The sequence below is a fragment of the Ixodes scapularis genome, unplaced genomic scaffold, assembly GCF_016920785.2.
Source record: "Ixodes scapularis isolate PalLabHiFi unplaced genomic scaffold, ASM1692078v2 PGA_scaffold0__279_contigs__length_252992795, whole genome shotgun sequence".
Taxonomy (NCBI): Eukaryota; Metazoa; Arthropoda; class Arachnida; order Ixodida; family Ixodidae; genus Ixodes; species Ixodes scapularis.
The window spans coordinates 232,668,821-232,812,999 of NW_024609835.1; the positions used below are offsets into that span (position 1 = coordinate 232,668,821).

The window sequence follows — 144,179 nt, forward strand, 5'->3', positions numbered from 1 at the left end:
CCTGGTGCTTCACGAGTCCGCCAACTCCGTCACATGCATTTTTCCCATGTCCAGATGCAGAAAATAACCACTGGGCTTGTAGGCAATCGTCCTTTGCAAATTGGTGAAGCTGGTAGCGATTCTTGAAATGACTGGCGGCGCCGTCACTTACGTACGTCACGTACGAGTATACCGCAACGTTGTCTTCAACCCACTCCTTCACTTTTTCTAAAGCCAAGCAAGCGTGAGCGGCGTCGTGACACAGGTCCTCACTGATCATGGCAGAGCTGTTTGTAGATTTTCTTGTCGTCACTACACATGTAAATATCGAAACTTGTTTGTTTTTTTTTTCCAGTGATATGCTTCCACTTCGTCAGGAAGCACGATGGTCCAGTTTTGAGCAAAGTCAAAATGAAAGACAATGCTCCCGCGTTGCATGCACTGTTTTTCATTGTAGATCGCTTTACCTTGCGTTTGCCGGATATGGTTGTGAAGTACCCAACTTCCAACCGTCACTTGGATGACTTTTAGGAAAGTCTCAGGTTCCAAAGTTTTTTTCACAAGGTCGCCGGACTCCCATGTTGCAAGCACAATCTCTTCATCCTCCGGGATATCAAGTTCCTGGAGTGTAAAAAACTGGCCTTTTGGGCAGTGATCACAGTCTCCTTGAAGGCACAGTTTTGTTGCTGGGTCGCACAGAAATGCCGAGTTCATTTCACCAGTGTTGAACGTTGAGCCTGTAACGTTCTCTAGAGCGGCAATACAAAGATAACAATTGGCGCAGCGCACACAAACGCACACTTCCTGGTGTGGAATACATTGGACCCATCTAGGGCGCAACGAATAAAATTTCGTTAGCCCAACGCCGGAATCGGGATGCTTGTCTTTGTATATACGGCAGGCCTCTCGTATTGAGCGTGTCATGAAGCGCTTTGGCACGAACGTTTTCTCTCCGTTGAGCATGCCAGAGATGACGTCCTTCTGGTTGGGTCTTTGGCGCGAACATTCTAGCTCGTCTTTCGTGAAGTACTCTAGGGCAGCAGACAGGTTCTCAGGGCTCACCTTGCACCTCGTGTAAGGATCCGGCTCATACCACACGCCATGCTTTTCCTTGAGTTTTCGGGATTTACTGATGAGGTACATTGAGGCCTGTGGAATCATCTTTTGAACCTCATTCTTCGTCAGTGTTGACGGCAGGAGTGTAAGCAGTTGAAAACGTTCCCGGAGAGAGGTGGGGGTTTCAAAGGCCTGCCGAAAGTTGTCCACCCACTCAGTGCATGTGGAGCATGTTGGTTCGGACGACCCCGATGGTGCGTCCCTGTCGTACGCAAGACGTAGCCTTGAGCGTATATTCTTGACAGCAACCTGCTCCAGTTCTGTCTGCTTTCTCTTGACATAGGCAGGCCTGTCCCGACTTCTTACGCCGCTTGGTTGTCTCAGCGGCGACACATCTGTAGGTAGTATGCAGCGATTTAGATCTTCAATTGCTTCTTCAGCTGGCACAAATATGTCAGGGCACTGCTCTGAGCTTCGCATCGAGATATCCTTAGTGATGTGCATGAAGCAATGGTAGGACAGGTAGTCCGTCGCACTCACTTTGGTGGAACAGTCAGGCGGAAGAATTTGCTTCAACGAGTTTAGGTCCAACTCGCCAACACTTCGAAAATTCCGCTGCTTTGGTATTGTCTTTTTGTGTTTGCAAAAGTAATCTGCACAAAACACTCGTTCGGAGCTCCAGGACGTCTTCATAATGTATACATAAATAATAGAAATTAAACCCCAACTGATGGCATATAATTGCCAAGTGAAAGAACTACTGGGTGCACAAGTGACAAGTCCGAGGCTGAGGAGCTCACTCACTGCAAACGTACATTTGAAAAGAGAGGACACAACTGAGGCTGTCGGCACAGCTTGATCCACGTCAAAGGAAGAAAGAGGGAAAGTCCCCAGACAAAAAATTGTGGTCAGCGGCCTTCGAAAAAGACTTTCCGGAATCGCACTGTCGTCCCTCCACGCGCTGATATGAAAGCACCCGAGCTTCTACCACGTGGTTCATGACACAGCCTGAGCCATGTCGGCGACCGGTTCGAAGGGGTTGGCGGTGGGGTTACGTTGATGGTCACTCGGATTAGCCCTTGCTGTACTGAGCTACCGCCTGCAGTGCCTTATCGCCGGCTGGTGTCAACAACGAGAACACACACACCCTGTCTACACCAAAACTACAAGCGTTCACCGCACACTCGTCGCCGCCGCTTTTAAGCTTTTGTGAAATTGCTTTCTTTTGCCGCGGAGAACCGCCTTATCTTAACTACGCGCCTGAAATCCTTCCAGGCGGGCGTACACAATATCAAACGTTTTGAGAAATGCCCGTGGAGTAGAACTATGGGAAAATTCGGAGCCCGCGATGTCGATATCGTCGCCGTTGTGTTAGTACGCCGTCGCGTACTGCAGTCCCCCGTTGGGGGAGGGGGGGGGCGGTCTTACTACGATAACATGGCGACAGCGTTTACACTCTATGTATTTACGCGAGGCTCGAGTATTTGGGGATAATGCTGCCGGTGGGTGTGCCCCTTTGTGCCTGATATTATCGCCCGTGACGCCAGCGAGTGAGATGGCGACAGGCATGACTGCTCAGTAAACAGGCGTCGGCGGCCATGTTTTGCTGGTTGAAGCGAACCCCCTTGTCCTTGACAGCGAGCGGGGAAATGCGAAAAAAAGATTGTATTGGTCGTTTTGCCAGAACTAGTGACGGGTGTCGTCTGCGGTTTCCGGCAACTATTTTGCCATAATCGTGAGCTTAGCGAGGAAATGATTTTTGCTTGCCACAGAACACTACCACGCAGAAAGGGAATGCTTGAACATGTTTTTGTTCTGGATATATATCACGGATATAAATGAAAGAGAGAGGGAGAGAGATGAAGGTAGAGCGGAAGAGGGAATAGCATATAGTGTCGCAGGAGAATAAAGTAAACAAAGCTCCTAGTGGCCGATGGCTGCATGATCTTTTCTCGGATCACTAGTCCGTAGTATGATACCTCTTTGTACAGAGTAGTTTCTCCTTAATTTAAGTGTGTGAACGATTTCTTTAGTTATCATTGGCCTCAATTGAATAAAAATATATAAAAGATGTGTGTTGGTTTCATGAAACTGGAACTCAGAGTCAGTTCTTGTATAAAACACTGCTAAGTGCAGGCTTTGAAAAAGGACCCTACTTTGGGGAGTTGTACCTACTTTCTCAATAAAATGATGCAACATGTTTTTAATGGAAATGAATGCCGAAACAGAGTATAACAGGTTACCTAAATTTAAAAAAAAATCGAGGGTGGTGTTTTTTTCTTATTCGCATCGGAATTTTTCCTTCTTTGATTTTTTTCCATCTTTGACTAAATATATCCTAACTATTGTATCACACAGATACCTTAGTTATTTCTTAAATATTAGGTATATATTAGTAGAATAATATCTGCAAATTTTATCATAATTATTAAATTATTTCATGAGATACAGACCTCCAAAGTTTGCCATTTGTCGTTCGAGCAGGCATGTTTGTCAATTTTTAGAAAAATAAATAAATTTTAAATTAATATGATTACTTTCTATTACAAGCAAGCTATACCCATAGTTTGCGCCTAAAACGTATTAGAGTTCTCCTAATGTTATCGCTTTAGTTATTCACTCTCAAACGGGCCCCCTCCATCAGTGCGCGTTAATGCAACTGTCCACCACCTCATGCCTTACGATTTTTCCTGTCCCCAAGTATATTTTCTAGTCAAAACTAAGTTTGAATTCGTTCATACCAGACACTAGACAATAACATATAAAAACATCAGTTGATTTGAACATGTCGACAAGCCATCCTTTGGTCGATCTTACCTGAAATCACCCCTATATAACGAAGTGAAAAACTCACTGTGAGAATAAAAAAAACAGCGGAAGTTTAATGAACAGTTTCGCCGAGCAACTGGGCTTCGGCAACCGTTCACGGCTATTGTAGCCACTGTTGTAAGCGTTCGAGCGCACTTTGTATTTCGCCAATCCGCAGGAGGACTCGGCTTCCTCGCCCGTTCACGGCCTATTGCAGCTACTGTTGTAAGCGTTCGAGCGCATTTGTGTTTCGCCACCCCGCAGGAGGACTCGGCTTCCTCGCCCATTCACGGCCTATTGTAGCCACTGTTCTAAGCGTTCGAGCGCACTTTGTGTTTCGCCACCCCGCGGGAGGGCTCGGCTTCCTCGCCCGTTCACGGCCTATTGTAGCCACTGTTGTAAGCGTTCGAGCGCACTTTGTATTTTGCCGCCCCGCAGGACGAATCGGCTTCCTCGCCCGTTCACGGCCTATTGTAGCCACTGTTGTAAGCGTTCGAACGCATTTTGTATTTCGCCGCCCCACAGGAGGACTAGGATTCCTCGCGCGTTCAGGGCCTATTGTTGTCACTGTTGTAAGCGTTCGAGTGCACTTTGTGTTTCGCAGCCGTACAGGAGGACTAGGCTTCCTCGCCCGTTCAGGGCCTATTGTTGTCACTGTTGTAAGCGTTCGAGCGCACTTTGTGTTTCGCAGCCGTGCAGGAGGACTAAGCTTCCTCGCCCGTTCAGAGCCTATTGTTGTCACTGTTGTAAGCGTTCGACCGCACTTTGTGTTTCGCAGCCGTGCAGGAGGACTAGGCCTCCTCGCCCGTTCAGGGCCTATTGTTGTCACTGTTGTGAGCGTTCGAGCGCACTTTGTATTTCGCAACCGTGCAGGAGGACTCAACTTCCTCACCCGTTTACGGCCTGTTGTAGCCACTGTTGTAAGCGCTCGAACGCACTTTGTATTTCGCCGCCCCGCAGGAGGACTAGGCTTCCTCGCCCGTTCAGGGCCTATTGTTGTCACTGTTGTAAGCATTCGAGCGCACTTTGTATTTCGCAGCCGTGCAGGAGGACTCAACTTCCTCGCCTGTTCACGGCCTATTGTAGCCACTGTTGTAAGCGTTCGAGCGCACTTTGTGTTTCGCAGCCGTGCAGGAGGACTAGGCTTCCTCGCCCGTTCAGGGCCTATTGTAGCCACTGTTGTAAGCGCTCGAGCGCACTTTGTATTTCGTCGCCCCGCAGGAGGACTAGGCTTCCTCGCCCGTTCAGGGCCTATTGTTGTCACTGTTTTAAGCGTTCGAGCGCACTTTGTGTTTCGCAGCCGTGCAGGAGGACTAGGCTTCCTCGCCCGTTCAGGGCCTATTGTAGCCACTGTTGTAAGCGTTCGAGCGCACTTTGTGTTTCGCAGCCGTGCAGGAGGACTAGGCTTCCTCGCCCGTTCAGGGCCTATTGTTGTCACTGTTGTAAGCGTTCGAGCGCACTTTGTATTTCGTCGCCCCGCAGGAGGACTAGGCTTCCTCGCCCGTTCAGGGCCTACTGTAGCAACTGTTGTAAGCGTTCGAGCGCACTTTGTGTTTCGCAGCCGTGCAGGAGGACTAGGCTTCCTCGCCCGTTCAGGGCCTATTGTAGCCACTGTTGTAAGCGCTCGAGCGCACTTTGTATTTCGTCGCCCCGCAGGAGGACTAGGCTTCCTCGCCCGTTCAGGGCCTATTGTTGTCACTGTTTTAAGCGTTCGAGCGCACTTTGTGTTTCGCAGCCGTGCAGGAGGACTCAACTTCCTCGCCTGTTCACGGCCTATTGTAGCCACTGTTGTAAGCGTTCGAGCGCACTTTGTGTTTCGCAGCCGTGCAGGAGGACTAGGCTTCCTCGCCCGTTCAGGGCCTATTGTAGCCACTGTTGTAAGCGTTCGAGCGCACTTTGTGTTTCGCAGCCGTGCAGGAGGACTAGGCTTCCTCGCCCGTTCAGGGCCTATTGTTGTCACTGTTGTAAGCGTTCGAGCGCACTTTGTGTTTCGCAGCCGTGCAGGAGGACTAGGCTTCCTCGCCCGTTCAGGGCCTATTGTAGCCACGGTTGTAAGCGTTCGAGCGCACTTTGTGTTTCGCAGCCGTGCAGGAGGACTAGGCTTCCTCGCCCGTTCAGGGCCTATTGTAGCCACTGTTGTAAGTGTTCGAGCGCACTTTGTGTTTCGCAGCCGTGCAGGAGGACTAGGCTTCCTCGCCCGTTCAGGGCCTTTTGTAGCCACTGTTGTAAGCGTTCGAGCGCACTTTGTATTTCGCCGCCCCGCAGGAGGACTAGGCTTCCTCGCCCGTTCAGGGCCTATTACAGCCACTGTTGTAAGCGTTCGAGCGCACTTTGTGTTTCGCAGCCGTGCAGGAGGACTAGGCTTCCTCACCCGTTCAGGGCCTATTGTTGTCACTGTTGTAAGCGTTCGAGCGCACTTTTTATTTCGCAGCTGTGCAGGAGGACTCAACTTCCTCGCCCGTTCACGGCCTATTGTAGCCACTGTTGTAAGCGCTCGAGCGCACTTTGTATTTCGTCGCCCCGCAGGAGGACTAGGCTTCCTCGCCCGTTCAGGGCCTATTGTTGTCACTGTTTTAAGCGTTCGAGCGCACTTTGTGTTTCGCAGCCGTGCAGGAGGACTTAACTTCCTCGCCTGTTCACGGCCTATTGTAGCAACTGTTGTAAGCGTTCGAGCGCACTTTGTGTTTCGCAGCCGTGCAGGAGGACTAGGCTTCCTCACCCGTTCAGGGCCTATTGTTGTCACTGTTGTAAGCGTTCGAGCGCACTTTTTATTTCGCAGCTGTGCAGGAGGACTCAACTTCCTCGCCCGTTCACGGCCTATTGTAGCCACTGTTGTAAGCGCTCGAGCGCACTTTGTATTTCGTCGCCCCGCAGGAGGACTAGGCTTCCTCGCCCGTTCAGGGCCTATTGTTGTCACTGTTTTAAGCGTTCGAGCGCACTTTGTGTTTCGCAGCCGTGCAGGAGGACTCAACTTCCTCGCCCGTTCACGGCCTATTGTAGCCACTGTTGTAAGCGCTCGAGCGCACTTTGTATTTCGTCGCCCCGCAGGAGGACTAGGCTTCCTCGCCCGTTCAGGGCCTATTGTTGTCACTGTTTTAAGCGTTCGAGCGCACTTTGTGTTTCGCAGCCGTGCAGGAGGACTAGGCTTCCTCGCCCGTTCAGGGCCTATTGTAGCCACTGTTGTAAGCGTTCGAGCGCACTTTGTGTTTCGCAGCCGTGCAGGAGGACTAGGCTTCCTCGCCCGTTCAGGGCCTATTGTTGTCACTGTTGTAAGCGTTCGAGCGCACTTTGTGTTTCGCAGCCGTGCAGGAGGACTAGGCTTCCTCGCCTGTTCAGGGCCTATTGTAGCCACGGTTGTAAGCGTTCGAGCGCACTTTGTGTTTCGCAGCCGTGCAGGAGGACTAGGCTTCCTCGCCCGTTCAGGGCCTATTGTAGCCACTGTTGTAAGCGCTCAAGCGCACTGTATTTCGTCGCCCCGCAGGAGGACTAGGCTTCCTCGCCCGTTCAGGGCCTATTGTTATCACTGTTTTAAGCGTTCGAGCGCACTTTGTATTTCGCCGCCCCGCAGGAGGACTAGGCTTCCTCGCCCGTTCAGGGCCTATTGTAGCCACTGTTGTAAGCGTTCGAGCGCACTTTGTGTTTCGCAGCCGTGCAGGAGGACTAGGCTTCCTCGCCCGTTCAGGGCCTATTGTAGCCACTGTTGTAAGCGTTCGAGCGCACTTTGTGTTTCGCAGCCGTGGAGGAGGACTAGGCTTCCTCGCCCGTTCAGGGCCTATTGTTGTCACTGTTGTAAGCGTTCGAGCGCACTTTGTGTTTCGCAGCCGTGCAGGAGGACTAGGCTTCCTCGCCCGTTCAGGGCCGATTGTAGCCACTGTTGTAAGCGTTCGAGCGCACTTTGTGTTTCGCAGCCGTGCAGGAGGACTAGGCTTCCTCGCCCGTTCAGGGCCTATTGTAGCCACTGTTGTAAGTGTTCGAGCGCACTTTGTGTTTCGCAGCCGTGCAGGAGGACTAGGCTTCCTCGCCCGTTCAGGGCCTATTGTAGCCAATGTTGTAAGCGTTCGAGCGCACTTTGTATTTCGCCGCCCCGCAGGAGGACTAGGCTTCCTCGCCCGTTCAGGGCCTATTACAGCCACTGTTGTAAGCGTTCGAGCGCACTTTGTGTTTCGCAGCCGTGCAGGAGGACTAGGCTTCCTCGCCCGTTCAGGGCCTATTGTAGCCACTGTTGTAAGCGTTCGAACGCATTTTGTACTTCGCCGCCCCGCAGGAGGACTAGGCTTCCTCGCCCGTTCAGGGCCTATTGTAGCCACTGTTGTAAGCGTTCGAGCGCACTTTGTATTTCGCAGCTGTGCAGGAGGACTCAACTTCCTCGCCCGTTCACGGCCTATTGTAGCCACTGTTGTAAGCGTTCGAGCGCACTTTGTATTTTGCCGCCCCGCAGGAGAACTCGGCTTCCTCACCCGTTCAGGGCCTATTGTAGCCACTGTTGTAAGCGTTCGAACGCATTTTGTACTTCGCCGCCCCGCAGGAGGACTAGGCTTCCTCGCCCGTTCAGGGCCTATTGTAGCCACTGTTGTAAGCGCTCTAGCGCACTTTGTGTTTTGCAGCCGTGCAGGAGGACTATGCTTCCTCGCCCGTTCAGGGCCTATTGTTGTAACTGTTGTAAGCGTTCGAGCGCACTTTGTATTTTGCCGCCCCGCAGGAGAACTCGGCTTCCTCACCCGTTTACGGCCTGTAGTAGCCACTGTTGTAAGCGTTCGAACGCATTTTGTACTTCGCCGCCCCGCAGGAGGACTAGGCTTCCTCGCCCGTTCAGGGCCTATTGTTGTCACTGTTGTAAGCGTTCGAGCGCACTTTGTGTTTCGCAGCCGTGCAGGAGGACTAGGCTTCCTCGCCCGTTCACGGCCTATTGTAGCCACTGTTGTAAGCGTTCGAGCGCACTTTGTATTTTGCCGCCCCGCAGGAGAACTCGGCTTCCTCACCCGTTTACGGCCTGTAGTAGCCACTGTTGTAAGCGTTCGAACGCATTTTGTACTTCGCCGCCCCGCAGGAGGACTAGGCTTCCTCGCCCGTTCAGGGCCTATTGTAGCCACTGTTGTAAGCGTTCGAGCGCACTTTGTGTTTCGCAGCCGTGCAGGAGGACTAGGCTTCCATGCCGTTCAGGGCCTATTGTTGTCACTGTTGTAAGCGTTCGAGCGCACTTTGTGTTTCGCAGCCGTGCAGGAGGACTATGCTTCCTCGCCCGTTCACGGCCTATTGTAGCCACTGTTGTAAGCGTTCGAGCGCACTTTGTATTTTGCCGCCCCGCAGGAGAACTCGGCTTCCTCACCCGTTTACGGCCTGTAGTAGCCACTGTTGTAAGCGTTCGAACGCATTTTGTACTTCGCCGCCCCGCAGGAGGACTAGGCTTCCTCGCCCGTTCAGGGCCTATTGTTGTCACTGTTGTAAGCGTTCGAGCGCACTTTGTGTTTCGCAGCCGTGCAGGAGGACTAGGCTTCCTCGCCCGTTCACGGCCTATTGTAGCCACTGTTGTAAGCGTTCGAGCGCACTTTGTATTTTGCCGCCCCGCAGGAGAACTCGGCTTCCTCACCCGTTTACGGCCTGTAGTAGCCACTGTTGTAAGCGTTCGAGCGCACTTTGTGTTTCGCAGCCGTGCAGGAGGACTAGGCGTCCTCGCCCGTTCAGGGCTTATTGTTGTCACTGTTGTAAGCGTTCGAGCGCACTTTGTGTTTCGCAGCCGTGCAGAAGGACTAGGCTTCCTCGCCCGTTCAGGGCCTATTGTTGTCACTGTTGTAAGCGTTCAAGCGCACTTTGTGTTTCGCAGCCGTGCAGGAGGACTAGGCTTCCTCGCCCGTTCAGGGCCTATTGTTGTCACTGTTGTGAGCGTTCGAGCGCACTTTGTGTTTCGCACCCGTGCAGGAGGACTAGGCTTCCTCGCCCGTTCAGAGCCTATTGTTGTCACTGTTGTAAGCGAGCGAGCGCACCTTGTGTTTCGCAGCCGTGCAGGAGGACTCGGCTTCCTCGCCCGTTCAGGGCAAATTGTAGCCACTGTTGTAAGCGTTCGAGCGCACTTTGTATTTCGCCGCCCCGCAGGACGACTCGGCTTCCTCACCCGTTTACGGCCTGTTGTAGCCACTGTTGTAAGCGCTCGAGCGCACTTTGTATTTCGCCGCCCCGCAGGAGGACTAGGCTTCCTCGCCCGTTCAGGGCCTATTGTTGTCACTGTTGTAAGCGTTCGAGCGCACTTTGTATTTCGCCGCCCCGCAGGAGGACTAGGCTTCCTCGCCCGTTCAGGGCCTATTGTTGTCACTGTTGTAAGCGTTCGAGCGCACTTTGTATTTCGCCGCCCCGCAGGAGGACTAGGCTTCCTCGCCCGTTCAGGGCTTATTGTTGTCACTGTTGTAAGCGTTCGAGCGCACTTTGTATTTCGCCGCCCCGCAGGAGGACTAGGCTTCCTCGCCCGTTCAGGGCCTATTGTTGTCACTGTTGTAAGCGTTCGAGCGCACTTTGTATTTCGCAGCCGTGCAGGAGGACTCAACTTCCTCGCCCGTTCACGGCCTATTGTAGCCACTGTTGTGAGCGTTCGAGCGCACTTTGTATTTTGCCGCCCCGCAGGAGAACTCGGCTTCCTCACCCGTTTACGGCCTGTTGTAGCCACTGTTGTAAGCGCTCGAGCGCACTTTGTATTTCGCCGCCCCGCAGGAGGACTAGGCTTCCTCGCCCGTTTAGGGCCTATTGTTGTCACTGTTGTAAGCGTTCGAGCGCACTTTGTATTTCGCAGCCGTGCAGGAGGACCCAACTTCCTCGCCCGTTCAGGGCCTATTGTAGCCACTGTTGTAAGCGCTCGAGCGCACTTTGTATTTCGCCGCCCCGCAGGAGGACTAGGCTTCCTCGCCCGTTCAGGGCCTATTGTTGTCACTGTTGTAAGCGCTCGAGCGCACTTTGTATTTCGCCGCCCCGCAGGAGGACTAGGCTTCCTCGCCCGTTCAGGGCCTATTGTTGTCACTGTTGTAAGCGTTCGAGCGCACTTTGTATTTCGCAGCCGTGCAGGAGGACCCAACTTCCTCGCCCGTTCAGGGCCTATTGTAGCCACTGTTGTAAGCGCTCGAGCGCACTTTGTATTTCGCCGCCCCGCAGGAGGACTAGGCTTCCTCGCCCGTTCAGGGCCTATTGTTGTCACTGTTGTAAGCGTTCGAGCGCACTTTGTATTTCGCAGCCGTGCAGGAGGACTCAACTTCCTCGCCCGTTCACGGCCTATTGTAGCCACTGTTGTGAGCGTTCGAGCGCACTTTGTATTTTGCCGCCCCGCAGGAGAACTCGGCTTCCTCACCCGTTTACGGCCTGTTGTAGCCACTGTTGTAAGCGCTCGAGCGCACTTTGTATTTCGCCGCCCCGCAGGAGGACTAGGCTTCCTCGCCCGTTTAGGGCCTATTGTTGTCACTGTTGTAAGCGTTCGAGCGCACTTTGTATTTCGCAGCCGTGCAGGAGGACCCAACTTCCTCGCCCGTTCAGGGCCTATTGTAGCCACTGTTGTAAGCGCTCGAGCGCACTTTGTATTTCGCCGCCCCGCAGGAGGACTAGGCTTCCTCGCCCGTTCAGGGCCTATTGTTGTCACTGTTGTAAGCGTTCGAGCGCACTTTGTATTTCGCAGCCGTGCAGGAGGACCCAACTTCCTCACCCGTTTACGGCCTGTTGTAGCCACTGTTGTAAGCGCTCGAGCGCACTTTGTATTTCGCCGCCCCGCAGGACGACTAGGCTTCCTCGCCCGTTCACGGCCTATTGTAGCCTCTGTTGTGAGCGTTCGAGCGCACTTTGTATTTAGCCGCCCCGCAGGAGCACTCGGCTTCCTTGCCCGTCCACCGCCTATAGTAGCCACTGTTGTAAGCGTTCGAGCGCACTTTGTATTTCGCCGCCCCGCAGGAGGAATCGGCTTCCTCGCTCCTTCACGGCCTATTGTAGCCACTGTTGTAAGGGTTCGACCTCACCTTGTATATTGTCGCCCCGCAGAAGGACTCGGCTTCCTCGCCCGTTCATGGCCTATTGTAGCCACTGCTGTAAGCGTTCGACCTCACCTTGTATTTTGTCGCCCCGCAGGAGGACTCGGCTTCCTCGCCCGTTCATGGCCTATTGTAGCCACTGCTGTAAGCGTTCGAGCGCACTTTGTATTTCGCCGCCCCGTAGGAGGACTCGGCTCCCTCGCCCGTTCACGACCTATTGTAGCCACTGTTGTAAGCGTTCGAGCGTACATTGTATTTTGCCGCCCCGTAGTAGGACTCGGCTTCCTCGCCCGTTCACGGCTTTTTGTAGCCACTGTTGTAAGCGTTCGAGCGCACTCTGTATTTCGCCGCCCCGCATTACAACTCGGCTTCCTCGCCCGATCACGGCCTAATGTAGCCACTGTTGTAGCGTTCGAGCGCACTTTGTATTTTGCCGCCCCGCAGTAGGCCTCGGTTTCCTCGCCCGTTCACGGCCTATTGTAGCCACTGTTGTAAGCGTTCGAGCGCACTTTGTATTTTGCCGCTCCGCAGTAGGACTCGGCTTCCTCGCCCGTTCACGGCCTATTGTAGCCTCTGTTGTGAGCGTTCGAGGGCACTTTGTATTTAGCCGCCCCGCAGGAGGACTCGGCTTCTTGCCCGTCCACCACCTATAGTAGCCACTGTTGTAAGGGTTCGACCTCACCTTGTATATTGTCGCCCCGCAGAAGGACTCGGCTTCCTCGCCCGTTCATGGCCTATTGTAGCCAGTGCTGTAAGCGTTCGAGCGCACTTTGTATTTTACCGCCCCGCAGGAGGACTCGGCTTCATCGCCCGTTCACGGCCTATTGTAGCCACTGTTGTAAGGGTTCGACCTCACCTTTTATTTTGTCGCCCCGCAGGAGGACTCGGCTTCCTCGCCCGTTCATGGCCTATTGTAGCCACTGCTGTAAGCGTTCGAGCGCACTTTGTATTTCGCCGCCCCGTAGGAGGACTCGGCTTCCTCGCCCGTTCACGACCTATTGTAGCCACTGCTGTAAGCGTTCGAGCGCACTTTGTATTTTGCCGCCCCACAGGAGGACTCGGCTTCCTCGTCCGTTCACGGCCTTTTGTAGCCACTGTTGTAAGCGTTCGAGCGCACTCTGTATTTCGCCGCCCCGCATTACAACTCGGCTTCCTCGCCCGTTCACGACCTATTGTAGCCACTGTTGTAAGCGTTCGAGCGCACTTTGTATTTTGCCGCCCCACAGGAGGACTCGGCTTCCTCGCCCGTTCAGGGCCTATTGTTGTCACTGTTGTAAGCGTTCGAGCGCACTTTGTATTTCGCAGCCGTGCAGGAGGACCCAACTTCCTCGCCCGTTCACGGCCTATTGTAGCCACTGTTGTAAGCGTTCGAGCGCACTTTGTATTTCGCCGCCCCGCAGGAGGACTAGGCTTCCTCGCCCGTTCAGGGCCTATTGTTGTCACTGTTGTAAGCGTTCGAGCGCACTTTGTATTTCGCAGCCGTGCAGGAGGACCCAACTTCCTCACCCGTTTACGGCCTGTTGTAGCCACTGTTGTAAGCGCTCGAGCGCACTTTGTATTTCGCCGCCCCGCAGGACGACTAGGCTTCCTCGCCCGTTCACGGCCTATTGTAGCCTCTGTTTTGAGCGTTCGAGCGCACTTTGTATTTCGCCGCCCCGCAGGAGGACTCGGCTTCCTCGCCCGTTCACGGCCTTTTGTAGCCACTGTTGTAAGGGTTCGACCTCACCTTGTATATTGTCGCCCCGCAGAAGGACTCGGCTTCCTCGCCCGTTCATGGCCTATTGTAGCCAGTGCTGTAAGCGTTCGAGCGCACTTTGTATTTTACCGCCCCGCAGGAGGACTCGGCTTCATCGCCCGTTCACGGCCTATTGTAGCCACTGTTGTAAGGGTTCGACCTCACCTTGTATATTGTCGCCCCGCAGAAGGACTCGGCTTCCTCGCCCGTTCATGGCCTATTGTAGCCAGTGCTGTAAGCGTTCGAGCGCACTTTGTATTTTACCGCCCCGCAGGAGGACTCGGCTTCATCGCCCGTTCACGGCCTATTGTAGCCACTGTTGTAAGGGTTCGACCTCACCTTGTATATTGTCGCCCCGCAGAAGGACTCGGCTTCCTCGCCCGTTCATGGCCTATTGTAGCCAGTGCTGTAAGCGTTCGAGCGCACTTTGTATTTTACCGCCCCGCAGGAGGACTCGGCTTCATCGCCCGTTCACGGCCTATTGTAGCCACTGTTGTAAGGGTTCGACCTCACCTTGTATATTGTCGCCCCGCAGAAGGACTCGGCTTCCTCGCCCGTTCATGGCCTATTGTAGCCAGTGCTGTAAGCGTTCGAGCGCACTTTGTATTTTACCGCCCCGCAGGAGGACTCGGCTTCCTCGCCCGTTCACGGCCTATTGTAGCCACTGTTGTAAGGGTTCGACCTCACCTTGTATATTGTCGCCCCGCAGAAGGACTCGGCTTCCTCGCCCGTTCATGGCCTATTGTAGCCAGTGCTGTAAGCGTTCGAGCGCACTTTGTATTTCGCCGCCCCGCAGGAGGACTCGGCTTCATCGCCCGTTCACGGCCTATTGTAGCCACTGTTGTAAGCGTTCGACCTCACCTTTTATTTTGTCGCCCCGCAGGAGGACTCGGCTTCCTCGCCCGTTCATGGCCTATTGTAGCCACTGCTGTAAGCGTTCGAGCGCACTTTGTATTTCGCCACCCCGTAGGAGGACTCGGCTTCCTCGCCCGTTCACGACCTATTGTAGCCACTGCTGTAAGCGTTCGAGCGCACTTTGTATTTTGCCGCCCCACAGGGGGACTCGGCTTCCTCGTCCGTTCACGGCCTTTTGTAGCCACTGTTGTAAGCGTTCGAGCGCACTCTGTATTTCGCCGCCCCGCATTACAACTCGGCTTCCTCGCCCGTTCACGACCTATTGTAGCCACTGTTGTAAGCGTTCGAGCGCACTTTGTATTTTGCCGCCCCACAGGAGGACTCGGCTTCCTCGCCCGTTCACGGCCTTTTGTAGCCACTGTTGTAAGCGTTCGAGCGCACTCTGTATTTCGCCGCCCCGCATTACAACTCGGCTTCCTCGCCCGTTCACGACCTATTGTAGCCACTGTTGTAAGCGTTCGAGCGCACTTTGTATTTTGCCGCCCCACAGGAGGACTCGGCTTCCTCGTCCGTTCACGGCCTTTTGTAGCCACTGTTGTAAGCGTTCGAGCGCACTCTGTATTTCGCCGCCCCGCATTACAACTCGGCTTCCTCGCCCGTTCACGACCTATTGTAGCCACGGTTGTAAGCGTTCGAGCGCACTTTGTATTTTGCCGCCCCACAGGAGGACTCGGCTTCCTCGTCCGTTCACGGCCTATTGTAGCCACTGTTGTAGCGTTCGAGCGCACATTGTATTTTGCCGCCCCGCAGTAGGACTCGGTTTCCTCGCCCGTTCACGGCCTATTGTAGCCACGGTTGTAAGTGTTCGAGCGCACTATGTATTTTGCCGCTCCGCAGTAGGACTCAGCTTCCTCGCCCGTTCACGGCCTATTGTAGCCACTGTTGTAAGCGTTCGAGCGCACTTTGTATTTTGCCGCCCCGCAGTAGGACTCGGCTTCCTCGCCTGTTCACGCCCTATTGTAGCCACTGTTGTAAGCGTTCGAGCGCACTTTGTATTTCGCCGCCCCGCAGCAGGACTCGGCTTCCTCGCCCGTTCACGGCCTTTTGTAGCCACTGTTGTAAGCATTCGAGCGGACTCTGTATTTCGCCGCCCCGCAGGACAACTCGGCTTCCTCGCCCGTTCACAGCCTATTGTAGCCACTGTTGTAAGCGTTCGAGCGCACTTGGTATTTCGCCGCCCCGCAGCAGGACTCGGCTTCCTCGCCCGTTCACGGCCTATTGTAGCCACTGTTGTAAGCGTTCGAACGCACTTTGTATTTGGCCGCCCCGTAGGAGGACTCGGCTTCCTCGCCCGTTCACGACCTATTGTAGCCACTGTTGTAAGCGTTCGAGCGCACTTTGTGTTTCGCCGCCCCGCAGGAGGACTGGGCTTCCTCTCCCGTTCACGACCTATTGTATCCACTGTTGTAAGCGTTCGAGAGCACTTTGTGTTTCGCCGCCCCGCAGGAGGACTCGGCTTCCTCTCCCGTTCACGACCTATTGTAGCCACTGTTGTAAGCGTTCGAGCGCACTTTGTGTTTCGCCGCCCGCGGGAGGACTCGGCTTCCTCGCCCGTTCACGACCTATTGTAGCCACTGTTGTAAGCGTTCGAGCGCAGTTTGTGTTTCGCCGCCCCGTAGGAGGACTCGACTTCCTCTCCCGTTCACGACCTATTGTAGCCACTGTTGTAAGCGTTCGAGCGCACTTTATATTTTGCCGCCCCGCAGTAGGACTCGGCTTCCTCGCCGTTCACGGCCTTTTGTAGCCACTGTTGTAAGCGTTCGAGCGCACTTTGTGTTTCGCCGCCCCGCAGGAGGACTCGGCTTCCTCGCCCGTTCACGACCTATTCTATCCACTGTTGTAAGCGTTCGAGAGCACTTTGTGTTTCGCCGCCCCGCAGGAGGACTCGGCTTCCTCTCCCGTTCACGACCTATTGTAGCCACTGTTGTAAGCGTTCGAGCGCACTTTGTGTTTCGCCGCCCCGCGGGAGGACTCGGCTTCCTCGCCCGTTCACGACCTATTGTAGCCACTGTTGTAAGCGTTCGAGCGCACTTTATATTTTGCCGCCCCGCAGTAGGACTCGGCTTTCTCGCCGTTCACGGCCTTTTGTAGCCACTGTTGTAAGCGTTCGAGCGCACTTTGTGTTTCGCCGCCCCGCGGGAGGACTCGGCTTCCTCTCCCGTTCACGACCTATTGTAGCCACTGTTGTAAGCGTTCGAGCGCACTTTATATTTTGCCGCCCCGCAGTAGGACTCGGCTTCCTCGCCGTTCACGGCCTTTTGTAGCCACTGTTGTAAGCGTTCGAGCGCACTTTGTGTTTCGCCGCCCCGCAGGAGGACTCGGCTTCCTCGCCCGTTCACGACCTATTCTATCCACTGTTGTAAGCGTTCGAGAGCACTTTGTGTTTCGCCGCCCCGCAGGAGGACTCGGCTTCCTCTCCCGTTCACGACCTATTGTAGCCACTGTTGTAAGCGTTCGAGCGCACTTTGTGTTTCGCCGCCCCGCGGGAGGACTCGGCTTCCTCTCCCGTTCACGACCTATTGTAGCCACTGTTGTAAGCGTTCGAGCGCACTTTATATTTTGCCGCCCCGCAGTAGGACTCGGCTTCCTCGCCGTTCACGGCCTTTTGTAGCCACTGTTGTAAGCGTTCGAGCGCACTTTGTGTTTCGCCGCCCCGCAGGAGGACTCGGCTTCCTCTCCCGTTCACGACCTATTCTATCCACTGTTGTAAGCGTTCGAGAGCACTTTGTGTTTCGCCGCCCCGCAGGAGGACTCGGCTTCCTCTCCCGTTCACGACCTATTGTAGCCACTGTTGTAAGCGTTCGAGCGCACTTTGTGTTTCGCCGCCCCGCGGGAGGACTCGGCTTCCTCGCCCGTTCACGACCTATTGTAGCCACTGTTGTAAGCGTTCGAGCGCACTTTGTGTTTCGCCGCCCCGTAGGAGGACTCGGCTTCCTCTCCCGTTCACGACCTATTGTAGCCACTGTTGTAAGCGTTCGACCGCACTTTATATTTTGCCGCCCCGTGGTAGGACTCGGCTTTCTCGCCCGTTCACGGCCATTTGTAGCGACTGTTGTAAGCGTTCGAGCGCACTTTGTGTTTCGCCGCCCCGCGGGAGGACTCGGCTTCCTCGCCCGTTCACGACCTATCGTAGCCACTGTTGTAAGCGTTCGAGCGCACTTTGTGTTTCGCCGCCCCGCAGGAGGACTCGGCTTCCTCTCCCGTTCACGAACTATTGTAGCCACTGTTGTAAGCGTTCGAGCGCACTTTGTATTTTGCCGCCCCGCAGTAGGACTCGGCTTCCTCGCCGTTCACGGCCTTTTGTAGCCACTGTTGTAAGCGTTCGAGAGCACTTTGTGTTTCGCCGCCCCGCAGGATGACTCGGCTTCCTCTCCCGTTCACGACCTATTGTAGCCACTGTTGTAAGCGTTCGAGCGCACTTTGTGTTTCGCCGCCCCGCGGGAGGACTCGGCTTCCTCGCCCGTTCACGACCTATTGTAGCCACTGTTGTAAGCGTTCGAGCGCACTTTGTGTTTCGCCGCCCCGCGGGAGGACTCGGCTTCCTCGCCCGTTCACGACCTATTGTAGCCACTGTTGTAAGCGTTCGAGCGCACTTTGTGTTTCGCCGCCTCGTAGGAGTACTCGGCTTCCTCTCCCGTTCACGACCTATTGTAGCCACTGTTGTAAGCGTTCGAGCGCACTTTATATTTTGCCGCCCCGCAGTAGGACTCGGCTTCCTCGCCCGTTCACGGCCTTTTGTAGTCACTGCTGTAAGCGTTCGAGCGCACTTTGTGTTTCGCCGCCCCGCGGGAGGACTCGGCTTCCTCGCCCCTTCACGGCCTATTGTAGCCACTGTTGTAAGCGTTCGAGCGCACTTTGTGTTTCGCCGCCCCGTAGGAGGACTCGGCTTCCTCTCCCGTTCACGACCTATTGTAGCGACTGTTTTAAGCGTTCGAGCGCACTTTGTATTTTGCCGCCCCGCGGGAGGACTCGGCTTCCTCGCCCGTTCACGGCGTATTGTAGCCACTGTTGTAAGCGTTCGAGCGCACTTTGTATTTTGCCGCCCCGCAGGAGGACTCGGCTTCCTCGCCCGTTCACGGCCTATTGTAGCCACTGTTGTAAGCGTTCGAGCGCACTTTGTATTTCGCCGCCCCGCAGGAGGGCTCGACTTCCTCGCCCGTTCAGGGCCTATTGTAGCCACTGTTGTAACCGTTCGAGCGCACTGTGTATTTCGCCGCACCGCAGGAGGACTCGGCTTCCTCGCCCGTTCACGACCTAATTATTGTAGCCACTGTTGTAAGCGTTCGAGCGCACTTTGTATTTCGCCGTCCCGCAGGAGGACTCGGCTTTCTCGCCCGTTCAGGGCCTATAGACCTTTTCGTTAGGGTCATGGCAGAGAGGGTAAAAAGAGAAAAACAAGCCCTCCCCCTCTCGCCCGGATGTCGTCTGCTCCGCCGAGTGGGCAGTACCTAGCATCCGGCTGGCGTAAAAACTCCGTTTAAGATCGCGCCATTTTGGTAATTTCAAGCGCAGATGCGCAGATTTTAGTATGCGAGTTATAGTGTATTAGTATGCTAGATAAAAAAGACTAACAGAGGCGAATTGCGATGTTATCTGCGTGCAAATAAAAAAAAAATAGGGAAAACTGTGTCAGACTGGCCGGTCTCTCCGGCGAAAAGTGAATTTGGTGGCTGTACCTTTTTTACTATACAAAGTTCGTACAGGTGTAGGCCTTTAGCGACCATGAGTGGGTGTCTGAAGTAATAAACAAAAACGTGCTTTCCTGCCGCAATAAACGCAGTAGTTGAGGGTAGTACTGCCGGCTGACTCAGCTGCAATTTAAGTAACTGAAAAAAAGACATGTCAGTTGATCATTTACGGAAGTAGAACAACAGAGAGCTCTACGCTTAGAATAACTATTCTAAGAACGCGAACCACTTCACAACGGCAGCCACGAGCGAGAGTTCGACGTTCCGAACAGCCCGCCGATACTGCCCAAATATGGAGAATGGCAACCTCCCGTTTAGTCGTCTGCTATCGGAGTCGGGCGCGTGCTCTCTCTCTCGTTTTACCCCGCCGAACCCGCTGAATATCCCGGATGTATGGAGAGGGCGCTGCTGTCGAACAAAATGGTGCCGCAAAGAAAGCGCTAAATGGACTGGTCTATTGTAGCCACTGTTGTAAGCGTTCGAGCGCACTTTGTATTTCGCTGCCACGCAGCAGGACTCGCCTTCCTCACCCGTTCAGGGCCTATTGTTGTCACTGTTGTAAGCGTTCGAGCGCACTTTGTATTTCGCCACCCCGCAGGAGGACTCGGCTTCCTCGCCCGTTCACGGCCTACAGTAGCCACTGTTGTAAGCGTCCGAGCACAGTTTGTATTTCGCCACCCCGCAGGAGGACTGGGCTTCCTCACCGTTCACGGCCTATTTATTTTTTTTTTAAATACCCTCTGGGCCATAAGGCGTTAGGGAGGGGAGTGGGTGTTTAGTACAATGGTTGATGGTGCTGCTCAGAATCTGATGGGATCCTGAATGGTGACGATGTCTTCGGGAAGGTCATTCCAGTCCACAATTGCATCAGGAAAAGGGTCGTGCTGATGTGCTGTGGAAAAACACTTTGGCCGGGCTATTTTATTGCAATGATCGAGTCTGGAGGAAAGATAAGCCGGTGGGGAAAGAAGAGACTGATTTAAAAGTGGCGAATAAAAAACTTTATGCAGAAGACAGAGACGGGATATTTTTCGATGGGTGAAAATCAATGGGAGAGAGAGATTTGATTTAATGAGGGAAACACTAGAAAAACTGGAGTAATCAGACTGAATAAAACGCGCAGCATAGTTTCGAACAGAGTTAGTGTAGGCTGTTAATGTAGCTTGATGAGGGTGCCAGATTGAAGATGCGTATTCTAATTTAGACCGGACTAGGGCAAGATATAGGAGCCGTTTTAGTATTGAAGCGGGTGATCTGGAAATGCGACGAAGGAAACCCAAGCTTTTGTTAGCGGAACTCACAACTGAATTAATATGGTTTTCCCAGAAGAGGTTTGGAGTTAGAAAAACGCCGAGGTATTTATACATATCCGTGGGTTGAAGAGGGATGCCATTGAGAAAATGAACAAAAGAGGTTTGAAAAGAGGAAGGAGAGAAGCGCGTGCATTCACATTTGCTGACGTTAAGCGTCATCTGCCAGTTCGTACACCAGCTCTGAACTGGGTCGAGGTCATTTTGTAGGGTTAAAGAGTTATGAGGGGACGTTATTTTTCCGCAAAGGACAGTCGCCGGCAAATAGGCACATGGGTCAAGATACCTGAAGAGGAAGATCGTTGATGTAGATGAGGGAAAGTAACGGACTAAGCACCGTTCCCTGAGGTACGCCTGAGGTTACGGGGGCTAAACTAGATGAACAATCATTGACATGAACACACTGATGACGCTGAGAGAGAAAAGATTCGATTCAGGAGAGAACATTATTTTCAAGGTTTAACGACGATAGTTTTAGAAGCAGTCTATTATGCGGAACTTTTTAAAAAGCTTTAGCGAAGTCGAGAAATACAGCGTCAGCGGGGTAGCCAGAATCAAGGTTTGCAAACAGGTCGTTTGTTAAGCAGAGAAGTTGGGTTTCGCAGAAGTAGTTCCGACGAAAGCCGTGCTGCGCTTTGTTAAAGAAGGATATAGAATCAATGTGAATAGATAGTAGCTTTGGATTACGTGCTCCAGTATTTTAGAAGGTACAGAAGTTAGGGATATTGGCCTATAATTTAAAAGAGAAGATTTATCACCGCTTTTGTGGACTGGTACGACCTTGCCGATTCTCCAATCCTCAGAAACCGCCGCCGTATCTAATGATTGTTGAACAATGTTTGTTAGAAACAGGCTTGAGGAATGTTTTGTGCTTTGTAAGCCTTAGAATTTATGCCGTCGACATCACAGGAAGAGGACATTTTCAGTGACATAATAATATTAACAATCCCATTGTAATCAATAAAAATTGGATCCATAGGTAAAACATTGCTAGTAATAGGTAAGGACAGTGTTAGAGGACAGTGGGCGGTGAAATTGGAAGAAAATATATGATTAAGAACTCTGGCACACTGATTAATCTCGATAATGTTCTCTGAATCATTAATAAGCGCTAGTGGGGAGTATGGTGCATGATTTACAACATTCCGAAATTGGCGCGGGTTGTTTAGTAGATTAGATGGAAGGGTCTCCTGGTAGAATATGCGCTTATGCTGCTCCAACATAATTTTATATTCAGTGGCGCATTCATGGTATTTAGACCAGGATAATGCAAGCAGTGTCTTGTTTTTTGGCTACTCGAAAACGTCGTTTTCTCTTATTGTTAAGGGTTTTCAGTGAGCGCGAATGCCAAGGATTAGAAGAGCGTGAACTGATCTTAATAGTTGGAACATGAGCTTCAATGAGTTGCAGTAATTTGTTTTTAAAAAGGCACCGATTTTCATTTATATTCCTTTCGTCCAAACCCTCCAGGAAGACTGAGAAATAGCTTCAGAGGTCCTGGTTAAGCTGCTCATAGTTCCCCTTATTATATAGCCTTATTTGCTTGGTCAACCTGACTGGTTCTGGTGCTTAAAATCTCAGGTTAAAGAACACTGCTTTGTGGTCACTGATATTTTCAAAACCGGTGAGAGAGGTAATAGATTTCTGATAGTGAGTCAAAAGCAAGTCTAATATATTTGAACATTTGGTGGTTACACGGGTAGGGAAAGAAATCACCTTTGAAAGGTTAAAATCCAGCCAGAGACTAATAAAATCGCGACACTCACCAGAACTTCCACTACTAACAAGATCTGGTGAATTCGAGTTTATCTCATGGAAGTTCAAATCGCCTACTAAGAAAACAGAATGACCAGTATATTATGAGAACAAAATTGACAAGTCATCACGCAAAGCAGGTAAAAAACTAGGTGACGCATCTGATGGTCCTTAACACACGCAAACGAGGATTTACTTAAAACAACATTTCACTGAGATCCAGATTGCCTCAATTGACATGGAAACGAAAAGAAGTGTGCTTATGATACTCTTATCAATGCATATAAAAACACCACAACCACGACCATCCATTCCGATCGCGTCGATAAAATGTAAAGTTTCAATGATCTGACAGTATTTCATTGTCGTTTATATCAGGATGAAGCCAGGTCTCAGTGATCAGTACTATCTTAGCATCACATGTTGCAATATGAGAACACAATTCGTCACACTTTGGTAATAAACTGCGCGAATTTAAGTATAAAACACCGATAAGTGAGTTAGAGTTGGAGGAAGTAACGCGTTAGTTCCCACTCCCTGCGTGTGCCTATGTAAAAGCACTGACCATTGAATCAAAAACGGAGTCGTAAAGGAAGACATTTGAACCCATATATAGTTTATGAAAACGCAGCTTATACGGACGTCCCTGTGACTTGGCAAATGCAAGAAGTCTCTGACGCGCAGCGTGAAGTTTCTTCGAGAAATCTTCAGACAGAAAAAAGGATTGTAGCCACTATTGGTGGGGGGAGGGGGGCGGGGGTAAGCGTTCGAGCGCACTTTGTATTTCGCCACCCCACAGGAGGATTCGGCTTCCTCGCCCGTTCGCGGCCTATTGTAGTTACTGTTTAAGCGTTCGAGCGCACTTTGTATTTCGCCACCGTGCAGGAGGACTCAGCTTCCTCGCCCGTTCTCGGCCTATTGTAGCCAATGTTGTAAACGTTCGAGCGAACTTTGTATTTCGCCAACCCGCAGGAGGACTCGGCTTCCTCGCCCGTTCACGGCCTATTGTAACCACTGTTGTGAGCGTTCGAGCGCACTTTATATTTCGCCGCCCCGCAGGAGGACTCGGCTTCCTCGCCCGTTCACGGCCTAATTTAGCCACTCTTGTAAGCGTTCGAGCGCACCTTGTATTTCGCCGTCCCGCAGGAGGAGCGGGCTCAGATCAAGGTGTTTGCTATGTAGAAACGCGTACGCTGGCTACACTTTTTTTCTTTACTTTTTTGTGTCGTCACGTTTTCCTTTTCTTCCCACTTTTCTATTTCTCTGTTGCAGCGATATGCATCCACTCACTTGTACAGTGCTAATTCCACTTGTCTATAACGCGCGAGCGTGCGGATTTCTCCGGGGAGCGCTAGAATGGTGGCATTCGTGGAAACTAAGCTAGTCAATGGCGCAACATGGAACGGCCCGCTCGAGGGGTATCCTGCCCACTCTATCAGCTGGCGCCGAACGCGGAAGGCTGCTCGCACGCTTTTTACAAACATCATTGCTCGTAGAATAAAAAACTAAAGCATGAAGGCGTATCAACAATGTCGTCATCAAAAAACAGAAATATATCATAAAGCACTTCACTTTTATAGCTTATCAAGCTGATAGAGAGGGCAGGACACCCCTTGAGTGAGCCGTTCCATGTTGCGCCACGTGACTAGCTTAGTTTCCGCGGATGCCACCAGTCTAGCGCTCGCCGGAGAAATCCGCACGCTCGTGCGTTATTGACAAGTGTGATTAGCAATATACGTCATCTCCTGACGAAGCCGAGTCTCTCGGCGAAACTGTTGATTAAACTTCCGCGGCTTGTTTTTTCTCACCGCGAGTTATTCACTTCGTTAAATATACGCCGTCGTCCCCTTGGCTTCTAATACACTATGAACACTGTTCCAAGACCGGACCCCGGCGCACCCACGGTGGAGCAACTCTCACGGAAGTACATCAAGCACCTTCCAACCTCCGCAGTAATCGGAAACTCCCAAACGAGGTTCCTGTTTCACTACTTCGACCCATATGACAAGGCGACCCCTGCTTTTATCACCATGCGCGAGGCCTCAACCTACAATATCGAGAGGGAGCTGGCCAATATTCCACGATCCGTAACGACCCTCATATTCCACGTCGGGACGATCGAGTTGAAGAAGTTCGGCTCCGAGGAGACGCTTCGACGTTGTCGCCGTCAATCCAACAACACCTTGCAAACTCGTCCGGTGCTTCACAGCGTTGTGCTATCCCTCGTGCTGCCGCGGAACACGAACCGCATTTTGGAACACACCAATGACCACTCCGTCCGTACACTAGTTTAATATTGAGACCGGCTAATTAACGGCACGGTCAATGGCTACTGCGAGAAAATGGGCAAGGTGACCTTCCTCGACCACGGGTTTACGACGCTCCCGCCTTGTCGATTTCTGGCCGCGGTCGGACTTCATTCAAGTTTTTCCAGAGCAGCGCTGATCACACAAACTTTGAAAGGCCTGCTCCTACAATATAAACCCTTCACGCCAACTGGATGGTCATCTGAGGTCCTTGTCGTCGTCTCCCTACCCAAGAAAGCCCCGGTGGTGACCTCTCCATTCCCATCGAGTGGTAGCGCCCACAGAGACGCCCTTCCAAGAAGAAGACTCTCTCTCCCAGGAAGTTTCTGCGATACGGTTCAGAGCTAAGGAGCACCACACTCCACAACCGGTGCAGAGTCTTCGACCTCGACTGCAATGACTTCCCAGCACTCGCTGACAGTACGACGCCAGTAGCCGGCGTCACGACCCCTCAGGGCTCAAGACAACACAACGCGACAACCTTCGGAGGACGGTCTCGCAAAGCCCTCACCCAAACGAAGACTGATTTGTTCCCGGTGAGTCCATTTCCTCTCCACCAAACTACAGTACCACCTTCCTTAAAGTAGGAAAATTAACAGACAAGCAAATTAGACATCAACTCGACAAATCAACTTTGCAAGTGTACCTGAACGGGGGGGTCCCCCCGAAATGCATGACACTGTCTCTCCCTCCGGCTATCACAAACCTCTATGGATGCGACCAATCTGAATGGGATTCCGTTTTTTTTAGACGCATCACTTAAACTGGTAAAAAATTGCAATCTGTCATGGTGAGAAAGAAGTAAAATAATGTAACACCTCAATAACCACTATTATCCGATCAAACAACCACTTTCGACGCATGAAACAACCTCCTTACACGAATTCAAAAGAAAGAAACGCCCCGAGCTTGACACAATCAAGTCACACAAACTCGAACGAGACAAAGTACCACACACCTTACAACCTCCATCCGCACCAAACCAAAATGATACCTGTATTCAGCCAGACACTAGAATTACGGATTGCACACGCCGAGATGAAGATAACCCTTGAAATAATAACGAGGCGAGTGGTACACGCACTAGCGTTGATTTGTCTGGAATTACTCTATCAGCCGAAAAAGAAAAAGTTATCTCTAAAAGTCTAAACTCTTGCCCTGCCACTGGTTACATTGATGAGTTCCAAGTCCTCCGAGACCTGGATAACTTTGCCCGAAATTTAAAGTTGAGGGAATACTTTGTAGATAAACCGCCCAACTCCACAAACACACAGGCACGTCCAACTATCGATTAGACTCCAAAGACCCATCGCCATAACGCCCTGAACTTTTACATATCCAAAGTATAAAAGGATATCACGCGAGAGTACCAAAAATACAAAGGAAGACGGGAGAACCAAACTAAATATGAGAGAACTTCTTTGAAGTCACTAAGCGCTAGAAAAGACATCACAATAAAACCGGCAGACAAGGGATAGCGATTGTGATTCTCAGTACTGACGATTATGATTATCAGTACTGTCGATTTTGTTCAGGAGGGGTACCGCCAACTAAACGATCCAAAATTTTATGAGCGTCTTCAGGCAACCATACGGAACCCCACACTCAGATCGCAACTTCGGATCTCATACAACTTGTACACAGAGGCAACATAACCGTTAATAATAGAATATAATGAAACCAAAACAGCTATCCCCCGGTCGCTTTTACATGTTTCCGAAAATTCACAAGTGTGGTAATCCAGGCCGCCCAATCATATCCGGGATAGGAACAATAACGGAACTTCTATCGGGCTATGTAGACGCCTTATTCGACACATATCTACCACTCTCGATTCGCATGTCAACGAAACAACCCACTTCTTCAGGGATATATTAAATTTACATATACCGAAAGGATCATATCTCGTAACCTTGGGCGTGTCTTCATTGTACACGAACATTCCACACGACGACGGAATAGCTTCGTTGATAGACATGTACGAGTCCCAAAGAAAACCAGAGAACCCAGATTGTAACGGCATTGCGACCCTAACAAGGCTTGTTTTAGGTTTATCTGTATTTGAATTTAATAAAGAATATTTTAAACAGGTTAGTGGTACTGCAATGGGCACCAAGATGGCACCCAGTTATGCTTGTGTCTCCCAATGACTCGCGTAGCTTGAATGTCCGGCTCACAATTCGAACAATTGCGGTCGTGCTTCAGAATGGGATGAAGGCACTCACTCGACGCTCAGGTTATTTCGAGGAAGTGCTCCCGGAGGCGAGTGTTGAAGCCACTTACCGGTCTGTTCATTTCACCTATCTTTGCAGGTAGAAGAAATACGGCACACAACCTTCTCGTTGCAGGGGACAAATGAGTTGGCATGCTGGATGGAGCAGACTTTGAGGCATTATTTCCATTCACCTTTTCGCATAATTGCTTCAGGCGTGTCTTGCACGAGAACAAAATTGAAGTACCATATGGGCGCGGCGATGGTCTTCAGGTGGTGAGAAGTTTTATGGACGTAAGGTATGGTGACTATCTGAGAATTCCTCCTGGGAGACCGAGAGATCCCAGAACTTAAAGTTAGACGAATGAGGGTGGTCGAAAGAAGATATTTCGGGTACCCAGCCTTGAGGAGGTGTTCTTGCTGTGTTTGTAAGCTTAACTCAACAAGGTGGACACAGGACTTAGCACGGGAGGAGCGAAAGAGGGACCGGACAATTTCCTGTTGGACCATTTTAGAGGGCGAATTTTAGACAGGGAGTACTGGTTTTTTTAGAACGTTGTTGAAAAGCACAGAAAAAAACCGGAAGGTAGAAGAAGTTGACAAAGATTTAGATACTGCAGGCCTTCGGGCGTGGAATCTTTTCTTCTTAAATTTGAGACCTGACGAAGAGGAAATGAAGGCGTTGACAATACAACTAGAAGAAATCAAATTTGGCCGTTTAATCAGCCAATCATCCACAAACCGAAAGGCATGGCAATCCAGGGTAAAATCCTCAAGGCGGGCTTTGATCTGACGATCAACGTTAAAGAGAAAAAATCTCGTCCAGGATATGTGTGAAACAGGAACCAACACGAACGCCTTTCTTTTGCCTGAAAACATTCCCCCCGTGCTCGACAAGTGTTGATTGGAAGTAAAGGGCTGATAGATCTAAAAACCTCTTCCCAAAGATGTAGGAGGAGTTTTTAAAGTGGCAGTTGCCATTCTTATCAGTGGCATTTGAGACTGATTCCATAAGGAAGGAAGAATCGAAACGTTAATATAGCTCCTCAGTGTCTAGCGAAAACATAGAGTGCGACTCGGGAGTTGAATGGAGGAGACGGAGATCACAAATTCATTGTAAAGAATTGGCAACCCGGAAGGGCATGAAAAGGCTAAGACGCGATATATGCTTTTGCAGATAGTTAGTCAGTGGTTTCTGCCAGCAACCCTTTTCCAAGATAATATTCCTTAGAGGGACGCTCTTTGTGAGCGTCTTCGCCGTAAAACATTCCTTGAGGTACAGATTGACTGGAGACCCAGTCGCCTTTTTTTCAATTTGTTCAAGGCAAGAAGATTTAGGGACTGGGACAGGTTTTTGCACTTGTGAGCGGAGGGAAATTAAAGGCGTTGTTTCGAGTGAATCAAAATTCTTCTCTAAGGCCTTCCAAACTTTTTATGCATAGTAACCCTCTACCAAGACGACCCCCGCAGGGGCACCTGTGAAAGCAGGTGTTTAGAGAGTGGCGTCTCCACGGACTCCAAGCCATGCGGGTTCGCCCCCCACGTCTGGCTGTGCGTGGCTTTCCCGTGTCCGGGGAAAAGGGCATCCTGGTGGTTGAGCCGAGCCCGGGGTAGGTTTGGACCCTTCGGGGTCCCCCGGGCAAGGCAATACACCACTTCGGCCCCCGCTTACCGTAGACGGGTGTCCTGGCTTGGCCCGATCAGGATGATTCAGTCAGTCGCCACTTCTACTATCCCCTCCCTTCTCTCACCCTCGTTTTCTCCTTCTTTTCACTCTTCTCATTTCTCTTCTTTCCTTTTTTGAACTCCTTTGGCGGCAAGGGCGAACCTATGGTGGCGACAGAACTCTCTCTTTACCCACACTTGGTTATAGCATCCTAGTAGCACTGGTAGAGTAACACACTCAGACAGGCCAGACCTGTTATGAGATGTTACCTATCCGCTCGTCGGACTCCGTGGAGGGTGGTGCGCTACACATGCCGAAGTTTTTTTACCTTCATATGGCGCCCCTCCTCTCTAAACCCGGTTCAACGCAGGCTTTCAAGAGGCCTCGCCCTGAGCCCCAAGTCATTGGAAAAGCCCCTGAAATGGGAACATTTACAAAGATTTTTTTTGTGATTCACTCGAAACTTGAAGAGAAACCAGTGTCCAAATTGTCTCCCTTTGTGGTAGCCAAGGTGTGGAAAACTTTATCGGGTTCTCATACAAAGCAAAAAAACTCCACTCCGGTGACCTCCTCCTTGAAGTAAACACTAAAGCCCAAAGTGAGGCACTCTCGAAGACGACCAGCATAGTCGACGTCGAAGTGTCCGCGAGTCCTCACCGGACGCTCAACACGATTCGTGGAGTCCTTTCTGAAGACGGCTTCCTCGACGCTAGAGAGGAAGAAATCCTGGAAAGACTGAAAGATGCCGGTGTTGTCGCCGTTAAACGTATTATGTTCCGGAAGGATGGCAAGAAAACCCCGTCAAAGCACGTGATCTTGACCTTTGAGAGACTCACCCTCCCTGAAACTGTGAAGGCAGGCTATCTCCAGTGTCGCATCCGTCCCTATGTCCCCAACCCGCAATGGTGCTTCCGCTGCTAACGCTTTGGGCATGGGTCACGCAGTTGCCGATGCGAAGAAACTTGTGCGAAATGTGGAAGCCATGAACATGTTGCTTAGATCTGCGAGGCAGCGGCCCGCTGTAGTAACTGCAGTGGGCCCCACCCAGCTTACTCCCGCTACTGTCCCCTTTGGCGTCAAGAAAAAGAAATTCTTTCCCTAAAGGCAAAGGAGAACATCACCTACTTGGAGGCTAAGAAGAAGCTGTCCTTCCTCTCAAAGGGAGGTTACGCCGAGGTGTTCCGAAGGAGCCATGCACCACACTTGGAGACTAGGGCCACCCAGGTCTCTCCCGAGATCTTGGCGGCTAACCTGAAGGCCCCATCCCTTCGACAGGAGCAGCATGCTGCTCCCCTGGGCAAGGGTTGGCCGGCGATAGCTGTGCCCGCCCTACCTTTCAAGACTGTGGCGCAGGGTCAGCGGACTTCCTGTTCTCGCGGAGGGGGCGCTTTGGCTGCTTCCTCTGCTCAGGACAGGCCAGCACCGTCTGCACCTGTCGACAGTGGCCGCTCTCCTAAGGAGGAGAAGAAGCGAGGCCCTGGGCCTCAGTCCCTAGAGAGACAGCCAGCAACCAAGGAGCTGCGTGGCTCGCACGCAAGTTCCTTGTCGGGAAAAGAGGTGGAAGAGCTGGATAGGGTAAAACCCCTCCCCAGTACATCGACCACCTTTCCACCTAGTTATGGTCGTGGCCGCGGATTGGGGCCCCGTGCCACAGACCCTCCCGGGCTAGCGGGCAAGTCTGCCTGCGGGGTTCAGGAGAACACTGGCGCTGCCTTATCTGCCCCCTCATCGACTCCGGCTTCTCACCAGGAGGAGATGGAGTGGCAGACTACTAAGAAACAAAAATCGAAGAAACTCGTAACTCCTCCGAAGTGAGGCAACTGACTCACTTTTCTATGTGCTCCGGTTTTTGTGCCTAAAATGGCTTCAGTACTAATACACTGGAACTGTCGTGGCCTTCTAAGAAACCTGGATGATGTAGAGCATCTTCTGGAGTACAAGCCACGAGCGCTGTGCTTGCAACAGACTCACTTAAGTCCCAGCCATACCCATTTCCTCAGACGTTACCAGATTTTCCGGAGGGATCGTCTGAGCTTGGTCAGTTCCTTTGGGGGAGTTGCGGTGGTTCTCCCGAGAGAAGTTCCCTGCACAGAGGTTCCACTGTCCACACCTCTTGAAGCAGTGGCTGTTCGGTTCTTGCACGATAAGGCTCTTACAATATGCTCTTTATATCTGCCACCTTCCTTTACTTTGAAATGTTCAGATTTTAACTCGCTGTTAGACCAGCTCCCTGAGCCTTTCCTTTTGATGGGCGATTTTAATTGTCACAACCTTTTGTGGAGGAGCACACGTCAGAATGTCAGAGGAAAAATTGTTGAGTCAGATTTGACCACACGAAGTCTTTTTCTTTTACATACAGGCCAGCCAACCTATGTTAGTCCATCATCTTTGTCATCAAATTCCATCGACCTCTCAATCGGTTCTGTTAGTTTACTTCCAGATTTTTCCTGGAGTGTGGATTCCAATCCAAGTGGGAGCGATCATTTTCCTACTCTTTTAACCTGTAGCGTACCCCCTCTTTTAATTCATACACGCCCGCCTCGTTGGAAGCTTGGCAAGGCTGATTGGGGCCTTTTCAAGCAGGCATTGCTTTTAGCGTATTCTCGTCTCAAAAGTCTTACAATTGACGAATTCAATCATCTTTTAACCAAGCGCATTATCACAGCAGCCAAGCTGTCCATCCCGCAGACATCTCAATTTCTTCCTAGGAGGCCAAAGCCCTGGTGGAATTCGGAATGTGAAGAGACACGCAAGAAACAAAATCGGGCTTGGGGTATTCTGAGACGATACCCTACTAGAGATAACCTCATATCCTTTCGGTAAATGAAGGCCCGTGCACGCTGCGTCCGAAGAAAAGCTAGAAGGGAAAGTTGGCAAGGCTATGCTTCCACTATAAATAGCAGAACCTCACCTAAGGAGGTCTGGGATCGAATACACAAGATCAATGGTTCCTATAAGGGTACTCACACAAGGGAGAAATACCGGGGATTCCTTCCCGGCACTCGCATTCCGCGACGAAAACGTCAGGCTTTCCGATGTGCAAAAGTCTCGCGTTTTCGTCTCGTGATGCGCGCGTGCCGGGGAGAAATCCCCGGGATTTCTCCCTCGTGTGAATACCCAGTATCATGCATTTAAAATCCCCCTGCGTTTTAGGAATGGCACATGCCCAGACACACTCGAGAAACAAGCTGATATTTTTGGAGAACATCTTGAATAAATATCCAGTTCACATCATTATTCATCTACTTTCCTTCGACACAAGCTCAAGGCTGAGAGCAATCCTTTGAAAACCTCGGGAGGTGAACAGGAGGAATATAAAGCTACATTTAGCTTGCACGAGCTCCTCGCAGTTCTTCATAACACAAAGCCCTCAGCTCATGGACCAGATGGTTTACATTATTCAATGCTACAGCATCTTCATCCTTCTACACTCGATGTCATTTTATATCTTTATAACCGCTGATGGCAGGAGGGCTGTTTCCCTTCATCTTGGAAGGTAGCACATGTCCTTCCACTTTTGAAGGCTGGTAAGGATGCTTCCTGTGTTTGCAGTTATAGGCCCATTGCTCTTACCAGCTGTCTCTGTAAGAAACTGGAGCGATTGATTAATCGTAGACTAATGTACTATCTCGAATATGGTAAGGTGCTCGACAAATTTCAGTGCGGCTATCGTTCATCAAGGCCCACAGTCAACCACTTGGTTTGTCTCGAAACTGTTGTGCGTGAGGCCTTTGCACACGGACAGCACTGCCTCTCCGTGTTCTTTGATCTCGAGAAAGCGTATGACACGGCTTGGCGCTTTGGCATTTTGAGGGAGCTGTTGGACCTCGGACTACGTGGTCGCATGCTTCGTGCAATTCAGAGCTATTTAGACAGGCGCACTTTTCGAGTCAAGCTGGGAAACACACTTTCCCGTGAATTTCTGCAGGAAAATGGTGTGCGGCAGGGGGAAGTACAAAGTGTCACCTTGTTTATAGTTAAAATGAACTCCATTGCTTCTGTAAACCCTCCGTCGGTTCAGTAATCACTTTACGTCGATGATTTACAAATTTCAGTTTCCTCCTGTAACCTCTCAGTCTGTGAACGCAGGGTCCAGCTAGGCATCAACAAGCTTACTGAGTGTGCTGACAGTAATGGGTTTAAGGTCCCTCCTGAAAAGACTCTATGCGTTTGCTTCATCCGCAGACGTGGAATCCTTCTTTAACCATCCCTAACAATCTACAATAGTAATGTTAGTGTCCAACCTCAGCACAAATTTTTGGGACTTACGTTTGATAGTAAACTGAGTTTTAATTCTCATGTAAAAAGCCTGAAACTGAAAGCTCACAAGTCTCTCAATATCCTTAAAGTTCTCTCTCACCGGTCTTGGGGCACGGATCGATTGTGCCTCCTACAGATCTATCGCTCTTTGATGCGCTCCCGATTGGACTATGGCAGCTTTTTTTATGGGTCTGCCAGGCAATCTGTGCTCAAGATGTTGGATCCCATTCATCACCTTCGGCTTTGTTTCGCTACGGGTGCGTTTCGTACGTCCCCTGTGCCCAGTTTGTATGCAGAGGCTAGTGAGTGTTGCCTCGAAAGACGTAGATTCACATTGGGCATGATGTACTCTCTTCGCATGCGATCTGTCCTCGAGCACCCCACTCGAGCAGTTGTTCAAGAAACACGCTCGGAACGACTCTTTCTCGCAAAACCTTGCGTGCTCCCTCCATTCAGAATGCGATTCACGACCTTGGCCGAGTCTGTCTGATTAGATGTGACATCCCAGGTAGTCGAATTCCCTGGCACCATAGCACCTTGGGAGCACACTGACATACACTGCAACCTGCCTCTTGCACAGTATAACAAGGGAAGCACTCCAAGTTCTGGGCTCCCGCAAGACTTTCATAAACTTGCGCAATTGTATGACGATTATACAAAGTTCTATACAGATGGAACAAAATCCGAGACCTTTGACCTGGGATAAATACTGCTGCTACCAATCTCACAGCGGAGCTGTATGGCCTCCTGTTGGCTACGGAACAAATAGCCCGTCACAGGATACCCCTGGCAGTGGTTTTCACTGACTCTCTTAGTGCCTTGCGAGCCATCCCTTCACTGCTGCCTACAAGGAACGCCCTTGTTGTTGAAGTTCAGAAGAAAATTATTGTGGCAGCCAGAAAGCATTGCACCATTGTCTTTTGCTGGATTCCCAGCCATGTTGGTATCCCAGGCATTGAGGAAGCCGACCGTGCTGCCCGCACATGCGTCAGCAGAGAGGTAGATATTAAAAGGATCCCCTACATGGACTATTGCACTTTCGTAACGTCCCGCATACGAGCACAATGGCAAGCCGAGTGTAATGAGATCTACAAGCTGCATCTGGTTAAGCCAGACCTGGGTGAATGGGCGAGCGCCCGGCACCGGGAACGCTTTTATAAAGTAGTACTGTGTCGCTTGCGCATTGGCCACACTAATCTGACTCATGGCTACCTGCTCCATGGGGAGGATGCCCCTTTGTGTGAATAGTGTGACAAACCTCTAAGTGTTCTTCATTTTCTAATTGAGTGCCCTTTTTATGAACGGGAACGCCGATCTCACTTCGCACTGTTATACAGAAAGCACATTCCCTTACACCCAATGCTGTTATTGGGTGATTAACCATTCGTAACTTACAGGCAGGTTTTTAAGTTTTTAGAAGCTATTGGTCTTCTACATCGACTGTGAACTTCAAAGCTTTTCACTCATGTCCATTTTTGTTTGTGACATTATCCGATTCATGTCTCAATCCTTTATTTTCAACCCTGACCACAAGAGTCATTTCTTCTGGCTTACCCTCAATGCAATAGTTTCCTTCTTTGGCGCTCTTTGGCCTTAGCAGCCCTTGCGCCATAAAAACCCAATCCGAAAAACCAAATACCAAGACGACAAAAGCGCCAGTTTCATCAGACTCGAGGTGTTTGAACCAACCTCGACGCGACTTCGCAATCTTGCCGGCGATTGGATTGTCGCGTACTTCTGGAGGAGGATGGAAGTGGACGGAACGAACCCCCGCATCTCTGAACGCTTGTCGGTCTTCTTCAGGAATTTGAGTGACAATATGATGAAATGAAACCTGCTAATCAACCGTCGTAGTTGGGAGATCAGAAGAGAACTTAGGCCCCTTGGAAAGCAAATACATGATCCCGGAGATGAGTTGAGAGTCGCAAAGAATGATAGGGGCATCAAACTTTCTTCGGACGTTCCTTATGTAGAAGACGTTCATCCCTGTCACATTGACCCTCCACGAGGACTCAAGGAGCTTGGAAGAAGCTTTGCTGAGAAATCGGAAAGATGTGGACGAGCCGTAACTTGTTCCAAAGGAGATGGTTTATTTCCTCTTTTTTTGAGGATTGGGTTAGAACAGCGCTGACCCATTGAGGAGGCTTCGTGGACGTCGGTTGCTAACTGAAAGAGCTCTCCTGTCTGTGTGTGTCCGTCGTTATGTGTTTTATTATTTCTTGTTTCAAGCGATAATTGGTCAGTGTCATGGTTCTGTGGAAGGAAGAACGGGAAGGACGAAGTGACGGGTGCGAGAAAGGTGCGTGAAGAGCGCGAGCCGCGACGTTCGGCAGCTGCTTGAAGGATCTGGCCGGCAGTGCCCCGGTATCGACGACCTGAACCAGAACGCGCCGCTACGCACGCTGTGAAGGGAACAGCGGAGGCATGAGCATCTACGCCATCCCCAACACCGCCCCTGGACTAAGCATCTACAGAAGCCAGGAACCGAGCCTCGTCACGGCATAGGCCGGTGAACCTCTAGGACGATAGCCCCGTAGTTTGAACTGCGTATTTTTTTCTTGTGACTTTACTTTTAGTCTTATTGAATTTTTTTTCTTCCATACTGATATTTCTTCTGTGTGTGTAACTATATGCCCTGCTTCTTTTTCTAACTCTCTGTTTCCCTACCCTTGTTTTACCAAGCGCGGACGAGCCTGTGACAATTTGGCGAGCCTGCCAGGATGGCGCGGCCCGTTACATCGTAGTTAGTTTTCTGGGAGGTGAGAGAGGAGACGGAGATTTGAGACTGGTGCATTACTATGGAGCTCGATAGAATAATCACGGCAGCTAAGAAATTGGGGCATACTGGGGGCGAGTTAAAAAAATAGGTTGATAAGGAGAGAGCGCGTGGGAGAGCTGAGAGAGCTCAAAAGCGTTATAACGCTAGGGAGGACCGTGAGGCGGCTCAAAGATTGTTAGCGGCCGAAAGCGCTAAGTTGGATAAGGAACGAGTGGTTCTGCAGTTGAGGATTGCGGCTCGTGAAGGGGAGGTGAAGGGGCCGTCAAATTTGGAAACCGGCCGCGGGGAAGAGTCAGGCCGAGGGAGTCACGGAAGTCCCCACAAACTGATTCCACAGTTCAATGAAGGAAGGGACGATCTATATGCCATCTGCAGCGCTTTGAGCTTACTGCAACAGGGTTGGGTTGGCCAGTGGAGAGGTGGGCCACGACTTTAGGCTTATGTTTGACCGGAGACGCGCTCACGGTGGTCGGCTGACTGACACCTGAAGATGCCCTAGACTATGCCAAGGTCAAGCTGGCGCTGCTCCAGCGATTTCGTTACACTAAAGGATGCCGGGAGAGGTTTCGCGACGCCAAACCCGAGGAGGGCGAAACGATAAGACGATTTGCTGCTTGACTGGCAGGGTACTTTGATAGATGTCTCGAGATAGTGGGAGTTGAGGAAACGTTCGAATCACTGCGAGGCAATATCTTAGTGGAACAATTTCTGTTGACATGCTCGAGCAAGCTGACGGTCTTCCTGAGAGAGCGCGACCATCAGAGGTTGGATGACGTAGCAGCTAAAGCTGACCTCTTCTTGGAGGCTTAGGTGCAGCATAGCACGGGTAAGCAAAAGCGAGACGAGGCGACAAATAGGCAAGACGCTGGAAATGAAGATAAACACGCAAGGGGTGGTCTCCGAAAGAGTATCCGCTGCTTCCTTTGTGGGAAGATTGGGCACAAGGCAGGAAACTGCAGAAGTAACGGCCAAGCTATGAGCTCACTGGCATGTTGGAATTACGGCCGTAGTGGTCACAAGGCAGAGAACTGCAAGGGAATGCAGAGCGAGAAACATCAGGTGTAGTGCTTGTACACGGTGTCAACAGATAATTGCAACGACGCGGACGACTCCTACGTCACTCTGGATAATGGGGACAAGATCCCGGTAGTGAATGCGGTCATAGGAAGAGCCCCGAAATTTCTGTCGGAGCACATGCCGGTAGTGGAAGGACGACTGGGAGAACACAAGATAACAGTGTTAAGGGACACCGGCTGCAACACCGTTGTTGTTCGCAAAGAACTAGTCCCTCAAGAGAACCTAACTGGAAAGTTGAGTCCTGTGTTTTTATGAGATCGAAGAGTTCGGTACCTGCCGGAGGCAGTTATTGTGATACAAATGCCCTACTACAGGGGAAAAGTAACGGCGAAGTGCGTCAGTAACTTCCTATACGACTTGATACTGGGAAACATACCGTAAATGCTTGAGGCTAATGACCCTGACCCAGAATGGTAACATAACAATGAAGACAATCTTGGCGACTGCCTAGACAAGCCGAAGGAGAGATGCGAAACGTGTTCGAACGCCATCGGAGTCAACGTGGGCTGTCGCAGGGCAATGGAATCAATCGAGAGCATCGACGAGCTGCCGGATGAGAAACCAGCCATAGCTGCGTCCGCGAGTGAGGGGAGAGAAGCTGGAAGAACAATAGGAAAACTAGAACGCCCTCTGAAAGTCGCGCAGGTGTCAGTAACCGACACGACAGCCAAGGAACTCGGAAAGCAGCAGAAAGGGGACGCTACTCTTACGAAGTGTTTGAACGATGTGGGGAAACCAACAAAAAACACAATTCCAGGACAAGGATTCAGTTATAGTTGAAGAAAGATCTTTTATACAGGAGTGTCGTATACTCATCCGACAGAAGATCAGAACAACTGGTTCTTCCAAAAAGCTTCCGGGCCGCTGCTGTAACTATGGCACATGACAACGTTATGTCTGGGCTCCAGGGGGCGAAAAATACCCTCAATCTGGTGGCGGAAGAGCTATTTTGGCCATGTATGCAAAGCAAAATCAAAAGATATGTTCGTTCGTGTGACGTGTGCCAACGCACCGTACCCAAAGGCACGGTGGGCAAGGCCCCCTTAGGAAGCATGCCAATCATCGAGACACCTTTTCAAAGAGTTGCGATAGATATAGTGCCTATCGCAAGCTCGGGGAACAGGTATATTGTTACAATGGTTGACATGGCCACAAGGTATCATGACGCTGTAGCGTTGAAAAGCATTGGATCCCAGCGGGTGGCCGAGGCGTTGGTTCAGATGTTCACGCGGCATGGAGTACCGGCAGAGATCCTTAGCGATCGCGGCACCAACTTTACCTCTGAGCTAATGAGAGAGGTGAGCCGGCTTCCGTCGATGAAGCAACTCTTAACCACTCCCTAGCATCCCATCATCAATGGCCTGGTCGAGAGGTTTAACGGCACCATTAAGCAGATGCTAAGGAGGATGTGCAAAGAAAGACAAAAGGATTGAGATAGATATCTCCCAGCTTTGCTTTTCGCCTACCGAGAGGTGCCCCAGGCAAGCCTCAGGTTCTCGCCATTTGAACTGCTGTACGGGAGAAGAGAACGAGGACCGCTGGTCCTCCTCAAAGAGGTGTCGTCGAACGAAGCCCTGAAGGAAGACATGAAGACGGCATATGGATACATCTTGGAGCTAAGGGAAAAACTAGAGGAAACATGCAAGCTGGCGCACGTATGCCTGCATGGAGCAAGGGAGAAGTATAAGAGATACTATGACAGGAAGAGCTGCAACCGAAATAAGAAGCAAAGAGACCTGGCGCTCATTCTGCTCCCCACCGATCTAAACAAGATGATCATGCAATGGAAAGGTCCCTTTCCCGTAGTCGCAAGAAAGAATGAGGTGGATTACGAGCTAGACGTAGGAGGCAAAAAGAAGGTGTTTTACATCAATGTGCTGAAAAGATAAGAAGAAAGAGAAGGAAGTCAACAAGGTAGACAACATTGCGGTATGGCAATGAATTCTCAAGAGAAAGATGAAGTCGCAAGCGAGCTAAGTTTTGAAGATACAGAGGGAATTCCTACGCCAAGCTGGACGAGGCAGCAAGGATGGGAAGACGTCAACATAAACGAACACTTGGAGTTCCAAAAGCGTGATGAGGTAAGAGAGCTGATTTAGGACTTTAAAGATATATTTTCGAACCTTCCAGGCAGGACGAGTCTGCTGACCTGGGACCTTCAACTGACCACGTCCCGACCAATACATGTGAAGCAGTACAAACTGCCGCTGTCGGTTCAGGAAACAGTCGAGCAAGAAATCTACGATATGTTGGAGCTGTACGTGATTGAGAGTTGTACCTCGTCATACAACGCGTCAGTGGTAATGGTAAAGACAAAAGACGGGTCAAACAGGTTTTGCATTGACTATACGAGGCTCAATGACATGACCAAGCCCGACGCAGTACCAATACCACGGATCGACGTCACGTTTGCTAAGGCGGGACAGAAGCGCGTCTTCTCGAAGCTCGATGTAGCAAAAGGGTATTGGCAGATATCTATGAAAGAAGAGGCCAAGGAAAAGACTGCCTTCTCTTCGACGAGTGGGCTTTACCAATTCAAGGTCACGCCCTTTGGTTTAAGAACGGCTTCTGCGACATTCAGGAAAATGATGCGAAAATTGTTAGATGGCATCCCAGATGCACACCACTACATCGACGACATCCTGATCGCCACAAGCTCATGGAGAGAGAGCGTTGACACGCTTCGCTGTATTTGTAGGCGCCTGCGCGAGGCTAATATTACCGTAAAGCTAAAGAAATGTAAAGTGGGCTTTAAGGAGATCAGCTTTCTGGGGCACGAGATCGGAAAGGGAAAGATATCAAGGGACCATTGAACGGATTCAAGACGTACCAAGACCGCGAACGAAGCGACAAGTGAGATCGTTCCTTGGACTCATGGGGTTCTACCGCGAGTTCTTAGAGGACCATGCTTGTCTTGCCGCGCCCTTAGTAGACCTCACCAAAAAAGGAGCCTGCAATGAGGTTGATTGGGGGCCGCAGCAAAAGGAGGCCTTATAAGAACTAAAGACCAAGCTGGGACATCCTCCCATCTTGTTGGCGCCCGACCCCGAGAAGGAGTTCGTACTAAGGACAGACGAGTCTGGCGCGAGTCTGGGTGCAGTGATGCTTCAAGAAAAGGATGGAATGCTACATCCCGTGGCGAACGCCCGTAGAAAGCTCAACACCGCAGAAACGAACTACGCAACGATAGAAAAGGAATGTCTGGCATTGGTATGGGCCGTTGCCAGATTTACGTTGCCAGTGTACGGCAGAACATTTCGGGTTCAGACCGACCACCAACCACTTGAATTCCTAAACAAAGCTAAGCATACAAATAGGCGAGTGTAGGGTGCCTCAATGTCCTTCTGTTTAGGGTGATGCCACACTTTGTAGTACCAGATGCCGACAGCACGCGCTCACGGGCGAAATACAAAGAAATCGACGAAAACAAAATGTCGCCATAGCACAGTCAGCGCCACAAGCGCGTGCAGGGACACGCTATTTCACGCGCTTCTCAACAAAAAATAAAAATAAAGCTGTGTGACAAAATGGCGAGATGCCACCACCCTAGGCAAAGCGCGCATGAAGGCACCCTAGGCGAGTGATGATCGAGGTGGAGTATGGCTTTGCAGGATCATAGCGTTCACGTGGAATACATAAAGGGCAGGGATAACGTGGGAGCAGACTTTCTAAGCCGCCTTTAGTAGTTTATTTTTCTTTTAAACTAAGTTTTTTGTTAGGGATAACTAGTCGAGACCCGGAAGAGGATGGGTTCCCTCAATGTATATTTCTTTTTGTGTTATATGTGTACCAATGTCTTTTGTCAGACTTAAGACGGGGCTTTTGCGTACGTGTGTGACTACAGTGAGTTCTCTCAAAAGAAATGGCCCTCCGGCCAAGTGTGTTGCCGTGTAACCGGACGTCGTGGTAAGGTCATTGAGAAGGTCGTGTTGTGAAAGTGTCGTGTAGGAGGATTGTGGGGGTGGCTTGTGCTCGGTGACGTCAGGATGGAGTTCTCGGAAGTACCAGGCATCAAGAAAGAAAAGCTTATGTTTTAAACTTTTTAAAGTTGGGGGGTGTCATAGTTCTGTGGAAGGAAGAACGTGTAGGACGAAGTGACGGGTGCGAGAAAGGTGCGTGAAGAGCACGAGCCACGACGTTCGGCAGCGCTTTGAAGGATCTAGCCGGCAGTGTCCCGGTATCGACGCCATGAACCAGAACCCGCCGCTACGCACGGTGTGAAGCGAACAGCGGAGGTATGAGTATCTACGCCACCTTAACACCGTCCCTGGACTGAGCGTCTACAGAAGCCAGGAACCGAGCCTCGTCACGACATATGCCGGTGAATCTCTAGGATGATAGCCCCGTAGTTTGAACTGCGTATTTCTTTCTTGGGACTTTACTTGTGGTCTTGTTGCATTTTTTTTCCTTCCATACTGATATTCTTTTGTGTGTGCAAATATATGCCCGGCTTTTTTTTTCTAATTCTCTGTCTCCCGACCTTTTTCTTACCAACCCCGGACGAACGTGTGACAGTCAGACATCGCGTTCACCCGTCAAGGCTATACCTGCGATACCCAATATTGGCCACAGTTGGCCCTTGGCCCATGATGGTGTGCGTCCTGGGATTGTCTTTACAAGCTTGAAAGATTTAGATTTCTGAGAGTCTTTCGCTCTAATTTAACCTTGAACTAGTGAAAAATTTATTTGACTTCAAAGCGCTTCACAGTGGAAAATGCAAATCTCAAAGCTTTATTTCCGCAGGTACGAATATTAAGTGTAAGAAAGCAGAAAAGGGTCAAAATAATGTACGTTGCACGAAATAAAGTGCAGATTTGTTTAATCATGCCTTGCGGGCCACTAGGTAAAACGTGAATACGTCTGAACTTCCCGAGAAACGCCCAATTTTTCGGGGTCGGTATAGATCTATCTGGAGGCCAGCATCTGTCACGGCTTCGTTCACTACATTTCCTGTGATGTTCGCGAGAGTAAAATCAGCGGTTCCCACGGAATACTGTTTTAAACCACCCACACCCAAAATAACAAGCAGACCGCCAGGTTTCACGACTGTTGCCACGTTGCAAACCACCCTTCGATATGATTCGTGCTCGGCTGCTGCCGATTCCAGGCATCCGCAGGAAAGAACGACGTCGAAGGTTTCCTTATGTTCCACCGGGAGCACTGCAGGCTCCACCACATCGCAGGATACCACCTTGCGTATGGCCGCGCGTGTGCGCTCCAATATTTCCATCGCCCCCTTCTTGATGTCGCTGAAAACGAGAAGGAAGGGTTTTTGTCAGGTTTCAGGCTGTTACACACTATGGCACTGTGTTGAGATATGCGCATAAAAATAATAAAAAGAAAACATCCGGGCTTTGTAGTTCTTCCTTTAAACGCTTCGGGTCAATAGATCAGGCTCACATGACATTTGTATTAAGAGATTATTCGAGTCAATACATTGAACGAATCTAGATCTTCAATATGAGTCATAAGGTGAAAAAAGGTAAAGATATCCAATGTGTGTCAAGAGGTCAAACGCTTCAAGAGATGCAGGGAGTCAAAAGAGCTATGACTTGTTAAAGGTTCAACCCCCAGCGGATTATGTTTATCTTATGTAATGTTCACCATGAGGCAAAAGGCGATGAGAAAACAATGGTTGGATGTGAGACTGTGTTTCGGGCTCTATATCGCGATTTTTGCATTAAACATAGGTAACAGTAAATTTGAATTAAAGGTTTTATATTTATTTTTTACACTGCAGTATGTCATCCGCTGGGCACGTTTTAAGATGCATCCAAGGTTTACGTATTTAGTTAGCACAAAATAGAGGTTCTTGTTGATGCCTCTCGACTAAAAACAGGGAGAAAAATAAAAACAAAACGGAGGAGTCAAAGAATTGGACAAACCAAGCGCTTACTCACAACTGGTTTTCCTTAGAATAAATATAGACCCGTGTAATCTTAGACATGCCAATACATTGCTGCTTCAGCCCGTACAAGATATGCGACCACTTTTTTATATAACGCCATCGACGGTGCACTGACAGCCATGCCTTGCTCGTGATGTGTCATAATAAAGGCTTCCGTTATCTCACGAGTTCTTTGATTGCCGTGTCCCGTCATAACCTCTCTTTCAGCAAATTTCGGTACACACCCTCATTCAGTGAAATGCATCACGAAATGTCCACTGAGCGATAAATTAACTGACAACGCGTGCTCCCAATATCGTTCGTTCACAGATCTGTCCGATTGACCAATACATATGTCTCTGCACGAATACGGGATTTTGTATACAATTCCTACTTCGCATTCTACAAACTTGTATTTGTGTGTTTTTTTTCGCAACGTACCTTAGGTCTTCTCTCCGGTTATGTTTGCACAATGCTTTCACTTCTTTAGGCGAAAAGAACACGACTGGCGCACACTTTTCTTGCAACCTTATTTATCTGGTGGCTGATTTTGTGTAAGTATGGTACTACCAAAATGTATGATTCTCGTCCTGTGCCTCTGAAGTGTTCTTCCGCCACCCCAGAGTCTTTTCAGAGCTGTGTTAGTTCTATACTTACATAATGTCAGACACCGCATGAAAAAGGAGGTTGAGAGACACAGTGAACCAGTGGTGTTTTCTGCACCTAAAAACTGTAAAAGTAGTGTGGAAATATTGCGCAGGTTGGAAGGCCTGTGGTACATTGGAAAACGAAACACAGGAACAGGTTGGTAGATTTCAAAATGGGAATTGTATTACAGTTGAAACCGAGCGTGTTGGTTAATAGATACAAAACTTGAAAGTATAAAACAGAGAGGGCGAGGACGGGAACAGGACATCTTTCAAGAAAATGTCCTGTTCCCGTCCTCGTCCTCTTCGTTTTATACTTTCAAGTTTTGTAGAATTGTATTCGAAATCTTTTTGTCATGAAGCAAAGTACAAATCAATCAGTCGGTCAGATGCATTAACAATATATTCCGGGTGCACAGGTTGGCAATTAAGTCATCGCCACGTGGACATATAGTGCCTCATTTCAATGCATCTGGGTGTGCCACAAATAACGCTGCAGAACTAGTTACGACGCTGCCTTTATCTCAGGAGTCCTTCGGTTGGCGTGTCACCAACCGAACGACTCGTGGGATAACGGAAGAATTCATTATCGCACAGTACGTGGGCAGGAGGTGTGTCAGTGCGTCGTCCTTTGCGTTATATGTATGAGAGATCGCATGCAATGTAAAAGCAGTCGTATCCCAAGCAGCACCAGAAAGTGAATTTCCATCGGCCGACGGTTGGCCAGTGTCTGGACAGCTTGGACACTTTAAGTGCTTGGCCACCGGAGACATAAACAAGGCCGGCAAGGGTCCGGCCACAAACTAGCTGTTTTTAGCTTGTCCGCCGGAGACATAAACACTGCCGGCAAGCGCCTGGCCCGAAGTGCTCATTTTCAGCTTGGACGCCGGAGACATAAACACGGCCGGCAAGTGTTCGGCCAGCAATGGTGATTTTCAGCTTGGCCGCCGGGGACATAAACACGGTCGGCAAGTGTTTGGCCAGCAGTGGCGATTTTGAGCTTGGCCGCCGGGGACATAAACACGCCCGGCAAGTGTTTGGCCACAAGTGCTGATTTTCAGCTTGGCCGCCGGAGACATAAACACGGCCGGCAAGTGTTTGGCCAGTAGTGCTGATTTTCAGCTTGGCCGCCGGAAACATAAACACGGCCGGCGAGTGTTTGGCCAGCAGTGCTGATTTTCAGCTTGGCCGCCGGAGACATAAACACGGCCGGCAAGTGTTTGGCCAGCAGTGCTGATTTCCACCTTGGCCGCCGGAAACATAAACACGGCCGGCGAGTGTTTGGCCAGAAGTGCTGATTCTCAGCTTGGCCGCCGTGGACATAAACATGGCCGACAAGTGTTCTGCCAAAAGTGCTGATTTTCAGTTTCGCCGCAGGGACACCCATAATCTAAACTTTCATCGCGTTGACGAAACTTTGGCACAACGACGGGCAGCGAAAGAAGCATCGCGAGCGAGTGGTTTGCTGAATATTAGTGCGTGCATCGCGCGAACACTGTTAGCGCAAGCAAACGATCACCGTTTTATTTAGTTTTTTTTTTTCGTTAAACTTCAAAGGCACTGTCGTGTGATATGTTCATTTGGAACATTATACTAGAAGTGGGAAAATATTGTGCCCGTCGTTGTTCTATGAAAATAAAATACGAAAGCAGCGCCGACGTCATCTTCGCGTTAACTATACCGCTCTGTCGCCGCGCGGCACTCTTAGCGTGAATGCCATATCCGCGATTTTTCGGTTACTGCTTCACATATTTACTTCCCAACTGCACTCGAAGAAAAAAAAGTTGTAGTCGGGTGCATCGGGCGCAGATGCTCCCCTTTCCTGGAAGACGCACCCACCGTTACCCAGCCAGTGTACCTGTATACCGACCATAAGCCCCCTTCTCTACCTTAAAAACCTATAGCTGTATCAATGCACTCAGCTTAGTAAACCGCCACGCTAGCCATGCACCCCGATCAGCTTGTGCTTGAATCGGATAAGATTGGATATTTCAGACTTTGTGTTTTGGAAGAGCCTAAACAAAACCTCTCTTATATTTTGATTAAACTTAAGCTAGTCTCAGTAATGTTTTAATTAGGTGCTAGGATACTGATTTCCTGAGCCAAGGAAAGCTAACAGCTTCGGTTAAAACCGCAACGGAAACGTTCAAAATCGAGCCACACGTAAAAGAAAAAGAAAATGAACATCTCGACCTAGATGTGCAGAACGCTGGCTTTGTTGTTAACAACGTGATTGTTGGCGGGTGGTGGGCAACGCCGCGACGCTATTGACGCTATCGCGGTGATTGACGCCAGCGATGCTCGGCCGTACTACACAGTAAAAGTATTTACCTCTTTAAGGGTGTAAAAGGGTGTTGTAGCAACTTACACCCTCGGCTACACCTTTTTAACACCCTAAAACTAGGAATACAACCTCATAATTTTACCGAAAAAGGTGCTGTTTCGTGTTACACCCTAAATTTAGTGAAGAATGTGAGAAGGGTGTAGAAGAGGGTGCTAAATAAATAATGTGAAATGGTTTTGGAAAGCTTATATATGGCTCTGTACATAATGTACAGGTAAGATTTCTGCGTGAAAGCAACAGTTGTTAGCAGTCTAGTTTCTTATAATGTCAGTTGTAATTCATGCAAATAGCTGATAATTAAGTGCCTCTTTTGCATACAATTTTTATGTTTGAAAACAAAATTTTATATATGAGTTCCTATTTAATTTTCTTACAAATCACTCCATGCTCAGAATCGGAAAGCAGGGTGAAATGCTCTATACTAGCATTTTTTACAAATATTGATTGATGGAAGTGTACAGTAAGAAAACCAGTTAGTCTCGAGTTTATATCTGGCAACATGAAATCAAAATATTGTGAAAATGTTTGACAAATATCCATGACATGCTCCTAGAACCTGTCTCCTGACCATGTCAACCGGAGTAAAATATTCATTTGAGAATATGGTGACATGCACAAAAACTCACACACATAAAGAGGCAAATCCCATAATAAACCAGTCCGACACATCCCATAAAAAATGGCCTATGGTCGTCTATGGGAAATTCAATGGGAGGCTATCACTCCCTGTAGCTTTGCATGGTCGGCCTTAAAAACTTATAGATACAGCTACAGCCAGCTATAGAAAAGTTTATGGCCCTGTGTCTCAGGGCTATGTTTCAATAACAACACCATTAATAATAATAATAATAATAATAATCAATAAGTTAGTGTTTTAGCAGTGTCCAGGGACATCCAATTGTCCTTCTTGCGGGCGTAGTGCAATAGAACGAACAAACAGACGGTTGCGCGCTCGCAGTCGCACACATACACGCGCGCACGCACGTACACACGCATGCACACGCGCAAACCCACGCCCGCGTGCAGAGGCACACGCACGCACAACCAGAAACGCACACGCGCATGCACGCGGACGCATCCACACGCGTGCGCACAAACACACACACTCACACGCAAACAATTACGACGAAGGAAACGTTGCTTGAGTTAGTTTCGGTTTCGGTTTACACAAAAAAAGAAACAACCTAAAGTTTAAATAAAATCTAAGATTTACTCACTTTTTGTAATGTTTTACATTATTATTTTCGTGAAATTCTTATTTTTACTAATATAATTTATTTTGCTTAGTATAGTTCTAAAAAAAATAACAATAAATAAAAAGGAAAAGAGACTCTTGAAGACTGCGCAAGACCATCGCTATCGCAATCGGCTTCCGTTGGGCTCGTTTGAAAGGTCGTTGAAGTTTCAGAAGCTTCGGAAATCTCCTTTTTTTTACGTTTTAGCCGTTTTAGTGGATATTTTAAATATCTTCCTTACGAATACCGTGTTCAAGAATAACGATCGATGACTGAGAGCTGGGAGACGCTGCGTCTTGGCAACGCCCGTAAGTTCAGAACCGCCCATGCACGACTCGTGCAAACGCCGGTTTGCAACTTTCTTTTGTTTCTGCGAAGTGGGCTGCTGTTTCAAACTTTGTCGTGTACCGTGTGCTTGCTAAGCTATGCTTGAGTCTAACTATGCTTTTGCCCTGTGTTATTTCGTTATTTGAAAAGAGCGTATCTTCTTCAAAACCTGTGGCTCGCTCCGCAGTGTGAGAAAGATTCCCGCGCGGCGGAACCTGGGGCATGTTCTTTGCGCCGTTGTGCGGCGCTCGTCCGACGACGCTTGTGCGGAGCGTTCAAGTGCCGTCTGACAGCAGTTCAAGCATTCAGTCGCCGTCCCAAAGTGTTAATCACAGGTCATGCTAGTTCTGACATCTTGTCCTAACAGCCGCTCGCCACCGATTTGTTTCATAAAGCGGGAGCGAGAAAAACGTTAGAAGAGCGAGCATGCAGCATGATTTTTTGCATAAGCTAATGCCTGTGCGTAGAGACGCGCGGTCTCTTCGTCATATTTCCGAGGGTAAAAGCGCTAAAAACAACGGACAAACAACGCCCTGTGTTTGTTTCTTTTACTTGTCCGTTGTTTTTAGAGGTTTCACCCTCGGAAATTAGGTCTCTTCGCGTTTACCGAACCGGCACACTTTTTAAGTTTACGATTGTGTGATGCAAAAAATAAAAGGAGTTTAGATGTCACGTTTTTTTAGTAGTGGCGAAAGCCCTTACAAAAATCAGAGCAGCTAGAAAAAACAGAAACATGAAAAAAGGCAGAAAAAATTAAAGGGGCCCTCCGGAGCTTTCTGCGATCGTCTGTTTATGTTGTTATATTGCATAGTAGGTGCACGTTAATATGTATACAAAGTTTTAGATTACAAAACCGTTTATTAAGCACATGGCAGAAGAAATATATTTTCTCTTGGAAGACGGTCCCCCATTCCCTGCGCATCGCTAAAACTTGACCAATGGAAAGGCTGCATCTCGCGGTGAATGCGAACGTTATTATTGCAACACTTTTTAAGCTTGTTGTAAATTAGAGTTTGAGAAAAACGTAAACTGATTGTGGTGCGGGAAACATAGTCCGCAATTATTGCTCCAATACCAGCGAACTATGTTTTCTCCCCTCAAGCTTGTTGCTAGTGGGCGATTCGTCGGCGCGTCGGCTCGTCTGCTTCCCGGGGCGTCTGCAGGCGTGCGTTTGCGGGACACATGTTCCTCCTTCCCGTGGATCCCGACTCCGAAGCCAGCTTTGCGATCCTTCCACGTCAACGAGTCAAACGGTTCCTTGTCATCTGTGGAATGCGACTGCGTATTGCAGTAGCAGCGCGACGGTGCGGTGCGACGAACGACGACTGCCGAGCACAAAGTCCGGGTTCCTTGACGACGGTCCGCGCGTGTTCAAGAGATTCCTCCGCGGGTCGGCGGTCGGCCGCGTTGGTGACGCGCAGTGACGCCGGAATCCTTCGCTTGCTATTGGCTGACCCGTAAAGAGATGCCCTCCCGTTTTCCGGGGTCACCTCAGAAAGGGAGGCGTGCCGGGGACTTTGATAGCAATTTTAATAGGGAAATCCGCCGCGCATGACCGTAATTTTATGATTTTTAGGATCCTTAGGGCCTGTAGATCGAGTTACCGCCATAAATAGATCATCGCAGAACGATCCGGAGGGCCCCTTTAACTAATGTCAAACCTGAATATTTGATGGAGTTCAAAGACTACCACCGTACCAACTCGCCCGGTTATTCTTTCTGTCAAAGAATAATAGCCAATAGTAATAAACAAATAAATGCCAACTATTAATTGGTTACAAAGACGTAATTGGTACAGTGCAGCGCTACTCTACTCTTTTAATGATATCAGGTAATGTGTGAATGTATAGGGCAGTTCATAGCAACCATTTATGCCCGACCCATTATATTGAGTTTTTTCTTTATATGAAAGTTATATGAAAAAAAGTGCTCTTCCTAAATTAAGCCGCACCACTGAATGTACAATAGCGTGTAACGTTTATGTGCGTTCTCAGCAAAAGAAAAGGATGCATTAAAAAAAGGTCAATCATTTTGTTTCCTCTCTCTGTTAGAGCTTCTTTCACGTACACGCAAAATGTGGGTGTCTACGTCTAAAAGAGTGGAATTGACATTTCCTGCAGGGCTGGAAGGCCTGACTCAGTTTGGCTAGCAGCTTGAAACCTATGGGAACCTGGGGAACTGAACCACAAAAGTGAGAGTGACACCCGCCTTGCACTTCCTGAACAATGGCACTATAAGGAAGGGGGAGCTGCCCTAAAGTGAATGCAATAGCAGATGGGTCGTTCCAGTGAACCCCTATACAGATGATACCAAGCAGAAAATTATTAATAAATGTGTTATTAAAAACATGGAATGTGAATGGCACGGACAAGAAGGAAGAGATCAACACAGCGCTGTGTTGTGTTCATATCCTCTGTTCCCATATTCTTCATGATTTCTTTTCAGTAATTGGCTACTAACTAGTCCAATCATCACCACTAGTCAATAAAAGTATGCTGCTATTTATTAGTATGCATTAACACCGTGCTTCCAGTTGAATCCTACAGTCATTTATTAATGGTCAAAAACAAAAAGGAGGGTGCAAGCTAGCTAAACAGGCTAAACACATAATTTATTAAAGACGGGTTCTCTGAAGGATGACACAAACGCAGAGAAGTATCAAACACCGCTGAGTATTAATGGGCAAAAAATGAATAGGCGACCCAGAAAAGAAAACACAGGAGAAGACATGAAGTCAGTCTTTACAATTCCTCTTCTGCTTGCCACCACTTTACAAAGGGAATTCCTTCCTGGGCCTTACAGCGTTTTACTGTTCACAACCCCTGACATACCCAAGGACAGTAAACATAAAAAAGCAACCTACTAACATTTGGGTAAATGTGGTTGAACAAACAACAGGGAATGCCTTGAGCTTTCAACCTAGGAAATACAAAATATGCACAACATCAAGATTAAAAACAAAAACAGACGGACGCATCACACCTGTTTCTAACAAAAATATAGGCCAAGAAACTTCTTCCACTCAATGGAAAAACACAGGGAAGGCACTAATAGATTTCTAGGTTTCATCATTGTTAGTGATTCTTCAAGTATACCTTTGTGGTCACTCTCTTTAGTCAACATTGTTTCATCATCATCATTCATTAAATCTTCATCCCAGTTGTGTTCTTTAAAGGGGTACGGAAACAAAAATTGAAATATTCAAGTTTCGTTCGGGAGTGAACCAAGTATGAGGGATAATAACCGTAAATGATAATCGCACGTTTGTATTTTGAACGACTGGCTATATTTTGCGTTCCACACGGTGCACTCGAGCAAGCACTCGAAGAGAAGTGAACGGAGAGCGCGATGCGTCAGGGGATATCCGGCGCAAACAAAAACAGAAAGAAAAGATTCCCCGCGTTCGTGGAGTAGCAAGGCAGGCGTGGTTATCAGCTTTGCCCTTGGTGGCGCTGGCAGCGTTGTGGTGGTGTCAATAGCGTCAGCGCGTTACAACCGAGCCGTTCGAAGTACCCCTGGCGTGACGAGCGTGTGGCTGGCCCACGTGGGCTGGCCCAAGGAGCACGTAGCTTCCACAACACTGTCAGCTTAGGGCTGAACGGGGTGGGGAAAGCAACTTTTCTTCCAGTTTTAAGCGACGGGCTAATCTTCTAGGGGGAGAATGGCCGTTTCCGGTTGCACGAACGAGGGTCCGAGAATGAGGGGAGTTCTTCCTTTCCGTCTTCTTGGACCGTTTGGTACAATGCGCGATTTGTGAGTTGAGCCAGATGCGCGTAGGAGACAAGGGGTAAGCGAAGCGTGGGTTGCCTGCAATCCCCTGAGACAAACATGTCACTTGATCTCCAAACAGGAAAGCTTTACATGCTTCGTTTGTGGCAGACCATGATGTTCACAATGGTTCAGCCGTGCAGTGCGATGCTTGGGGCCACTGCTTGCTCACTTAGAGTTCGAGAAAGGGGGGTGCCGTAGCACTTCCCAATTGCCCACGGGGTTATGATGTGGCTTGCAAGGAGCTCTTTTGTATTATTTTATAAAGTGAGTTGTGTTTAGTGTGACTCGTTATTTCTTTATCACATGCCTCGTATGTGGTGATGTGGCAATCCCTCTAAGTGAAAAAAGTGTAAATGTGTTCAGTAAACATGATAAGCTGTAAATCGTGTAATAATAATACAAGAATATGCAATACCATATATGATTTTTGTACATTTTACAAGTTCTGATATGTGTATTGGACACATTCCAATGAAATGTTCAGTGGGGTCTATACTTCATTTCACCCTTCGTCCGAGCGCGGCGGACGCTACCAGCCAATCCAGCGTCCAGAGAGCGTCATGTGACCTTGTACTCCACATAACCAAAACGTCGCATGATACTCTCCCGGCGCCAGATTCGCTGGGGTGGCCCAGCATCCACTGGGCCACCCCAGCAGGTGCCCATTTCATGCCAAGCACCCTTTACCAAGGGTGTTAGCAAGCACCCTTTATGAAGGGTGCTTGCCTGGACGCCATAAGGGTGTTAGCCCAGGGACAAACTGATTTACACCGTTAAGTGTGTAAAAACTTTTACTGTGTGCTCAAGGCTTCTCTTTCCCATTAGTGCCAGTAAGCTTGTGTAAACTGAAAAATATTGTAACTGAAGAGTAGAGAGTTTTAGTAGATCGCTCCCATGACTCCGATAACGATACCCGATACTCCGCCACCGCCTCCCTTGCGCATGCATAGTATCGTTATCGGGGCTATCGGAGGTATCGGAACGATCTACTAAAACTCTCTATGGTTGCACTGTCCCTTCACCTAAAGTTACTTCTTCTTGTTTTTTTTTTTTTTACTGCTACACTACCGAGGGATCTTAATGGTGGGACAACATACCATCCCTGAACCCACGACGACTGGAATGGTGGTCGCAACCAGCGTCGTAAGACTTAGTACTCAAAAAGGTCCAATAAATATTGAGCAGACTTGCAGCAGCTTCGTGTGTCATTACTATGTAAAAGTTTCTGGGGTTGAATTCTCAAACTTGACCTCCCAAAACTCTTGACAGTCTCCTGAGGAACACCCAGATTTTCTGGCAGTCTGTGATAAATTATGTATTAAGTGTATAACTACAGCCACTTTCGGCCAGTGACTGGCCGGAAGTCAATGGCTAGTGGCTGGCCAAGCGTGAATGGCCAGTGACTGGCCGAAAGTGACTGGCCAAAGCTGAATGGCCATTCTCTGGCCTAAAGTGAATGGCCAGCCACTGGACAAAGGTGAATGGCCAGTCACTGGCCTAAAGTGAATGGCCAGTCACTGGCCTAAAGTGAATGGCCAGCGACTGGCATAAAGTGAATGGCAAGTCACCAGACGAGGACGAAAACACTTCTATTGCCGAGCACTTTGGCCAAGCTTGGGCCATCGAAAATCTGGTTGGCCATAGTACACTTGCCAGCGATGGCCCATTCACAACGTGCTGCTTGGGATGTCAGCGCTTGGTCCAACCGGTTTCTTTGACTCGTAATTTGTACTGTTCGCGCTGTTTCTATTTGAGTCTTACGTATTACATACAACACGGTGATTCTTTTTTTTTGTTTTGTTTTGTTTTTGCAAAGAGCGAAAGTATACAGGCGTTGTGGTTAAAAAACATAATGATATCTTATACAAAGAGATATATAATAACGAACAAGGTGACAAAATATCTTGTCCGTCAGGTTATACATTCTTGTCTAAGCAATTAGGCTATGTCGTTTGGTTTCGAGAATTTTTTCGATGCCTCTGGGAATATATGTGGAAATCTAAGTCCTCATCCAGTTTCTTGTGATTTGAACTGTTCGGGTTTTTCTTGCATGCCAAGCCATTCTGACATATGCATTATCTCTCCCATATGGACCACATTAACCACTTTTCACCGGTAAAAAAATACATTGATCATTACGCGGGTTGTTGATTTCTAGAATCCTAGCGGCATTAGTGTTTAAGGTTTATAAGATCAACTGACGTTTTATATGAACCACTCGTTTGCGGTTTTTGAGGGATACGTATATAGGTATGTTGGAAGGAATGGCGTTGGGCATAGGGTCCAGTGGTATCCCTGTTGTTCTGCGAAGTGGCAATTTGCTCTGGACACAATTCTTAGTTCCCGATCTTTCTCAGCATGACCAAGTTAATATATTTTTTTCAGATCACAAAAGGAAAACGTCTGAGATCCAGGTGTTAAAAGTGGGTTTAGCAATAATAACCCAAATTGCACCAAGTTCTGGGCCAAAGCTTGGCTTTTGTCTGGGAGTTTATTGAAATGCCCGAAGAAGCCAAAGCAGAGCCGAACCTGACCTTCCTTGGCAACAGTCTGGGTATTTTGGCCCTAATTCGCCAAACAAGTGCCAAACTTAACTTTTTGATAGTTCGGCTGTCATTCGGCACCTTCAGGCCAAAATCGCCACAGATGTGCCAGAGTTAGGCTCACTACCTTGTAGTTCGCTTGACATCTGGCATCTTTGGGCCCAAGTCGCCAAACGAGTGCCAAAGTTAGGCTAAGCTTCCCGATATTTCGGCTGTTATCTGGCAGCTACGGGCCAAAGTTGCCAAACAAGTGCCAGAACTAGGCTTACTGCCTTGAAGTTCGGCTGATGAGGTATTTGATTTACGCGGGGGGTCTTCATCTTAACTAAATAGAAATCAAGTTTTATTCGGCTGGCCAGTTTATCTTATTTTGGGTGTCTCTTGATTTCTCCAGTACAAAGGTTGGCTGAATGTTTGGACGCGGCTGGACCAGGTTTTGCAAACGCATATTTTGCCGGATGTTGTACTCGCGCGTAGGTACACACGTCAATATCGGGAATCGGGAAGCGCCGTGAGACTAGTTCTACATTAAGGCGCGTTTACACCGCCGATGCGATCTAGTCGCGTGATAACTTTCATCGCAACAGCGACCATCGCGGGCAAAGAGCGACGCGATTTGAGCAGTCGCTTGCTGAGCCGACGTTTTGCGATGCAATCTAGTTGCGGAAAGGCTGAGCTAATCAATGGCGTTCGGAGCAAGAGTTTTTAAGAAGCGACTCGCCAACGAAGGCGTTGGACTCGCTCATCGCGCACGCCAGAGTGACCATCTAATTACTTTTTTTTTCGATGCGATTTAGTCGCATCACGCGACTGCAAACAGCCCCGGTGTGACTGCGCCTTTACAGAAAGTGCTGCCATCGTGCTAGCGGCGCATTGCAAAAGCGAGCGTTGCTCTGTGTGTGTCTTGCATTGTGATTGAGCACTGTCAAATCCTAGCGATAACAAAGAGAGGAAACGACCTGGGCTCCGTGTCGCGGCGTCCGCATTACACTTGAGGAATAAAAATGAAATCCCAGAACTTGTACTATTTTAGCGTGTTGGTACTTTTTAGACATTTAGAAAGTGGAGACACAAAAGGGACGATACAGGCAGGACAATCTTTCGACTTCAACAACATTTATTTTCGGCTTCAAGCTCAAAGCCCGCCCGCTCCGTGGGGGTACCGGAAAGGGAAATCTTTGGGGAAGGAGAGGAAGCGGAGGAAGTGTACGCGATCCCCCTGTCTTGCGGGGCCAGGTACATCGGGCAAGCGGGGCGATGCCTCAACGACCGACTCCAAAAACATCAAATGCACGCCGAAAGACCTGCTTCGGATTTTCAGCACCCGATCGTCATTCACGGGAGAAAATGTCCCGGCTGCGCTCCTAATTTTGCCGGCACGACAGCCATGGCAGGCCACTGCGAGCGCGTCGGGAGCGGGTGGCGACAAGCCCGCAAGACATAAGCACCCCTTCCATTTCGTTCTCAAGAAAGGAGATTATCTTTCTGAGGCTCACAATGCAAGCCAAACGCTGACAGACTAGGAAAGGCGACAAGGTGACCGGCAGAAGCGGCCTTTCCTCTCATGCCTTGTTGATGCCCCTTCGACCTCGCCTTTTGCAAATCCTCCCCACCTGCCTTTGTGTCTTCGTGTGGCTGTCAGCGAGCGCGACAGCCGCTTTAAGCAAATCAAAAGGGTGGAGCGAAACGCGTGACCCGGCGTGACCTCTCTACGTAGAGCGCGTAGGACAAAAACGTTTGACGAAAAATTGTCACGTGACTCTCCCTGTCACGTTGATCGGATCTCTGGGGCTGCCGTTTTCGCCGTTTGCCTAGTTATAGAAATAGGCGGGCCACGTAGGTCCGGTTTTCGAAATGCGCTCTTCAGTATTATGTTGCTTTCGTGCGTAGCAGACGCGGCCGTGTTTTTTTTTTGTCGTAAACGGCCGGAATACGACAATGCCAATTTTTCGGTAACAGCCATTTTTTTCACCGGAGTTCGTGGAATTCTTGTGATGTGTTTGTTGGACACGCTTCGGCAGAAACTGCTCTTCGCCGACGACGAGACGTCAGTTGAATGTGCGCAAGCTTCTTTCTCGAGTGTGTTTGTGGGGTGCCCTGAGTTGGATTATACATCTATTAAGGATAACATGACATCGCTCTTTTATTAGTAAGTACACTGCAAGCATGCTTCTGGTAGTAGTCCTGCTTTCCTCTCAATCTCCGCGGTTTTTGTGTGATGAGTTTTGCTTGGCATGAGGACAGTGTTGATTCTATTTTATAATTTGCTTTTCGTTTTACAGAGAAGTGTGACCATTGTAAATATGTCGAGAATACACTGTGTGTAATGATAATGGTTTAATAAACACCTGGGAGCGATCGAAAACATTTTATTTGTCCATATATGTGATTGGATATGCAACGTACACATACTTGCACGATATTCTACCAATACGGAGCAGACGCGTCGTAGAGTATTCGGACAATATTGCGCGAACGGAAGGCCGGGGCGAAACAGCTGTACGCCAATACCTGCCGGATATCAAACGGTGGTGCAAAACTGGACATTTGAGCGATATTGGAACCGACTTTCGGCCAGTACTGGCACGATACCGCAAAGTATGGCCGTGCTGCTTGGGAACGAAGTCATGACATCTGACCGTCGTGTTCTCAGCGCTTATTTAGTTTAATTCTCTTCTGGGGCGCGTGAAAGAGCACTTCTGTGACACACCAGAGATATTCCAAACTTGGGCAGGCCTCTCGGCTTTCTTTGCCACTTTGGCACTTATTTTGCACTTCAGTGGGTAGCCAGAGAAGAGTCAAACTTCGGCATGGCCCGAATCGCCACATTAAGATTTATTGTGGCAGTTATGGCTCAAGTCTGGCACTTACTTTGGCAGAACTGTGGCGCACCAGAGAAAGGCCAAACTTGGTGTGGCCGAAATACATAAATTAGGCGTTGCTGTGGCAGTTAGGGTTCAAGTCTGGCACGCACTTTGGCAGAACTCTGGCGGACCAGAGAAAGGCCAAAATTGGCATGTCCGAAATACCCAAATTAGGCGTTGCTTCGGCAGTTATGGCTCAAGTCTGGCACTTACTTTGGCACAGCTGTGGCTGGCCAGAGAAAAGCCAAACTTGGTGTGACCGAAATACCCAAATTAGGCGTTTCTCCGGCAGTTATGGTTCAAGTCTGGCAATTCCTTTGTCAGAACTGTGGCGGACCAGAGAAAGGCCAAACTTGGCATGCCCGAAATACCCAAATTTGGCGTTGTTTTTACAGTTATGGCCTAGGTACCCTACCGAAAAATCCGGTATAACTTTTCGCTATCCGGATTATGGAACCGGAAATCTATCTGGATTCTATCTGGACTCTATCTGGAATTTAGGTTTTCAGAAATTTTTCCTTTGTCTGCAATCTGGATTTCGTGTTTCCAGTAACAAATTTCCGGTTCCATAATCCGGATAGTGAAAAGTTATACCGGATTTTTCGGTAGGGTATGGCACCAATTTTGGCGCTCCTCTGGCGTTTTAAAGAAGAGCCAAGCTTTGGCATGCCCTAGGATCGCCCAACTACGGCTATAGTTAGGCACCGTACTTTGGCACTGATGATTGGCATGGTGCAAAATCCTAACTGCGCAAAAGTTGGGCCCTTATGTTTGCCATACCTTTGCCCAAGTTGGGCATTCCTCTGGCGTGCTACCTGGGAAAAGTGGACGACGAGGGCGAAAGGGACAAAGGAACAAAGAGAACCGCAAGAAAGGTGCTATCAAATACGCACGCGACCGATAGACTACTACGGCAATGATTTGTCGAACCCCACATACCCATAGCCTTCAATGGCAGCAATCTGCCCTGCAGAGAGGCTCCAGTCAATGGCATCTACATCCCTGTTGATCCACTTGTTTAGTTCCAGCTTGTTCTCTTCGACCAAGTCACTCAGCACGATGTGCTTGAACCGACTGGAGATCATGAGCGAGTTCACTATCATCGGGCCGCTGCCCACTTCCAAGATAGTCTCGCCCTGAATCAGATCTATGGAAAGCAGACCAGAGTTTTATACTGACCAAGCTGAACTGCCAACAAATGCAAAAACAAAATCATGCTGCTTTTATCTTAAAAACTATCCTAGTTCACAAAACATTGCCTATTTTGTGTTCACAACTTATGTGTCCAACTGTGCTCGGGTTAGACACCGAACACCTCGCCCAATAGAAACGCGAGGTAGGGAAGTGACTTCGCTTCACAGCCATACTTTTGGGGGTTCTCTCAATGTTCCCGCGTTTTGCCGTCGTGACGTCACCGTGCTACGTGTGTGTGCGAGTGCGCACCCTATGTTGGGCTTTAAACGCGACTTTAATCGTAACCACAACTACAATAACTAAGATGGTGGGAAGCACAAAAAGGACTTTCAGTTGGCAAGTCAGTTGGCGGGTCAGGCCTCGACCTGACCGCCAAGCTTTTTCGGAAGACCTCACCCTCTCGTAACTACTGCCCAGACATCGGCGGCTTCAATGATGGTTTTCTCTTTCTCTTGAGAACGCAAGTGCAGTCAAAGCACGGGGAAGGGCGTGGAGCGAGTGATAGTAACCGGGCGTTTAAAACCACAGCTTTCGCTTTTCTCACTTTCTAATTTCCACTAAAAAATGCACATTAAATGTACATGTTCATCTATCGCTAATCTGGGGAGCTGCAACCCTGAAACTTCAATAAATTAACAATTCGAATTCGATATTTACCCGATTGAAAAAGACGATGCGTTTCTTCCAGTTGGAAAAAAGAAATTTCCCCAGTAAAATATGAATCCACATATGTCCGTGCACGAAACTGTTCTTTGTAAGCATCCCTCAGTGCTTGGGATGACATGCTTTCCACACTGTGCGGAGTGGAACTCCTGCATGGAAATATAAAAAAATATTAAAAGAACACATTGTTATTGGCTTAATACAGGCATTGGAAAGTTCATAAATTAACATTTTCCTTGTAGTACTATGCAGTTCACGCTCAGAAGCATGTTTGGTTTCATTTGCATCCTCCCCTATAGTTTTCCTTTTTATGTAACTTTTTAGACGAAAATACAGAAGAAACGGGTGAAGGTCAGCAAGAAAATTTAAGTCCGGCATAAAACAAGCAGTATGAAAATCACATACGCTTTTTTCAATCTGTACACCTAGATATATTCTATATTTCGGTTACCTTTTCTTTGCTAAACTGCTGCATAGTTAGTTTACTAGAAGTGGTGTTCGACGTCTTAGATTTGTAGTGGCACTTATTTTCCTTAAACTTTAACTTCCGCCCTCGACAACTTCCATTCCATTATTCTATACGATCGAGGCCCAAATTCACACCTCACTAATTTGTACTAGGAAACTTTCATATGTTGTTGGTAACGTAAACGTTAGTTTCCCAATATACTCTCGCTCCAACTTTTTTGTTAATATCATTTTTTGAGTACGCCTTCAATTTTTGCAGAATACTGTCCCAAGAGGTAAAACACACCCAACTAGTTTAAGCGGTGCAGAGGAGTTAAAAATATTGTCGTGAATGGTGAGTTGACGAAGCAAGAAGCACTGAGAAAACTAGCACTTTTAATGGGGCTAACTTGCCGACAAAACAAAAAAGGGTACAGACGATAACAACAGAGCATCCCAAGCGTCAAATTCAACGTAACAGCATGATGGAATGCTGGGGTGAAACTGACTCCGGCTGTCCACGTGGGGCACCTTTTGTGTCCGCGTGTCTCTCTGGCCTAGAACGTTCGGCGCCTAGAACATTTGTAACTCGATCAGACGAAAGTGTCCTCCCTACTAAAAAAAAGAAAAAAACATTTGAAATTTACGCGGGTGGCAAACTTGTCAATTTGTTTGGATCAAACGAGATTATGGGATACGGGTACAGGTTTGAAAGGGTACCCGTTTAGAATGGGTGCCCGTTTGAAACGAGTGCCCGTTTGATACGGTACCCGTTTGATTTGGGTGCCCGTTTGATACGGGTGCCCGATCGATACGGGTGCCGTTTGATACGGGCGCCCGTTTGACCTGGCACGTGACCACATATTTGAACGCGCCATTCGGATAGGCAAATTAGTTAGACAAGACCTTAATAGGTCTTGTTCAGAAGGTTGGTTATCTTAAAAAAATACTTAGGACGTCCCTAAACTCATAGGCCTATTTATAACAGGGAGGAAACACGTAAAAATGTTATTGCGCAGTTGCTTGTAAATGGGCAGGAAAACAGACACAAAAGATTGTCTTCAATTCTCCTAGAAGTTTATTACAACTTATTCCGTAGACAAGTACAAACGTGCAAGCAATCTGTGAAATGTGAAGAGGGATTTATACAACTGAAAAGCTTTTATACAACTGAAAATATTGCAAAGCACACAAGAACAAAGGTAATTCTAGACAGTAATGGCAGATTTTCGGGGAATTATTCTCCGGCTGCCGCGAGAATTGGCTCTACATAATTCTATATATTGCCGCGCGCCAAGTAGGCAGCACGGCCGTAGCCTAATGATTCCACTTCCGGACGCGATAGCGAACGGACGTGTCATGCATCGCTCCTCGCCAGCGGCGGCGGCCGTTATCGGCCGCGGTGATAACGTTGCCCCCGTTTTGAAGGAGCATCGTCTGCAGCTGCCGACATTGCCCACCGGTGAAGCGGCAAAACTCAGCGTGGTCCTTCACGCTGACCTCGATGGGAGACCGTACCGCCTCGAAGACTTCCGGGACCCGTTGAAACAGGTACGCGTTTTGTCAGACGTGGCGGGTCTGGGAGCCTACCAGATGAGCCACGTCTGGCAGCTCAAGTTGCGGACGCCGGAGGCCAAGGCGAAGCTGCTGCAAGCCGGGAGTCTTCAGGTGAAGGGGAAGACGTGTCAGCCGGTCGACCCCAACCGGAGGGAGCTTCGCGTCAAGCTCCACTGGGTTTCCTTTGACGCGCCTGTGGACTCGATACGGCGAGCTTTCGAACCTTTCGGGGAGGTGAAGGAGGTTTCCCGAGAGAAGTGGAAGGTCGACGGCTTCGTTGACGTCGACTCCACTACCGTCGTTATGCGCCTGGCCCTCAAGGGGGACGTTGCCCTCGAGAGCCTCCCGCACCAGCTCCGTGTCAGCGGAGGCAACGTTTTGGTCGTAGTTCCCGGGCGGGCGCCAATATGTCTCCGTTGCCGTCGCATGGGGCATATTCGCCGCGACTGCCGGGCTCCCCGGTGCACGGAGTGTCGCGTTTGGACACGAGGCTCGGGACTGCGTCAAGACGTACGCCCGTGCGGCCTCCAGCAAGGTCACTGAGGAGTCCACGGAGCTGCTGATGGATGAGGATGAGGCTGAGCAGGCTGCGACCCCGGCTAGGTCAACGGCGAGCGTAGCGGCCGCTCCCGAGGGTGTCGCGGAGCCGTCCACAGTCGATGCCGCGCCGGTTGCTGGAACGGCTGGCCGGGCCGAGTGTCCGGGCGTTCCGTCCGTCGAGGCGTCGAGACCTGGGAACACGGCAGCCGGCACGAGCGACGTCACCGCCCCTGACTTGTCAGGGGAATCGCCCATGGAAGACCAGGAATCTTCGGCAAGCGGTGCAGCCTCGAAGCGGACGCGGGACGACGGAAGCGGGGACCCTAACGTGACGAGCCGGGAAGAGCCACCCTCCAAGGCAGCGCCCCTCTGGAGAAGACGGCTCCAAGTCAAACAGAACATTCCTGTGAAGGACCAGAAAGGGGCGCAACCATCCCCCTAACCTGGCGTGGCCGGTGGCTTTCGGACGTCGAAGTCCGCTCGTCGGACGGCCAACTTCTCAGAACTTAAGGTAGGCACCATACGGTCTCCCTTTCCCTGAATGGCAATACGTCTCGAGGCAGCCTTACGCGTGGCCATGATTAATGTTCGTGGCCTGTCAGCCAGGCGTAGGCAGTGCCAGTTGAGCCGTTTATTTTCTGATAACGAGCTTGATATTATTGCCGTTCAAGAAACCAAAATTGAAAGCCAGGAACAGACTGACCGTATGGTGCGACTTTTTCAGTGTTTTTTTAACGTTTGCGTGTCGCATGCTGTTGGGTTTTCCGCCGGCTGTTGTTTGTTTATTCGGCGGTCAATTGGAGTGGTAGAAACAGCCGTGCATTCTTGTGGTTCCGGGTGATTTGTTTACTGTGATTTTTCTTTTTCTAACGCTGATTGGCGCGTTTTCTGTGTCTACGCGCCGAACCGCGAATGTGAACGCAAAGTTTTTTTTTGAAAGCCTGAGCACGTATCTCGATTGCGAGCGGGTAATTATTTTTCTTGGTGATTTTAACTGCGTTTGTAGGCCACAAGATCGAGCGAGTCATGCTCCTGTTCTAGACGCGAGTTCCTTTTCTTTGAATGACCTTGTTTCGGGGCATTGCTTAGAGGACGTGGCGGCCTGTATGAATCAGGGAAATGTACAGTTCACGCATTTTCAAGGCCAGAGTCATGCGAGACTGGATTGGGTCTGTGTTTCTCTTAATCTTTTACCTCTTTGTAGCGATTACTTTGTTAAGCACATGTCTTTCAGTGATCATGCGTTAGTCATGTTTACTCTTGGCAATAAGACAAAATCACCTAAATGGGACTCGGCACTATGGAAGGTCAACAGTAGTATTCTTACGGATGAACCTTTTAGAGGAAGTGTGAGTAAACTTTTTGAAAATTTATATGGTAACGATAATGCACTGTGAACTGTTCGTTGCGATCTTTTTAAAGAAGAAGAAAAGATGGCTGCAATCGAGAGAAGCAGCACCCTTAACTATCAGAAAAAGAAAGAAGAGGATGTTTTACGGCGTCAGTTAAACGGTTTTGTAACACTAGAGAGCGCAAATCCCGGTGAATTTATGCGCGAAATAAAAGAATGTAAAAGTAAATTGGAACTGATCGATGTCGAGAAATACAGAGGAGCGATAGTAAGGGCTCGAAGCGACAAGCTGTGGATGGGTGAAGCTCCGACGAAGCGCGCACTATGCGACGAAAAAAGTTACGCGCAACGTAACGATATCAGGGAAATCTGTTACGGAACCACGGTGACGCGTGACAGGGCGGTGATTGAAAGGGCTTTTGTGGAGCATTATCGAAATCTGTTTGGGCGCATCGCGTCAGTAGACGACGGGTTCGATGCGATTTTTTGCTTTTGATGCCCCAGCTAGAACAGCACGTGTGCGACAGCCTAGAGGTGCCTATCACCGTGCCGGAAATCGAAGCGGCCATCGATGAGCTGACTAGTGGAAAGACCCCAGGGCCGGATGGCCTTGGTGTCGATTTTTATAAGTCTTTTAAGTATGCGGTGGCGCCTGCGCTGTATGAGGTAGTGACCGAAGCCTATGAGAAGCAGATGTTACCCCTATCTTTTCTTAGGACGCACACTGTGCTTATCCCTAAGTACAATGATTCGGTGAAACTCTTTTCAGTGGGATCTTACAGGCCGATTACTTTAACAAACGTTGATTATAAAATTTACATGAAGATTTTAGCTAAAAGATTACAAAGGGTTATTAAAGTACTCGTAGGGCCGCATCAGACGTGCGGCATAAAAGGCCGTACGATTTGCACGAATATACATGTAGCTAGAAGCGCTTTAGAATGCTGCGACGCCTTTCAAGGCCGAGTAGCAATGTTGCAACTCGACTTTGAGAAAGCGTTCCATCGTGTTTCGCACCGAATACTTTTTCGTATTTTGGAACACGCCAATGTAGGGTACATTCTGTTAGAAGGTTTGAAGATGGCTTATAAAAATTGCATTACAAGTTTAGTTGTAAATAAGAGAGTTACAGAAAGCATTGAGATACGTTGTTCACTTAGGCATGGTTGCCCACTTTCGCCCTTGCTTTTTGCTATATTTTTAGAACCGTTTTGTTTGAGACTTCTTCGGAACGATAACGTACGTGGTTTTAAGCTAAACACGAATGAAGTAAAAGTCCTGTCGTATGCGGATGATCTTGCGGTTCTTTGCGTGGATCAAGAAAGTATTCGCGAAATTGTCAAAGTTGCCTCTTCTTTTTGTGCGAAAACCGGGAGTGTCATTAATTGGGACAAAACGGTAGGGTTTTGGCACGGTGATTGGGATAGAAAACCAAATGTTTTTATGAATGTTAGGTGGGAGAGTTTACCCACCAAGTATCTAGGTGTGCCGTTAGTGCATTATCGTGACAGTACTTCATACTGGAATGAAGAGACTCAGAACGTTAGAACAAAGGCGGAAGGGTGGAGGGGGAAGGATTTGTCTATTTTCGCGCGTTCCACTGTATGCAATGTTTTTTTGATTGCGAAGATTTGGTATGTCTTAGAGGCACTCTATATGTCTCGGGGCAAGGTGCAGAAGTTCCACAGAGTTCTTGCTGTGTTCATATGGAACTCAAACTGGGAGCGCTGTGCCCGCACAAATCTTTTTCGTTCAGTGCGAAGTGGCGGACTAGGGCTTGCACATTTATTTATAAGGCAAATTGTTTCGAGATTTATGTTTCTTAGGGATCAAAACGACCCCTTCTTACGTACTGTAATTCAAGTTCGCCTGCAAAGTTTTCTGCCTGAATTTGTTGTGTCATCCGGTGTTGTAATAGGCGCAGGTGTTCATGGGTACCGCATGTTGAAAGTCCGTTTTTCTATGGAATATTTGGCTACAGTTTCAAGAAAAAAATTGTATAAAGATTTAGTCGATTTTTTTTTTCTATACCATTGTATAGATAATTATAGTGTGTCGGCAGTGGTTTAGACGTACTAAAAAGAGTGAAAAGAATGCCGGTCAGGCCATGTGTTAAAACCTTTTTCTTTAAATTACATTGTGGCGTTCTTCCGGTGAAAACTTGGCTGGAGGAAAAAAGTTTATTTGTCCCCTGGTCCACCAATTGTTCATTGTGTAAAAAAGCCGAAACCGTAGAACACGTGTTTATCGAATGTTGGGACGCTGTGTTCCACTGGGACATCCTCCAGCGCACCCTAAAAAAAGATTTACCTGTCAACCCACGCGGTATTCGTTATCTGGCTGTGAAAAATGAAGATGAAATTCCGTATGATATGATTATGTTATTGAGTCTCCACAGTATGTGGAAGACGAGAATGAGTTTACGACACGCAGACGTGAATGTTCGCACTGTGCGTGAAAACTTTATTGAAAACATTGTCTATGTAAGAGAAAATTATCGCGCCCTCGCCGAGCCTCCAGACTGGTTACCAATGCTGGATCAGTTGGCCAGTTTTAAACGCTTTTAACCACCACGGCTTTCGTACGGCTGAAGTGTTTTAGCCTTTCCCTATTGTGTGTATTGTAAAAAAAATCTGTCGAAGCAGGCAATAAAAAAAAAAGCGGCCGTAGCCTAACGGTTATTGGGCTTGCCTCCCAGGCGAAGGGCCAGGGTTCGATTCCTGGCCGCGGCTATGCATTTTTCTTGACACTGTAATGTGATGTTCTGGTGAAATCGAGAACCGTCTAGCTGATTCGAGGTCAGAATGTTCTACGCGTCGAACCTTCTACGTCGAATGTTCCAGAAGCCAACGTGTGTACAAAAGCGGCTCCGCGGGCAAGCCGGAGTCAGTTTTCGCCCCAGCGTTTGACTCTGCTGCTACACCGACTTCGACGCCCGCGACGCTCTGTTATTATCTTTTGTACCCTTTTATTTTTGGCACAAGTTCGCCACATTAAACGTTAATTTCTTCCTGTTTGTTTATTGTTTTTCTTAGTCACCACCTGTGACATTTTATTGGAGGTGCGGGGTACCGCATATCCGTGCAGCGCAGCCCTCCGAGTTCCCGCAGTACAAGTCCGAACCCAAGCTCCCGAGGACCCAACGAAGACCAGATCGAGACTCGATCAAGTCGCCGCACCCAAGGGCTACACCCGGAATACGGACTTTTACCACCCAGGACCAGGCAGCCGACGATGGCCAACCAGTCACAGAACCCCGCCGCTCCTAGCGTCGTCTACCTACCCGTCGCTCCTCGCACACCGGCTCCATTCCACGGCGACCAGTACGAAGACGTCGAAGACTGGATTGACCAGTACGAACGCGTCGCCCGCCACAATTGCTGGACCGACGAGCAGCGCCTGCAGAATGTCTATTTTTCGCTCGATTGGACCGCGAAGCACTGGTGCGAGAATCATGAGTCCTCCCTGACGACGTGGGACATTTTCAAGACCGATCTCAAGGCTACCTTCATCAACCACCACCGCCGGGAGAGAGCCGAGGACCTACTGCGAACCAGAACCCAGGGCCCCAACGAGAGTGTCACCGGCTTCGTAGAGGACGTACTGCGCCTGAGCGCCCGCGCCGACCCTCGGGCTACAGAAGAGAAGAAGCTACGAATCCTCATGCGGGGCGTGAGAGAAAACACCTTTGGTGGCCTTGTCCGCAGCCCTCCGACAACTGTCGAAGATTTTGTCGCCGAGGCAACGAACATCGAGCGTGCCCTGCAAGCCCGAGCCAGCCACTACAACCGACTCCTCGACACGCCTGTTGCTTCGACGCTGGCATCTTTCCGAATCGACGAGGGTCACATCCGCGCTGACAACCTTCGTGAAATTGTCCGGGAAATCGTCCGGGAAGAGCTCCGGAACATTCTACCCGACACTGATCGCCCCGCCTCGATCTCCATCGCCGAGGTCGTGCGGGAGGAAGTGCAGAGAGCCATCCAACCAGAGGCTCCCATCAGTGGGCAGTCCCCGAAGAACCCACGCTATCTTACACCGCAGTGGCCCGACGGCCACCGCCTCCTACTCGCGCCTATGTCGCGCCGCCCCGACGTCACTCTCGTGCACCGCAGCACAACCGACGCCACGACGACCAAGTCCAGTACGCCTGCACGGAGCCCCGCGTACCCCGAAAGACCGACGTGTGGCGCACGGATGACGGACGCCCGGTGTGCTTCCACTGCGGGGAGGTTGACCACGTTTACCGGAGATGCCCCTACCGCCAGCTCGGCCCGCAAGGATTCGCTCCAAACGACCGTCGACCTCGTTTTGGAGAACGACCAAGGGACATCGAGGAATACCTCCGTCGCCCTCCGTCACCAGCGCCCACTGCACCACGAGGTTCCCGTTCTCCATCCCCCCGACGTTCCTCGTCGCCTTTCCGTCGGTCGCGCCGTGACAGCCTGTCCCCCCTATCTCGTCGGGAAAACTAAGTGCGGCAACGCCAGGAGGTGCCGTTGCCGAAGACGACCCAAGTAAAGAGCCTCCAAGAACGCCGGAGCGCTCCCACTCTCCCGACGCCACGCATTGCTACGACGCCCCTGGAACGGTGTCCAACAACCTAAACGTCGTTATCGACGGCCACGACGCATCGGCACTCGTGGACACCGGAGCAGACTACTCAGTCTTGAGTGGGAGGCTCTGCCGCCGGATTCGAAAAGTCATGACGCCGTGGGATGGACCCCAAATACGAACCGCCGGAGGACATTTCCTCACACCAGTCGGGAGATGCACTGCTCGCGTCACGATCCACGGTGAAACGTGCCCTGTCAAGTTTGTCGTTCTGCAAGACTGTTCGAGGGACGTTATCTTTGGAATGGACTCTCCCTGCGAGTATGCCGCCGTCATCGACCTCGGAACAAACCGGCTGACGCTACGAAAACCTGCTCCACCAGCGGACGAACCCCAAGCGACGTCACCCGCGGTCCGAGTCCTCCCAAACCACGTAAACCTACCACCGCGGTCGAGTGTTTTCGTACTTGTCGGGATGGATGAAGCTTCCTGTGGCGAAGTTCTTCTCGAAAGAAGCCTCCAATTGCTACTGGGAAGAGGCATAGGCGTCGAAAGGGGAGTAGCTGAACTTCACGATGGGCGGACTGTGGCCCTCGTGACGATCTTCCGAAACGAAACGCAACACCTCACGAAAGGTGCAGCTGTGGGCCACGTCGAGAAACTCCGAAACCCCGCCGAAATCACCGCGATTATTGACGAATCCTCGCCGCCCCAGCAAGACAGAACGTCGCCAGCGCAGCTTGACATTGACCCTAAGCTTCCGGACCCTAAACGGCGTCAGCTGGTTAACCTCCTCGCCGAATACCGCGACTGCTTTGCGACGTCGTCGAAGGTGCGCCAGACCGCGGTTGCCAAGCACGGCATTGTTACCGAGGACGACGTGCGCCCTGTGCATCGATCGCCGTACAGGGTCTCCGCTAAGGAAAGGGAGGTGATCCATCAGCAAGTTCAAGAGATGCTGAATTACGACATAATCCAACCTTCAAGCAGTCCATGGGCCTCTCCAGTCGTGCCGGTTAAGAAGAAGGACGGAACTCTTCGGTTCTGCGTGGACTACCGGCAGCTCAACACGGTTACGAAGAAAGACGTCTACCCACTCCCCCGCATCGACAACACTCTAGACCGGCTGCGCCACTCTCGATACTTTTCATCGATGGACCTGAAGAGCGGCTACTGGCAAATCGAGGACGAGGAACGGGACCGAGAGAAGACAGCCTTCGTCACGCCGGATGGGCTGTACGAGTTCAAGGTGATGCCCTTCGGACTATGCACGGCGCCAGCAACTTTCCAGCGTGTCACGGACACCGTACTGGCAGGGCTGAAGTGGCAGAGTTGTCTCGTCTACCTTGACGACGTCGTAGTATTTTCAGCTGACTTCGACGAGCACTTGAGACGACTCTGAGCTGTTCTTCAAGCCTTTCAGACCGCCGGACTCACACTCAAGCCGTCAAAGTGCCGGTTCGCCTATGACGAACTGAAGTTCCTTGTCCACGTGGTTAGTAACGAAGGCGTCCGCCCAGACCCCGAGAAGACTCGCGCCGTCGCGGCATTTCCAGTGCCAACAGATAAGAAGGCCGTGTGAAGATTCCTTGGACTTTGTGCCTATTATCGACGCTTCGTTCGGGATTTCGCAAGGATTTCTGCACCACTTACGAATCTCACGAAGGACGCCGAGAAGTTAGAATGGGCCGAGGAGCAACAGCAGGCATTCGACGAACTGAAACGACGACTCCAGACTCTTCCTGTGCTTGGACATTTCGACCAGGATGCGGAAACAGAAATTCACACGGACGCAAGTAACGCGGGACTGGGCGCAGTACTAGTCCAAGCGCAAGAAGGCATCGAGCGAGTCATCGCCTACGCAAACCGGACATTGTCCAAGGCGGAGAAAAATTACTCCACGACTGAGAAAGAATGCCTTGCGGTCGTCTGGGCAATAACGAAGTTTCGTCCGTACCTGTACGGGAGCCCGTTCCGTGTAGTCACGGACAACCACTCGCTCTGCTGGCTTGCGAACCTGAAGGACCCGTCAGGACGCCTGGCTCGATGGAGTCTTCGACTACAAGAGTTCAACATGACGCTGGTCTATAAGTCAGGCCGCAAGCACAGCGACGCCGACTGCCTGTCCAGAGCCCCCGTCGAAACCCCTTCCGGCTGCAGCGACGACAATGACGACTAGTGCTTCCTAGTAGCAGTGAACATCGACGATATGGCACGACGTCAACGGGACGATCCTGAGCTGCGGGCATTAATCGAGCACCTGGAAGGGGGCAGGAGTACCGTGTTACCTGTCTTCTAACGAGTACTGCCTACCTTCGCCATCCGACAAGGTGTACTCTACTAAGAGAACTTCGGCGACAACAACACACCGGGGTTGCTGGTAATACCGAGTGACCTTCGAGAGGAGATCTTCCAAGCCTGCCACGACGACCCGACATACGGACCCCTTGGTTACAGCCGGACACTGGCCCGTATTCGTGAAAAGTATTGCTGGCCTAAGCTCCCCAAGACCGTGCACTTATACACACGATCATGCCACGAGTGCCAGCGACGCAAGAAACCGCCGACGAGGCCGGCCGGACTTTTGCAGCCCATTTCTTCTCCAACTACACCCTTCCAGCAGATCGGAATGGATCTACTTGGTCCTTTTCCGCTTTCGACGTCGGGGAACCGCTGGATTCGGCGGTTCCCCGACGGGAGTGCTTTTGTCTCGGCGTACCTGGTGAGATAATCAGTTGCCACGATTATCCACCGGTTTCCCTGCGACGACGGTGGGAAAGGTCCGAGAAAGTTCATTCCAACCTGCTGGAATGGTGGAGTCGGGGCCACGATGGGTTGCAGGAGACCTGCCGGCTTCGTCGGTGGTTTCTTGCGTCGTTGGCATTCGTGGCAGAAACGGACGTAGAGGTGGACAGTCTTCGGGAGCTTGGGCCAGTAGTATTTTTCTCGGATCCGTGTAAGAGTCCCACTGTAGCCAAGGTAACCAGATGTTGGGTCGTCGTGGCAGGCTTGGAAGATCTCTTCTCGAAGACTAGCAGGAATCACCAGCAGCCACGTCGAGTTGTTGTCCCCGAAGTTCTCTTTATAGAGAATACCTCTCCGGACGGCGAATCTTGGCAGGTCACGTGAGAAGGCTCGGGGAATCGTACCCCCTCGTCCCTCCAAGTGGTCGATCAAAGCACGCAACTCAGCATCGCCCCGCTGGAGCGCTGCCATGCCGTGAATGCTCACCGCGCCAAGAAAGTGGTCGTCGTCGTCGTCGTTTTTGGCACATCCGGTAGCTGACTAGACAGGGGCTCTGAACAGACAGTCGGCATCGCTGTGTTTTCGGCCTGACTTGTAGACCACGGTTACGTCGTACTCTTGCAGTCGTAGGGTCCATCGAGCGAGGCGTCCCGATGGGTCCTTCAGGCTCGCTAACCAACACAGTGAATGGTGGTTGGTGACCACCCGAAAAGGAATCCCGTACAAGTATTGGCGGAATTTCGTGATGGGCCAAGACGGCGGCCAGACATTCCTTCTCGATCGTCGAGTAATTGCGTTCCGCGTTCGACAGCGTCCGGCTAGCGTATGCGATCACGCGCTCCGCACCGTCTTGTCGTTGGACGAGTATCGCTCCGAGTCCTGTATTACTGGCGCCCGTGTGGACCTTCGTTTCGGCTGATTGGTCGAAGTGGCCGAGAATCGGTGGTGACTGGAGCCGTCGCTTTAGTTTGTCGAATGCCTGTTGTTGTTCTCCACCCCATTCGAAGTTCACGGCGTCTTTCGTAAGGTGCGTTAGCGGCACAGAAAGCTTGGCGAAATCATGAACGAATCGCCGGTACTATGCGCAAAGTCCAAGGAATCTTCGGACGGCCGTTTTGTCGGTGGGCGGTGGAAAGGCCGCTACGGCGCGAGTCTTCTCAGGGTCAGGACTTACACCTTCGTTGCTCACAACGTGGCCTAGGAACTTCAGTTCGCCGTAGGCAAACCGGCACTTCGTCGGCTTGAGGGTGAGCCCTGCGGTCCTGATTGCCTCTAAAACGCCCCGAAGGCGTCGCAAATGCTCGTCGAAGCTGGCCGAGAATACCACGATGTCGTCGAGGTAAACGAGACAGCTCTGCCACTTGAGGGGTGCCAGGACGGTGTCATGCATGACACGTTGGAACGTTGCCGGCGCCGTGCACAGTCCGAATGCATCACCTTGAACTCAAACAGTCTGTCGGTCGTGACGAAGGCAGTATTTTCTCGGTCCCGTTCGTCGACTTCGATCTGCCAGTAGCCACTCTTAAGGTCCATCGACGAAAAGTATCGCGAGTGGCGCAGCCGGTCCAGCGTGTCGTCGATGGGGGGAGCGGATACACGTCTTTCTTGGTGACCGCGTTGAGCCGCCGGTATTCAACGCAGAATCGAAGCGTTCCGTCTTTCTTCTTTAATAAATCTTCAACTTAGAAACTCTAACCAAGCTTTATTAAAAAGCAAAAATCCCGACGTTTCATAATCAACTCGGTCCCTTGATCACGGGTGACTGTTTTTGTCCCGCGGAACGGCCTGCCCACGAACCCGAACACCCTCGGGTGTTTTCCGGATTATCCCTCTTGACCCGGAAACGTAGCTGCTGGGAAGGGTCCCCGTCGACCGGTTTATGTTGCCACGTGTGCATTGAATGTGCCACGACTCCAACAGGAGGCGCCTCCGCCAGTTTTTCTCCGTTCCGAGGATGGAGCTGTTGTCAGGGTCGATGGAGTGGTTCGTCTTCTCGACGTGTTCGGCCAGCGCGCTTCCCTCCACATTTTTCTTCACGATGTCGTAGCGGTGGCGCCGCAGGCGCTCTGGATAGTTTTTCGTTTCTCCAACGTACGACGTGGGGCAGTCACCGCAGGAAATTTTATAAACCAGTCCCTGTGCCCTCTCCCTCGGGGGGCGATCCTTTGGCAGGGGGAGAAGGCCGCCGCATGCTCACGCATTCTCTCGAGAGAATGCGTGAGCATGCGAATTCCCTGCGGTCAATGACCGGAGGTCACTTGTACGTACATTGCAGAGACTGCCAGTGTCACCCCGTCGTCCAAAATACCTTAATCATTGGCAGGGGGCGCACAAAAGTGCAAAGAGGTGCTGGAGGCGCATGCTATCGAAAAAGCTGGCGCGGGGCACTGCGTCAGCCAACTTTCTGTTTATCTTCACAAAAAAGAGATAGATTTTATAGATGACTGGTGAGCGACACGCCATTGGTTGTTTCGGCGTTGGTTGACTGTGTGGTGTTTTCTTGTTTGAGCCGTTATTAATAAAAACTTCAGTTGATAGTCAGCGCTTGTGCTGTGCTCTTCTCTCGTCGTCTTCGTCTTTTTGCGCGCTGTTTTCCAATTTGAGATGACGTCTCTCGAACAGTCTTTGAGGACGACGAACTTCAAGGGGCATGTCTCTCCGTGGATGTCCACGCGCGCAGTACACCTTCCCACTGGTGTGATGAGATGTCCGCCGGCGGTTCCTATTTTCGGGCCATCCCACGGCGTCATCACTTTCCGAAGGCGGCGAGGGAGCTTCCCACTTAAAACAAAATAGTCTGCTCCGGTGTCGACGAGTGCCTTCGCGTCGTGGCCGTCGATGGTAACGTCGAGGTTATTCGACACCGTCACAGAAGCGTCGTTCCTATCCGTTTCGTCGCTAGTGTGGGAGCCCTCCGACGTTTGTGGAGGATATTGGCGTCGTTCGTCACCGGCAATACCACCTCCCGGTATTGCCGCACTCAGTTTTCACAGCGAGGCAGGGGGGACAGGCTTTCACGGCGGGATTTGCGTAGAGGCGATGCTGGGCGGTGGGGTGACGGCGATCGGAAACCGCCGCGGAAAGACGGTTCCGGGGATGGCGACCGGCGGAGGTATTCGTCGATATCCCGAGGTCGCTCGCCGTAGCGTGGTCGTGGGTCGTCGGGGTGGAAGCCGCGTAGCCCCAGCTGCCGGTACGGACATCGCCGGTACACGTGGTCAGCTTCCCCGCAGTGGAAGCAAAGCGGGCGTCGGTCGGCTGTTCGCCACACATCGGTTTTTTCTCGGCGAGGGTCTTTCCGGGTGGACGTGCTGGACTTGTTCTTGGCGTCTAGGGTTTTGTGGCGTTGGATGGTCCCGTCGAGATGACGCCTGGTATTGACGGCAACAGGCGGTGGTCGGCGGGCTACAGCGGCGTAGCTCAGCGTCGGTTCCTCGGGGGCTGGCACGTCGACTGGTGGTTCAGGCTGCAAGGCCCGCTGTACCTCTTCACGTACAATCTCGGCGACTGACAGCGACGCCGGACGCTCAGCAGCTGGGAGCAGCTTTGGGAGCTCCTCTCGGACGACGTCTCGGATGATGTCGCGAAGCTCGTCGGTACCAGTGCTGAACTCGGAGCGGGCCGAGGTCAAAGTTGAGACGTTGCTGCGCCGATGGTAGTGGCGCGCTCGGGCCGTTAACGCCCGCTCGATGTTTGTTGCTTCGGCAACAAATTCTTCGACGGTCGTCAGGGGGTTTCGAATAAGTCCGCCGAAGATTTCGCTTTTCACGCCTCGCATAAGGAAGCGTAACTTCTTCTCGTCGGTGGCTTGCGGGTCGGCGCGGCTGCTCAGGCGGAGGATGTCTTCAACGAAACTGGTGACCGTTTCGTTGGGGCCTTGAGTCCTTGCCTGGAGAAGGTCTTCGGCCCGCTGCCTACGATGCTGATTCATGAACGCACGCTTCAGCTCGGTGACGGAGGCGTCCCACGACGTGAGTGCAGCCTCGTGATTCTCAAACCAGTGCCTCGCAGTACCCTCCAACGAAAAGTAGAGGTTCTGCAGGTACTGCTCGGCGGTCCATCCGTTATGGCGTGCCACGCGCTCGTAGTGTTGAATCCAGTCCTCGACGTCCTCGTGGATCTCCCCATGGAAAGGCGTCGGAGTCCGAGGGGCGACGGGAAGGTATATGACGGCGGCGGCGGACGTGTTCTGCGACGACTGGTTGTCTATCGTCGGCCTCGTTGGCTACCTGGTCCGGGGTGACAGAAGTCCGTGTTCCGGGGGTAGACCTTGGGTGCGGCGACTGGATCGGGTCTCGATCTGGTCTTCGCTCGGTCCTCGGGAGGCTGGGTTCGGAATTGCACTGCGGGCCCCCGGAGGGGAACGCTGGACGGGCATACGGTACCCCGCACCTCCACCAGAAATGTCACGAATTAAGGTGACGAGAAGGCGAAAATTGAACTGAATGATAAAGGTTTAATTGGCGAACTTGTGCCGAACAAAAATAAGTAACGGAAGAGCGTTGAGGCAGCAGAAAAGCGGGCGGCATACGGCGGCACTACAGAGCGCTAGCGAGACAGAGACTGACTCGACAAGGTCGCGGGCAGCTGCTTATCTACCGTGCGTCACTATCTCGAAAGTTCGGCAAAAAAGGTTCGGGCGTCGCGCGCTCGGGGCGAGGATGAACTGGCACTTTCGAGAATAACAAAACAGAGGGAAAGTTGCGTCTGCTGCGAGAATGACCGGTAAACTTCTAGAAGACCGTGACGAAGCGTTGCCTTCTCGAAATTTTGAAATGTATTTTTCGAAATTAAATTTTCGAAATGTAACAAAGTTTTAGGATAACTCATTTCAGTCTATCTTTTATAGAAGCACCGAGCGGCAATCCAAATGCCTGTTGTTCTAACCAAACATTGTTTACTCTCAGCACCGCACGCATGCGACAAATCATGGAGCAAGGAGTAATTGCAATTGTTCACTCTAATATATACGCACCTTCTCACTCAGATCGAATCTGGCCTAAAATATCGCTTGCCCAAGGGAACATTTTCTTATACAGAATAAGCTGGCATAGCCTGGCTGTTGAGGTCTGTTGTTGACAAGATGCCGGACAATTTAATTTGCAAATGAGCATCACCCTTGCTAATTGATGATTTTAACAGGATAGCGTTAGCGAGCTCATGTCGCTGAAAAACCGATGTCGATGGCGTGACTGGAAAATCCTGATGGGTCGATAGGTTCATGACGTTAGAGCTACATACCCTTGCGCAAGACTTTCAAACAACCCACAATGCTTAGGTGAAACGTGACATCCAGCGTGGAACGAGGGTGATTAAAACATGATATGTAATGCGAAATAAAGGTCACCGTATGTTTCAAATGATTTCACTTTTGAAAGTAATTCCTTTGCCTTAAAGAAGAAATAAAAAAAATTTAGGCAGGATTCGAACCCACAACCCTTTAGTTGCGAGTCAGACGCTTTTCACTAGGCCACGCAAGGCACGCTTGCGCGGCAAATGAGAATGCGATGCAAACGAGGCCCGTTGACGCGATCGCGTTCCACTTTTAAAGGCGAAGCTTAAGCGTCCTTCAAAATTCTTTTTTGTTTAGTAAAACGAAGTAGTATTTCACGTTCTACTCGACAAGGCAGCTACTTAATTGGACACTTTTTGACGGTTTGCGTGCGTAATCATCATAGTTCCACCGCGCGCCCCTGTTTACTTTCTTTTCGTCCAGCCCACAGACACATAAAACTAATGTTCACCAGATAAAAAAGGCAATAACAGACTTCTATATGTTTGAGAAGTTATATGTGTGAGGAACACATAGTTATTTAGATTAGCTTCAAAATCAGAAATGTATGTAAGGCCGTTCCATAACACTTACAACGTGCCTGTCGAAGATAAAAACGCCGGAAAAGATTGGCAGAACCGCTTTCAAATAATTTGGGGGCATTGTAATTAAAAATATTTTATATTGATAAAAAAAAATTTACTTTATAAAGTTCACATAACCGCTTGAGAGCGACGCGGAAGGACGATACTCGAAACTACGCGAGCTGTGGAGTCTACGTAAAAGTGTTTTTCTGTTTGCTGATTGGCAGTGTGAAACATAGGGTTGCAGGGTACGCTAAAAAGGACTCTATGCTCACATGATGAATTGGTAGTCAAATACACGAAATGTTCAAAAAGAAAGAGATAATTAATGTTATGTTTTCCAAATAATCCCTTCCAGAACGCCTTACTGCAAAAAGAGATGCGTGAAGATGCACGCAATGATATTCATGAGTTTTCATAAATAGCGCGAAGGACAGACAAAGATTTTTGAAATCTCAGTATATTACATTTTATCAGCTTGCACGAGCTCGAAACTTCCGAAATACTGCCTCGAGAGGCAAATGTTATATTCGGTTTTTCCTGCACTTGTTTTGGGCCCTCACTTTACAGCACTATGCTAGAATAGTCTTGCGTTCTAACATCTCTCTAGGCTGCCATATCTCATCGCGAGACTGCTATAAATAATTCACAAATTTACAAGTAGGAAATCTATGGCTAGTGTTGCGAACATCATATTTCACCAGAAAGCTGAACTATTTAGCATGGTATGCACGTGACGTTATCACACTATAGTCTAATGGTCATTCTGATTCCTTCTTGCTGAGAAAGTCGAATTCGACGGTGCAAAAGGAACGCTGCAGGAGGTGCAAGCTCAGTGAAAGCAAAGTATTTGAAAGGCTAGTATTATTATTCTTAGTGCATCGTCGTGAGGAACGGCGCCAGCGTCTGGCACGACAAAAACGTGCTTTTTGGCAAGAGCGCTTTTCCAATCAAAGTAGTTTCCGGGGTCAAGCTTTTTGGTCTGCGCCAAAGATGCAGGGAAGAGGAACCTTTACAACACAGTATGTTTCTAAAACTCCCCCCCTCCCCCAGCCCCCCCCCGGCCCCACACACAGACGCACTTCTTTATACAGCGGTGCTGTTAAGGGCTAGTCATGCGTTACCGCCATGTATAAATGACGACGGCAACCAGACAGCCGGCTTGTCAGTTGTTTTGTTGCCACCGTCGCTCATAAATGGCGGCAACCCCTCCAGCCTTTCCAGTCTGGCTTGCCGGCTTGCGGCCGGCCATTACTTCATTCTCACCATAGTACAGCATTTCTGGCCTTCCTTCTTCACCAGAGTGGAAAGGCTGAAAGTATTCCTGAGGAATTGCCTCCTTCATTTGTGTCTGTTAATTCGACAATTTTATTTGACACTTCTTAACCGCAACCTTTCATTGCTTTTATTTTGCACCCCGTGAAGTTTAAAGGGGTCATGAAACTATATCGGGTTGGATTCTGCATGACTTTTCCGAGGCGTACTGGTCCCCTGGTCCAAGTCTACTCGCACAGGGCGCCACTGATTCACAAGCTTCTTTGCCGCGGTGAAATTGCAAGGATTGAACGAGACTATTTCTTTTAGTCTTGCCTTCTCAAAGATTAATGTCGTAATTGTCGGATCAAAACCACCCGCCTGTCGATAGTCGAGCTCGGCTCATGGATTGGGCAGGAGAACTGCGTGAGCACCGTACATCGGCTAGTAACAATCAATAGAGAGTTTTAGAATAGGGGGCCCCAAAGCTTGGGGGCCCCAAAGAAATAGGGGCTCACCACTGCGCATGCGCAGAACCCAAACTCCGTTTGGGGCTTTGGGTTGGCGCTTGGGGCCGGGTTGCGTCGGCCAACATGGCGGCGGCCTTTCCGCTCGCTTCGGAGCAAATTCTTCATGGTCGCTGCAGTATTAGCCAATTTCATTGCCAATGAATAGTGCAACCGACTTTCGCTTCGCTTTGTCTCGCTTGAATCACAAGGAATGAGCGGTGGGCTCGCCCCATTCTAAAGATCGTCCCCGATTCTGGCCGTTTCTAAGCCTTAAACATACGCGGTAACCGTTGACATGGCAACGTATTGCTACTCCGTGGCTCCAAGTAGATTTTGTTCGTGGCACGATACCTGCATCTTGAAAACAAGTATTTCAAGGCTTCAAAGTTGCTCCAGCTCAGATCTAAATAGTGCAGCTGCTCGCAGAGTATGCGCGCTCGCGTTCGTCTCAGTCTCGGCATAGTTGAAGGCCTAAATCTTCGGCTGCAGATGGTCAAAGCGCACACGAACGCCCAAAAAATTCGAGAACGAAACATAGCCCGACAAATTCGAGAACGAGCACAGGAGGAAGAAAATAAAACACAGAAAAGAGTGCTGAATCCGAACTTATGCATTGTGAAAGAAAGAGAAAGAGGAAGCTTCAGACATGAAGCCCACGCGCACCCACAAGGTAAAAAAAGAAAGAATAAAAATAGATACATTACTAAGTTACAGTAGAAAAGGAGAAAACTGACATTATAAGGTCACGACAAAAAAAAATATGAGAAAAAGAAGACACAACAACAACATGGGCTTCATATCTGAAGGTTCCTCTTTTTCTTTCTTTCATAATACATAAGTTAGGAGTCAGCGCCCCTTCCTGGTATTTTGTTATCTTCCTCCTGTGCTTGTGCGTTGTTTTAGGTATGTCTTAAGTACCAGCTAGCTCAACTCTCTATGCTACCACAAGAACAAGCGTCAAATTAGAGCACTACGGATTGGATTGTTTAAGCTGCACCCAAAGCGGGATGGCCGAACGAGTCGAGGCCGATCCAAGGCCAGAAGAAAATGGCGGAAGAGAAGGCTCCCGCGCGCGTTCGCTTCTCGATCGACGATGACATTTATGTGCTACGCGAGGTGTACGCCAGTAACCCATTCGAGGATTCCAAGAGATGGACTTCAATTGCCGAAAGGGTTTCCGTCTCCGAAGCAGTCGGAAGAATTACTCCACGCGGGCCATCCGCGACCGGGTTGACCTGCTGCTGGCAGAATTTAATACGAAGCACAGATTTCCCGGTGACTTTTCGTAACGTAAAATAAAAAAAAAATAAAAAAACGAAAAAAAAAACGGGTCTCTGTGAACGAGTTTTTAGCCACGCAGTAGCAATACGTTACCATGTCAACAGTTACAACGTATGTTTAGGCTTAGGAACGGCCAGAATCAGGTACGATCTTTAAAACGGGGCGAGCCCACCGCTCATTCTTTGTGACTTCAGCGAGATAAACCAAAGCGAAAGCCGGTTGCACTATTCATTGGCAATGAAATTGGCTAATACTGCAGCGACCATGACGAATTTGCTCCGAAGCGAGCGGAAAGGGCGCCGCCATGTTTGCCGACAGAACCCGGCCCCAAGCAATTGGGGGCCCCACGCTATTTCTTGCATTTCACGTTGGGGGCACGAGCCAACCCAAAACCCCAAACAGAGTTTGGGTTCTGCGCATGCGCAGTGCTGGGCCCATTTTTCTTTGGGGCCCCAAAGCTTTGGGACCCTTATAATAAAACTCTCTATAACTGTCGTGCTGCATCAGCTACAGGATGGGCTAAAAGCAAGCTACACCAACCAGCGTCGTGCCTGTGACCGGGGAATGGCCCGTCGAGTTCGCAGATAATTCTATTGCACATGATAGCTTGGTATTTGGGGACGTGCACTCTCTTGTGACCAGAGAAGTAAATCTTCTGATTCAGAGATGGTCGGCAGATGGGTCTTGCTGCGCCGTTCCAACTGGTGTTACCCTCCCTATTATTTGAACCGCAAGCCACGATAAAGTGTTGTTTCAGCGCAAATGTTTTGCGTTTTAATAATTTTTCACTGTTAAGAAGTTCGTTTGTTGTCCACAATGGCGCTGCATGCGAAAAAGGCGAGCGTGCCGCGTTGCGTCGTCACAAACCCTATTCTATAAGCACGCTGCGTGAGGTGTCGTTGCGTTGGGTACCCCAAAGCGTTGGGTTCCCCAAAGCGTTGGGGCCCCCTATTCTAAAACTCTCTAATGCCTCGGCGGACACTTGGGTAGTGGCTCGTGTCCAACCACTGTGGTGATGAAAATAGTCGAACTTTAACAATGCCTCGAGCTCCAGCACGCGTTTTCTTCCTTTAAAACTCCAGTGCTGGGGTATGATTAACGTTGGCAGCATAAGATAGGCACCAGGCTACGTGGCCGCTTCTGGCTCCGGGTTGAGGGGATGAACGATGTTCATAATTCTCTAATATTTTCGGCGACTACCATTGCCTAGAAAAAAGAGCAAAGCCAAGTTCAATCAGTTATTTACGTTAGGGACTGATCCTGAGCAGTATTTAGTAATGTATAGAAATATGTTACAGCTCATTTAAACAAAATACAGAGGGGTCGAAACTTGGGCAATAACTTGAGAACGACGCTCGTGTGAGACTTACAGCGACTGCCAACTTTCGGCTGTTCCTCTCACGTCACTACAATATCTTCTTTTTTTAGGTATTCCTTCCGTACACAGGTGTAGTTCTACGTAACGTCATATTAATAGGTCGCATTTAGTCATTTCAAAACTTCTATTCTCAGGGACATCTTTCGGATATACTTCAGCAACAACGAAAACATGTTTCAATGCCTCAATAATGTAAAATTGGTCTTGCAACATTTTTTTTTTACTTTCAAAATTAGTGTTAAGAAATAACCCGTGACGTTGATAGGTTGCGGAAACATCCATTAGTTTTCCCCTAATAACAGATGCAGAAAAAATAAAGGACAGAGACAGCTGTCGATATCTCCTCAACTCGCAATTTGAACAAGCGGCCACGTGATCTGACCCTAATTATATACCGCCAGTGTTCATCACAGTCATGCCCTAGGCTGCAAGGGTTTGCAAAGCAAAAGCTTGGGCTGAGCTTCAGATATTAGAGAGTTTTAGAATAGGGGCCTCCAAAGCTTGGGGGCCCCAAAGAAATATGGGCTCACCACTGCGCGCAGAACCCAAAGTCCGTTTGGGGCTTTGGGTTGGCGCTTGGTACCGGGTTGCGTCGGCAAACATGGAGGCGCCCTTTCTGCTCGCTTCGGAGCAAATTCGTCATGATCGCTGCAGTATTAGCCTATTTCAATGCCAATGAATAGTGCAACCGGCTTTCGCTTTGCTTTATCTGGCTCAAATCAAAAAGAATGAGCGGTGCGCTCGCCCCATTTTAAATATCGTCCCCGATTCTGGCCGCTTCTAAGCCTAAACATACGCGGTAACCGTTGACATGGCAACGTACTGCTACTCCGTGGCTCCGAGTAGATTTCGCTCGTGGCACGATACCTGCATCTTGAAAACAAGTATTTCAAGGCTTCAAAGTCGCTCCAGCTCAGATCTAGAGAGTGCAGCTGCTCGCAGAGTATGCGCGCTCGCGTTCGTCTCGGTCTCGGCATAGTTGAAGGCCAAAATCTTCGGCTGGATATGGTCAAAGCGCACACGAACGCCCATAAATTCGAGAACGAGCCATACCTAAAACAGCCCGCAACAAAGGAGGAAGAAATTAGAACACAGGAAAGAGCGCTGACTCCCAACTTATGTATTGTGAAAGAAAGAGAAAGAGGAAGCTTCAGACATGAAGCCCACGCGCACACACCAGATATAAAGAAGAAAGCATAAAAACACATAAATTACTAAGTTGCAGTAGAAAAGAAGAAAACTAACATTATAAGGTCACGACGAAAAAAAAAGAGGAAAGAAAAGAAGAAAGAAAAAGAACAACATGGGCTCTGAAGCTTCCTCTTTCTCTTTTTTTCACAATACATAAGTTGGGAGTCGGCGCCCCTTCCTGTGTTTTGTTATCTTCCTCCTGTGCTTGTGCGCTGTTTTAGGTATGTCTCCTAAGTACCAGCTAGCTCAACTCTCTATGTTACTACGAGAACAAGCGCCAAATTAGAGCGCTACGGATTGGATTGTTTCGGCTACACCCGAAGCGGGATGGCCGAACGAGTCGAGGCCGATCCAAGGCCAGAAGAAAATGGTGGAAGAGAAGGCTCCCGCGCGCGTTCGGTTCTCGATCGACGATGACATTCTTGTGCTACGCGATATGTACGCCACTAACCCATTCCAGGATTCCAAGAGATGGACTTCAACTGCCGAAAGGGTCTCCGAAGCAATCGGAAGAATTTTCCCCACGCAGGCCATCCGCGACCGGGTCGACCTGCTGCTGGCACAGTTTAATGCAAAGCACAAATTTCCCGGTGACTTTTCGTAACGTAACGTAAAGAAACAAAAACAAAAAATACGGGTCTGTGTGAACGAGCCTTTAGCCACGGAGTTGAAATGCGTCACCATGTCAAGAGTTAAGGCGTATTTTTAGGCTTAGAAACGGCCAGAATCAGGTACGATCTTTAAAATGGGGCGAGCCCACCGCTCATTCTTTGTGACTTGAGCGAGATTAAGCAAAGCGAAAGCCGGTTGCACTATTCATTGGAAATGAAATTAGCTAATACTGCAGCGACCATGACGAATTTGCACCGAAGCGAGCGGATAGGGCGCCGCCATGTTTGCCGATACAACCCGGCCCCAAGCAATTGGGGGCCCCACGCTATTTCTCGAATTTCACGTAGGGGGCGCGAGCCAACCCAAAACCGGAGTTTGGGTTCTACGCATGCGCAGTGCTGAGCCCCTATTTCTTTGGGGCCTTAAAGCTTTGGGACCCCCGATTATAAAACTCTATAACTGTCGTGCTGCTTCAGCTACAGAATGGGCTAAAAGCAAGCTACACCTACCAGCGTCGTGTTTGTGACCGGGGAATGGTTCCGTCAAGTTCGCAGATAATTCCATTGGCGCACATGGTAGCCTGGTATTTGAGGGTGTGCACTCTCTTGTGACCAGAGAAGTAAATGTTCTGATTCAGAGACGGTCGGCAGGTGAGTCTTGCTGTGCCGTTCCAACTGGTGTTACCCTCCCTATTATTTGAACCGCAAGCCACAATAAAGTGTCTTTTCACCGCAAATGTTTTGCGTTTTAATAATTTTTCACTGTTAAGAAGTTCGTTCGCTCTCCACAATGGCGCTGCATGCGGAAAAGGCGAGCGTGCCGCGTTGCGTCGTCACAAACCCTATTCTATAAGCACGCTGCGTGAGGTGTCGTTGCGTTGGGTGCCCCAAAGCGTTGGGTTCCCCAAAGCGTTGGGGCCCCCTATTCTAAAACTCTCTATTGTTAGTGCTGGGCTATTGATTATCATACCTAATTGACATGAGCCGTTACCTGAATGTTTTGGCCATGCTGATTGTCATGAACCCGAGCACTCGACTAGGGGTTATGAAAATCGCTTACGTCATGGTGTCACGTGACTCTCGGTGCGAAATCGTGATGTCATGTTACCTCATGCTGTCAACAAGGTTAATACATCTAGTGACTTCCTCAAATTAAATTGATTCAACGCAGTGAGTTACGTGACGTCACGAGGCCACGTGACATAACTTGACAACATGTATTGACACCATGACGTCACGTGACAACTTGACACATGGTAAATCATAGTGCCAACAAAGGTGCCATGAAAACCCACAGTTTACCATACGTTGCGATTATGTGTATGACGATTCGATCAACAGATAGAAATACAGCCGCCAATTGTTTATTCCCATATGTTCACTTTGTGATACTAGCAAAGAAGAAAAAAAATATTACCTTGAGCCGTTTTGAACCGGTTACCCTCATATTTTTTTTCGGTTCGGTTCCGGTTCAGTTCCAAGATGGCGGCGAAGATTTCGGTTCGGTTCAGTTCCGGTTCGGCTAAAAATAACGGTTCTGTTCCGGTTTTCGGTTCGGTTCGGTTCCGGTTCGACACCCTGGATGTGGCCCACAGCGATGCCTTTCGTAAGGTGCTATGGCTCTTCTCGGAAATTCGTAAACAATACTTTGGCGCGCCCGTCTTGAAGTTACTCCTCGTAGGACGATTCATCTTTCTAGAAACAACTCGTGGCTTCTTTCGAGCAGCAATTTGCCGCAGGAAGTTTTATAAATCAAGACGGGTACGAAAACACTCCACAGCGGTGGAAAGTTCCCGTGGTTTGCGAGGACTTGGACCACGCATGACGTCGCTTTGGGTTGCTCCTGCGGTGGAACAGGTTTTCATAGCGTCAGCCGGCTTGCTCCGAGGTCGATGATGGGGCCATGCTCACAAAGAATGTCCATTCTGAGGATAACGTCCCTCGAACAGTCTTTCAGGACGACGAACTTTACAGGTTACGTCTCACCGTGGATCTCGACACGAGCAGTGCACCTCCCGACAGGCGGAATGAGGTGTCCTCCAGCGGTTCATATATAAGGCGAATCCCACGGCGTCGTCACTTTTCGAAGGTGCCAAGGAAGTGTCCCACTTAAAATTGAGTAGTCCGCTTCGGTATATACGTGTGCTGATGCGTCGTGGAAGTCGATAACAACGTTTAGGTTGTTAGCCACCGTTGCAGGCGTGTCGTTGCAATACGTGGCATCGGAAGTATAGGAGCGCTCCGGCGTTTTTGGAGGCTCTTGAGTTTGGTCTTCTTTGGCAACACCACCTCCAGGCGTTGCCGCAGTTAGTTTTCCCGGTGACGCAGGGGAGACAGGCTCTCTCGGCAAGTTTATTGCGCTGGAGACGCTGCACGTCTTCGCGATGGTGAGCGGGATTCACGACGAAGAGGCGGTGCTGAAGATGGCGAGCATCGAAGGAACTCCTTGATGTCGTGAGAGCCTTTGCCAGTAAATCAGGCGTGGGTCGTTCGGCTAGAGCCCAAGCAGCCCAAGTCGGCGGTAGCGGCATCCGAGATAGAAATGGTTGGCTTCCCCGCAGTGGTAGCAGAGCGGGCGTCCGTCGGCCGTTAACCACTGGTCAGTCTTCCTTGATGCAGCTTGTTTTCGGAGGACGTTCGCCCGATCTTTCTGGCGTCGGGGATACTGCGCCGCAAGAGGTTTACATAGGGGGCCGCCATGTAAGGGCGCGGTGCTGGTGGCGTTCTTCGGACCATTCCAGCGTAAATATGAGCGGGTTCCTCCAGTGCTGATACCGTGACAGAAACCGCAGGGTGGAAAGCCCGGTGAACCTCCTCTGGCTCGAAATCGGCAAGTGAGAGAGAGGACGACCGATCAGCAGCGGGTAATATCTGGAGAAGTTCTTTCCGCACGATGTCGAGGACAATATCCCGAAGGCCGTCGACACCGGCGGTGCTTAGTTCCAGTCGGGAAGCTGCAGTGGTTGAAGGAGCAGGCTGGCTAGCGAGTCGATGGTAATTGCTTGCTAGGGCCGACGGCGCGCGGTAGATGTTCGTGGCTTCAGTCACAAAACCGTCGATCGTTGTTGGGGAATCGCGGACGTGGCCTCCAGATATTTCACCCTTCACGCACGCATGAGGACGCGATGTTTCTTCTCCTCGGCTGCGTCCGGATCTCCTCGGGCAGTTAGGTTGGTGATGTCTTCAACAAAGCTGATCGCGCTTTCGTTGAAGCCCTGCACCTTTGTTTCGGGAAGGTCCTCCGCTCGCTGGCGACTGTGGTGGTTGAAGAACGTGCTCTTCAATTCTGTGGCGCTCGACTCCCATGTACTGAACGAGGCTTCGTGGTTTTCAAACCAGTGCCTCGCAGGGCCTTCATGGGACAAGTAGATGTTGCGGATTCACTGTTCAGTCATCCATCCGTTGTGGTGGGCTGCACATTCATATTGTTGCCACCGATGCTCGATGTCCTCATGAAACTCACCATAGAGAGGCGTCGGAGTCCGGGGTGCGACGGGCAGGTCGACGACGGGGGTGGCGGTCGGTGTCCGCTACGTCTCGTTGTCCATTGACGGCCTCGTTGGCTGCTTGATCCTGGGTGGCAAAGGTCGAAATTCCGGCTGTAGGCCTTGGGTGCGGCGATTTAATTGGGTCCCGGTAATGTCTTCGGTGGGTCTTCGCGATCTTGGTGCCGAACTTGCACTGCGGCCTTCGGAGGGGTACGTTACAGAGACATATGTTACCCCCTCCACGAAACGTCACGAATGATCAGGTGACGAAACAACGAATAACTGAGGAAGCTGAAACGTTTAGCGGGGCAAAGTTCTGCCCTCCCCCCCCCCCCCCCCCAAAAAAAAAAGAAAATAATTAAAGACATTTCCCCCTGTAACCCGGAATTAGAGCGCAGCTCTTGAGGAGGACGGGAAAGAACGGAGAAGAAGCTATACCCCTCCTCCCCTCCTGCTCACCTCCTATTTAGGGGAATTCTGCCGCTAAATTTCGCCGGGAAATGTTGCCACTAATTATGGCGGGGAAAACTTTCCACTAAACTTGGCGATGAAATTTTTCCGGTAAATTTAACGGAGAATTTTTTCCGACAAATTTAGCGGGGAGACTTTCCACTAAACTTAGGGGCGAAATGTTACCGCTATATTTAGCGGTAAAAAGTTTTCCGCTAAATTTAACAGGGAAAGTCTCCCGCTAAATTTGGCGGGGAAATTTTTCCGCTAAATTTGGCTTGGAATTTTTTTTAGCTAAATTTAGTGGGTAAGTTTTTCCACTAAGTTTACCGGGAAAATTTTCCCTTTAATTCAGCGGGGAAAATTTTCCGCTATATTTAGCGGTGAGATTTACCTATAATGCACTGCGCGTTACGCCAACGCCGACGTCGACGGCGGCTCCGGTCAAGCCGGAGACGGTCAATATGAGCTACGCTCTAAAAGGAAACGGAATGTCACAACAGAGCGTCTCGGGTGTTGAAGGCGGCGTTAACAGCACGATCGAACGCCGGGGCGACACTGACTCCGGCTCGCCACGGAGGGCACCTTTTGTACTCGCGTGTGTCTCCGGAAAATTCGGCGTAGAACGTTCGGTGCATAAAACATTTGTGACTCAATCAGGTGAGAAGGTTCTGGAACTTACGAGAGAAGCTTAGAAAGAATAAATAAAAGAACTTTCCGCTCCCTGGAATAGACCTTTTGTAGAAACATCAGTTCAACTGTAAATGGTTCTAGTATCCTTTCTCTCTTTTCCTTCTGAACGCGCAGAGAGAGAAGATGACTTCTTTGTGTCGACTTCGGGCCAGGAGGTAACCCACGATGGGGAGGAAGGCGACACACGTAAAACAGCGCACAAACACAGCAGGAAGATATTAGAACACAGGTAAGAGCGAGGACTCCCAACTTATGTGTTGTAATAGAAAGAGAAGGAGGAGCTCTGCTTGTGCGCTGTTTCAGGTATGTCTTCTAAGTACCAGCTAGCTTAACTGTCCACATTACTACAGGACAAATACGAGTTTGGTAGAGCCGTATCTAGGCCGTAGCGGCGTAAAGGACGAACAGGATGTTTAAACAGTTCGCGACAAAGCAAAGCAATATTACGCGAGCTGCCAGACACCGAAACTAATGCTAAGGAGGTCGCACTTTTGAATCATGACGATCGGCAATTGCGTTTGATTGTTTACTAACCACCAAGATGGCGGCGCCCACAATATTATCGGGGAAAAAGTGCCGATACTCTAAGCGTAGCTCATTTGGTTTAGCTCACAGGCTAAACCAAGTGCGGCGGGGGATCGTTGGCCGAGTGTGTAGTGGCACCGCAGATCAGAGCACGTGGAGAGATGCTCGAGCGCAAGCTCCGTTCAAAGCACGGAGCTCACGCTGCGGAACCCAACGTTGGCGGAACCTGTAGAGGCTATACTCCGTTTCACCTTATGTCGTACCCCAGAGAAGGCTAGAAGCGCGAGCTCATAGCATTGGGAGCTGCTCTTGACCACGAGAGCTTGTGCCGCCGAGATGTGCCCTAGAGCATGAGCTCGCGCTTGTAGCCTTTCCTGCGGTACATCATAACGTGAAACAGAGTATAAATCCCCTCGATGTGTTTGCGTTGGTCTTTCAAATAGCCTCAAAGGTGCCAGTGCACGAGGCCCGTGTCTCGAGCGGCCCTTGGAGGCAAATGGCGGCGCAGCACTAAAATGACTGGCCCTTAGAAGCGAATGGCGGCGGAGCACCCACTCGTGGCACGTGTATTGCGCGTTTTCACAACAGTGGTTGGCGGCACTTGTAAAAAACGCCTATATCAAGGGGCTTTAGCAAGGACCCTGAGTTCAGTTGCCCATCTGCATCCTACCGTCGTGCGATCGTGTACCACATATACTGCGTAATGCACGTTAAAGACCCCGAGCTAACAGTTGTACTGCACTTTTTATAACCTTCAACGGGTAACAATGTCGCCCTGCGAAACTGCTGCTCTGCTAAAAAACTAACGACTAGTTTTGAATGTGCCGTTACATTGCATTTTAATGTGTGTTCGCTTGTTCGCGTTCTTTTTTTTTTTTTGTCTACATCTTTGATTATGCGGCCCTTACTTATGATGAACCAGGCTATATGTGTCGGACTTCTAAAAAAATATTATATAACTAAGAAAATGGCACGTGAACGCAACAAACAAAAAAAAAACCACATAGGCTCACTTAATGAAAAAAATTGAAATAATAGAATTGAATATAATTGTGTTTTCAGAGGTTTGAGCGTACCACGAGCTATAAAAACGAACTCGATGCTTTGGATGGTACGTTTGTTCACTGTAAGTATAGTTCAGGGCAGAATGCTCGCACTTGTATGTTGCGCTTCGATCTGCAGGGTAGAACCAAATACTTTACTGATAATGTATTTAGTGAAACAAAGCTTATCTTCTGTATATGTGCAAAGCCCTCAGTTTTCGCGTGATTACACGCTTGTTTATCATCATTGTTTTTGTTTCCCACAGCGATTCAGTTCGTGTTTTTTGTGTGCTACATGCATTAGAAACCGAGCTAACCCAAGAGCATTCTATATCGCGGATAGTAAAAAAGCCTATGCAACTTGCCACGTGTGCCGCAATCAATACAAAATATTCTATGCTTCACATATGACCGCTTGCCTGAGTAAACATTGTTGTTTGTCAAGAACAATTGTGATTGTATGAAACCACGTGGGAAAAACTCGCTCTAAGCACGCGATCGTTGGCGTGCAGTGAATACTCATAATCGGCGCCGAGATGATTGGTAGCTCTCAGCAGGTGGAGTTTCTCAATCAACCCAAACTTAGAATGTTTCCTTCTTTCTTTTGTAAGCAATGAGGAGAGGACTTACACCAAAGCTGAGGGTAATAAAGTACTATGAGCATTCAAACATAATGGCCTGAGCAGTATATGTGATATATGTGTACACGCTTTAGCCTTTAATGCACCCTTAACTTTCGATGCACTCAATGCTAGTGTAAAATGTAGGATTGTTTCATTCTTAACTACCATGTGAGTGCTTACACTATATTTTATACAATGTCAAACTCTACCCGTTTGCATCTATTTTTCATGTTTGCACACCACTACTTGCGCGCATAAATCAACAAATTAAGACTGGCACAGGATGTCACAAAAAAATTACAGGTTTTTTGTACCCCAAAAATAAACTACACATCGTTTAACGCTCATTTTCCGCCAAAAGGTAGCGCTAGGTTACTCCCAGATGCCAAAGTTTCATCCCGAACAGACACCTTATTCAAAAGTTATGTGATTTTCTGAAAATTTCAATGTGAAAATGAAGCCAATTTTTGCCCATTTTCGGTTTCTGGTGCTCATAGAGCCCCATGTATTCGAAAATGCCGTCGGCTGCCATTTTCCCAATGAACTTTTCAGAAAATCACAACTTTTGAACAAGGTATCGGATCGGGCTGAACTTTGACATCTGCTTGTGACCTCTAACGCTACCTTTGGGTGGAGAATGAGCGTTCATCGATGCCTAGTTTATTCTTGCGGTAAAAAAAGACCCTGTAATGTTTTTCTTGTTTTTGTTTTGTGACATCCTGTACATTGCTTAAACTGTGTAAAAGCTATCCACAGACCAAGAATCTTTGCCTGGCCAATCTTGCATATATCACTGAAATTCGTATAAAATTAATTATTATCAGTTATTGCTGTGACCTAAATATTTAACATCGGCATTTTTTTTTATCATGACTCCCGCACCAGCTCTACCTTGGGTTTACCAAAATCAATATCTAAACCTGAGCGTCATTTTTTGTTTTCCAGTCTCGTGGTTTTGGTCAAAATAAACACCCAGTTACCTAAATGAGACACCTGACCGCCCAAAAAATAGTTTATTATTTTTTTATGTTTTAGGCAGTTGATTCCTCAAGCTAGAATTTTGGAAACCCAAGTCTATTCCGTCATCGCCTTTTCCCGGAAATCCACAAAGAGCCAAACACATGCACGACATAAGGGCCGGCCCGTCATACTGCCGCCCGCCGAGCCAAGAGTGCAACGCTCGGTCACGGACTTCTAGAACATTCGCGTTCATTCTTGCACCAGGCGTAACTTTCGCCCTGTTTGCTTGTTCTCGAAAGTGCCAGTTCATCCTCGCCCCGAGCGCGCGACCGCTCGAACCTTCTTTTCCGAACTTTCGAGATGGTGACGCACTGCAAATAAGCAGCTACCAGCGACCTTGTCGAGTCACTCTCGCTTTCGCTCTCTGTTACGCTGCCGAATCGCCGCCAGCTTTTCTGCTGCTTCGACGCTCTTTCCTTATTTCTTTTTTTGTTTGGCGCAAGTTCGCCGATTAAACCTGTATTTTTCAGTTCACTATTCGTCCTCTTGTCACCGTCATTCGTGACAACATAAATCCGATCATATTGAAATAGGTGTAATTGGCCTCTGAAATCGTCGATAACGACGCACAGGCAGATTTATATATTTCAACGCGTCGGTAGTTTGGTTGTGAATGTGTCTCGCCATTTGGCTCAGGACGATTTTCGCGTTTTGTTCTGCCCACATTTGCTAGAGACGTGAGCTCGGAGCGTAGGCAACTGGCCCCCTTCCACGAGAAAAAAAATTGGTTGTGTGTGTGTTTATACAGCCTAAAACTTGGTCTGCCTCACAGGGGCAACGAGTCTCCCAGCTGTAGATGACAAATTTAGCCAGTGCGGTACAGCCGCTAGCCTGGGGTCTTTAACGTGCATCACGCAGTAGTGATACACGACCGCACGCCGGTACGATGCTCATCCAGATCGAAACGGGCAGGGGTGGGGCTCGAACGCGCGAGCTTTCGCTCCACGTGCTCCGAGCTGGTGTGCGCTAGACCACTCGGCCACCGATCCCCCTCCTTGCACGAGAACTGGCGCAGCCGTGCGCGTTCCAAAGAAAGCTCGTGCAGAGAAAAACAAGCAAGGGACCAGGGAAGTCAAATTCAGGATATAGAAAATTACCCCACTAGAGTGCCTTCATACACACGCCCGCTTTTGCTTGAGTGGTGACATCTCAGCCATTTTTCCACCCAATCGTTCTTTTATGCATTTTGGAGCGCGCGCAATCTGCTGTCACTCAGCTCGAGCGCGTAGCTTTGGCTAATGCATAGACGCCATTTTACCGCTCAAGTCACGCACCGAGTGCGAGAGAGTCACGCGCTGGCAGATTCAGGGCAACAATGGATGTCTTCACCCTGAGACAGACAGACATGTAGGCACCCTATACCCCACTGTATCGAAGCGCCACCACAGAGATCTCTCGGATTGATGTACAGGCCTGGAAGGCGATCCCACCGCCATCTGTTAGTTCAGAATCACACTAACCAAGGGTGGGGTTGCACCTTAACGCGCCCATTCAGCCAGGCGCTCCCTCAGCAAAGCGCGCGGCGTTACTTCCCTATTTATAAAAGCTCATCGTCTTGATACGATATGCCAGGAAAAGAACGAGCAAAACTAATGGCGAAGTACGGAAGCTTGTAAAACAGTCCTATGGAGCATACTACAAAAAACGCAGTTATAGTCCTGTCGATCTTAGCGCAGCTTGAGGGATGCGACATGGACGACTTGCGGTCGTGAAGGACGGCGTGATGAAGTCCGTGTTTCGTTGGGCATTACCTCGTAGTTCAAATCCTTGAGTCGACAAAGCACATTGTACGGTTCAGAGGAGCGTTTTAACAGCTTCTCGCTGAGACGGCGGCGGCGAATTGGTGTCCACACCCACACCATTTCTCCGGGCTGAAGTGCACCTCCCGGCGACAAAGGTGGTACCGGCCAGTGTCCACACGTTGTTGGGCATTAATTCGTAGTCTGACGAGCTGACGGACTTCATATGCCTTTTGGGCAACCACATCGACTCGGTCAAAGGAGGACAACCACACAAATACAAAAACGAGAAGGAAGGCTTCTTGAAGTTTCAGCACGATGCGGCGCACAAGCTGTCATTTGCCGAACCCAAGCAAACAGCAAGAATTCCTGAATTCTTTGAAGAATTGCTCGTTGCCGATACACACGTAGGACTTTTCGAACACTGGTAGCTTGGGTGCACATCCAATACGTTGTCGAGAGACATCCTAATCAGAACGCAGGGTTAGACGACAGATGGAAGCAGGTAGGACGGGCGAAATTCGAACTGCAATTGAAAACAAGCAGAAAAAGAAAAAAGCGGCTGCCAGGCGCGCCCTTCCGTATCTCGATGCTTATCAGCGTGTAGCTCGCGCGCTGCTGCGGGTCACGTGACAGAGCTGACCAGAGAGGAAGGAGGGGGCGAGGTCAAGGCGCAGGACACCGAAACACTTGAGGGGTTAAAAGCTCTAAAAATGACGGACTAGTAGAAGAGACACACACCACAGAGCGCTACTTGCAACTGGTTTAATGTTGGAAACACACACGTACCGCGAAACCAACAAGACACCAGATCCAATTCATTTCCAACCGCCGCTTATCACTTCGTACTCTTACACCGTGCACGACCGTAAAAACGATAACTCCGATCGAAACAGGGTTATCGACGGGTAACTTACACACGTATGTATATTCGTCGCACTCGGAAATAAAAACACGCTTCCGTTATCTCCCTTGTTTTTCTATTTTTGTTTCGTGCCAAGATCACGGTATTCTGTAAATAGGGTAAACACTCACACCTATTGCCATGCACCCCGAGATTGCCAGAGGGGCTCACCTCAATGACAGGGCATGTTCCCTCAGTCTTTCGTTCATGCATCGCCCCGACTGCCCCACGTATACCCTCCCACAAGACAGAGGAATTCTGTGCACAACCACCATATCTGTCAGAAAAAGCACGCAAAATGCGTGCTTTTTCTGACAGATATGTATATTCATTGGTCACCCCATTCCACCCTCCAACATAGCTTGCTTAATTTCTGTAGAGCTGCAAGGAGAACCGAAATTCCATGCGTTTGCCCCACCTTTTTTATATTATGGCTAACGTTATGTAGATATATGTAAGAAAAAACACGCAACACAATATGTAGGATGCAGAGTGGTGGTTGTGTACAGAATTCATCTGTCTTGTGGGAGGGTATACGTGAGGCAATCGGGGCGATGAGTGAACGAAAGACTGGGGGAACATGCCCTGTCATTGAGGTCAGCCCCCTCTGGCAACCTCGCGGTGCATGGCAATAGGTGTGAGTGTTCAGCCCTACTTAGACAAGACCGTGATCTTGGCACGAAACAAAAATAGAAAAACATGGGAAGAAACGGAAGAGTTTTTTATTTCCGCGTGTGACGAAGGTAGTGTGCAAGTACCCCATCGATAACCGTGTTTGAATCGGAGTTATCGTTTTTACGATCATGCGCGGTGTAAGAGTACGAAATGTGATAAGCGGCGGTTGGAACTGAATCAGATGTGTGTCTTGTTGGTTTTGCGGTACGTGTGTTTTTCCAACATTAAACCAGTTGCAAGTAGCGCTCTGTGGTGTGTGTCTCTCCTACTCGTCCCTCTTTTTTAGCGCTTTAACCCCTAAACATGTTCAACCAACTATCCCAAATTCAAACCCTTTTGCACCAAAACCCGCCCCACCCTTTCATAAAAAATAAATAAATAGAAAACTCGCTTTTAGACTTTTTTTGTTTTTCTTTTGCAGTCAATTCTAGGGGAGAGGGTGCACCAACCGCTGTACCGCTGTACACGCGCTTTCCCCCTCTCTTCGAATTGCCACAGAAAGTTGACTACGCCACGTTTGCAGCCTCGGAAAGCAGGCGAATTTTTTCAGCAAGCTTGAAAGCTGGAAATGGCGCGCGCCGGCATGAAGCTCGGCTTGCGCCCGAGCTAAAAAAGCACCCAGGCGCGCTCGTAATTTGACTGCTGGAACAGCGGGCCTGCTCTCGCAATGCTCGATGTTCGTGCAGTCATTTGTTCGCGCGTTACCTTCGCTGAGTCTTGAATTGAGGCGAAACGGAATCAAAAAGTATATTCTTTCACACGGTCGCGTCCTGTGCGCGAGAGGTCCGAGCTGAATAAGAAAATTGAGCCAACAAATAGCGCCAAAGTTTTTAAATTCTGTAAGAAATATATGCTCGGCAACGTCGCATGTTTACTTAACACAAAAAAAAATGTTTATTGTTGTTTCAGTATAAGCGAACATCAGCGCAATCAAAATATAAATATAATTACTTGCATTATGCGGACGATTGTAAATCGATGAACCGGCGCTCCCGGCTTTCCCGAAACAAGCTGCCACTGCTGAAACTGGCGAGCCCATGCCCCCGATCTGTACGTTCAGTATTAAAGGCGCTCCGGAGAGCCGTTTGATTAAACCGGTACAGCTTGCCGGTCACCGGTCACCCGTCTGTGGAACGTGGTCACCGGTTTGAGCAAACGAGCGACAACTTTGCCAAAACGAGTGACCGACTTTCCCAGAAAACTGACTCTTTTGCCAAAGAAGTAACCTGTTTTCCCAACTAGGTGACCGTTATGGCTCATACTGGGGACCGCTTTGAGCCATACGGGCGACCTCTTTGTCAAACTAGTGACCGGTATGGCTAAACTGTTCACGGTATGAACACATTTACTTTCATATAGACGCCAAATGTTTTTGTTTTTTTTTGTTTTTTTCAGTAGGTAGGAGACCGGTCGGCCTCGTCGGAGGTTTCTTCCGTCGCGGGCACTCGTGGCAGGATCGTGTGTATAGTTGGACTGTGTTGGAGATCTTGGCCCAGTAATACTTTTCACGAGTACGGGCCAGTTTCCGACTGTAAACAAGTTGTTCAGACGTCAGGTCGTCATAGTAAGCTTGAATTATCTCCTCTCGAAGGTCGGTCGGGACTACCAGCAGCCACGCCCAGTTTTCGTCCCCCGAAAATTCTTTTTAAACCTCAACATGTCGAATGGCGAAGGTCGGCTGGGCTCTTGAGAAAAACATAGAATGGTACTCCTAGCGTTCTTCCAGCTGCTCCATTACTTCGCGCAGCTCGGTATCGTGTCGTTGACGTCGTGGCATATCGTCGGTGTTCATTTCGCCTAGGAAGCACTTGTCGTCATCGTCGTTCCTGCTGCCGGAAGGTGTTTGGACAGAGGTTCCGGACAGGCAGTCGGCGTCGGTGCGCTTGTGGTGTGACTTGTAGACCACAATCATGTTGAGCTCTTCTAGTCGGAAACTCCATCAAACGAGGCGTCTTGACGGGCCCTTGAGGTTGGCAAGCCAGCAGAGCGAGTGCTGTCCGCGACTACTCAAAACGTCCTTTCGTACAAGTACGGAAGAATCTTCGCGATTGCCCAGACGACCGCAAGGAATTCTTTCTCAATCTTGGAGTAATTTATCTCCGCCTTGGATAGTGACGGAATAGCGTAGGCGATAACTCGCTCGGTGCCCTCTTGCACTTGAACCAGTACCGCGCGAGGTCCTGCGTTAGTTGCGTTCATGTGAATTTCGGTATCCGCATCCTTATCAAAACGTAAAAAAACAGGAGGAGTCTGGAGTCGTCGCTTCAGCTTGTCAAATGCCTGCTGCTGCTCCTTGGCTCATTCGAACTTCTCGGCGTCCTTCATAAGGTTTGTGAGCCGTGCGGAAATTCTTCCAAAATCTCCATGCACATTGTCCAAGGAACCTTCGCACGACCTTCTTGTCTGTTGGCGCTGGATACGCTGCGACGGCACGAGTCCTCTCCGGGTCCGGGCGAAGGCCCTTGTAACTAAACACGTGACCTAGGAATTTCAGTTATTCATAGGCGAATCGACACTTTGACGATTATAGGGTGAGTTTTGCAGTCCGTATAGGTGAGAGAATAGCTCGGAGACGTCAAAAGCGCTCGTCGAAGTGGCCGGAAAACACTACGACGTCGTCGAGGTAGACGGGACAGCTCTACTACATCAGTCTTTCCAGAACGGTGTCTATCACAAGCTGAAAGGTTGCTGGCACCACTCATAGACTGAAGGGCATCAGCTTGAACTCGTACAGTCAATCCATCGTGACAAAAGCTGTCTTCTCTGAGTCCCGTTCGTCGTTTTTGATCTGCCAGTGGCCGCTCTAAAAGTCCATCGATAGAAATTATCGGGAGCGGCGCAGCGGGTTTAAAGTGTCGTCGTTGCGTGGGAGTGGATAGACGTCTTTCTTCCTCACCGCGTTCACCTGTCAGTAGTCCAAGCACAAACGAAGTGTTCCGTCCTTCTTGACTAGTACGCCTGGAGAGGCCCATGAATTGCTGGAAGGTTGGATTATGTCGTCATTCAACATTTCTTAAACTTGCTCCTGGGTCACCTCCTTTTCTTTTACGGAGATTTCTGTACGTCGATCGATGCACAGGGCGCGCGTCATTCTCGGTAACGATGGAGGCTTCGCAACGGCGGTGTGGCACACCTTCGACGACGTCGAAAAGCAGGCGCGGTATTCAGGGAGGAGGTATATCAGCTGCCGTCACTTCGGGTGCGGAAGCTTAGAGTGAATGTCGAGCTACGCTGGCGATGTAATGTCTTGCTGAAGTGGTGAGGATTCTTCAGTAATCGCGTCGATTTCGGCGGAGTCCGGAGTTCTTCGACGTGGCTCACGGCTGCACCTTTGGTGAAGGGTTTGTGTTTCTTTTCAGAAGTTTGTGACGAGGACCGCAGTGCGGCCATCTTGAAGTTCAGCTAGTCCTCTTGCGACGTCAAGGCCTCTTCTCAGTGGCAATTAATTGAAAGTTTGGTTCCACAAAAACTTCGCCGCAGGTAGCTGCATGGGTCACAACGGTTACGACAACACTCAATTGCGGCGGCAGGTTCACGTGTTTGGCAGCGACTAGGACGGCGGCTGACGTTGTCCCCGCAGAGTCAATCAGTTATCTCCAAGGTCGATGACTACGCCGTATTCCCACAGAAAGTTCATGCCGAGAATGACGTCGCTGGCACATCTTGTAGAACGACCAAATTCATAGTACACGTCTCACCGGGAATTTCGGCGTGAGCAGTGCACTTTCCGACAGCCCGATGAGGTTTCTTCCAGCGAGTCGTATGGGCAGCCCATCACAGCACGTGGTTACTTTTCGAAGGCGGCGAGAGAGCTTCCCATTCAAGAGTGATTAGTCTGCTCCATAGTCCACCAGTGCCGATGCGTCATGGCCGTCAATAAGAACGTTTAAGTTGTGCACTATCGAAGGAACGTTGTTGCAATGTGTGGAGTTGGGAGAGTGGGAGCGCTCCGGAGTTCGTGGAGGCTTTTTACGTCGTCCGTTCACGGCAACTTCATCTCCAGGTGTTGAAGCGTTTAGTTTTCCTGGCGGGAAATGGGGCCAGACTCTCTCGGCGGGGGTTTGCGAAGAGGCGACACGTGACGGCGGGGGTTTGCGAGCGGCATCCTCGGGATGAGTTCGCCCAGGAGATGGTGGCCGTTGCAGGAACGCGTCGATGAACCTCGGTCGCCTCCCGTTTCCTGGGCGGGGGACGCTAGGTGCGAACCCAAGAAGACCGAGCTGCCAATATGGGCATCGCCGGTGCACATGGTCGGCTTCCTCGCAGTGGTACTACAGCGGGCGTCTTTCTGCCGTCCTCCAGACGTCCGTCTTCCTTGGCGACGGTTGCTCTGGGTGGACGCACTGCGCAACTGGAAGTTCACGTCGCTAAGGCGCCGTATCCTGTTGAGTAAGGGACGGTAATCGTAGGGCAGCTGCGGCGTAGCTCAGCGTCAGTGGTTCGGGGGCGGCACTGAAGAGAACCTTTGACTGCAGCGCCTGCTGAACTACTTCCCGGACAATATCGGCGATTGAGGGTGGAGCTTGGCTTGCGGCGGCAGGCACAAGCGTCTTGATTTCCTCCCGCGAGACGTCCCGATTATAATGTGGAGGTCCGAGTTGTTGCAGCTGGAATGCGAGAAGGCAGCGACGCCGGGAAGTCACTGGTATTGGGAGGCCTGCGCTTGAAGGGTACGCTCAATGTTCGTCGCCTTGTCGACAAAACATTCGACTGTTGTCGATGGGCTGCGGACAAGACCACCGAAGATGTTTTCCCTTACGCCACGAATAAGGACCCGCAGTATTTTCTCCTCTGTGGCTTGAGGGTCTGCGCGGGTATTCGTCGGTAGAACATCTTCATCAAAGCTCGTGATGGGTTCGTTGGGTGCTTCTGACGTCTCCTGGAAAAGATCTTCGGCCTGCTGCCTACAATACTGATTCATCCCACGACTTCAGCGAAGCCTCGTGGTTCTCGAACCAGTGTCTTGCAGTTTTCTCCAGGGAGAAGTAAAAATTGTGTACGCGCTGTTTCCTAGTCCATCCATTATGACGGGCTATCCGTTCATAATGTTGTTGCCACTCTTACGCATCCTGGTAGGCCTCACCATTGAATGGCATCGGATTGCATGGCACAAGAGTCATGAAGATGGCGAATGGAGCGGTCGAGGCCTGCGACGACTAGGTGATGATGGCTGGTTTTGTTTTATTCATGGAGGCCAGAATACCAATATCCGCGGGCTTCCCTTCAATGAGGCACCTTGCTCTTGCTGCTGCTTCCTCCTCAAAAAGTATCCTTTCGCTGGGGAGTGGGCTAACTGTGCGGGCCCTCGGAAGGTTGCGCTGCATGGTTTGTACCCTGTAGCTGCACCAAAACGGCACGAATGACGACGTGACATAACAAAAAATATATGGGAAAAATTAAACGTTTAATGGGGCGAACTTGTGGCCAAAACAAAAAGTGGACAGAAGATAACAACAGAGCGTCGCGGGCGTCGAAATCGGCGTAAAAGCAGGATCCAACGCAGGGGCGAAACTGACCCCGGACCACCACGCGAAACACCCTTTGTATCCGTGTGGGTTTCTAAAACATTCGGCGTGGCACGTTCGGCGTATTAAACACTCCTAACTCGATCAGACGACAAGGCTCTCTAACTTACGAGAGCCCGGAGCTTCCGCCTGATAACCAAGCGTGGTAACCATTCGGCCACGCGCTCGCTCGGCAATGCGCGCGGCATTATTTAGCATTGAACAGATTGCAGAGATATCAGTCATAAAAAGAAGAAAACCAAGGTGTTTTGTCTAAATATGCATAAGTAAGTATTCTACTATCGGGCTCAAGTGGATTGCGGACACTAGAGCGCGTGGCCGTCGACCGAGGCTGCGCCTTCTGAATACACATCTTAACTGATGAAACTGGGGAAGGAGGGTAGGGTGCCCCGCGAGGGCGCGATTCTTACTCCGATGTGTTTAAGCCCCACCTACTATAACCAAAGCTTCTACTCGGCGCCGGTAGTGCGCTGGAAGTTCCATCACTGTTCGCATGTCTTTCGAGTTTGATAATATATAGCAAAAAAAAAAAAAAGATAGAAATATGTCGCATCTTTTTTTCTATTTATTTAATTATTTTTTTAACTGAGAAAGATTTTTTTTTTTTGATTGGTTCACACTGTTTGTTCGTTCCCGCCCTGAGGAAGAGACGCGCACGGTTGCACACTTCCGCTTGGGCGATGTGGTGTTTCGTGCTTACACTTCACAGCGCACGAGAAAAGACATACTTCACAAGTTCACTAACAAAATGAAATAATCTTACACTGCACTGACTCGCAACTTTCGTTTTTGTATTGAGCTTCATCTTCTTTTTGCTGTTATATATAAATAACCAATTCAAGCTACAGCTGATATAGCTAGGTAACTTTTTTCATAAAACTTTCGATGGTGTGCTAACACACAAGCCCTCTAGAGAAATCATAGAAAACGCGAACATTGTTACGCTGGATTGGTTATGTGTGAAAACACCTTCAATAGCTTTATCAAAAAAAGATTTTAGAGTATTTAGGAAAGGTTACTTTCCTAAATACACTAACAAACATAGCCCAAATTAGAGTTTCGGTTCATCAAAATAATGAACAAAGTCCACCCTAACACCGCTCATTGAAATGTCGATGAAACGTTTAACCACCAGTTATCCAGTTGAACGCCGAGAGAACGAAAAGTGAGATCTGCTAACAAATTTCGAATATTCTTGTAACCAACTTGCCTCCTCCGAGACGTTAAATAGTCCAGCCGAGGGCCCTTGTTAAATCTCCAACTTTGATGTACCTCTAGCATTTATGCTTCCTTGGTCCAATGACATAGCACGCTCGACAGGTATGCAAACAAGTAGTGACCGGAAGTCGCTTGGGATGCCGGAAGCAGTTCATGTTTTTAAACAGCAAAAATATCAATGCTCCGTTCATCCTTAAGCTGAAAGTGCGTGAAATCTACAGCCGTGAGGCCGCAGCTTTGAAACGTAAAGCTCATGCTTCAAAGGGCCGTTTTAAAAGGCAGCTTTCGTTAATCGGTTCTTTACCTCCGAATCTCCTAGTTCAGATCGACTGCTACTCGGCATGCGCACCGTTAGCTTTGTGTGCGAAATTCCAGGGATCATTTCCGGTCGCCGTAAGCAAGTGGGATGGCGGGTGGGGTTGCAGCTTTCGCTGCCTTGTCAGCTTACTGGTGAACGGAGCACACTTGCATTCTTTCACGTACATACAATGTTTGGTTTTTACATCGGCTACCATAGTGCTGGCGTATGAGAAATGCAGAGTGTTGCAGCACATTTTTGAGTTCATCATACTTGTGTTTTTATTGTTTGCTTGATGCGTGTATGGGAATGTAACGTGAAAATAATTTGTAACGGTACGATTAAAGAAATCCTTTTTTTTCCGAAAGTAATTTAAAAGGATAATTATTACACCGCGGCTCGCAATTTTATCATTGTAATTATTACATTTGTCAAGTAACTGGCCCGGCTCTGCTCATATGCTCATAAAAGCTTATAAAAATAAAAATTTATTTATTTTAGCATTTATTGAATTTAAAGTGCAGTAAATGACTATCGAAAAATTAATTATCAATTTTGTTTCCAGGACTTTTTTTAGTACACGTATTGCCTGTTTCAGAAGACTATATCGAGTTCTGTTCCTGAAAGCATTACATTTTTTAAACTTTGTTAGTTTCTCTTATCCTATTAAAAAGCTACATATACCAGTACAGTATGCATATTTAGACCGAGCACGTTTATAAGTTTTATTTCAAGAACCTAATTTTTGTAACATTTTCAATAAAGAAAAAAAAACTAAACACAAAAGTTGATTCTTTTGCATTATATGTTAATAATTGTTCGTAACTTTGCTCGCTTGTCGTGTCACTTGTAGAGTGTATAATACCGTTGAGATATAGCAAATAATGAATATATTATTTTGCTATATCTCCGGTATTAATTTACCTTAAAACAAAAAAGGCCCAAAATTTTGTATCGAAATAGTTTTACACATTTTTCATTTTACTCACACATATATGATTTAGGTCTTATTGTGGACGCTTGATTTGAAAAATAAAAGGTTAATATGAGTTTTTTATAATTTTTAACACATCTACACACTTAAGAAGAATTTTAGAAATGCGTGACAAAAACTCTTTCACAATTTAAAAGTATATATTGACCTATTAAATACGTTCTTTATTTTGCACTCTCAAGTCAAACTGTAGTGACCGAAGTAGACGCCAGCAAGTGACTTTCAAAAAGACGTTTATTCCAGAAACGAAGCATTTGATTAGAGGGAGCGTAGGCGGGACGCCGATGCTGAGATGCCAGCCAGCAACAACTAAAAAAAACGACACATTTGCAACTTGCTGCTTTCCCAAAGTCTCCCCCCCCCCCCTTCCTAGTCTGCATCGATGCCTTAGCGACGCACCCAGCGACGATCAAGGGTGGATCGACGAAGCGGCCGTGGTGGCTGCAATGGTTCTGGGGTGGGGCCACTGTGGACGACACCTGGCGTAGGTGGAAACCTGAAGAAACGGCTGAGTGCTACCTGCTTGGGTCGAGGACAAAAACTCCCAAGTTTTCTGTAGATGGTCACGGTGGTGTCGCTGTACGCTGCCGTCCGACGCAACTCACACCTAAGCACACGAGCAGCTGGTTACTTCGGGCCTTCTCTGAAGTTACGTAGGTACACGGAGTCGCCACACTGGAAGCTCCGTGGAGGGGGCTATATAGGACACCTCTCCTCTCTTTATACGTCGGAGTAAAGTCTTTACGAAGCAGAGCGCAGGTTTCCGCTCAGTATAGCTTCTGCCGGAGCTTGTCCCGCCGTCGAGTGCTGCTTAAACAAAAAACTCGTGGTACTTTGCAGGCAACAGTTCCTCGCATTTCTTTTTTGAGCTCACCTTTGAGCTCGCGGATTTTGCGTTCCGCTCTTGCGTTACTCGAGGGATGGTATGGCGCAGTATACCTGCACCAGACGCCGTTTAACTTCAAAGAGGTTGCATTTCGCCACTTGCAAAAGCGGTTTCATTATCAAACACCACTAAGTCTGGTGATCCATAGGATGCGAACATTTGGCGTAGCATCTTCATAACCTTAGACAAGTAAAGAGACGGTATTATCTTCGTCGTGGACGTCGTGGAAGGATTGTATGAGAGTTTTTTCTGAAATCAAATAAACTTATCTTATCTTATCTTTTCTTATCTTATCTTATCTTATATTATCGTCCACGACAACCAGAGAAACATGCCCTTGACAGGCCCTGCGAAGTCAAGGTGAATGAGGACCCAGTGACGTTCGGGCTTTACCCGGACACGAGCAGGCGTTTTGGTTCAGTCTGTCTATTATTTTTACGCGGCTTGCGTGGCCAGGTTAATTCTCGAGTCTGTGCATTCATTTTGGGCTAGCAAACATAAGATCTCGTCATATTTCTTATTGCACTCACTCCAGCGTAATTTGTAGAGCAGAAGAATGAGAACTTGACTCCGGAGCGCTACAGGCACAACCACTTGCTTTTTACAAAGGAGGCAATCACATGGACGGAAAGTTTTTCTTTCCTCAAGTGATATACAGCCTACTCTCCAGTTACCCCTTCAGGGGTCCATCCTTCAATGGTCCACTGCTTCACCTTGGACAGATGAGTGTCGCGCTGGGTGAAGGGTGCAACTTCCTCCTCTCTAATCAGAGGGTATTCCACCGCTTCCAGCAGAAGGACATCGCATGATATTTCGGTCTCATGTCGCGTTACCAGAAATGGTAGCCGGCTCAAAAGGTCTACGTTGCCGTGGTCTTCCGCCTTCCTGTAACCAATTTTGTAGTCGCATGCTGCAAACATTAAAGTCAACAGCAGCATACAGAATAAAGCACTAAACGTATCTGCTTTTGCTGTTGACAAATTCCCAACAATGGTTTGTGGTCAGTAGAGAATTATAAATTGTTTGCCATTTAAATACTAAAAGAAATGATAAGCCCCAAAAACCATTGCAAGTGCCTCTCGGTCACTCTCGACGTAGTTCCTTTTTGTCTTGGTTAAGGTTCTGAACGCGTAAACTACGGGCTGCTCGTCTCTTTCCGGGTCGCAATGAGCGAGTTCTGCTCCCCCGCCTAAAAGCAACGGATCGCACGACAACACCAAGGGGGCAGTTGCATCCACCAAAATGCACAAGCAGAGATTCGGACGTCAGTGACTGCTTCAATCACTCAAATGCCCTTTGGGAGCCATTTTTCTTCTGGACGACGAGCACAGGTATGGTCCATTCGGACTGCTGGGTTGGTGGCAGTATGTGTTGCTGTTCCAACTTATCCAGTTCGTCCACGACGTCATCTCTGAAAGCGAACAAAATGCTGCGGCATCTTAGGAATCTCGGCCGGGCGTCTGGCTAGGGCTGATTGTAAATGGGTGGATGGTTAGCGCGGGGAAATGACTCGCCGAAAGCCTTTGTCCATATGGCGACGATGGGGTCCTGCCCCGCACTAACGCTGGGCAGTCCCTTTAATCGGATGTCGAGTAGATTGAACAAATCGCGACCCAGCGGCAGCCTTCATTTTTGACAACCAACAACGGCAGGTGATGACTGCGACTCCAGAACTTAACAGGCACTGTCGCTTTTTCTCAAGACTTTACGACACCCCCTGGTCCAGGTCACGAGTGGCCTGTCCGGGCTTTCTAGAAAAACGCTCTTCGCCCCCTAGAGCTTCTGGAATCGCTTATGACTAATAATCGCTTGGGCCGCGCCTGAATCTCGCTGCCTGGGCACGTTTTCGTCTACGATAATTACGGTGACGATGTACTTCAGACAGCCGATCCTTACTTGAAGGGTGCTGTGCAAACCGTCGTGCTCCATCTCATCGGAACTCGTTGAGTCGTCAGAATGATGCGGCACCTACGTTTTCTTCTTGTATCTTAGGCACACTTTGACATGTGCCCTTTTCAGGGGCACCTAAAGAAGACTATTCTTGAATTTGCAACGTGTCGCTTCGCGGTTGCCGAAGCATCGCGCACAACGCCTGTCGAGACGCTGACTGGGCGGTTTTTCTTCCCGCTCCTCAACTGGCTGCTTCACGTTGCGGTACGGTGGAGCAACTTTCCCGGCAACGTCTACGCAATCTTCTTGCCCTTGCTGCTTGCAACGCATAACTTGTTGCTGCTTTGCAGTTGTCACTGCTCTAACGGCTAAGTCGGACGCTGTCTCGAACGACAAATTTTTCTGCGCTAGCAGGCCCTGCTGCAAACGCGGTCCCAAATGCCAAAAGACAGCCGGTCGTACGGCATTATGTGAAGTGGAAACGCCAGAATGCACAACTTGCAGTTTTCAGCCAATTTACGCTAGGCGTAGACGTAGTCAGCCCCAGACTCAGTCTTGCTGGTCACCTTTCGAGAAGACATACCTTCAGTACAGTTCGAACGGATTCGGGTTGATGTTATTTTTAACAGCATCGACGATGACCTTGTATTCGACGTTGGGTGGTCGAAGAAACTTGACGAAGGACAACATCAAGGCGAACGTGTTTTTTTTTTTTTTTTCCCCAGAGCAGTTGATTACCGAAACCCTCTTTTTGTGGTCCTTTTCCAGCTTGGTAGAAGCGCAACATAACTCGACGGGTTTGACGTAATCTTCTTAAGACGAACTGCCGTTCAGGTCGAACTCACAAATTCAGGTGCAGAAAGCCGTCCTGCCGGTTGCCTCCGGCCGCATGAATTAGACTGCACCTCGTAGCCACCGGAGTGACCGAAGCGGACGCCAGAAACTGTGCTTTAAATACGTCTTCATTTAAAAACCAACACACAAGAAAAGGATACAATTACAACTTGCTGCTTTATCACACGAAATGTTCTATTAACAAATGTGTATCATACCTATCGGGAACATTTCCTCCAAAATCTCAGTCGTCATCAAAGGATAAAAGCTAAAAAATAGAGTTAGAATATATTGGGAAAAGGTTCTTTTACACCCCTAATAACGTATACAGTTTTAGAAATAGTCTTAGAGGATCGAATTTAGGTCTGGATTGTCAAAACAGGAATATTCTTCTTTTTGGGAAGGTTCTCCGCACGCAGAAACTATTCATTTAGCAGGCTGAGGAATGCTTATTTATGAATATAGGCATCATTGCCCCTCCCAGTAAAAAAATGGGGGTGAAGACGATGTAAAAAATGATTACGTGAACGGGCTTCTTGCTGTTTTTGAAGGTGTACGAGTTGACTAAACTATTCAGTTTTCACCTTTTAATACTTCATGCGTTTTGAGTTGTCAGTCGAAACGAGGGATTTCGTTACATAGGACGAAATATACGCGGACGTCTCTGAACACTTCCAACATTTTGTGGTACCTAGCACTCTCAGCTAAACTTGTTATTTCCATGCCTCCGTCACTTCATAGATGACTAATAAAACTGTGGATGTTTTCGGTACTGCAAAGTCGGCGATTGTAGAGCTCTTCGTTTCTCACAAAACAACGAAGCACTACACATTCTCGCCGTTTCTGTTTTATTTTGTTCCCAAAACTTGGCGTCAATAATTTCATATTGTGTAATAAAACGTCTCACGAAAAATACCATAAGTCTTTTGCAAGTTTGTAAATGAAAATTAAAAAAAAAGTCAATTTCCTGTTAGGGGTCGTTGGTTCTGGTCTATTTTTTTTAGTTTATACGTGTAAAACCAGTCCGGCCTTTCGCCATCATCTGTATAACAATATTCAATTATGACTAGCACTTCGTTCATTGTATTCAATTTTAATAAGTCTTTTGTATGCAGTTGTCTCAGCTGCAAATGACCCAAACTATAGTGCCTCTGTCAACTAATTTTTATCGCATATGTAAGTTAGTCACGCGATTTTTCAAAGAAATAATTTCTAAATGCAATGAAGAGGTGTATGCGTGTACACAAGATAACCGGAATGGCAAAAGGTGTGATACGAGAACAGAAATTCACTCACATTGGATAAGAAAAGGTCCGAGTGTTGTTTGTTTCTTTCCTTAAGTGGCTTAGCTGCCTGTTTGACAAACGAGTGGAGGAGGGAAAAATTTGTCTGATTTTAGGATGTGCTTAGCCCTGTACGAGTAAGAGACCTAGTGTAAATTTTGGTTTTTACCTTGACATTTTACACATGTGGTTTTCGGTGTGCTCAGGGTTTCTGCCACACTCTTAATTTTTCGCTCACTCCAATTGTACTCTTTAGAAAAAGTGGGACTGATAGTATTTTTAAATAAATGAATGTTTGCAGACCGACTGATAGGAGACTGTATCCGCGTATCGAGGTCAGTTCCAGGAAGCTCCAACTTCCATTGTACACACGCCATATGCCTGATCCCGCTTTTTATTACGCCCTTACGGCGCAGTCATTTATTCTTGCCTGTACTGAGCCGGCGAGGCATCGTGTCCTCATGCAGCTGGAGCGCAGCTGTATCACGCGTGGCCCATTGCTTTTCTTTTTGTCCTAAATAATATATTTGTAACTTATGGTATTTTCATGAACCATTTAAAAAAGAGTTATTCAAATAAGCAAAACGGGTGTAATTCTCGAATTTTGCTGTTTTAGCCTAAGGTTATCAATCAATAATGAAGTTTATCTTAATTGTCAGGTAACAACTATTGTACATGAGTTCTCCCCATATTATGCGCTATCCTTAACCTGCACATCAGTTACAAATAAACAAAAGAAATGTCGGGAGAAGCAACGGAACAAACAACCAGATTTTTTTCCACTGCAACGGATATAAACACTCGCAGAACATAATACGTGAGGAATAGTAAAAAAAGTAACCGCTATTTAGCCGTGAAAACAAAATCTACTGATAGATTGCTGCGCTGCAAATATGCTTTGACCTAACACAAGAGGGAGTTGTGCAGCCCGGCCTGTCGATTTGATGGAAATGTCAACTCACCACAGCCCTTTCAAAATGGCCACCCGCTTGTTAGCATGCACCAGAGAGAACAGCGTACGGGTATCATAGTTTTGAACGCAGAGGCAAAAAAACCGGCGGATATTCATCGCAGGATGCTGAAAGAGTACGGAGACACTTGTGTATTACTTCGGCAAATGTACGAGGGGCACAAAACGAAGTGGAGCGTCACGTTCGGCGGACGCACCTCTCTCCTGTCGGGCTCACACTTGAATGACGCCGAACGCAATCGCTGCTGTGAAAACATGAAATGGCTGAAGAATTGAATATTAGTCATGGCTAGACGCACTATATCATTCATGATATCTAGTGGTGCCACAAGGTACCCCCCCCCCCCCCCCCCCCCCCGTGGATACCAAAACAACTTACGCTGGAGATTAAGGAGGGGGCGTCTGGATGCTTGTGAGACGCTACTGCGACGCTACGAAGCCGAGGAAGATGCTTTTCTTCAACGCATTATCACCGGTGATGAATGATGTGTACACTACGCCCAGCCAGACGCATAGCGAGCATCCAAGAAGTGGCGACACAGATCGTCGCCAAAGCCGAATAAGTTCAAGACAGCGCCAACGGTGGGCAATCTAATGCACACTGTCTTTGGGGACCATAAATTTCCAGTAGTTGAATATAACATGCCCAAGAGACTGAGTGTTAAAAGTGCATCATACCGCAATCAGCTCGAGAACCACTTTAAGCCTGCAATCAGGCCAAAGCGTTACGGCTAGCTCAGCTCAGGGGTGTTGCCTCAGCACGACAATGCGCCCGCACACGACACGCACGACAGCGGAAAAAATCAAAGGACTGCATTTCGAGTGCATTCCGCACCCACCATACTTGTCAGACCTCGCACGGGATGATTTTTACAAAGTCGGATCACTGAAACGGGCTTTGGGGGAACAGAAGTTTGATACAAATGGTGACCTGAAGGAGGCGGTGCATTTCTTTCTCCGGAATCAGCCACGAGACTTCTTTATCCGTGGCATCTATGCATTGGTGAAGCGTTGACACACACGTGTCGCGCGAGGGGGTTACTAGGTTGAACAGAAATAAAGGGCTTTTCATAATATATATTCTACCACGCAAACAAAAATAAATTTTGGTTACTTTTGGACTGTGCATCGTACATCACACATATTTATATTGAATTTGTTTTACCAAAGCTACCTCAGCCTCATCTCACACAATCTAAACTACTGAGGAAACTTCTTCAATTAGGGCGTCTGAAACGCCTTAGAAATTTAATAAACCACTCTTTTCATGCCATTATGCATATTTCGCCACACGCCAAATAAAACTGGGCATTAAAAGGATTTCGAAGTTCCGCGCAAAGGAGTTTGTGAAACGTTTTCATCTCTTCATCTGCATCTCGTTTATAGTTTGGACGGTCTAAATTCAACACCTGAGAAAATGCATATCATGTTCAGTTTAAAATAATATTTTTCACACCCTATACACGTTCGTGATATATATCTTTATTTGTGTGCATGTAATCGTGTGTATTCGTGCCTGGTGTAATTATGTGCGTCTGTCCGTGTGCGTGTGCGTGTGTGCGTGTGTGCGTGTGTGTGCGTGCGCTTGTGTGTGCGTGCGTGCGTGCGTGTTTGTGTGGGTGTGTTTGCGTGCGTTCGTGTGCGTATGTGCGTGTGTGCTCGTGTGTGTTTGTACGCGTGTGTGCGTGTGTGTGTGTATGTGTGTGTGTGCGTGCCAGCATGTGCATTTTGGGGGATATCGTTTGCGTGCCGGCCAAGCATTAAACATAATAGCCATTATAAATATGTTCACACTTTGTTTATTGTACAGCGTCGCGAATATTGGAAGGTGGTTTTCTTTTCAAATCGACCAAACTTGACGGGAGCGAGAGTGTTGGGGGGGGGGGGGGGGGGGGGCGGGGAAGGGGGGGGTGCTTCAGGTTGTTTTTATACAATGTAATAATTAACAAAAGTAACAACGTATTAATATATTAATTAACAAGAGTAACAACAAAAGTAAAAAGTAACGGTTAACAAAAACACACTAAAAGAAATCAACACAAGACCGTTTTGTAGTAAAAACAAAAGAAATATAACTTAAGTGACACCAGGCTAAACCTGTAGAAAAAGTAAATGTTACGGATTGTTTGCCTCTAAAAAAAATACTTTTCAGGTTTTATAAATATTTTGCTATAACATAGCGAACTTGATAATTGGACCAATTTTGCCTCCAACTTGAATTACGTCAGTAATCGGACGGCTATAGATAACGGAATAAAATAGGTGTCAGTGCTCAAAAATGATTGAAATATATATCGCGGTAAAATATTTATTTTGGTATGGTTTACCACATATATATGTAGCTCGAAACGTGTTATGAACTTAAATTTTAAAATGACTAACGTCAATTTTTTAGATATATTTAATAGATTTTTTTTCTGACAGCCGCTTAATGTTTAGGTTTACTGGACATAAGTATTGAGTGTAGACGTTTTGCTCTATTTTGGGGATTATCAGTTATATACCCCAATTTCAAGCCTGTTTCTCAATTCTAGGTTGAAAATTAACACAAGCTGAACAATGTCAATATATTTCGTTCTAAGAATAAACAAACACTCACAATGAGCATTTTTTTTTCTGAAGTTGACTTTGGAGCCTAATTAAAATAAATAAGTTACTTTATTTGTTGGACTTCATTGAATACATATTTTGCTTTCTTTCACTCAGGCCCCATCTCTTCTGCCTTTGCGCAAGCCAACTAGTTCCAACATCCCCAACCTGGAAAAAGCGCATAGTCGATTTGGTGCGCTTAGTGGATGTGGTCGCACTCCGTGGATTCCAGGGAGAACACCAGCTGTACAGGTCGCTTCAATTCAGTTCCGTTGGGAAGTCTTACTTCGCAAGAATGTAGGTTACCGTCTCGTCCCGGGAATGCCTGTTGGACGATTTCTATCTCCAAAATTGGCGTGACGAATATATATGTGCATAAGCAGAAAGTCCACAATCTTGATTTGGTGTCGTGACTGCTTCGTAGCATGCAGCGACTTCATTTTCTTCAGGTATTCCTTCGACCAACGTTGCGAAACGCTCGTCACGGATCGATGTTTGTGCTTCCATAGTTTCGGTTGAGTTCCGGCTTCAGCGTCCATTAGGTCAGGAGCGAACGGGTTGGGTAGTTACGTGAGTATCTTTCCTACAAGAAAACATGACAGGTACCAAAGTTGTGAATCTACTGTTTTGGTATTTAAGAAAATTAGAGGTTTTGAATAAATTACAACCTCTATCTCGCTCAGTAGCGTTCCGAGTTCCTCCTCGTTGAGAAGTCTACGGCCGATGGAATACTTCAGGGACGTTTTTACTTGTCGACGGAGACGCCCATAGAACCCCATTTGGCCACTCTTCACAATAAACTTTCAATAAACTTCGTTGTTTCTGAAGTGACCATTCAATTTTTCGCTACGAAGCATGCTCCAGACTTTATTTTCTTGTTGGCACCATACCTCGGCAAACCTCACTCATGAGGGCCCTCATTCACCCTTACTCACCCTCATCTTCACAAATGAGGTGAGGGTGAGTGAGTTTCTGAACCAGGAAAATTCATGAGTGTGAGGGTGGGTGAGGGCCGCGAGGGCAGTGAGGGTGGTGAGGGCCGTGAGGGCTGTGAGGGCGGTGAGGGTGGTGAGGGCCGTGAGGGCGGTAAGGGCCGTGAGGGCTGTGAGGGCGGTGAGGGCCGTGAGGGCCGTGAGGGCGGTGAGGGCCGGGAGGGCCATGAGGGCCATGAGGGCGGTGAGGGCGGTGAGGGCGGTGAGGGCGGTGAGGGCGGTGAGGGCGGTAAGGGGTATGAGGGCCATGAGTGCGTGGCGTGAGGGCCATGAGTGCGTGAGTAGTGCGAGGGCGGTGAGTGCGTGAGGGGTGGGAGGGCCATGAGTGCGTGAGGGCAGTGACATGAGAGGCGTGAGGGCCGTTAGGGCCGTGAGGGCGGTGAGTGCATGAGGCGCCCTTCAGATCGCGTATCTTTCTCAGCGATTTTGGTGTTACTGGCGGGTTGTTCTCTAGCTTTCCCTAGATCGACACGAATTGCTGAGATCGGAACAGGCTCGAATAAGCAAGCAACTCGGAGCAATTCGAATACGTTTGAAGTGGCTGCATCCAATCAGGGACGCAAAATTTTCACTTGATACCTCGTGCCGGTGATGATGACACCGAAAGAGTTGGTTCTGGTTTGAAATCGATCGTTTTTTTTTGGAAATAAACTGTTTCAGAAAGGCGCATTAGTATTCTTAACGAGATTTAAATGCATAAAAACACGTTTATAACGCGTAATTGTGTCTAAATAGTGCAAGAAAAATAAAAGTATATGATGACGTTGGCAAATTGCAGCAACTGGTTGCTGCGTGTGATCGCGCGCGGCCCGTGTTGCTGGTGTTGCGACGTAAAGTTTGTGGGCGAAATTGCCCCATCTGAAGCTGGCCTGTCTCCTGAGCGGCGTGCGGGCCATGAGTGCGTGAGGGGCGTGAGGGGTGTGAGGGCCGCAAGGGCGGTGAGGGGCGTGAAGGCGGTGAGTGACGTGAGGGCATTGAGTGGCGTGAGGACGGTGAGTGGCGTGAGGGCGGTGATTGGCGTGAGGGCCGTGAGGGCGGGGAGGGCCGTGAGGGCGGTGAGGGCGGTGAGTGGCGTGAGGGCTATGAGTGGCGTGAGGGCCGTGAGGTTCAGTGAGGGTGAGTGAAGGGTTGAAGGTGAGTCTGACCGTGAGGGTGATAATGAGTGAGCGGCTGAAGGTGAGTGTAGCTGTGAGGGTGAGGGTGAGTAAGGGGCTTAGGTGAGTGCGGCTGTGAGGGTGAGGGTGAGTGAGGGCGACCTACAAAAGCCGATCTCTGGTTGGCACTAGTAAACGTCAGTGCGTTGTCTGAGTAAGCAACTCTTGCATGTCCTCGGCGTGAAGTAAACCGGCTGAGCGGTCGCAGGTACGCTTACGATCACAGGTCCGGAACTAGTTCAGAATATATCGCCCTTGTCACAGCGTACGTAAACATTGCCAATTATGCCTTCTTGGCTGACTTCTCCGCTGAAACCTTAAAGTATCCGTCAAAGTAAATTCCCACGATCTTGAAAGAATTCGCTTCCGTTGTACGGTCCGAAGGAAGGGACGGAGCGGCTTCAGTCAAAGGTCCAGGGCTCAGTCCTTGGCAAGGTATGCATTTTGCTAATTCCTGCTTGACTAGTTGTAGATCACGTAGTATCCAGAATCGGTGCCGTAGCTGCGTGAGCGTCTCGCGTACTCCTGCTTGGAGTACTCGACGGTGAGCCTGATTAACCAACAAACTGCTGAAAGGGGGGGGGGGGGGGGGGGTCCTTCCGTAGCACAACTGGATTCTGCTCCTCTCACAAGTTTTCCGAAACCTGAAGTCTTCCCGCCACTTGGAGAACTTTCAATTTGTCTAATATAGTGACGAGAGTAGTTCTGAGTGTTGAACTTGTTGGAAGCGTGTTACCTTCAAGAATACCCTGTAGTTCCCCAGCACAGAACACATGCTGCACTGGTTCCATCAAAACTTCCCTGCTCGTTTAAAGGTTCTCCATCTATTAATTCCCATGTGTTTGTACGTGTCCTTGCTTTATTTATGAACCGCAACATTCACGCTGTCGTTCATAATAGTCGAACCACAGAACTAAACTTCTCAATCCCTGGTCTCAATGTCATGATCGTAAAAGTTCTCAGAGTTGTCAACTTTTCTTCAGCCGATTCCGCAGTGACGTCTTGACGCCCAGATTCTTAAGGAATAATAGGACATTGGGATAACCAACTTTGTTCGATCCATTACGCCTCACTTTTCAGCAACTCGCAGTGGAAATTCCCTTTGCCACTAGATCCGCTGGATTTTTGTTTTAGGGCGATGTCTCCAGTTGGCAGGCTCGAACCAGCTCTTCATTTCTGCGAATCTGTGGCTCACAAGTGACTGTTATGTGCACGCATTACTCAGAATCCAGCAGAGAACTATGTCTGAGTCTGTGGACAAATACACCTCTTAAATTTTTTCGTATGGCTTTGTTTGAATGTAATAGCTCAGTCTTGTAGCGACAAGGCATGTTATCATTTAGAGTCATGCCAGTGAAATCTCTTTCAGTGGAGCAACGCGATAATCGCAGATAACTATTTTAGACCCCGTATCCCCGTATTCACTTTCCGTGTTCAGGAAAGCGACAGCTTCGTAGGCCAAGAGGCTCGCCTGAGCAAAATCGTGGAGCTTTCAAACTTTTGTACGTATAGTAAATTTTATTTTTTCTTGTTGAGCGGAGCTCTTAGGGGCCCCTTTCCGGCTTGAGCGGCGTCGGCGTAACCGCGAGGTCACGTGACCCCCCCCCCCCCCGAGGTCACGTGACCTCCTCAGGCCACATGACCCCCCTGAGGTAACGTGACTCCCTGAAATCACGTGACCCCTTAGGTCACGTGACCCCGCTGAAATCAAGTGACACCCCTGAGATCACGTGACCTCAAGGAATCACGTATCCCTCAGTATGCCTTTTTCCTCCTCCTCAAGAGCTGTGCGCTAATCTGAAGTTACAGGGAGTTGTAAACGACTTTCATTTTTTTTTACAATTTTATCTTTTCCTTTTTTGTTAACGTTGAAACATTTTGGTGGCGGTTTTATAGTTTGTGTCACTTTATGTTGTTGCTTAATGAAAGAAGTTATGTTTCCGCCCCGTCCTCAATGTTGTATCCTTTCAAGTATACAAATCGATTCACCAGCACGCTCGTTTTAAAGTGCCACTTAGGAGCTTTTGGTTTGCGTGTGGAGGGCCTGCACTACCCCGATGTGTGCTTCGAGCGCATCTGTGATACAAAAAGTTAGTAAATATGAGACAAGAACTACATGTCCCACATGCAATAAGGAAGGAATTACAGATAAGAGAGTAAAAAATCTCAAATGCAGTTTTAATACCCTTTTGGAAAAACGAACAAGAAACATACCTGCTGCTTGTACAGTTCTGATATGACACCATCGTTATTTCTTGTTGTTATGTATGCAGCTAGTTTGGTTCGGCGTTCTGCATATCTGGAAATACCGGCACCGCTATGGCTCCGCGTCTGTCTACACTGGCAGATAGTTTGCTTACCGATACGATTCGGTGCGGCTGGTATGGTTTTACGTCTGAAGACGTAGGCGACCGACCGCTTTCAAACGCAACGATTATCCCTCAGGACCACCCGCATAACCAGATCATAAATGCAGAAAGGCGACCGCATCTTTCAACGAAACTGTCCTCCATTTACACCGGTATCGTTACATATATAATACAATGGATTGCTATTTTTCTTGAAAATCGTAAACAGGCTACAGATGTCGGAGAAAGTAAGCCTTCAAAATTAATAGTAAAGACCGGTGTCTCTCAAGACATCGTATTGGGTCCGCTTTTACTCCTCATGTACATAATCGACCTTGCTCTTAGCTTAACATCCTCCATAAGACTTTTTGCAGATGACTGTGTTATCTACCGGCGCATCACCAACCTAGACGATCAAGCACTGCTACAGCAAGACTTCAACATGATTTCACTTTGATGCAGCGCATGGCAACTGAGATTGATCACTAACAAAACGAGATTGAGAACATTTTCCAGTCAGCCATCTCCCACGCAAAGGAATTATTCCATTAACCGCGAAGACAGAAAAAGCTCGAACTTACGAGTACTTAGGAGTAATTTTTTCAGAGGACCTTAACTGGAACGATCATATCAATATCACCGTTTCAAGTGCATGTAAATTGCTCGGATACATCAAACGCAACCTTTTCCGCTCATCTCAGAGAGTCAAACTAACCGTCTACAAAGCATTTTTGCGATCCAAACTGGAATACGCCAACTTCATCTGGTGGCCTCATCAAGCATACCTTCTTAACAAGCTCGAATCTGTTCAAAACAAGGCATCACGCTACATCATGCATGACAATTCACGAACCTCGAGTGTCACTGTTATTAACACCAACCTGGAGTTGAAACCTTTAACCGTTAAAACCAAACCAGCCCGTCTCGCTTTCCTTCGTGGCAACTAGTTTCCATCATCGGAATTTCGTAGCCTCTATATCCAAGATCCATCTTTAATTTCAAAGCGCCGCAATCATCCACTAAAAAATCAGCTTCCCTTCTCCAGAACTAACAAATTTCAAAATTCCCCCTCTTTACTTGCTATTGCCGACTGGAATTCCTTACCCGCTCATATCGTCCTTGAAACTAATACCAATAAATTTCGCGACATTTGTAATTTCTATTTGCAAAATGTGGTTAGTGAATGTTTTCTTTTTTGTTGTTTTGCTGTTTACCTTTTAATATTGTGCACTGAATGTTGGATTTATCCCCCTCCCCCCTTATGTTATGAATCCCAATTGGGATATCTTTGAGGAAATAAAAATTGGTCTGATCTGACATATCGAAACGGAACATAGACCCACGTTGAACTCACAGAAATTTCTCGGTCAACTCTTCACGGCAACGTCTTGGGGAGATTGTCTCCGATAATCTGCAGCACAAGCATTCGACATCCGCACCAGCCGTACAGCATAGCAAAGCCAACGTGCACGGCAACAAACCGATCGCGACAAAAAGCCGAGGATACCGCTTCAACGGCATACCTCGGCAAACCTCACTCATGAGGGCCCTCACTCACCCTCATCTTTACAGGTGAGGTGAGGGTGAGTCAATTTCTGAACTAGGAAAATTCATAAGTGTGAGGATGAGTGAGGGCCGTGAGGGCTGTGAGGGCGGTGAGGGCCGTGAGGGCTGTGAGGGCGGTGGGCTGTGAGGGCGGTGAGGGATGTGAGGGCGGTGAGGGCCGTGAGGGCGGTGACGGCCGTGAGGGCCGTGACGGTGGTGAAGGCCGTGAGGGCCGTGAGGGCCATGAGGGCCATGAGGGCGGTGAGGGCGGTGAGGGGTATGAGGGCCATGAGTGCGTGAGGGCGGTGAGTGGCGTGAGGGTTTTGAGTGCGTGAGTGGTGTGAGGGCGGTGAGTGCGTGAGGGGTGTGAGGGCCATGAGTGCGTGAGGGCAATGAGTGGCATGAGAGGCGTGAGGGCCGTGAGGGCGGTGAGTAGATGACGTGGTGTGAGGGCCACGAGTGCGTGAGGACGGTGACAGCGAGAGGCCCCCTTCAGATCGAGCATCTTTCTCAGCAATTTTGGTGGTAATGGCGCGTTGTTCTCTAGCTTTCTCTAGATCGACACGATTTGCTGAGATCGGGTCCGGCTCGAAATAAGCAAGCAACTCGGAGCAATTCGAATGCGTTTGAAGCGGCTGCATTCAACCAGGGACGCAGAATTGTCACGTGATACCTCGTGCCGGCGATGATGACACCAAAAGACTTGGTTCTGGTTTGAAATCGATCGTTTTTTTTGGAAATAAACTGTTTCAGAAAGGTGCATTAGTATTCTTAACGAGATTTAAATGCATAAAAACACATTTATAACGCGTAATTGTGTCTAAATAGTGCAAGAAAATTAAATTTTATGATGACGCTGGCAAATTGCAGCAATTGGTTGCTGCGTGTGATCGCGGGCGGCCCGTGTTGCTGGTGTTGCGACGTAAAGTTTCTGGGCGAAATTGCCCCATCTGAAGCTGGCCTGAGTGGCGTGAGGGCCATGAGTGCGTGAGGGGCGTGAGGGGCGTGAGGGGTGTGAGGGCCGCAAGGGCGGTGAGGAGCGTGACGGCAGTGAGTGGCGCGAGGGCAGTGAGTGGCGTGAGGGCCGTGAGGGCGGTGAGGGTCATGAGGGCGGTGAGTGGCGTGAGGGCCATGAGTGAGTGAGGGGCGTGATGGCCGTGAGGGCGGTGAGGGCCGTGAGGGCCGTGAGGAGCGTGAGGGCCGTGAGGGCATTGAGTGCGTGAGGGCCGTGAGGTTTAGTGAGGGTGAGTGAAGGGCTGAATGTGAGTGTGACTGTGAGGGTGAGCGTGAGTGAGGGGCTGAAGGTGAGTGTAGCTGTGAGGGTGAGGGTGAGTGAGGGCGACCTAAAATGCCGACCTCTGGTCAACGGTCGACAGCGGCGAGCGGCCCGTTGCTCGTACCGTGACTCGTACACGGCCAACTCGGCGTCTTTCCGTGGCTCCTCTCGTCGTCGCAACCAGCTGCAGCCCCACGTATCCGCAATCTAAACCGGCGTTGGCTAAAGGCGAAACGTAAAGCTTCCGCCCAGTGACTTCCGCTTCCGCTGCTCGGCTTTCCCGCTTACCTTTCTCCCCCAGGTTCCCGTCGTCGCGTAGAAGATGGTGGACACGTAGCGGCGTGGGGGACGTCGGTTCGTTGTACGTTTTACGGACAGTTGTTTGGCCTTCCGTTTCTAATGCGACTCTGGTTCTCCACTCGACAACGCCTCTCATAATTCACCCAGGTGTGGTCAGCCCGGGTCAGCGCAGCGCGGCTGGCTCGCCTTGTCCGATCGCCGGACCGTCGACGACTTTGAAGTTCGTCCGTTAGGCTTAGGATCCGAAGGCGTCTGTCTTTCCGTGAAGCGGTAAGCGAATCTCGTACCTTTTCGTTCTACTTTTAAATTATGTTAGGTGCGCTTCAGTCTAAGCGTGCGTGCCACGTGTTTGTGACAATTTTGAGCTAGAATATATGTGCTTCATCACAGTTTGTCATTTACCAAAAATGTAAATCGAGCCGATCAACGCGGTGCCATGCTTGAAAACGATGTACGATGCTAACTTGTACATGGAAGGCTTAAAAAAAAAGACAAGACTGTTTACGGTTGTATATGAGGCTGGTCCCAATGCATTGGTAAGCACTTAGAGCACCTTTCTGAACGGCATGTAAGCAACATATAGCGATCAACGAGACGAGTGACGGCGACAAGCTACGAGTGCCGGCGACGAGCGACAAAGATTTCTGGCTGTCGCTGCGTGCATCGCTCGGTTTTTGGGTTCCTAGAAAACGTCGATCATCGCCTTGGTCGCTTGCACCAATGGTGTTCATGTGTCTCGTCACGTGGCTGACTAAGCGACAGCGAATCCACCTTGCTGTTGCTTTTGTCATCGCTCGCCAAATCGCTTACATGAATTACACCGCCCTACACTTTTCTGCGCCGGTGCAGGAGGTGTATATAAATTGGAAGAATCTTTTATACACTGTGAGAGTTCTCTTTACCAACTCATACTAGCGATTGTTTTCACCGTGTCAATTACACTTACGCAGTGTCTAGTGATACGTCCGACGGAACTCGAAATAAAAATTAAAGATACGTCCGACGTAACTTTACTCTCAGCTTTCGAGTTAAGTCCGACTGAAATAAGTGAAGGCCTGTGTAACCTACGGAACCTTATTAACTGTTTCGGTCTGTGGCCGAAACACGACGTAAAAAGAAAAATATTACAAATTTCTTCTACATTACGTCCGATGCAGCATTCGTGAATTGATTAAAATCGCGGCTTTATGCGTACCTTTAGGTTTGTTGGGATTCTGCTTTCGGTGCTCGCACCGTACGGTCGCATAATCATGCTCCCTTCAGGAGCGGCGAGAACGGCCCCGGGCGGCCGCGGTTCTTTTGTTGTCGATGGCGCGCCATCGTCCGGCGTGTACAAGGTGGTCCTTTCTTTTTTGCCTACAAGATTCACGTGTTTCAACTGTGTGCTCCCGCACTGCGACATTATGGGTCGCCTGTACCGGATTGAGCACTTCCGAGAGGAACTCAAACGTATTGCCGTCTTGAGCGACATCGTAGCGCTCGGCGCTTTTCAGATGAGCCATGTGTGCCTAGCGACGCTTCGGACTTCGGAGGCCAAGCAACTCCTGGTGAGCAGCAACGAGCTCGTCGTGGAGAACCTACGCTGCGTCATCATCGACCCGAGCACAACCGAGGTACGTGTGCGTTTGCACTGGGTTCCTCTTCACGTTCACGACGACGCCGTCGTAAGCTTTTAGAACTGTACAGCAAGGTGATTGAAGTAGGCCGGGAGATGTGGCGAGTCGATGGGTTCCAATGAATCGAATCAACGACGCGTTTTGTTCGCATGACGCTGAAGAGTGGCCTCACTCCTCGCGACATGGCTCACCAGCTGCGGCTTCACGGCGCGAACACCCTTATTGTGATACCAGGCAGAGTGCCCGTATGCCTACAGTGGAAGCGTGCCGGGCATATCAGGCAGGAGTGTTGTGTGCCAAAGTGCTCACAGTGCTTTCGCTTCGGCCAGGGTAGAGATGAGTGTATGAGGACGTACGCTGGCGTCACCGAGGTACAGGCGCTGGAGGTGCTGCGGCTTTCGCGATGGGCACTGAAGAGGCCGAAAAAGCTGCGCGTGGTTTGGGGTTCGACGCCCCGACTACTACAGGGCAACAAGGGAAGCCTGCCGGAGATTAGGGTTCCGGGGAGGGCGCCGTGGAGACAAAAAGAGACAAGTCAGCCCCTCACGTTCTGGAGCCTGCTTTCTGTCCCCCGGCCTCTGCCCTGACATCGCCTGAGAGCTCCAAGATCCCCACGGCCCGTCCTTCGACGACCGAAACTACCTCCGAGCGCCCCGACGAAGTGAACGAAACCACCGCCCCAACAAGCGCGGCGTCGAGGATACGCCCTCGAAGACCGACACGACGCTCAATCTTACCCCTTGGTGGGGTTTTGAGAAGAACCAGCAGAGCCGTTTTATGGTGGTGCTGAACGCACCCCCGGAGAACCGGCAACGCTGCGACTCCGAGTAAGGCGGCAACGCCTGGTTTCCAGAACTGATGAAAGAGCGACAAGGCAAACGCTGCATCATAGCCTTCGTAATTTGTACGCACATTTCGGCCATTTCGGTTGCAGTGCAAAACGTTCGAAATTTTAAGACGCGCGAGAAGCAATACCAGTCGCAGCGGCTGTTGCAGACACAGAAACCCGATTTTTTGGCGTTGTAGGAAACCAAGATGGCCGAGGAGAAGCAGGTTTTTAGCGCAGTACAGCCTTTTTTACACTGGTATGAGGTTTGTGTCACTCCCACTGTCAAAGTCTCGGGCATTTTTTTTTTTTTTTTTTATTTTTAAAGAAGTTGTTGCCCTTGTCGGAGTTTGTGGTTACAGCCGACATGAAGGGACGGTTTATTATGTGCGATTTTTGTCTTTCGACAGTCCCCTGGCGGCTTATCTGCATATATGCCCCCAGTACGGTGAGAGGGCGTGTTTCCTTTTTTTCTGGCTTGGGCCGATTTGCAAACTGTGATAGAACAGTCATGCTCTGTGGTGATTTAACTGTGTTGTTCGAGCGATTGATAGAACGCCTATCAGGCGACTCACCGATCGAGATAAGACTGTTCTCAGCAATCTGCTCGAAGACTTCGACTTGATAGGCTTTGGAACTGTGTGAAATGAAACGATCGAGATGCATTTCACACATTTTCAGGCGTCATTGCATGCGCGGCTAGACAGAATTTACGTTTCGGGGACACTGGCAACTATTCTAACGAAGTATCGGGTCATGCCATTGTCCTTTTCTGATCACAGCTTGGTATCGACAAAGGTTGGTGAAAGAGCACTGCCAAGAGCGCGCTTTGATTGGAAACTTTGGAGCTTCTTAGCTAAACTTCTTTCCTTAGGGGGGGGGGGGGGGGGGGGGTGTAGATAGCATTTTCAAATTGTGCGTTCAGGGACCGGGAGGGGACATTTTTGGTATGTTAGAAACCGTCAAGCAGGAAGTTAAAATGCTCGCGATTGAAAGGTCCTCTGTTTTAGCGTTCGAGGCGCGCGGTGCCGAACGAATTTAAACGCCAGTTTTCAGGTGCTGTTGAGAGCGGAGTGTCAAACACCCGGAGTAGGTCTCAAAGACTTAGAAAGTGTTAAGGACCGACTTGACCGGCTGCATCTACAGCGTTACCGGTGAGCCATTGTTCGTGCTCGGTCAGGGAGGTACCTGCTGGGAGAGCAGCCGACCAAGAGAGCGTTAGCCGACGAGAAACAATGCGCGCTGCACGGCGAAATAGGCGACATTACGCAAAGTGGCCTCAGCAGCACAGACCCGAGTACTATTAAGCAAGCGTTTTTTGCGCATTATAGAAAGCTTTTTGAGTCGCAAGTTTTGGGAGGAAGGACCCAGAGTGCGGCAACCATCTCGACTACCTATCAGAGCTGCCGGAAGACGAACGGGACAGTCGTTCGCTGGTAGTCACCTTACAAAAGGTTGAAAAAGCAATAGACGATTTGACAAATTTCAAAACGCCGGTACCCGATGGCTGAAACGCCGAGTTATATAAGAAATATAAGAGCGCAGTGTCCGGGATGTTACTGGGCGTTTTTTCTTAACTGCGTATGAACGGAAAGCGCTGCCGCCGTTTTTCCTGGAAACATACACGGTCCTCATTCCTAAGAGTGACGACGCCGATAAATTTAGATTGCGTTACGTCATGAGGTTTCGTCCAATTACTTTATTTAACGTTGACTACAAAATTTTTGCAAAACTTCTATCGCGGCGGTTTCAGAGAGGAGCCTGCCAGCTTATTGGAGGCCATCAAACATGCGGTATTAAAAGCAGGTCAATTACAACTAATGTCCATGTAGCCCGTGCAGTGGTCTATTGTACATTCATTCATTCAAGTTCATGTTCGGGCGGGCCGGGCCAGTGCAATGCTCTATTCTACATTCTCCCACCATAGGTTCCTTCAAATTATTGTGTTGCCTTCGTTCGAGGAAGACGCACATACTTTCAAAAATTGCAGCATATCTTACCTACCCAGACCTGTAGAGATTGCTATCGCTGCTGAAGGGGCAAGCTTGTGGCATTGTCTTTTTTGCTGTTGATGGGAATATGTAACTGTCGGTGTTTTACGTTAGTTACCGCGGTGCAATAGACATCTGGGGCTACCACCTCCATCGGCTAGCTCGGTGGTTCGCAACCATCGATGCTTCGCGGACCCCTTGTGGATCGGCGGAGACGATGATGGACCCCATTCATGATGAGGGAAGGGGAAATGTATACGTTAAATATAATAATTATTGAATAAATCGATATAACTAAGGGCTATAGGGAGAAGTATACCTCTTATTGACATTCACAAAGAAAACTTGACAAAAAAGAGAAAAAATTCTTCTCGACATGACAAAGTACAACTTTTATTGTCGGACTTGACTGATGAGGCAGGGCTTCGCGGACCCCCTTTGAAAGCCACTGTGCTAGCTGATCAGCGAGGTTGTCGCCGATTTCTCAAGAGCCGCGCGTTATGCACAACAAACACTATCAAGTTTGTGACGCTCGCATGGACAGACGAGGCCGACTGAACGTCGGAATCTGCGGCTCTCGAAAATTAGGGGCGAAGCTCCTGAGTGTCTAGTCTTGTCCGTCTGTCCGTCCGTGGTCAAAAAAAGAAAAAAACATGTTTGCGCAGTCGACAGGATTCGAACCTGTGCGGGGAGGCCCCAGTGGGTTTCTAGTCCATCGCCTTAACCACTCGGCCACGACTACGGGACGAGTAGGGGGCTCTGAGATGCGGCAGTAACTCGAGAGCTGGAGTTTCTGTCATGGATGAAATGTTGCATATAGCCGCTCAACGTCTATACAGGAATAGGCGCTGCAGTCAAATGCGTAAATAATCGCATTAAACTTCGCATGCATTAGCTTAAAGTTTATAGACGAGAGGGCGCTGCGGTCAAATGCTCAAATGCGTAAATAACCACGTTCCACACCACACAATTTCTTTCTGACATGGACCGTTGACTTTAACGGTGGAGATGCGTTCCCACGGCTTCTAGCGGATCCAAGCTGATCCGCTAGAAGAAACACTGGCTCTGCATTTCACCGACCATAAACCAGTAATAATGAAGTCGAAACGCAACCCGGAACTCAGCACTATTAATGAGTAAAAAAAAAAGTGAAAGCCGTTTACCACTCCCTGTAACGCCGAATTGGAGCGCAGCTCTTGAGGAGGAGCAGGGAAGGGTACTGAGGGCCACGTGTACTCGAGGGGGGGTCACGTGACCCCCCCCCCCCGAGGGCACGTGACCTTGGTGGGGTCACGTGGGGGCAAGCACGTGCCCCCCTCAGAGGTCACGTGACGTCGGGAGGGGGTCACGTGACCAACCGGGTCACGTGACCAAAATTTGTCCGCTATATTTAGCTGGGAAATTTTTCCCGTTAGATTTAGCGGGGAAATTTTTCCGCTAAATTTAGCGGGGAAATTTTTTCCGCTAGATTTAGCGGGGAAATTTTTTCCGCTAGATTTAGCGGGGAAAAATTTCCGCTAGATTTAGCGGGGAAATGTTTTCCGCTAGATTTAGCGGGGAAATTTTTCCGCTAGACATAGCGGGGAAATTTTTTCCGCTAGATTTGGCGGGGAAATTTTTCCACTATATCTAGCCGGAAATTTTTACGCTAAATTTAGCGGGGAAATTGTTCCGCTAGATTGAGCGGGGAAATTTTTCCGCTAGATCTAAAGGGGAAATTTTTTCGCTAGATTTAGCGGGGAAATTTACCCATAATGCACCGCGCGGTTACGCCGACGGTGACGCCGACGGCGATGCCAACGGCGACGGCGACGGCGACGCCGCTCAAGCCGGAAACGGGCGCCTAAGAGCTGCGCTTTAAAATCAGCACCATCAGAACTACCTATGAACAATAAAATCAATATCATCAGCACCACCAGAGCTTCGCCTCAATCAACATCATTCACCACGTAGAGGTAGAATTTTTGTTTTGTTTAATGACCTCATCGTGGAGCCAAATATTTCAGTTATAGTTTGTCTACCCCAGCGATGTACAACACGGCTACCAGGCTACGGCCCGCCTAGTCCAATCACTAGACTGTGAGATACCTCCTTTGTATTCACGAAACAATATTACACGTGTATTTTGAACTGGCTCATGATGGCACCCGACAGGCTGCAGCTTGGGGTTTAGCCCATTGCAAGATACGATGAGGCATACCTATTCTATGGTTATTTAAAGCGCTACAGAGGGTATGCAGATGCCCGACACTTAGTAGTTCTCTTTTGCTTCATTTGGGTCGTCTGTGTCGCCAAAGTAAAGGTGCGGCGGCGCCTCCCTTTAGATTTTGTCTGCGGATTTCTAAACTCCACGCCCTGACTCCTGAGAAGTGGAAATCGAGATTACACACCACATATTTTGTCAATACCTTCCACAGTTATGACTTCGTGACCTCGAGCTTAGCCGCGTTCAAAGCTAGCGTAAAACGAAGAACTGATGCCGCCCACCTCTACAACGGTTGCGCGAAATGTGTAAACTAATTTTTCTAACGTCGCCATTCATTTTTATGTGCTGTTTGTTATGTGCGAACTCCCCCCCCCCCCTTTTTAGTAAGTCCATAAAAATACAAACAAAAACAACAGCTACACTGCCAAATGCACGCTCAATATTTAACCGCCAAACACAAATTTGTAATCCAACGTAATTTTTTTTTTTTATCTTTGACGACCCGCGTACAGGTATCAAATCACGCCAAATAAGATAGTGTCCCGAGTTATTTTGTGACTGATTCGTTTTATTTGCTATGTGTATAGTATGCGACAGCTCCTCGAGCCCTATAATTCATTTACCAAACTGAACATTGCAGAAACAAAAAACAAAAAACAAAAAATATAGCACTGAACGTACTGTTTTTCTCGCTAAAAAGGAGTACTGAGAGCTACTGAAAGCTATTCTAGAGTAAGTCTGGAGCAGAAAATCGTACTATAAAACCTCCATGTCGATAGGTGTGCCCCATCTTCCGTTCTTTTTTTTTTTAATAAACAGCTAAGAAGCCTGCAACCAGGCTCCCGACAAGACAATAAAAATAAATGCTTTTGTGCTAATTTTTCGGGTATTATAAATCAAAAAGAAAATTTGGAGTGTGTAATTTGAAAGTTTAAACAAGTGGTGGTATAATATTAAGACGTAATAGCAGGCATAAACCAGAACCATAATAAAAAAAAAAGAAAGAAAAGACGAACTACAACAGATGTATTGTAAAAAGATTTTCTATTTACTACCACACCACCAAAATAGGGCAGTGTGGAGTTTCGCACTTTTTGACGACTTCCTGACGCTTTGATTGTAGTTTGGTTCTATCTCAATCGAACGGATGCTTCCGTTTCATAAGGGCAGCAGTAGTCTATCGACGTTCGACAAAGCAACGCTCCTCGCTGGGTCCGGTAAGTTATTTCCAGGCTGATTCGCCGAGGAAAGGAAAGCGCGACGCGTCATTGCAAAAAATAAAGCTGTTTTTTATAGAGGCTTTTAAGATGATAATCGAAGCATTAAAAAGGGCAGTAAATACAAGACCACACAAAAAAGTATGAAAAACGAAAAAGCGACGCTCTTGGGCGCACGGTGCCGTCGGTTATCAAATCCTCCATCTGCATGACACCGTAAACCAACCGGATCGCACTTGGTAGAAACATCAAGTATGGAGAAACCAAACAATGACCAAAGATGACAAAATCAAAGAGCAGGCAAAATGCGCAGTCTATCGAGGCGCCATCATATATAACTTTATCTGCTCATGTCTAGGTCTGGATGAGGATACGAGCGCCATCTCTTGTTTTAGAGTCTCACTAAGTGAGGGTGGGGTTTGACCTTAACTGTTTGCATTCCGCTGGTTTGTAATCCTGTTGCTTCGTGCTACTTCCTGTTTTAGCTTTTTTTTCAAAGTGAGTGATTGCTCCTCATACCAGAAACCGGATGGGCGAACAGAGTACACCCAGACAGCAAAGCTGAGTTGCACTTCCATGGCAACACGAGCTCGGCGGTGGTTGATTTGAAGTAGTAGGACGACTGACGCAGTGAAGTTCAACACATATCCGAATACGTCTGTGCCCGTAATTTTACACGGCTCACGGGTACATTATCAGTTGACGTGAACCGCTGCTCTGGTGATCCGATGTCCAGGAAGAAGGCCAGGCGTGACCCACGCTGTGCCGAACCAGTCTTCGTACACCTGCGACTCGTCTCGAGCGTGCTGTTTCTCGGACAGCTCGAACCTGAGTCAGCCATCTCAGGTCTCAATCCCATACGCACATTCGCGTTTGAGCGCGGTGCGTTCCGTAGCGGCAAGCGTACGCGTTGCGTTGCGAAGACCGCTTGCGCCAAACTTGTACGCACAGTTGCGTTGACACGCAGTCAACCGCAGTCAAGAGCCAATAAGAACGCTCTATCGTCACTAGTGGCTCACCAATAGTAAGCGAAATCCAAGGCAACATGGCGGCGCACAGCGACAGCGTCGAAGTGTTCGATCTTGGGACAATCTCGCCGGCTTCCCCGACGTTTTGTCAAGCTTGAAGCATCGCAGCCTTGGAAAATACAGTCCCCACCGCTCCCCAAAACGAAAAAGCAAGCACTGCGACCGGCGAACCGGATACGTCTCGCCGAGTGGGCCGGGTGGGGCGAGCGAACACGTCACCCCCCTCTCCTCTTTCGGCTTCTGATTGGTCGAACGCACCCGAACGCACCGCAACGCTTCGGAAAGTTGAACAAGTCTCTACTCGCTTGCGTCGCGCTACCGAGCGTTGCGGGGAGGCGCGCGTCGCTCCGCAAGCGACCGCGCCAGGCCGCAAGGTCTCCGCAACGCACTCAAACGCGCTCAAACGCGAATGTGCGTATGGGCCTTCACTCCAGAAGGTATCTGTTTAGATGATGCTAGGCGAAACTTGAAGGCTGCCATTTATGCGTTGGAGGCGGAGAGTTGGCAGAAAGGACCATCCAACAGGGATCCCACCGTATCGTTTTTTTAACCGTAAAAGAATATAAGATGTGTTCCGGGATGCATCAGGTGGTTCACTATGCTCGAAAATTTAAGATACAACTGCCTGCGCGATTTTTAATGAGGCTACGTACAACGAAAGTACGTATTGTCCTTCCATAGATCAGCGTGGGTAAAGTTTCATGTTCAAAAAACACCTACAAGTGCGAGAATGCCAGTTCATTCCACTGTGACGTCGTGTGATCATCGTTGAGAGGGGTGCCCTTATTGGATAGGGGCGTGGTGACGTTTTGATGGGATTTATTTGGAGGTCGAAATCTTTTCGGCATCACTGGCCAGACAGACAGGATATCAGGGAAAGAACCGTGGTAAATCCTTGATGGAACGTTTTTCGAGCCCATGAAAGACTCCTCTTCGTCCGGAGTCACTGCTTGCAAGGGGAACTGCCAAGCCTGTGGGACAGTAATTTCGATATCAAAAACGTCCACTTCAAACTTCAAAGTACATCTTAGTTGGCGTCTGAAACAAATTTGAAAAATGTATTGCATTATCAGTGTTTGTATTTTCCGCCCTCTCTAATATGTATTCTTGTATTTGTAGTTCCAAAGACTTGTGGCATTTTTTTCTTAATGTATTTCCAATACGTATCGCCATACATTTTTGCAGATTTAATATGGCATTAGTATTTCAGCTACTTTTTTCTTGTATCCAAATATTTCTATTTTTGAAATACATGTTTTGTGAATTTCTGACCAACCCTGATATATATATATACACTGTAAACGACTAAATTTTCGCGGGGACCTAATTTTCGCGAATTTCGCGAGTCGCCTACAATTCGCGAAAATACGTCCCGCGAACAATTTGGGCAATATGGGAACGCTACGGAAGCTACACTCGATTCGCGAAAATTAGAATCCGCGAATAATTTCAGATTTCGAGCTTGAGTCCGATTCGCGAAAATTACATCGTTTACAGAATATATATATATATATATATATATATATATATATATATATATATATATATATATATATAATGGGAATGAGTGAAGATTGATAAGTGCAGCCGTGGTAATATTGTGGACAAAGAGGGGAGAAGGTGATTATTGGCCTGCCCTTTGGGGGGGAGTGGTTCTTTAGATATCTTGGAAGACGGGCCCTTTCCGACATTTGCAAGCTAGAATGACGTGCTACGTCACTGCCGCATGTCGGAAGTAGCGCGGGCCTTAAATCAGCAACGGTTGTCTTCTACCAAGTTAAGCGAATTTGAAACTAAGCAGTACACAGAGAGCTGGTCAGAAATTGAGTCCGCCGAACCAACGGCCGGGATGGTCTAATCGGCCGCTGGTTCGGCGGACTCAATCGCAACCTTCGCCCCTGGACTGGCGAAGGTTGCGGGTTGAATCGCCGCTAATGGCCCAATTTTTCGCCAGCTCTCTTTCCCTTTCTCTTTCCCTAACTTTAATGAAATAAATTCAATAATCACCTTTTCCCCTCTTCGTTCACAATATTACCACGGCTGCCACTTATATATATATATATATTAGGAATAAATAAAATCCCCTGTACACTGGCATCATTAGAACGCTATCAGACGAGTAGCAACAACGACCAGAGGACATTTTTTTCAGATCCCAGACCCTACGTATTTGCAGTGGTACTTTGTTTTTTGCCGGAACTAAACCATCAACTTTTCTCTTTTATTTCTATGTTTTGATATTCATTTTCTTCCCTCTTATTTCTAGGTTTAACATGGATCCCTTCCAGGTCTTTGACTCATGCACGCCCCATGACCGCATGGCCATGGGGCACACATGGGCAGGGGTCATGACCGCACTTCTGTTTGTTTTGCGCGTGTAACTCTCGTGTATTGTACGCTATCACCCAGGTCGCACACCTCCACCCGGACACGAACCCACCCTCCGCCCCCTGAAGAAAATACAACCGTCATTCCACCGTCTTGGAAATTTGGACCCGACCATCAATGCTCCCCACCCTAATGCGAGCTGCCCCCCCCCCCCCCCCCCGCCCACGCTTCCCTCTTACGATAACCCCAACCCTCATCCCGCCGTTTTTTGTTTTTTTTTCTTAATTTAGACTCCATTGTAGGATTGCATAAACGTCTGCCCATCCGGACACTAACTCTCCCTACTCTTCTACGAAAGGTCCAACCGTGATTCCGCCGTTTTTGAAACTTGGACTCGACCGTAGTATTGCATAGATACCACTCGCGTTCATCTGTGAAAGTTCTCGCTAACGAACGCCGGACTTCGGCCGAAACGCCGAAGAATACATACCGCCCGCTGTTGCTGTTTTCACAAAGGATTTTCTTTTCTTTTCTTATATATATATACATATATATATATATATATATATATATATATATATATATATATATATATATATATATATATATATATATATATATATAAGAGAAAGAGAGAGAAAGAAAGTGGCCGCAAAATAAAGCTCAGCGACGCATAAGCTCAAGGGTAGTCTTATTTAAGTAAATCACTCAAGCGCCACGAAGCATGATTGGAATAGAGCTACAGGTTCTGGGGTTCCTTGTTTTTTTAAATAAACTATACGAAAGAACAACACAAATTAGAAGTTGATGAATGCAGGTGGAGGGAGATATTTCTTTAAAAATATTAATGCTGCATTGAAACACTTGGAAGCATGCTTAGAGCGTAATGTAACTATTTTCGCACCATGAATATTTGTGCTGATGCCATAATCAATAACCTGCATAGAAAGCCTCGTATGTTGTCGTATCCTTCTCGCGTTGGAGCAAAAGCTTCTTGCCCTGTATTCGCGATATAGCAATACGTCACTTTTGACACTCCAGGTGCTGTGTTTGTGGCTGGAGCGTGACTCACGATTGTCGTTGCGAGGTCTTGAATCAACAAGCGGTATCCGACGGAAGGCTCAGTCTGTCTTTGCTGTATAGAGTCTACCGGCGTTTTCCCTCGTGGCGCTTGAAATATTTCTCTACGCAAACTGAGTACAAGATTCCTTGGAGCCAACGTTTCCGATCAGGTATGCTCCCATTAAAAGGTAGCTGCTACCGAATTATTTTTCTTTTTTTCAGTTGAAATGGCGGGGGGGGGGGGGATTCGTCTTCAATCTTTGAGCACATAAACTATATAAGGCCAGTAGGTATTCGAGTCGTATATGAAATCTGGTAGTCTAACTTTATAAAGTTATCCCTTGATGTTCATAATCTCTTAAGGCGGGCGTTCATTTTTCGCTCAGCGCGAAAAAAGAACGCCCGCCTCTTAGAAACATTATTGAAAACGAAAAATTGAGTAGCAATATTAGGGTGGTGCCGATATTCATTCTATTAATCATATATCCTTGACACCAGTCGAATTTGTCAAACATGTTTTACACGGCCACTCTTTAAACACACACCACTTGGCCAAGCTTCACATCATAGACGTGGCAGACACTTGAAATGGCACTCGTAATCAATTGCTGCTGGGACAGGAATAGCTGAACTTCCACAATACCTGTGCAACCGTTACTGTTGCCAATCCCAGCACGTGAGTATGACGAACATTGGCAGCATATAAACCACGTGGCCACTTCCTGTTGTTACAAGTCGTAGAACTGAGCGTCAGTCGTTTTCGTTCAATCGGTTATGCAGCTGCTAGTGCACGAAGATGAATTATAATTCGTGCTTCGCGTGCTGTGAGTTATGATCGCCGAGGATTTATTCGATAAAGCGTGCAGCGTATGTTGTAAAATCTTCGCGTGGAACGTATTACCCTCCTGTACCCCCTGGGAAAACAAAATGCAAGCTTGATCATGCTCCCAAGGTCCTGTAAGCACAACATGTGTTACAGGCCTTGCAAGTTGCACGGACCGGCTTTCGCTTGCGGGGCCCCTGGTGAAGGCGCCTCTTGCTACTCCTGCTTTTTCTTTGCGTTCCCGATAGGTCCTTAGACGTTCTGAGGACGTCTGATTCGCGGGAGCATGGCCACGGTTGTAGATAAGAGAGGTGTCTAAGCGGCGCCGGCGGGTCAAGGAGCAACTGAGCCGAAGTTTCGCTCCCATTTTTTACAAACGTTGTGAGGTGGCGCAGCACGCCCTGCGCACTTCAGACGTGGGACCATACACCTAATTTATTAGCACTGAAGTACCGCCTCACGACTTACTCAGACCAGAGGCGACAGTAATGACATTACTGCACTGAAATTGCAGTCCATATAATATTTTCGGTGGCAATAAGTATTGTAATAAATTACAACTGAAGGCTAGTAATTAGGTTATATAATTATTTACACTTGAACAGTCATTTCAAAAACTTTACTTGGGACTTTCGAAACTATTTTTTTACCAAACGAGACAATTTGTTGCAGGTTGGAATGATGTGAAAGAGATATCTGAGGAAAATAAACGTCGGCCAGCTTAGCGCAATGCCTCGTACACAGAATAAGACACACGCACAAAGCGGTCTTAAAAGGACATGGAGGTGTAGAAAAGCACTCGTGTAAAGACATTCTTTGAAGGCCACCACGACCCAGGAACTTTGGATAAGTCAAAGTCGGGGCGCCACATCATCATGACGGTAATGCACTCCACTCACCCCTAAGCTGAGTCAGCGGTGGGAGCTTCATACCGCCGGGCCAATCAGCCGCCTTCATTAATCACCCGACCCGGTTTTTTTGCGCGTGGGTATCGGCGGGAGCGTCATCATGTGACAAAAGTGAGGTGTAAGCTTTTACTAAGCTTTTACAGGAGGCAGTCTCGGCTTAGGAGTGAACGAAGTATATACTCCTTTCGCCCTTAAGCTGGAGGGCGGTGGGATCTACGAGCTCACCGGAAGCAATCAACAACTTTACTTTCATCCCCTAAACCCTTCTCTGCGCGGGTGATGAACGAGAGCGTATTTACGTAACAAAAGATCCATGTGTGACTTGTCCAACTGGTCCAACGATCCACGTGTGGCCGGTTGAAATTCCACCGCACTTTCAGCTTGGAGGTGAATGGCTTATGGGCTACAATGCGAAGAGCATGACAGTACATTCTCAAACATAAGAGTGCTATAGACGCGGATCTCCATCCTTCTTGCCCTTTCGTCAAGCAAGGTAAAACCGCAAGCTTCCACCGTCGCTAACAATGAACGACCGGAATAACAACTTAATCCGAAGTGACTTGACAAGAACCGAAACATATCGTGCTTAGCCTTGGCCTTGGTGTGTAAATCTTCATTTTGTTGTAGGAAAAGGCGGGAAGCTGAAAGTAGATTCCACTCGCAATGAGCATCTCTGCCTTTCCTTTGAGAGTTTATTTGGACATAAGCAAACGGGCAGATATCGCAACCCGTTTGTTGGAAAAGTATTCGTTTTAAGAAGCTCGCGTCATTTCTTTCCTCAGCCGGCAACGCGTCTACTTAAGGAAACATTCAGCCGCCTTGTGTAAGAATACGCAGTAACTTGGAATGTTTGGTCTTTTTGAACAATACTTCAAAAGAGGAATGCCTGGAACTGCGTCAACTAATACGCTTGAGCGAAAATTAGAGAGCGTTCGAGTCGGAAGGAAAACGTTGCACATAACGACTCACGCTCGTTCGGATCATAACATGCCTCTTTATGGCGTAGTTGTTTTCTAGGGAATTTATGAATCAATATCATTTTTCCTCTAAATTACATAAATAGGCACCGTACGCCGCTGCCCAACGTCTTTCGTTCGTCGAGCCGTTATGTCATGAAATGGCAAGGCGCGATTCTAATTGCTTTCACGCAACCATCAACTGGCAAGCCAAATCTAGTTTCGTCTCCGTTTCACTTAAGCTCTTCAGATTCGTTGAGGTGCCTGCCTCTTCAGTGGAGAGATTATCTTGACTGCTGGACTAACAAAAATTTAATGCTGATCTCTTCTTCCTCCACACCTATTATTTCAGACATATGCAACTAATGGGTGAAAAAATTCTACATTGGAGGGTTGCTGGTGCAGCAGTGTGTTTTCCCTCTTATCTCTACTTCTTTTCGTGTATCCTCCTGCGTTCGACTGGCATCTTTGAATAACATGAACCACCAACTGGCTCGGTATCAACAATGTATAACGCTGGCTCTGCGACCCGAGGAGCATGCGCGCAACCTTTTCGTGCGGTAAAGTTTTCCCTTCTTTATTAGACAGTTTTAGTATAGCGTTTCTGGATCTTACGCACGCAATACGCAACAGTATAGCGTACGCTAAAAATGACCTGCTCGGACCGAATTTAGTTGTGCGTTACGTTTTCGAGTGAGAGCGAGATTTCGGGGGTTTATGGCGCAATAGCTACGAGGCCATCTGCGCCAAACTAATTGAAGGTTTGTACTATAAAACGGGTTTTACAAAACGGATAACCAAAAAGCTATAATCGGTGTAAAAGGCCAATACTACCAAGAAATTTTATTACTCGTTCAAAAGAGACCAGAGAATTCTCTCTCAGAAGGAGAGCAGGATGAAATAGGATATGATGTTGAAAAAATTCAGGGAAATGAATGCGGCGCTTGGGCTCAAGGCCAGGGCACAACCACAAAATGAGCAAAACAGCGAGCCTATCACCACACTGATCGCAGACTGGTGTATCTTCTCCCGAAAGCAGATGCCTATGGGTTATAAAAGAGTGTCCGATTCTCAGACGGCACAACAACGTTTCATGAAGTGGGCTTTTGCATGAAGAGCTTTCCCAAGCTCCCAAAGCCGGTTTGGTAACATGAAGGTTGTTACCGCACTCCATGTCCCATTCCTATTGCCAAGAATGAAGAATCGAAGACTTCATCAAGGGCTTAATATCTTGATAGGGTAAACAGGACAGAGATTGTGGAAGGTTACCGGCAGACTCTGCAAGCTTGTCGGCTTCTTCATTGCCTTTGTATGCCAATAATACTGGGTACCCAACAAAATGTTATATTTTGACCTCCATGCATAGCAGTGTTAAGCTTATATCGAATCTGTTGTGCAAGCATATTTTTAGTATCTTTAAGAGAGCAAACTGCAAGAATCACACTTTGAGAGTCAACAAACAGGACCGCCCTCCGTATTTTCCTACTGATAATGCATTCGATCGCTATTGATACCGCATAGAGCTCCGCCGTAAAAATGCTGGCGACAGATTCGAGCCGTTGACCCTTGGAGAAGCGTTCTGAATACACAGTAAAACCGACAAAGGAATAGGTCTTGGCACCCTCTGTGTAAGCGTGAAGATAACCATCATAATTAGTTTGCAGTTCACCAAACTCTTGCTTAATTACAGCGTGTGAAATGCCGTGCTAGTTGAAATTCGCAAGAGACCAGTCAGATTCAACTCGCTGTGCTTTCCAAGGTGGAATACCGTTGACGTTCCTAACGAGGACGACCTGGTTGAGAGGAAGGTGCAGAGAAGTGCGAAGGTGTTCAATGCGGAAGCTTAACGGAGTCACAATGCTTGGTTTATTTTCAAAAAGGCAAAAGAACCTTGACTTCTAAAGTGAAGAGTACGTCGGATGCAGGGGGTCGGCCAGAATTTTGTAAGCATATGTTAGACTAAGATCTGTGCGTCGTTTGTTCAGGGACAGCTCATTGGATTCTGCATGCAAACTGAGGAAGGGCGCCGTAGTCAAGACGGGATGCTATAAGGACGTTGTATAACTGCAGGATACATTTTCTATCAGACCCCCAAGGCTTGTGAGATAAAACTTTCAAAAGGTTTGTGGAATGAAGGCATTTTTGCTTCAGAGCTTTAAGGTGGGAAAAAAGTGAAGCTTTTTATCAAATATTACACCAAGAAATCGGTGCTCCTTTCTAACTGAAATAGGTATTCCATTTAATTCCAAGGAGGGATCCAAAGACAGAACGCGTCGCAAAGAAAAACTAACATAGACCGTTTTTGAAGCAGAGAACTTGAACCCATTTTCGTAGGCCCACTTTGACAACTTGTTTTTGGCTAACTGCAACTGGCGCTCACAACTAGAAAAGTTACAGGACGATGATGAAATCTGCATATCATCAGCATAAAGGGAATATGAAATAGAGAGTGGCAGCAGTCGTGCGAGTGAATTCATTGTTAGCAAAAACAAAGGCACACTTAAAACACCCCCTTGAGGGACTCCATTTTCTTGAACAACGGAATCAGATAGGACTGAGCCGAGGCGAACTTGGAAAGTCCTGTCAGATATTCCTTTATGCTTCGAAGCATACGGCCCCGGATATTACAGGCATACAGGTTTCTGAGAATCCCTTACTTCCACGCTGTGTCATATGCCCTTTTTAAGTCGAAAAAAAAAACGCAACACAGTGCTGCCTGTTTACAAATGCCTCACGTATCAGTTTCCCGGCGAACTAAGTGGTCAAGGGTAGATCGACCTTGACGGAATCCACATTGATAGTTATCCAAGTCCCTCTGGCTTTCTAACGTGTAGACCAGCCGCCTGTTTATAAGCCTTTCATATGTTTTCCCATGGCAGCTTGTGAGTGCAATTGGGCGATAGCTTGATGGTTGTGAGCGGTCTTTGTTAGGCTTTAGGAGGGGGATGATATGTGCGTGTATCCAAGCCTGAGGGAAACGTGCCTTTTTTCACAAAAGATTAAAAAACAGGAGGAGGGTTTCAAGGGATTCTGGAGAAAGGCGGCGCACCATTTTATAATGAATTCCATCGGGACCAGGGACAGAGAGCTTTGTCACATTAAGAGCCATCTCAAGCTCGCATCGCGTAAATGGTTGGTTATACGATGCTGAGTTTCCTCCTGACATTGCAAGCTTTTGTAGATCCGCACGAGCTTTTAACTGTCCGAAGGTAACACTGTAGTTGGCCGAACTAGATGAATTATAAAAATGTTACCCGAGTATGTTACCAATATCTTTTAGTGACGAAGAAGGAGCATTAAACGTTGGAATATCAAAGCACCTGTAATCCCCATTTACTTTCCTGTATCTGTCCCAGGCCTCCTTGGCTGGGTCAAAGCTGGTTAAAGAAGAGATATACTTCATCCAAGACTTCCGCTTTGCCTGCTTCCTAGTCCAACGAGCCTTGGCTTTTCGTCGCTTGAACTCAACAAGGTTGCTTGAAGTGGGGTATCTGCGAAATCTGCCCCACGCCCTATTTTGGTCCGCCCGGGTTGTGTCACACTCTTATTCCACCAAGGTTTACATTTTTTGGGTATATTACCAGATGTTTGGGGAATGAACTGCTGAGCAGCCTTTAGTATCCGCTCAGTAACATAAAGTGTAGCGTTCTCGGGGGACACAGAAGAAAGAAGAGAAGGATCTAAAGTGGAGTGAAGATTAAAAAGTGCCCAGTCTGCGTTGTCTAACTTCCACCTAAGAACCCGCTTTAAAAGATTAGGCAATGGAACGGTACTTTCTAAAACAACTTGATAATGATAACTTCCAAAAGGGTTATGAAAAACATTTCAGGAGAAGTAAGGAAGTATTGAAGGTGAAGCAATTGAAAGGTCTATGGATGTGAATGAGTTGTGTGCCGCGCTAAAAAAAGTTGGCTCTCTCCCGTTAAGAAGGCACAGCCCAGAAGACGATAAAAGTCGTTCAATTACACCACGACGGGAATCCTGACGGGTACTACCCCACATGGAATGATGAGCGTTAAAATCACCTAAAATTGAAAACGGTTGAGGAAGCTGTTCTACAAATCTCTGCAGCTCTAGAATATTCTAAGGAACATTTGGCGGTAAGTATAAAGAAACAAGCGTCACAAGGCGGTCCGCGAGGAGACGCACTGCAACAGCCTCCAGAGGTGTGCGGAGTGGAACTTGAGAGCAAGCGACTCCACTCTCCATAACTACTGCAACACTACCTGAAGAAGTGGAAGCGGGACGCTCTTTCCTGAAAACCTGATGGCGTTTTAAAATGTTAAAACAATTGGAGTTAAGATGGGTTTCTTGCAAGGCAAGAGCGATGGGTCGAAGCTCATCCATGAAATGATTGACATCATCAATATTTCTTAAAATACCGCGACAGTTTCATTGCATAAAATGGAACTTCGTCATCTATTAAAAAAGTGTGTAAATATGTAAATATAAGGAGATAAAACCTAGCAAAATAAATAACGCTATGGAGAGCCAACTCGAGCTAGGTGGAATATGTGACCACAATACGGCAGCTATTGGGGTCATCACTTGGGCGCTACTACAGGTTGCTTCTTTTTAGATTTACGAGAAGCTGTCTCCCATTCCATACCATCCTGGTCGGACCCAGGAGTAGACTGACTGTCAGCATCAGTTGGTATCTTCATGTCCTTTCAAGTGTCCGATGGATGAAGTATGACGGAGCTGGTCCGGCCTGGCACGCGCGGGGGAAAACCGCGGCCACGACCGGATGGAGGAGTGGCGGACGAACTGGGCGAGGGGTCACCCAAGCTCGTCTTGACACCTCCTTTCACAGGAGCTGCATGGGTACCATGCTGCTCCTTCGGTATGGGGACCCCTCCACCGAGCAGGAGCGAGAAGCTCGCTCCTCCCTAGGAGGGGATCTAGGAGAGGGGGAAGGCGCGGCTGCTGCCGGCCTGTCCTTGGATGGAAGGGCAGCACGCGTGCCACCACCAGGGGCTGGGAGAAGCTGCTGCTGCCCCTGTCGGGGAGCTGGGGCCCTGAGGTCGACCGCCAAGATCTCGGGAGAGACCCTGCACCACGAGTGTGGTGCAGGGCCCCTGCTTACCACGTCGGAAAAACTCCCCTTTGACACAAAAGAGAATCGTTTTTTCGCTTCCGAATACGAAATGTCCTCCTTCACTTTAATGATAAGGGTGTCTTTTTGTTGTTTCCACGAGGGACAGGTAAGTTAACAAGCGGGGTTTGGTCCACCGCAATTAACAGAGTGGGCCACAGCCTCCTCACAAATGTCAGAAACATGGCCCTGAGCGCCACACTTTGCACACGTCTCCTTCACTCGGCAGCTGCGTGCTCCATGACCAAAACGCTGGCAACGGAAGCACCGCTGGGGGTTGGGGACGTAAGGGCGAATGCGGCAGTTCAGGTATCCTGCCTTGACGATCTTTGGGAGTGTGTGTTTTTCAAAAGTAAGAATAACATGTTTAGAAGGAACCTGTTCACCATTTTTCCGAAACATTATGCGTTTAACAGCGACAACGCCGGAACTTTTGAGTCCCTTGAGGAGTTCTTCGCTTGTGTCCAAAAAGTCGTCCTCAGAGAGGACTCCACGAGTGGTGTTAAGTGTGCGGTGAGGACTCACCGACACCTTTATGTCAACAATAATGGTCAGGTTGAGGAGTGCTTCGCTTTGTTTTTTTTTTGTTTTTTTGTGTTTACCTTCACAAGGAGGCCTCCAGAGTACAGTTTTTTTGCCTCGTAGGAAAACCCTACAAGGTACTCTAGAAGTTTGGCTACAATGAAAAGTGACATCTTTGCAACTGTCTTGTGTTCATCGAAAGAGTGAACAACAAAAAACTTTGTAAAGGATCCTACCTCAGGATCTTTGTCAATGGTTTTCTTTTCAAGGCAACGCCTTTTAAGGGCGCGCCCTGAACGGGATTTAGAGGGGTGGGGCGCCATAGAATGGCAAACAGTGTTCGGAATCCACGGTGCACCGCCCACCACCGAGCCCAACAAGTGGTTAGGTAACGCACCATAACAAGATGAGCTTGGCTGGAGACGTTACGCTAACAGTGCTGCCGGGAAACTATACCCAAGTGTGGGTCAAGACAGAGGTGTATGGCCACCTAAGGTTAGCCCTTGCCGCCAAAAAGGGGTGAAAAAGGAGTACGAGAAATGAGAGAGAAGTAAAAAAAACAGGAAAGGTAAAGGTGCAAGATTGGAGGGGATAGTAGAAGAAAAGGAGATTAGACTGAATCATCCTGGCCGGGCCTTACCACGACTCCCGTGTACGAGAAGCGGGGGCCGAAGTGGTGTATTGCCTCACCCGGGGGGCCCCGAAGGGCCAAACCTACCCCGGGCTTGGCTCGACCACCAGGATGCCCTTTTCCTCGGACACGGGAAAGCCACGCACAGCCAGACGTGGCGGGCGAACCCACATGGCTCGGGGTCCGTGGTGACACCACTAACCAAACACCTGCTTTCACAGGTGCTCCCTGCGGGAACGTTTCCGAGTGAACACTGCGCATGATCTTGCTTAAATTGGCTATAGAGCCGTAGAATTCCGCGTGCTTACAGCACAACCATGCTCCTGGAAAGAAATATTGAAAAAGAAGAAGTGTCTAATCATTTTATTTCAGATTAAACCAAGCCACAGCTGCCTCGTCAAGCGCACTTTTCTGCGGGGTACAGAAGCTACGAGTACGAGTGCGTAGCCAAATACGATCACGGAGCCTCCGTCGGTCGTCCCGTGGAAACGGCACTTTTATCAATGCTATTTCGTAATGAAATTCATGACCCTGATGTCCAGTGCATAGCGAGAACTTCGGCGATTTTTTTTAGAGTCGTTCGTCCGTCGGCGATGGACTGTGGGAACAGGCTTAGCGTTGAGCAGATCGCAGCGTCGACGCACACTGCGAGCGGCGAACATTTCCACTGTGCACTACTTCAGCTGCAGGGCGATCTCATTCGACCGCGGTAGGTCCCAGAAAAAATCGCCGAGCTGAACACCACGCAATCTCACGCAACACAGAACTTCGAAAACACCACGTCGCCCTTGCTGCGCCAGGCGAGGCAACCGCCATCTTAAGCTGGCGCTCTCGTTGGGTCCGAGATCTCTCGAGAGTGTCCCGCAAGGCCCGCTAGCCAACAACGCAAATCCCCAGTGTTGCGTGCGTACGCAATACGCTAGCCCTCCTTTTGCTTTCAGCGCATGCGCACTCAAGACCCGCAATCTCCTTGCGTGCGCAAAGCTATAGCGTACGCTCGACTAAAACTGTCTATTGACTCCCCTCTCCCGCTGCTGCGGAGGGGCGCGGATTTAACACAACTTAAAGGCCGTGTTATAGGTGATACGTCCATGAAGTAGCCTACATTTTGTGATATTCGTGATGCTTAAAGTCAAATTAAAGGAATTAAGTGTTTTAATAACATTCAAAATCTAATAATTTTAACTTTAGGTACTGATAAAAATAATATTTCTTTGGAGTGCAGGAAGATGAAATTATATCACGTTTAAATTGAGGATATTCTCTGTTGAATTAAAAAAAAACGGTGAGTCGAAAGTCTTAAATTTACATCTAAAGAAGAAGATATTAATCATGTTTAAAGTTATTTCGTGTGTGGCACTAGAACGATTGTTCACTATGGTTCACTTTGAGGCGCATGTGGCTGCTGCCGCGTAAACAGCAAGATCTGAGTTATGGTACATATAATGTAACTAAAATTAATACGAATCACTGCCTCAATGTATCGGAAAGCAATGTCCGATAATTTTAATTACTTTTAGGAAGTAATTGTAATATAATGTCTTTAACTTTAGTTTCCGTTAATTGTTAATGTAATTTAATTACTTTTCGCTGTTTCAATAATATACTTACTAATGTAATTTAATTACTTTTTGAAAGTACTTTTGTCATCTCTGACATAGACTGGACATGCCCACACAAAACAAAGACAGATGACCGCAGGACACACATTTTGGACATGCTGATTGCCTTCGTGTGGGCAACGAGCCTTCCCTTGTACATGCCACTTCCCTCTTTATGTATTTCTCGCCATTCCCTTTGTTTCATCACCTCTTCCCACTCCGTCTTTTCAGTTGACCACAGTTAAAGCGACTCGGCGGCTCATTTCATTTTTGTGTAAATACAGAACTACCGTTTTAAGAAGAAACATATTCCTTATTCGCCCACAAGCTTTCGAGGCCGCGCGGCGGACGATCGCGCCTGTATGCCGAGCACCAACCCGACAGTGCGCCGTCGGGATGGACGTAACGACTTAAGGTGTTTGTTTTCTGTAACAGCTAAACTTTAAAAGCCAAAAGTTACAAGTTTCATTGAAATTCGGCTGATAGAACACATCGCATACCAGGCAGCACACCAATATGTTATTCTTCTAATGGTAACATCATGATAAATTATGATGCCAATATTAGCCGATAGGGCCAAGTGCAACGCGGCCCTATATAGTCCAAATATTGGCCCCTGCCGTCGACCTATTATTGATCAATATTGATGCAAGATTTCAGGACAATATATTCTACCCAAACATCCCCAATATGACGAATATTGGTGCACATTTTCTAGCTGATTTTGGCTGTACTACCTTCCTTGATATTAACCAATATTGGTGCGCATTTCCTTGCCAATATTAACTACACCTACTTTCTCATTATGGTACTTTTTTGTACTGACCAAGGTATGAAGGGGCTGATAGAAGCCAGGAATGCAAAATGAATGCTGTGAGCTAAAGTTCAAGCGTAAAATACAGGCTAGGCGTTTTTTACCACTACCGACAATCACTGTCGACAAACGCGGGACACACGTACCACGAGACTACGAGTGAGAGCCGCACCGCGATTTTCTTTCAGAGGCCGCTCCATAGCCGCTCATTTTAGTGCTGCGCTGCCATTCACTTTCAAGTGTCGCACGAGGCACCGGCTTGGGCATTGGCGTATTGGAAGAATCGATCACGCTTGCAAGAAAAAGAAACACATCAAGGGGCTTTACTGATGGCGTGTGACTCTTCGGTGTGACCTAGGGACTCGCGCATCGCGAGGTTACGTAGCACGTTCTTACAGCTAGATTGGCTACACAGATAATTGCATCGACCAAGGTCACTCTAAAATGTGAAGTGAAAGCCCGTCCCGCAGCGGAGAGACACAGCACGTTGCTTTGGAATCACTACGTCATAGATATGTCGCCACTTCACGGTCCTATTTTGTTGTGTGATGCAGAGGTCAGAACTTTCACACAAATCATTCTTTGGCAAAACGGCAAAACTGATCTCGGCGGTTCCCAGCATAGGTGCCGTGCCGCGAGTCATTGTTCGTGCAAGCTTGTGAAAACAGCATAAGAAATAAATGCTCTGGCTTGAGGCATTTGTTAGGCGTTTGGCGCAGGTGTCGCCTTCTCGTTGTACCCGTTAAAAAAATGTAGCGAAAACGACACTCAAATTTAGTTGCACAAATACGCCAATATGAAGACATTTATGCTTCCTGTCGGGGTCTTAAACTTAAGATAGTAGACACCTGTAGTACGCACTATCATTCTTCTTGTCACCTTTGATATCTATGCTATTTTAAATTTATAATTGCCTTGAAAAGCTTTTAAACAGTCGAAATCTCCATATTTCCGGATTTTATTAAGACTCTCGAGCGCTATGGTAAAAGGGAAGCATCGCACCACATTCACTACACCTTCATAATGAACCCAGGAAATAATCAATACTCTGGTGCTTTTCCTCAGGTTTGTTTAGGGAAATTTTCCCATTGTGTGACAAGCAGGCGAATCTCATCAGCGTTAATACTGACCTGAGTATGCCTGTATCGCGCCAAGGGCAGATTGGTAACCCGAAAAACAACGAAAGAGAATGAAAGTTTGGCAACGTTTGTTCAAGACAACGTCAGTCGAACTCTACCGCTAGGAATGTCCTTCAGCCAGCGAACACACGAGGGAGCGTTGGTTGAACCTTCGAGATTCCTGTAGAGACCGAATGGAAACCCGGAGGTTGCCAAAGCGGGAAGGCACAGATCCGCAGTGTTACCTTGGAATTTTCGAAGCAGAGAGAACAAAACATAAAAAAGGAATCCCAGAATAATTATCTCACCCTGAGTCGCAACACTGCCGTTCATTCAGTAGGCGCGTCAATAGAACGACTCTTTAGCCTCACCAGGGACGCATTTTCAATAAAGCAGGGAAACATAACCGACGAAAACTTGGAGAGGCAGGTACTGCTTAAGAAAAACGACTACAGAAAAGAAAACAAATCACCATGAAACAAAAGCAGCTGTGTAATTGGTCGTCATGATAAAGGGAATAGTAACTCGCTACTTTTGAGGTAGAGTAACGCAATTTTTGGGGAGAATCGGCAACGAGGAACGTATTTAGTTACTTTTTTATCAAGTGACGAGAAACACTATTCACTTACTTTATTTGGCTAACGTGTACATGTCTGGTTTGAAGTACATTTACCACAAAACTTCTGTGGCCTTCTATAACTGTATGGTGTTTCAGCTGTTAGAATGCGGGCGTCTAAATTTAATGTCAGCTTAAAACAACACGGGGCGTTGTTTATTAATATACTGCTTCGTGGTTTGTCACTAGTTGGGTTCTTTAATAGGCTGATAAATCAATATTACTGTGTTTGGTGCGAGAATCAGACGCGGGAGAGTTGTTCCTTTCCGTGTTTATTAAACTTCCGATCAGCGTAGCTGAACTCTAACTGAAGCAGAAGTTGTACTTAGCTCAAAGGACCGAAACAGGCTTTATTAAGAAGTAGACTTTATTTAGTCATCCAGATAAACAATCCAGCAGTAAAAGAGTGAAGACAATACCACATAAACGACAAAAGGTGCACACGACATCATTATTTGTGAATCGCCAATGCGCTCCAAGCGGCAAACCCGCTGAGGCTCGATGAGGGACCCTGCCCAGCGGCAGGCGCTTCCGTCTCGGCGTCGAAGTGCGCTGGCTTCTTAATAGACCTTTCACTAAATTATCCTGCATCAAAGAGAATACTGGGAACGTAGGTACACGCGCTTCCCGCGCACGCCTCCCCTCTACAAAAGATTTGAATTTAATAACCAAATTAAAGCGTTTGTGGAACGCGGGTGCGAAGTGCCATTTGTTTTAGATGTTTTCTGTCGAAACAGTTACAGCTGCAGATTCCAGCACGCGCAGTGCGTGTATATACGTTCCCGGCATTCTCTTTGATAGTTGGGTAATTCGGCAAAAGGTCTATAGTGTCGAGACGCCGCGAGACACGCTGGCTGCGAAGAGGACGCGAGCTATATAGCGTTGCCCGGATTCGAAGGTGCTGTCGTTTGAAGAATAAAGGAACGTGAATTGTCATCTAAGAGGCATCGGTGAAGCGCGTCAACTACAGCCCGCCCGCAATATCCACAGCAGCGCCCGTCACGAAAGAGCTTCCGGGGCCGCAGAGGAACACGATGACGTCGGCCACCTCTTCGGGGCGGCAGGCTCTCTTTAGTGGAATGCCCTCCACCGGGTTCTTTCTTTCGTCAGGCTTTCTATTTGTCCCGGCCATAGGCGTGGCCGTGAGTACCCGCAGGACGCTGTTGACACGGATTCCCCCCGACGCCAGCTCCTTTGCCGTTGCTTTGGTGAGTGCCACCACCCCCGCTTTGGACGCTGCGTATGCCGCCGGGTAGGGAAGGCACAGCTTTGACACGAAGCTTGAAATGTTCACGATGGCCCTATCGCGAACGTTTCCTTGAGTCATAGCCCGGGCCGCTGCTTGGGTTATCAGGAACGTTCCCTGCGAGCATAAAGAAAGAGTACGTAAACTGATGTAGAGTCGTGCTCTTTTTTCCAGTAGGCAAACTCGTCAAGTGTGTCGTGATTGCCGCCAAATTAAAGGGATACTTAAATTAAAATCGAGATAGACCTGCAATATTACTTAAGAAACATGCGAGCTGGTGATGATTCATGATAATAAAACCCGAGACTCAGGAACACAAAAAGGGGATAAACACAACACAACGTCTAAACACAGTTGAACGTTTATTTGTCAGACATTCGTTTAAAAAGGCGAACCCCCCCCTCCCCCCCCCCTCCCCCCCCCCCCCCCCCCCGGGTGCCCCCACCCGACATCCACAGTCCCGAACGTCAAGCCGCTTCCTCCCGTCCAGTCCACGTCAGCAGCCCTCCTCGCACAAACAGCCATCCACATGCCCTAGGCGCCACATAGTCCATGAGAACTAACAGGGGGTAAAAGCTGAGCTAGTTGGTAATACATATTACAACGGTTAAACCAGCTGAACTACGAAAATAGGGAGAAAGGAGTAAAGAGTAGTTCAGCTGGTTTAACCGTTGTAATATGTTTCCATGAGAACGTCCACGCAGTTGACTTATCACCCTCCACATTGGTTCACAATTGGCGCCCATTCTTTTTGAAATTTATTTAAGGGTTTTAGATCTGAAAGTCGAAACGGTGTTCACGTCGATGTCGGCTGGGACCGCATTAGTGAAACGCTATGTCAATGGCATTTTGGTTTGTACGACGAGAGGCAGTGACTTGGCGATGCTTGCGGATTTCATCCGAAACGCGGCGCCTGAGGTAACCTTTGTAACGAAATTTCCAAAAAATGGATCACTACAGTTTCTGGATGTTAAAGGCGGGCGCTCAAAATTTTCTTCAGCGTGGCAGAAGATTTCCCCTCTTT

At 48.7% G+C, this 144,179-nt stretch overlaps 1 protein-coding gene and 1 pseudogene across 1 annotated transcript; one reads left to right on the top strand and one right to left on the bottom strand.

Annotated features, from left to right (window-relative positions):
• Positions 1–41,362: 41,362 nt before the first annotated feature.
• On the bottom strand, positions 41,363–102,901 carry LOC121838241 (indolethylamine N-methyltransferase-like). Its single transcript, XM_042294345.1, has 5 exons — positions 102,885–102,901; positions 102,656–102,781; positions 58,010–58,164; positions 57,098–57,305; positions 41,363–41,789 (listed from the first exon to the last, which is right to left on the bottom strand). The coding sequence occupies exons 1-5, from the start codon at positions 102,899–102,901 to the stop codon at positions 41,363–41,365; spliced, it is 933 nt and encodes a 310-aa protein (XP_042150279.1).
• A 15,669-nt stretch (positions 102,902–118,570) lies between these two features.
• Positions 118,571–119,123, top strand: LOC120841225 (annotated as a pseudogene).
• The last annotated feature ends 25,056 nt before the right edge of the window (positions 119,124–144,179 follow it).

Bases quoted from the DNA above. Each gene is read 5' to 3' on its own strand.
- LOC121838241 (XM_042294345.1), bottom strand. The intron at 58,165-102,655 runs GTGATTGAAGCA...ATTTCCATGCAG, and splicing joins GGCTCCCAAAGGGCATTTGA to GAGTTCCACTCCGCACAGTG. The intron at 57,306-58,009 runs GTAAATATCGAA...TGCTTTCCATAG, and splicing joins GCATCGTCTTTTTCAATCGG to ATCTGATTCAGGGCGAGACT.